Here is a 144,179-nt window from a genome sequence, read left to right on the forward strand (position 1 = left end):
AGAGCCTCAATTTAGCTCTCCAACAACACCAGAGCCGAGACAATCCTCGAGAGATAGAAGACCATCCACTTGGTATAATACAGATGAGTACATTATGCTCATTGATGAGGGGGAGCCTCAAAGCTATAAAGAAGCAATGAGTGATAATCATAAAGAAGAATGAAGAAGAGCCATGCAAGAAGAGATGCAATCCTTGCATGAGAATTTATGAACTTGTAGAGCTACCAAAAAGGAGAAGAGCCTTGAAGAATAAGTGGGTGTATCGGATCAAGACTGAAGATAACAGCTCAAAGCCTCATTATAAAGCTCGGTTGGTCGTCAAAGGATTCAGACAAGAAAAATGTATAGACTTTGAAGAAATATTCTCTCCCATGGTAAAGATATCATCCATCCGAATGGTCATTGGCTTAGCAGCCGTGCAAGATTTGGAGATTGAACAGATCGATGTCAAGACGACGTTCGTACATAGAGATCTAGAGGAAAAAATTTATATGGAGCAACATTAAGGATTCAAAGTTCCAAACAAATAAAATCTAGTGTGTCGTCTGACTGAGAGTCTATACGGGCTTAAACAAGCACCAAGATAATTGTACAAAAGGTTCGAAGATTGTTGTCAAGGTGTCAACTTGCTACTACCTCCAAATTAAGTCGAGAGGGGGAGATTTGTTTGATCTCTCCTTAATTGGAGAGGTTCTAGAAAATTCTAGAGCTTTCTGGAGAAGTGTAGAATTTTCTAGAACATTCCAGATAACTCTAGAGAAGTGTAGAACTCTCTAGAAGCTTATGGAAGAGTGTGGAATCATCTGGATTATTTTGGAGATGTGTGGAATCCTCTAGAATATTATTTAGATGTGTGGAATCTTATGGAAGAGTGTGGAACCTTATGGGAGAGTATGGAAGAATATAGAAGGAAGTGGAAGAGTGTAGAGCTTCCTAGAGTGTGTGGAGTATTCTAGATAATTAATCTCCACCGTTTGATGTAAATAATCTCCACCGTTCATTGTGGAGGTGAAGTAGTATAAATAGGGGTGAGAGACTTCATTCCTAACAATCCAAAATCCAAGAAATCCAATCTTGAGAAGCTAGAGAGTTAGAGAGCCTATTTGAGAAAAAAGAGAGATAGATTGAGAAGTCTTTATCCTCAAGCTTGAGTGAGCCACCGAGTGTGAGTCAAATTTTATGAACACATCCTTGTAATCCTACTATTCCTTTTTATAGTATAAGAATCTCTAAATTGGAGAATTATACTCTTGTGTCCTCTCAACTATTCTTAATCTTTAAGTGTCTATCTTAACTTCACGAAGCGGGAAAGATTGTGATTTCCAACAATTTAGTGTAATCATTTCTTTATTAAAGTTGAGATCCTTTTAACTATTTTTAATGTCAAAGAAAATAAACATTTTTGAGTGTCTTTTTGGTTAGTCTAGACATTAATAAATTTGTATTATAGTCTTCTACCACTTTGTTAGCTTAGAAATTTCTAAAATATCTTTAAACTCACATAATTAAATACATTATTTTCGAAGTTTTAGAGTGTATGTTCAAAAATTCAGGCAGTGAAACATATTATTTCAAGAAGATGAACAATGTACCTCAAAATTAGCATCATCAGACGATCATAAGAGGAGACTATAGTATTAATATGTCAAATTATTAGATGATTTTCATTGATTTTAAGTGGATTTCATGAAAAAATTAATCCGATAATAAGAAAGGGAAGTGAATTACGAACGCTTTAATGTTTATTTTGCTACGAATGATGATTAGTGACAGATGACGATTAACTACTAGCAATAGTTGAAAAGTTGAATACTTAAGATTGAAGTGTTCTAAAATTTAATAACAAAATTAATACATAAATTAAATGATTTATATAGTTTTTCAAGACTAAGTCGTTTTGAACCTTAACATATCTACTCAAAATCCTTTTTAACTCTCCTGCTCTGCTGAACGAGATGGCAATCATTCGTAAAATCCACAAACTTCACCGACTGCAATAGATTATCAATATCAGGCATGTCCATCGAGAAACAAATGCTGTCACCAATAATTTGGTTCATCTTGGTCGAACAACAAGTCCAGGCCTTCATATTATGCATCATCCTTTCGTTTGGATTCGCATACTTCTTAATACAGACATTGATGTTTGAGTAGTTAGATATGTTACTGCTTTTGCATTTTTTTTAAAACCAAAAGAATAATATTATACAATTACCACTTAAATAAAAAAATATCAATTAACTATTAATTAATTTAATGAAATAAAACATCAATCTTTTTAACTAATATCAAATGTTTGCATTTAATTCAAAATTAAAATTTTATAATATTAAATTTAAATTAATAAATTAATTTAAAATTTATCAAAAAAAAATTATAATATTTAATTTAAATTTATTAGTTAATAAGTAAAATATCAATTATTATTAAAAAAAACACCATCTTCTTGGCTTCACTTTGCCTTTAGGAATAATTGGAAGTTTCTTTTCTTTTTCACGTGACTGTCGTGTCTGATATTTTCGACCGTTACTCCAAAATCTTTATTAATTCATACGGCCACATTGTGATGACTCATGACCATAATGTGACCTGTCATCAATCCAACTGTTACCATCCTATTTGAATTCACATCAATAATCGAAACCATCTCTAATCTAATTATTCAAAACACATTGTTGATTTGTGTTTAACAAAATCAGTTAAAGAGGTTTTCATATTAAACAAATCTTAATTAATTCATCTTTTCTTATTTATACATTAACCCTCCTCCCCCCGAATACTCAAAATATAAATAAATAATAAATTTCCCTTAAATTATGCATAAATCCCTCGGATTAAAATTAAAGTTAAGGCCATTAAACACAGATTATGTGGAAATAAGGCGATTCTTTTAGTTAATTAAAATATTAATATTTTTTTCACGGCATTGGAGAATGCAAAATATTTTGCTTTTAACACGTGTAACAAAGTGATTGGTTAGGACACAATCCCAAACAATGAAAGAAGACAAAAGGTCTCACTAATACTATGAAAGGCACGCTACGTTTTTAACCCCACACATATTCTTGTGATTATATTTTGGTCATCAAATTTTTTTAAAATTATACTTAATGTTATATTTTGATTATATATTAATAAAAAATTAACGTAGATATTGAAGTTTCATCCTAATATAATAACATATCATAATTTAAAAAAATTACCACATTAATAATTATGTTTATTTTTAAACAAGTACCTAATATAGAACCACAACATAATGTTAAATAATTTTTAAAAAATATAATTGAATGACCATAATAAAACTACGAGAATAAGTGGGTGACTAAAAATATAGTTTCTCCCGCTATCAATGACTGCACAGTATTTATTAGTAGTATAGGCTGGGAGGGCTGGAAGTTACGCACCAAATCCAGGGGGAAGAAAGCAAGAAGACAAAAGAGGAAAACTCCATCAACCTCTGTTTCTGGGTAAATCTTCCTTCACTCATCTGCATTCGTGTTGTCTTATTATCTCATCTCACCTTTTCATTCGAAGCTTAAAAGGGTTCCCTTTCTTTGTTTTTCTGGGTTCATTATGAAGTTATAACTTCAAACTCTCTCCGGTAAAGCATAGATTGAACTGCCAGATTTCTTTCCATATAAATCTTTTTTCTATCTTTGTGTTTATGTAATATATGTCAATAGTAGCTTTTTTTGTACAGGATAAAAAAAGCTAAGAATTTTAGTGTTTAGTCTTTTTTCTTCTTCTTCAGGTTTGAACAATTTTCAAGCCTAAACTATTCCCTGCTTTGTCCTCTTTAATCTTTACTGAAAAATCTGAGAGTTTGACTTCTTTTTAAGGCAAATAGGAGACAAGAGAAAGAGGTGGTTCAAATGATGAGCAAGATGGGAAATTCACGGTGGTGGTGGTTTGATAGTCATCACGACGGTTCAAAGCGATCCCAATGGCTTCAATCCACTCTTTCCGGTAAACTCCATTTCTTTTTTCCCCCACTGTTTATTACAATCTCAGATACTCTTTCGTTTTTCTTCTTTCTGCTAGCAGAGCTGTTATCGAAGGCTGAAGATTTCTTGATCTTTTTCTTGTTTCTGACCGTTGGAGGCAATGCGTTACATACGTATATTTATATGCTTTTTCACTTTTCTTTCTTACGAGTGTTTCAATCTTTTGATATTTCTTTTCTTTTCTACGGTATATCACTGTTAGGATGGTGGGACTGCAACGGATTCATGAGAATTTTAGGGCCTTATGTTTGTGATTAATTAGTCACTAATCACTATTTGTGGGTGAGACAGTAGGTTTCCACCAGCACAGCCTTTTCTTTTACGTGTGAGACAGGAGTACAGATTTTAGGGGAACCTGAGATGTTTTTGTCTTGTATTCTAAAAGATGTTTTTTTTTTCATGTTCTCTAGGAGTATGGTATGTAACTATGTATGGTAATGGTGTTGGGGTAGACTCTAACTTAGGTTATTTGAACTCTTTATTTTTCTAAAGTATTTGTATTTGATACTTATGCTCGAACTCTTTATCTGTATTTGGATACATATTCATGTCTGACACTTACACCCGAGTTCGAGTGACATAAGATTTGCTGGTTGTTTATGATGACATGTTGAGCTTGTATTGGAATGAGTGACCTATTGTTCCTGTTTAGAGGGGGCTTTGGCATGTACATGTGGATGGTCCTACAAACTTTTAAGGGTAGCTTTGCAGGTTAAGTCATTAGGCCTCTAAAAGCATTGTTTTATGAGCAATATTTTTTTTTCTCATGTATGTCAACCAGAATAATATGGTTTCCAGGTAGAAGATTACCAGGGAGAAATAGTAACAATGACCAATTCATTGAACTTCCTGGATTTTCATTTCTTGTACCATGCTTTTGTTTGTTCTCTTCATTTTCTAAAATGATGGAATTGGTTATATCTCAATGATAGAGCTGGACAACAAGACCCAGGCAATGCTAAAGTTGATAGAGGAAGATGCGGATTCCTTTGTTAAACGTGCAGAAATGTATTACGAGAAGCGTCCCGAGTTGATTAGCTTGGTTGGAGATTTCTACCGGTCACACCGTTTACTTGCCGAGCGGTATGATGAAATCAAGTCGGACCCTGGAACTCGACTCGTAACAACATTGGGATCCCCTTTTGCTTCCATGAAGTACCATTCAGATAAGGCCATGAATTCTATGGACAAAATCTATGACAGCAGCTCCGACACTATTGATTCCAATGACTATGCTGAATCCGAAGTCGATGACCCTGAACATGATGAAAGTGCAGATGAAGTGGAGGAACACAAATACGAAACCGGTAAAGTAACGAAAGGAAGGCACATTGAGAAGGAAGAAGCTGCAACGAATGTGTTCGACGATGAAGCGATGAAATTAAGGGAAGAAATAGAGAAACTAAAGGAAGAGAACAAGGCTCAGAAGGCTCAATTAGTTCAGAAAGACGAAGAGAAGAAAGAGGTGATCAGACAACTCAGTTTGGCTGTTCAAGTGCTCAAGGATGAGAATATGGAGCTTAAGCATAGTATTTCTAAAGCAGCAACCACAAGGAAATGGAGTCCCCTTGAATTCAACAAAATAAAGGGAGGGCTTTTCGGGATGTTATTCAATGGATCTCCAAAGTCCGGTCCGAGTATCGTTGCTCTGTAGTTTTCGAGTTAGGTTACATCAAGGCAAATACCATATACATGTAAGTTCAGGTTAGAAGTATTACCTCAGTTTGTACCCTTCTTTTGTTCAATTTTTCATTGTAGTTTTTCCCCGTAGTGTGAACATGATGTTGTACTAAATGTAGTCTTTGTGCTGATATTATATATAAAAATCAATTTTTTGTACCTATACAGAGCTTCTCTTTGATTCCTTGAGATCTTGGTTTGCATTAATGGAGATTTGCATCAAAGCTACTAACAACAGTGCCATGCACTTTTCACCTAACAATACAATCAAACTAAGCAATATATGCTCTGCAAAAAATCATTGTGAAACTGCAAGGAAGCACCAGACAGCTGCTGCGGTAAACAAAGTTCCGGAAAACCAAGAAACAAAGTCAATTTTAGAGCACGAGGTGAAACCCGATAAACAGAAGCGGAAACCGGAAAAGGGTTACCTGGTGAAAGTGTGAAACCGGGAGCCGGAGCCAAGATGTTATCCGGATTCGGGGGACTGGGGTCTAGAAGTATTGTTGGCATAGATGAATCAGACGGAGTAGGTGACACACCATTAGGAGTAGGGAACATAGGCTCAATATCTGAAGGCGAACTTGGAGAAGAAGCTAACGGTGCACTTGGCAAGAATGCCGGTGCAGCCGATATAGTCAAGTATTGTACATGTTCCGATGACGACGACGACGATAAGGCTATTGAAGAAAAATAGGCGATTAGAAACATGAACAACTTTCTCTCAATGGTGACAAATGGAAGCCATCGAGATGAAGACTATGGGTTTCGATTCTCCAATTTGCACATGAAATATTAGTTGCTCCACTCAATCCATCCCGGTGATCTCAGTAGCTGATAAACTTCGTGAGGAACCATGAAAATTGCACCATAAGTTTTAACATCTTAACATGCATTGAATTTTTAACATGGTGTGGTATGATAATTTTAGATCTTGAAATTAAAAAAGTAGAGGTCATTTTGAATGAAGGTAGATATTAAATGGATAATCGGTTGAAAATGAAAATATGTGATTTTATATGTATAAACAAAATTAAGATTTTGATTTTGAAATGTATCAAGTCAAGTATTAAGATTTTATTTGATTTTTAAATTATTTCTTGTCTCTTTAATTAGAATGGTGGAAGCTGTACTGTTAAATATTTTTTTCGAATTTACTTGAAATATTGAGATTATAAAAATAGTATGTATATTATACATAATAGTCTCTCTTATTATCTTTGACCATAAATATATATTTTTCCATTTTACATACTTTTTATTTTATTATATTATTTCCTATTTTATTTCTCCGTTTTTACCTTATCATTTAAATGAAATAATTTTAGTTTTAGCTTTAACCTAAAATCCTTTCTTTCTTAGTTTGGCATATATTACATCTTTATTTTTTTCTATTTTTCTAATTTTAATAACTATGCTTATGATACGTTTTCAGTCTTTTTTATCGACCGTTTGATTGAATTTGATGATGTATCGACTAATCAAGATGACGTTTATTTGTTATCTTGTTAATATTTCTTACTTTGGATAACCGGATTGGATTTGAATACGTGGTTTAGTTTAGTCATGAAGTTTTTCTTCTCCTTTCCTTTATTCTTCTAAATTTGGTTTTTTCATGAAGTTTAGTCAAAATCGATACAAAAATTCATTCAAAGTTTTGGCTTTCTAATTTTCTAATCTTTCCATATTGTTGTCTAATGAAAGTACGTTATTTGTCTAGCAAACACTTGCTGTTGTATATTTATTCATTAATATAACTTTGTGATTTGTATTTTTATTATCTTTAAACTATTATGATTCTTTCAAATCTTAAATAAGTGATTACCGCGAACCCATAACTTATAATTTTTTTTTCATAACCACTCTATATCTTACTCTTTGATCAATTAAATTAAATTTGTATATTGCACATGTCTATCATATGGGTAATTGTTTCAATCTAATTTACTCCATTTATGATATTAAAATTTAAATTTTGAACGTTCGAGTGATCTAATATTTCATATCGTTAGATCAAAAGATAATTGGTATTATCTTTAAATATTACGATCAATTTTGTGATTGATTTATAAGAAAGAGAAGAATGTGAGTTGAACAAGTCAAAAAGCTTCTTAAACTACCTCTTCTCTCAACTTATACATGAGAGGCCATGACATAAAAGTAGACAATCATTTAAAAATATAAATTGACAGAGATTAATAATAAATTGTATATTTTTAAGGGATAAAAATAGTTTTATTATTCTCCTAATTTAAAATTTATTAAATTTTTAATAGTTGTAATGTCCCATAAGTCGTTCAATGTAACGCCTATATTTATAAGACAGTCGTGTAACATGCTTGGCAAAATGATAACACTAAGAAAATCATAATTCATTGACCAACATGTGTTGATGTGAATAAAAACAACTTGTTTCCCTCTCTTTTTTAATTGGTTATGGCTTACCAGATTACAAATTTCAAGGCCAGTATATCAGATCAGATGTCCTACATGTTCATGATTTTAAGCTATACCCACAGATGGAGGGCATTGTTTCTTAATATTTAGCGAAGGTGGGGTTGCTTTAAATATTTCCAAGTAATAGGCAGCAACGATGAAAACTCTTATAGGGCCAAATGATACAAAGAAAAAAGATATTTTTAAATAAAATTTTACGACGATGAGTTTTTTTTAATTAGAAAATTATTTAATTTGATTTTAAATATAATTAAGATTTATATAATTATTAAATATTTAATAATTGAAAACTTAGAAAAAAAAGTTTAATATAAAAAATTTTAAACTATGTTTTTTCCCTCTCATTTATGTATTTAAACATTTTTTTTTATCAATGTATGTGTTTAACATTACAAAATTATCATCTAAGTGTCTAATCTGCTTTGAACTCTAAAATAATATGTTATCTGACACTTGCTTATATTTTCTTTTGAAAATTTTATTTTTTTAAAAATATAAAATTATTATTATTTTAAAAAACTCTAAAAAAACCTCAAAATTCTTAAAATCTCTTATTTTAATCTACTTTACTACAACCGTCGACCACCCATCTATCGCCGATCGTTCACCCATTCGTCATTGGTCACCCAATAAACAATCACCATCCTTACTATCATCTCAAAAATCCAAAATTCCTAAAGTCCTAAACTTAAATCTCTAATCCCTAAAATCTCGAATACATAATATCTAAATTGTAATAATAATCGTCAGCCACCCTTAATTTGGAAGGCCACCATTGCTTTCAATTTTTTTATAAAAAAAATGAAATATAATATGTCTTATTTAACTATATTTTTTACGGCTGTCACAATTAAATAATTAAAATGATAATATTAATAACATTATACATATCTATAAAATTTAAACTCTTCTATAAACAATGAATATAGTTTTATTTATTTCTTAATTAAGCCAAAGGAAAACACACGCAAAAGTGTGCAATGATGATGAAGTTTGCTGCATGCTATCATAATGTTTATTCTTACAAAGAAGACTTTCAGACCCACGAGAAAACCTTGGATTGACCTTGGCTTTTCCAGTTGTTAGAAAAGTAGATAGCAAAGAGAAGACCAAACCTTGAAAAATAAAATAAAATAAAATAATTAGAAACGTTATCAATTAATCCAGACTCAACATGATAATTTTTTTTAGTGAATCTTTATGAGAAATTACTTTTAAGAAGGTTCAAGATTTGTATTTATACCGGCTAAAAATTAGATTAAATTTAAAAGACGGTTACGTGAGAAAAAAACTATAACACACTAAAATAGTACTTTAAAAATTATATAGGGGCTATGTCGAGTAAGGGAGAAGGGAAACTGTACCAAATTTAGGTTGAACCCGAGTAGTAGATTAGGCTTGTTGAGTTCTAGATATATTTGAGTTTAATTCCACTCGTAAATTTATTTTATTTCTGAATATAATAAAAAAGTCTAAGCAAAACTTAATGTTTATATGTATGATTAAAAATATATCTTAATTTAAATTACTATAAAATTATAAATGTTGCAGTTCAAAATCTATCGGTAGGATGATAAACATGTGGGGCGGGCGTGAATATCTCTTTCCCCATCCTCATACCCACTCAATATTTTTGTATTCATCACCTACCCACTATCCACGATAGGTAATATTTTTAAATCTACACACACTCTCAAATCCACCCTCACACTCACTACCTAAGTGGATACTCAACATCCATCTCGTACCCGCCTGTACCCATCCATACTCACCCGACATCAACCTCACATATTATATAAGCAACAAAATATAAAACAAACATGTATGCATAATAAAATGTTTATACCTTAATATTTGGTTAAAAAATGTTTATACCCTAACATTTGGTTAAATTACAAGTCATGCCTTATAAAATCTTAAGATTTACAGAATAGTATCTGAAATTATACTTAAATTAATAATGATTCAAAATTTATATGGTAGATAGTGGGCGGACAGATGCGAGGCGGGTAAGATCTCAAACTCATCACCTACCCACTACCCATATCGAGTATAACTTTTTAAATCCACACCTACTCACTATTCACTAAACTTATACTCATCCTGCCCAATTAGAACGGGTACAACGTGAAATCCACAAAATTATATCCGTCTACCATCTCTATCTCTCGGGTCTCGATACTCATTATAAATATTAAATCTTGATTAAATATTGTGGCTACAACATCATTGTCAGAGCTTGAAGGAAATTCAAGTGTACAACTAACTCATTTGTCACAAAATTTCATGTCATTATTGCTTTTACCCTAAACATGCAATGCTTCAACTTTGGGCATTATACATTACAACATTTGCTTACTTCATATTTTAGATATTACTTAACAATAAGACTTATTTTGCATCCAATATATTAGTTTAACACCTAAAAAAATTTATAATTTATTTTCTATCTCAACATTTAACATAAATTTTTTAGCTGCACATATATAAAATAAAGCATAAAGCTATAATTTAAGGGCATTTTGGGCTATTTATTTTTCTTTTCTTTTAATCCAACCCCACCATTTTTATGCATATATAACTGCAGCTGCATGCTCAATAGTATACATAAATACAAATTATGCTATTGACATGATTTGTCCATATATATATAAGGCCTGAATTGCACGTCAAGTTATGTCACCTGTTAACATTGTAAATTGTAATCTACCTTATTTTTAAAACATATTTTAATTAAATTGATATTCAACAAATATATAATACCATCTCATTTTATAATTATAAATATAATTATAATACGAAAAAGAAAAAAAAAACGATAGAAACACATAAATGGCCAGATCTCACCCTACGATATATACCCAGAATTTTCAAAGCGGTAGCCATCAATCTTGATCTGTCTTTATATTTACCAATCTGAAATAAGTGAATTAAGAGAATATTAAAGTGATGAATTAAATATCATTGGTTGTCATTATTTATCACCTTACTGGCCATATTTTATTTGCACACAGAGGATAAGAATTCTCTGTGTTCAAACATTTTTTTATCACATATGTAACTAAAATAAATAAATAAATTTTATTAATTTATGTTTGATATTTAAATAATTATTTATTTAAAAATTATATAAAGATATGAACAAATATAAATAATATTTATAATAATATCCATGCAAGTAAAGATAAATTATCAAGGTATTCTTTTTCCTAATATTAACTTGTGTTATACGGTAATCGTAGTATAAAGCTACTACCCCACACCTCTTTGTTTTACACTGCCTTCTCCTTCCTTGCTCTCAAACCCAGAAAACCGAGAGAATAATAATAACAATGCAACAACAACAACCACCGGTCATTATCATCGGAGCCGGACCCTCCGGTCTGGCCACCGCCGCTTCCCTTAACCTCCACTCAATCCCTTACATCATCCTCGAAAGAGAATACTGTTTCGCTTCACTTTGGAAGAAATATTCATACGATCGTCTCCACCTTCACTTATACAAACAATTCTGCCAGCTTCCCCATCTCCCGTTCCCCGACTCGTACCCGCGGTTCATCTCGAAAGAACAATTCATAAGCTACTTGGACGACTACGTTTCTCGTTTCAAGATCACACCCTTGTACCGTCGATGCGTCGAGTCGGCGGAGTTCGATGAAGCAACCGAGAGATGGATTGTTAAAGCCAGGAACTTGGGTTCTAATGAAGTCGAGGAGTTTAAAGGGAGGTTCTTGGTTGTGGCTAGTGGAGAAGCAAGCAACCCTTATACGCCCGAGATCGAAGGACTGAAATCGTTCCCCGGTCCAGTTCTTCATTCGACTCAGTTCAGGAATGGGAAGGCGTTTGGAGACAAGAACGTTTTGGTTGTCGGGTCGGGTAATTCCGGCATGGAGATCGCATTGGACCTCGCGAATCACGGTGCCAAAACATCCATCGTCGTTCGCAGTCCGGTAATGAACGTACCGATCTGATTATTTAGATTTCGAAATCGAACTCTATTTTTTTTAAATGTGCTGCAGGTTCATATTCTTTCGAGGGAAATGGTGTACTTGGGGTTGAATCTGTTGAAGTATGTTCCAGTAAACGTGGTGGACTCGTTGATGATCATGCTTAGCAAGCTTGTTTACAGGAACTTAAGCAAGTACGGGATTAGCAGGCCTAAGGAGGGTCCATTTTTCATGAAAGTTGCCTATGGCAAATACCCTGTTTTGGATGTAGGAACCTATAGCAAGGTCAAGTCACAGGAGGTTCAGGTAATATTAGATACGATATTTTTTTGGGTTAATGAGAATAATTTGGACTCTTCATCGTTTACGGTTCACCCCTTTTGATTTTAGTGAAGAGTTGCGATGGTAAGTGCACAATAATTGATCAATATTTCGTTATGAGAGCCAAAGAAAAAGGGCAAACTTCGACACGAAAATGAATGATGCGAATGAGAGCTCGAGAGAGGATCATCTTCTCGATCTTTCCTTAGGATATATATATATATATCTTGATTGTAGAACAATTGATGTTAGGCTTATGGTAGCGATATTTGTTTGTATGATTACATCAATTATAGGTTTTTTTGTGACAAATTAAATGAGATTCAATTATAGGGTTATCGTCATCTAGGAAGCATGAGACTCCGAATAGATAGTGGATAAAACTCATAAAAAAATATAGCATCCATCTCGATTTAGCATTTCTATGTTTTTGTTTCTGGCATAAAGGTAATTTATTTCCCATTTTATAGGTGTTGCCAGCTATATCGAGTATAAGAGGCGATGAGGTAGTGTTCGACAACGGCAAAATACATTCCTTCGACGCAATTGTGTTCTGCACTGGCTTCAAGCGCTCCACACATTTGTGGCTTAAGGTAACATGCATATTGTATCCGTTAAAAGAATGATTGAAACAACAACATAAACAACTGCCTTAAGATTAACCAAAACGAAGGGGTTTCGTTTCGTTTTGTATTGGGACAGGGAGACGATTATCTTCTGAACGATGACGGGATTCCGAAACCGAGTCTTCCGAACCATTGGAAGGGGAACAATGGATTGTACTGCGTCGGGCTGTCGAGAAGAGGATTGTATGGGGCAAGCTCTGATGCACAGAACGTAGCCAATGATATCAAGTCCCTTCTCAAATGATTCGTTCCTTTTGGATAAGTTGAAAGTTTTGTATACGCACGACAGTTTAATTGTAATAGTCTGAAAGTTTCCCTTTCATTTTGAGGTGAAAGTTATTCGCGGAAAACATGTCATGGACTACACAGATAACTTGGTAGTTATCTCTAGAGGTCTCAAATTTAACCTTGAGGTTGTGGGATCGAGTCCCACGGAGGGCATTTTATAATTCGGAGGTCTCTTACGGAAGCTGCTCTCAACCTGGTGTTGGGTAGCCTACTATCTTACCTCCCCTTACCCCATATATATGGGAAAAAAGGACAGCCATTTGGAAATAAGAAATAATTAAATATTTCTCAGATAAAAAATGATATACTAAACTAAGGCTTGTTGGATATAGTAAAGTCTCTAATTTAGATCATTCTTTAGTTACTGGAATGAGGCTTTTAATTCTTGATCTGTTTACTGCTATTTGTTTTTCTTTCTTTTTTAATCTTGTTTGATTTACTCCTTGAGTTGCTGTATTGGGGTTGTAACTTTTATTTGTATTGGCAAGTTCTTTTAGATGAATACAATAAATTTATATAAAAAAATTAAATAATTATTGATATTTCTTAAAATTAATATTATATTATTCTAACCACAATTAACAAATCAACAGTGGGTAACAAGCCTAGCCCAATGGCTAGGAGCTACATCCCCTTTTAAAGGGAATAGGTTTTGGATCCTCCTATCTCCAGTTTTGAATTTTATTTTGGTATTATTTTCATAATTTAAATACATGTTAACAAAATTAACCTAACGTACTTATTCCAGTGAACTAAATACGTGAATTCATTAGTAAAATAAAATGTAAAATTTATATTATATGTAATTATCCCAGATTATTCAATGAAAAATAATACTTGGTTCTTACTTTAGTGGTAAAGAAATATTGCGTAATATTAGACAAATAATACTTAAAAAAAATATTATGTACTATCTTGTAATCACTTAAAACTATGGGGAAAAAACCTCCGTTAGTGAAACTATAAATGACGTGTATATTAATTGAATTTTAGTTTCATGTATTTAAAAGTTGGAAAAAGGAGGGGTAGGAAGGAAGTATCTGGTGGCAGTTAGTCTCAATATTTCCAGATGTATGGCATGCTATAAACTATATATGTGATGCTCAACAAATCAACAATGGACACATAATAAACCCAGCTTTAGTTTACTCTGTTCAATCACTGGTCTTAACAATGATGATCACCCCACCATGCAAGGGTGCAGCCAAGCCTAAAACAAAACATTATGTAATCTTGAATTTGATGGCGGAGAAAGCTAGAGTTGCAGGCTATGTACGTGCATGGAATAGGCCAAAACAACTACCTAGGACTTAACGTTGCCCGAGGAGAGGAGAAAAGAATGGTGTTTAGTAAAATTCTCTGAAATTTCAGTCAAAGAAGATGAGAAAGAATTATTGCAGAGTTTAAAGGGAAATATAAATGAAACTGTCACTCTCTTCCATTTGCATGCTCATTGGGCACATGATAAAAACGTTTATGCATTTCTAATCATCACGAAACTGAGAGTACATGGAGGTCGAGGTGGCCAGTGAGTACTTGTTGGTGGGGGAGTGAAAGAAAGAAAGAGAGAGAGAGAGAGAGAAGAAGCATAAAGACTTCTTTCTTTGTTCTGTCTACTTTTGTCATTTTGTTATTTGTAGGTTACAAATACTTATACATAAGCACCATTTGTCTTTGCCTTTTCCCTTCCCTTCTCTCTTTCTCTCTTCTTCCTTCTTTTAGCTTTGAGAAAGGAGAGATGGATGGTAAACGGAATGGTTCCAAAGCTAAGGTTCCATCTAACTCCAGTAGACGCATCTGCAACAATGGAAACAACCAACATGTCCAACACAATCAAGGTTTAGCTCACTTCCATTTTAAAACTCTTTGCAATTTTTTTTTTAATTTATTTATCAGTTTTTCACCTTTAATTGTCTATTGTTTCAATCTGTAGTACCAAAAGAAATAAACAGTGGAAATTAATCAATCATATCTCATTTCTTTTGTTGGTCCCAACTCTAGGCTGCTAGTTCTTTTACTTTGTAGAGATGGGGTCCCTCCCTATTGTTTTCAGTTGGTTCATCAATCATGATCAGCAGAAGTGGTTTTATTTTATTCTTTTGTTTTGAGTGTTTGTGGTTTGATTTTGCTGTGAAATCAGGAGAAAGATGTGATATGTATAGTAAACTATGGTATGCATGCGCCGGTCCTTCTGTTTATGTGCCACGCACTGGAGAAAAAGTCCTTTACTTCCCTCAAGGTCACATGGAACAGGTTCTATTTCATTTTGTTTTTATAACCAAATAACCGATTAATGCATCAAATACCAAGATTCGAGCATCTTATGATTAAGCCTTCGATGCAGGTCGAGGCATACATGAATGAAGATAGCACTATGGAAATGCCCATCTACAAATTACCTTCCATGATCATCTGCAGGGTGTTGCATGTTGAGCTTAAGGTATCATGTAAGCATGCATGTGTGTTTTATCAGTTCTTTGCAGTTAATAAAATCTCATTATAAGTTGTCGTTTATGATGTTTCGGCATTGCAGGTTGAACCTGGCACAGATGAGATCTATGCACAACTTACATTGCTTCCAGAGGCAGAGGTTAGATTATAGTATTCAGTTCACTTTTCATTTAAATCTTCGATATTTGCAGTAGATATACTAGATTCTTTTTTATGGATTAACAGCAAAATGAGCTAAGTATGGAGCATAGAAATTATCAAGCATTGCCTCGGAAAATATATCCACATTTCTTTTGTAAGAAGCTAACTCCGTCAGATATAAGCACGCACGGTGGATGCTCTATCCCGAAGCGACATGCCATTGATAGGTGTCTTCCACCCTTGGTTGGTATCTCCATTTAAAAAAAAAAATTGGTCCTTTTGGTGCTTTCATGTACAAAGCATTTACTTTTGAACTGTTGCAGGACATGTCTCAGGAAACCCCGCAGCAGGAACTGCTCGTGACGGACTTACACGGTCATCGATGGTGCTTTCGACATGTTTTTCGTGGTACTTACCTTGCCCTTTTCTCCACTAATTGTAGTTATTGTCTACAACTTTGTAACTTATTTCCCATAGGTTGTTTCCTTACGGTTGTGTGTTCCCACATGTAGGCCAGCCAAAAAGGCATTTACTTACCAGCGGCTGGAGTACCTTTGTCACTTCAAAGAAGCTTGCTGCTGAGGATACATTTATCTTTCTAAGGTTCTCTCTCTGCAATACCCTCCGTCGTATACCATATACGTGATTCAATGTTTGATTTACATTGATATCTGAATTTTGGTTTTATGGGATATTACAAGCAAAAATGATCTATTGTTCTTCTACAGAAGGGAAAATGGAGAGTTCGGTGTTGGAGTTCGTCGAGCAATGTCGACTTTATTGAACAATCTGCCCCCATCGATCATATCTGGCCACAGTATGCGACATGGAATACTTGCCAGTGCTTTACTTGCCTTCTCTAGCAGAAGCATTTTTACTGTCTACTACCGTCCTTGGTAAGTTCAATGCAACACAAAAGTTCACTTGTCACACTGGAACTAGAAGGGAAGAGGCATTAATTCTCTTGTTTCTTTGCAGGACAAGGTCTTCTGAATTTATCACCCCACTTGATCAGTATCTGAAGTCAGTTCAATTCATCTACTGCATCGGGACAAGATTTAGAATGCCGATAGAAGGTGAAGAATCCAGGGAACAAAGGTGCTTACACTATCATTTGTGGATAATTTGAAGCATGATTTTGGTCCCTACCTCCCTTTAACCTAGTGTATTCTGATTAAAAACCAGAGCCCTTGGCACTATTGTCGGCATTGAAGACGTCGATCATATTAGGTGGCCCAATTCTAAATGGAGATGTCTGAAGGTAATATGTGTTGTTTTGCATGCATGACCTTTGATAATAGATGCATGATTTTTAGTTTGATTTTCTTGTACTCAATCCATTCATGTAATTCTACGATTTCTTAGGTGAAATGGGATAATCCCATATCGAATTCAGTGCTCCCTGAAAGAGTTTGTCCTTGGAGGATCTATACAACGGAACTCACTACGATGAAGAAACCTTTCGCTCTGCATTCTCAGAAGAGGGCTCGCTCTAATGATGCATCATCCCCTGACTTTTCTAGCTTTCTTATGGACGGTCGGTAATCACTATTCTTTTCCGGATTCAATGTATACTTTTGCAGCTACTGATCATAATCTCTTCTTTACTAGGGATGTCGCATGGTTCAGCTAAATATCAATCCCAAAGTAGCTCAGGGGTCTTGCAAGGTCAAGAAGATAGTGATACATGTGCGAATCAATCCAGTGCACTGCCACAATCATTGCCGCATTTTCGCCCGCAAAATTATGGTTGGGACTCAATCCAACTACAGATGCATAAGCAAACAGAGATTCATATTCCAATCTGCAACCCGTCATATCAATACACCACCAGCACAACATTCTACTCTTATAGAGTTCACGACGATGCTCGTGCTAGCAAAAGGCTTGCAGTTCCGAATGTCGGGTCTCCAGAATGGAGAACTTTGTCTGAACCAAAAGGTGCTCATAGATACATGCTTTTCGGAGTAAATTTAGTTAACGGCTCACCAGAGCTCCCTTCACCACAAGTACTCACTTCTAGTGAGGTTAAACGTCTTTGTTCGACTCCTCCGACATCGCAGTCGAGTGTCGAGGAACCTTCTAAGTGTATATCTAGCAAGCAATGCAACAACTGCTGTTTCATCGGCAACCGAAGTTGCACCAAGGTACTGCTGCTACCTTTTCGTAAATTACTCGATGGATAGAGCGTTTCTATATAAGGATATGCTTAAGTTCCAAGTGCCTACTGAAAATTTTCTTCTCTTTTAGGTGCTGAAGTATGGACTTGCTCTTGGAAGATCAATCAATCTTTATCTATTCAACGGATATGAAGACCTCATCGTTGAGCTCGATCGCATGTTTGATTTCAATGGAAGATTGATAGATGGAAGCAGCGGCTGGAATGTAACCTATATCGATGGAGATGGGGATATGATGCTGATTGGAGATCATTATCCATGGCAGTTAAGTGCAAAACTAAATACAAACTCCGTTAGTCTGCCATGAATTTTCTAGTATGTGCTTTGGTTTAATGATCAAATCTCATTGCAAATTCCAGGAAATTTCAGTACCAGGTCCGAAGGATGGTGATCCGCCCGAAGGAAGAAATCGAGAGGCCGAATCCGAGCTCGCCAAGATCAGCATCTTACTGAAAGGCCTTTAAAAATCTTTAGTATGGTAATATCTTTTCCTTGGGGTTGAAGCAAATCAATGCCAATGCACAACCTTTGAATAAAGCTGTTTGTGGTTCAAGTTATGTTGTTTTTAAAGAGATCCGAGTCTCTATGGATACTGCCTGCATCTCTGATTGCTGCACTGACATGCGTATTATGTATATGCATCTCTGAGTTGTTTGCAGATGTGGTTTATGTTTAGAGATGATCAAACATGGATAATTATGGAATAAAAATTTCATCTTTAATCAATGGATTTGTATATATTTTTTAATATTTTTGTTGGATGAGAAGTGACTAAAACGGAACCTCGGGAATATGTGGGTGACTAAATTCTTAGTTCATCCTCAAAAAGTAGTATTATCCGGCCATGGCGGGTGGATAATATTTTACCAACCAGACAACGCCAATCAACCATAAACTGAGCCGAGTTGCCATCTCTATTTTCCCGCCACCCATAAATTTTCCAGCCAAATTCTGGGAGTATCTGTTTCAATAATTTCAGAATTCTCTGCGTCTTTATCAGTGTCAATCAAGTTTGCTCCTTTTTTAAAACAAAGAAAACCCTCAACGCACAATCATCGATCGGACAAATAAGAAATACTTAACAAACCATGAAATCCATATGTTTTTCCTTCACAATCGCTGCGGCAACCATCTCAAATTCCAATAATATCAGTCGCCCACTAACTCCTAATCCCCCTTCAATTCAAACCCCTAATTTCACTCTCAAAATAACCCAACGTTCGCTCATTGCTGTAAGATCTCAGTCTTCTTCGGAACCACGAGGGAATCAACAAGGGCAAGACGATGAAACCCTAATAGAAGATCTGAGAATTCCGGACGACTGGTTACTTCCATCAAAGGCATTGGAGGTACCCATTATTGAAATTTCACGTTAATTTTTAAGTTATTTGATTTGGGTTCGTTTTAGTGCTAAAAGAACAACTTTATGTATTTTTTTTCATAATACCCATTCGGCCTTGTAGGAATCAGAGTGGCTCAGAGTTACACTGCATAAATGGTTGGATGATGAATACTGCCCAGAGGAAACAAATGTTGAGATCAGCAAGGTTGCTGCCCAAGAGCAGTAGGTTGAGTTTTTGAGTAAGTACTTGGTATCTACTGGTTAAACTTGTCAGTGCTTTCAATTCGTTTTTGTTATCAATTGTGCTTCATTTATGTAATAGCGATCAGGAACATTACTCATGAACACGAAGTCCTTTAGTGGGAACCATGCTGATTACTTGTATGTTGATATTGTGTTGTCTTATGTAGTGTAAGTCATTGCTTGATAAGTACCCTCAATAAGGTAAATGCAGTTTTGTAGTTAATATGGGTTGGAAATCTGATGTATACCATGAAAATATCTGCATGATTCCATGGATCCCCCCCTTTTCTGCTTGATACTACACCAGATTATCTGCATAATCATAGTGTGTTTTCCTTGTTTCTCGAAATGTATGCATTTCCATCCCCTTACCTCGTGTACAGCTTCATGAACTGTTATTGGCTAGAATCAAACTCCTCTCGGCAAGTAATTTCTCTTGTAAATGGTAATATAGCAGATCATATCTTCTCTATTTTCTTTTCTTTTTTTATTGCCTGTTTTTTGTTCAGTTTAAACTAATTACTGTCATGTCTTGAAACAATTAAGGTCAACCATATAAGATCAGAAGCTACTGAAATTCATTTGTGTTAAATCTAGTGTTGGTTCTCCATACTGCAAAGAACCAGAACAAATTTGAAATTTACCACATACTTTGAGCAGGCATTTATACTCTTCAAATTTTACTGAGCCTTATCTGGTGAAGGAAATTCCAATCTCTTAAATGATGTAAAACCTCCATCTACCACCAAATTATGCCCACTAACATACTTTGCATCATCTGATGCAAGATAGACTGCAGCATCAGCTACATCACTTGGTTCCAATGTTGCTTTGCCTAGCACACCAAACCTATGTATCATTTTGACAAGTTGCTCAGAATCAATGTGTGGATAGATCTTGCTCATCTCATCTAGTGTAAATGGGGTCGGAACTGCAAAAGGTGATATGCAGTTGATACGGATTCCGTGCTGGCATAGCTCTGCCGCCATGGACTTAACAATTCCGATAACCGCAGATTTCGATACACTATAAGTATGTTGAGCTAGTCCACCCATCATTCCGGTTACGCTACTTGTGCAAAGAATGGAGCCAGTTCCCCTAGGGATCATCACACGAAAGCCGTGCTTGATCCCAGCCAAGACTCCTCGTACATTGATACCCATGACTCTGTCGAAAACTGCAAGGTCAAGGTCGACAATGCTCGGAGGCGAGTAGCAAGGTACCCCTGCATTATTGGACATAACATCCAGTTGTTTGTGTTTGGAGATGGTAAAATCAACAGCATCTGAGATATCTGATTCTTTTGTTACATCACAGTGAATAAAAGTTGCATTTGGTCCAAGCTCATCGACTGTTGCTTTCCCAAGTTGGTGTTCTATATCAGCAATGACAACTTTGGCACCGTTACTGATGAATTTCGCCGCCGCCGCCTTGCCGATACCGCTTGCTGCCCCTGTGATCAATGCTACTTTGCCTTCTAGCCTGCTTTGATAGCGGCATACATAGGATCAAAGATTTTAGTTACTGCGAACAGCCTAAAATTGGCATACAAAGTTTAATGGCACTGTTTTTGCTAGCAGATTTGATGAAAGCTTCCCGTATGCTAATTTTTTTTTACAAGATTCGAACCGATCATATTTAATGAACAATATTTTATATTATCCGACCTAATAAACTTAAATAAAGAAAAAAAATACCCTTTCATCAGCTGAATGGGAACAAACTAATAAGAAAAAATTGTTTTATTTAAAAAGCTACTAGACTTTCAATCGGGTATTTTCCGAAGCTTTCACATGCATTGTTTAGTAAATAGTTAGCAAATTGCACTAAAAAGTATAATGGGAATTTCCAGTTAAAGCCTAAAAGCGTGGGGCTTCCAATAAAAAAAGCACTTTTTTTTCTTCTAATACTTCATGGAAAGATCTTGGCAAATTGTAATGGCACCGACCACACTTTTGTTTATTATTGGATGAATGACAACGATGACTCAGTTTTTGTTTTCTAATTATGGATTAAAAAAAGGGTAAAATACACCCCCATGTTACTCAATTATTAATTTTGTTACAAATGTATCACTTTTTTTCTTCTAAAACTAATTAAAATATTATTATAAATAAATTATTTTGTCATTAAAATTGAAACGTATGTGTAACATAATTAATATAATAATAGTTTCAGTCCTTAAATTCTATCAATTTAGTTCTATTTAAAAATTTAATAGGTTTAAACCTTTCATATTTAAGAATTTCATCAATTTAATCTTTTTTTTTGTGATATCGTCAAACCAAATGAGACAATTAGATCAAAACAATAGTTGGATAAACACATGCTACTATAAAATAACAAGTTATTGTTAAACTATTATTATATTAGAAAGATAACATGGAAGTAATATAACAATTCTGGAAAAGAACAAAGTCGGAATTGATAGAATTTTTAAATATGAAAGATTAAATTTATTAAATTATTTCGAAATCAAGATAAAATTGATAGGATATATAAGTTTTAGAGACTAAAACTATACAAGACTACGTCACTATTCCATATAATATTTAAGCCAACGACTTGTTTGTAAATTGTAATAATATTTTCTAGAGTGATTAAATTATATTTTTTTAAGAAAAGAATACCCGTTTGTAACCGAACAAATGATTGAGTGGCTTAGGGTTTATTTTACCCTCAAAAGAATTGGAAATGTAAGATATATAAAATGTAATATATCTACAAGGAAGATGACAGATTTTCTTGGAGGGGCATAATTGGGCGGCATCTTTCCAGACCTTATGTCTGGATGTTTTAGTTAGATCTCTATAAGTAAATTACATTGAGGTGGCAAAAACTAAGAACAAGATGATGAACACTTGACATACCTTCCATTTTGTGTCGATAAATCCCTGTTATAAAATCTCTGAGCAAGTGAAACTCTAAATATGATGCCATTTCTGCAGAATCATACTGAATACAGTAAGCTGTAGAAGATATCCACTAAAAAGAACCAAAGGAGAAAAGAGTCCCAGAAATAAAGATGGAGATGCAATGAGTTTTTACATGAATATGCAACTCGAAAATCACTTGGGATTGCAAAAAGAAACCAAACCTGAGTCCAATTCTCAACATGCTTTGTACGAGGAACTGTTGTGTTGTAAGGATTAAGTGAGACTGGAAGAGGGGAGATAGAGAGGGGAAGAAGGCAACTGAGAAAGGAGAGAGAGAGAGAGAGAGAGGAGAGATATTTGTATTTTGGTTCCCCAAATGCCCCCATTGATTGAACCAATCCATGTGATTTTACTATATAACCCCATGACATGTTTGGATTTGGTCAAAACACAAGGACATTATTGTCATTTGGAATTAATCAAATTTCAACTTATTTGACTTGTATAAGCATTAAAATATATAGGGCGATCCAATAATCAATAATGGGATGAAATATTAGATATATTTAAGTAAAATTAGAAATTTAATTTTTCACATTATAAATGAAATAAGGGTAAACTATATAAATAGTCTCTTATATTTTTGGTTTGATCGACTTTGGTCACCAATTTAAAAATTAAGGGAAAATAATCTCTGACGTTATAAATCCGTTCAATTTTAGTTCCTAATATTATTGATTCATTCGATTTTAGTCCCTCATATTAAGTGGTTAACTCCTGTTCAATTTTAGTCCTTCAACCATATTAGGGACTTAAACAAAAGGGACTTAAACAATAACAAAAATTAATAGCAAAAAAATTTAAATCAAACATACCGATAATTTGAGCGGCCATTCAACTTTAATTTTTAAATTAGTGACTAAAATAGCTCTGACCCTAAATAAAAGGAATTATTCGTATAGTTTACCCATAAAATAAATTAGATTTAAAAAATTGTCCTTACAATAAATTTTTATAACATCTTATCTAAATTAACCGATAAATAAAATTAGATACCAATATAAGTTTTTCAAAATAATATATGCGATAAATAAATTTTAGTTCCTAATATTATTGATTCGTTCGATTTTAGTCCCTCGTATTAAGTGGTTAACTCCCGTTCAATTTTAGTCCTTCAACCATATTAGGGACTTAAACAAAAGGGACTTAAACAATAACAAAAATTAATAGCAAAAAAATTTAAATCAAACGGGCCGATAATTTGAGCGGCCATTCAACTTTAATTTTTAAATTAGTGACTAAAATAGCTCTAACCCTAAATAAAAGAAATTATTCATATAATTTACCATAAAATAAATTAGATTTAAAAAATTGTCCTTACAATAAATTTTTATAACATCTTATCTAAATTAACCGATAAATAAAATTAGATACCAGTATAAGTTTTTCAAAATAATATATGCGCTAAATACTAAAGGAACGTGTGCAAGTCAATCAACTTGAAAAGAACTAACCAATCAAAACCCACAAGTTCCCCACTCTTCAGTCATGATAGTTGCAAAAGATTCTCATCCCTAAGCATATATTAAATGACAAGGCTCGTACCAAAAGGGCAATATTGTCATTTGGAATTAATCAAAGATATTATAAAGCTTATTGGATTTCCAAAGATGACAAGAGAACATGTGTGGTGAATACGAAAGAGGGGAAACGGCAGCATTTTGCTTTTGGCCTCCGAGGAATCTACAGCTCAGTCAAGTTGAGAACCAATTGCAACCCTCAAATCTACTACTTGCAAAAAGGTTCTCCTTGGCCTATCAACAGATTATTCCATAAATTAATTTAAAACCTATACACAATTGCATGAAAAAACTTTTCTTTAAATGGTGTATTTAAAAGAATTTTTCTATAAATTCATTCACAAGTTCATCTAATATTCATACTCAATCCGTTTGGGAATAAATTTGTTATCTTAAAATTATGTATTTAAATTGATTATTCTAGGCTTCATTCGTAAGTTAATTTAATATATGTAGTTCGACCTATACAGTTATCATAAATTTGTTTTTCATAATTTACAATTTAAAAAAAGAGAATCTGATATTAATAAAATTGAATTAATAAATAACTAATGTTTTTAATTAATTAAAGCTTTAACTTTATAAGTGGGGCATCTAACCCTAGTAATATTAGAAGTACTCACTATTTCAACTAAATATGTATTTGGATTACGTAAAGATAAAAGATTACTTATATTATATAAAATTTATTAATTTTTATAGAAATAATTATTAAATCAGTCTAAATAAATAATTTAGATTAAAATTTTATACATTGTTATTATTATTGTTCTATTTTACTGGGTAATTGAAATCGTTAAAGTTATTGGTCAATAAGAGACCTTAGTTGAAAGGAACTCTTGTGAGTGTAGGGTTTGCTTTGCTTAAAACATACTTGATTTTCTCTCCAAAAGATCCATTCACCAATTTGTGTAATTCCATGGCGATTTCTTCAGCCCAGAATCAATGTGTAAGGTATTATAATCCCCAAAACTCCGTTACTTTTTTAACTTCATCGTTATAAACATGATCAGAATATCAAAACCTTAACGTTTTCATTAAACGATCTATTTATAAATCGTTGCCCTTTCAGGATACCTTTTCTAATCGGCCGATGGTTTTTTACAACGATCCATTCAAGGTTTGGTTTTTTTCTTTATTAATTCAGTCGTTAGTTTTTAGAGTTTAGGGGGTTTATACGGAAGAACATGAATTATACATTGTCTCCAGGTTCATCAAACGTGACCAAAAGTCAACCAGGGACTGGACTGATCTTCATGATCTATTGCCATCTATTGCTGAACGCTTGGGCTTATTTGAGCTTCTTCGATTCCGAGCCGTCTGCAAACACTGGTACGCGGCCTCTTCCGGTGCCTTGGACAAGATCGAAACTGTATCGGATCACGAGCCGTGGTTCCTATTATACGGTGACGATAATTCCACATGCACATTGATTACTGAATCTGAAAAACACACTACTAATATCCCGGAACTGAACGGAACAACCTGCCTATCATCGAGACAAGGGTGGCTCCTACTATTCCGTGAAGGCGGCTCAATATTCTTCTTTTGTCCATTGTCCCGTGCCAAAATACACATCCCGGTGAAATTCCCTCACTCGGTAATCTCCAACCATGTCGCAAGTTTTACGGCTCCGCCGACATCGAAAAACTGCAGCGTTGGCATCTTTAACCGAGCAACCGATACTGAACTTGAATTACACGTGATTCACCGCGGAGGAGCCAGTTCTTGGACCAAGTACAAGCTCGAAGCTAGATTCCCCAGGGGAATCCACTACGCTGTTTACCACAAAGGCTACTTTTTATTCATCGACAAAAAGAATAATATTATGGCGTATTTTCATCTCGAGAAGCAGAGGTTGTGCCTGGCGGAAGTAATTTGGACGAAGGCGCGAGAGGGTTTAAGATTCTGCAGCGAAAAAGAGAAGAATCAAATGAAAGCACGACTGGCATTGGATGATATGTGTGGAGTTTCTATTTGCGGGACGACTGTGTCTTCTGGTGATGGTCATTGGGGTAAGATGGTAGGTTATGAAAACAGTAGGGATTTTAAGAAACAAGGTGCATGGTTTCAACCCAGGTTCCATCAGATTAGTGAAAACCAAAGCTGGTGGTGACCACACCATTTCTCATAGGGACTCGTATTTCTTTACTTGCTTTTATTTTTTTCTTTTATGCTATTAGGCCTTGTTTTTGCATATGCTACGGTTATTTTTGTTTAACAGTCTACTGTGATTATTGTGCCGGATTTACAATGTTTTTTAAAATAATTTAGGATGGCATATATATATATATATATATATATATTAATAATACAAATTTTTATATAAGATAAAAAATTCAGATTTTAGAGTAGATACTTATATAATTAAATTTTTTTTATCTATTAATAATACATACTTTACAAACGTAACTTTTCGAATTTAAATTCTATAAAAATAATGTTATTGCCTTTTATTACTAATATCATTCGATAATTTTGTAATGTTTCACTAAACTTGTATAAAATAATAATAAAAAGAAAGTACCCATTATTTTATTTATGTATATACATTCTTGGTAATATATATATATATATATGTATGTTTTACTGGTTAATTGAAATCCCAATGAAGTTATTGTTGAATAAGCGACCTTCGTTGCAAGAACTCTTGTTAGTGTAGGGTTGATTTGCTTAAAGCTTGATATAATTTCTTTCTCGCGTGTCCATTCATTTAGCGATGTTTAAATTAATCTGTTACCGTTAACTATAACTATTAATCGATGTAATCGTTATATTTTATAAGTTAATTAATCGAACAACTAAAAACAGCAATCAAAGGTTACAGTTACGATTAATGTTCGAAAATTATTATAATAGGTTAACCATAAGTTACCTTATAACCGAACCATTAATAATAGTTAACCGTTAGCGGTTAAACATTTCTTAATAGTTAGGTTATAATTAATAAAATTTAATAACCGTTATAACAGTTAACTAATTGTTTAAGCTTAACGGTACAGTTAACCGAACATAAACGCTTCATCAATTCATGCAATTCCAAGGTGATTTTTTAGCCTTTAATCAAAATCTAAGGTATTATAATCCCAAAACTTCATTACCTTTTTACTTCAACTTTATTAAAATTGGGACATCTAAATAATTTCATACATAAATTTGTTCTTAAAAATTAAAAACATATATATTTTTAAATTTCAAATTTAAATTAAAAGAATTAACTTGAGAAATATTTTATTTGTCCTAGACTATCATATTTATATGAGACTGATTAAATTTAAAAATTGTTTTTGATAATTTAAAATCAAGTTTTTATCATGATATTCTTAAATTCTATATCTGTCTAAATATGTGTTTTTTTAAATGTTTAAATAAAATATTTATTCATTGAATGGATGAAGATAATGGTTATACACTCGTGTCATCGTCGTCGTTTGGTCACACGTGTTGTTTACTTATGAATGGAATTCGTATAATTTTTTACTCATTATTTTTAATTTCTTTCATTTTGACTCTAACTAAAGTCACTGTGAAAGAGACTATCTAGATAGCCTGCCACAGTTAAATACACATCTTACACGTGAAAGCGTTTCCCCCCCCCCCCCCCCCCTAAAACTACGACGTTAAACGCACTTTTGTTAAAAATGTGTCATTTTTATTAATAATATTAATATTCAAGTGTCATTTGAGTAAAAAAATATAAAATATTATTATTATAAATTTCTAACTCTTATCACAATATTATATTTTCTTCAATTCACATTTAATTCAATCATAAATATTATTGACTTCATACGGAGCATTTCGGTTCAAAAGAAATATTTATTAATAAATCTCTTTCTTTGAAATGTGAACAATAGTGGGCGTTTGGTCTAGTGGTATGATTCTCGCTTTGGGTGCGAGAGGTCCCGAGTTCGATTCTCGGAACGCCCCATATTCTTTTTTCTTGATTTTTTTATAGTTTGGGGATAACAAGTGGACTCTTTTTGTCTTATTTGTTTTGGTTGAATTTCATGGTGTATAGTAATTAGTAAATAATTTTCTGTTGTTTGAATTGAAGCAAAGAAAGGATCTTCCATCTATTCTAATATCAGTGATGGAAAAGAAGGTGATCATGAGATTCTAAGGTTGGAATATATCGATTCTCGGAACCCGAATAGTCATCCCAAGCTGCTGCACTTTGCTTTCTTAATCTATTAATAAAATTTCATTTATACTCGAATTTAAATTGAAATTAACTTTAACATGAATGAACAGAAAGATTCAAATCTACCCTTTTATTCTATACATGAAAAATCAAACTTTGTTTCACTTCATTCTATCAACAAAACCCAACCAAAAGACTAAATGTATTACTTCAAATGCATTCTAAAATTCTTGAGAAGCAGAACCAATGTCTCCCTTCCCTTTCCCGGCTTTCTTTGGCAGCAGACTTTGATGAATTTTAGGCAAAACTCCACCTTTAGCGACCGTCACACCGCCCAGAAGCTTGCTCAGTTCTTCGTCGTTCCTCACAGCCAATTAAATATGCCTTGGAATGATTCTGTTCTTCTTATTGTCCCTTGCCGCGTTCCCAGCCAACTCCAAAACCTGTAAATTATTAGGGAAATCGCAAGCGGATCAGTTTCTACAACCATCGAAATTTCCAGAGATTATCAATTTACAGAATAAGAGAGTTCCAATTATACAAACCTCGTTGGCTAGATATTCGATGGTGGCGGAGAGATAAACGGGAGACCCGGATCCTACACGTTCGGCATATCGTCCTTTCTTAAGGAAACGAGCTACACGGCCGACGGGGAATTGGAGTCCGGCTTTGCTGGATCGGGAAACAGCCTTCGCCTTCGGCCTGCCTCGGCCTCCTTTGGTTGCTGCGGCGGCGGAGCTCATGGTTTCAGATTTGAGAGGGAGAAACTTTGGTAAACTTTGAAAATGCTTTATGGTGGGAGATGGAGAGCCTGCAATATGGGGGAGTTGCATTATATATGAGGGAGACGCTGCAGTCTGATTGGTGTGTGGGACTTACGCGGATTGCCAAATTGATTTTGTGCTTTTGTTATCCACGGATTTCGAAAGTGGAGATTGTTTTGGTTGGTTGGATTTGAGTCGCTGGGATCGCCATCGCTGGGGAACTAACCTTTGGTGGGAATGAAATATTGGATTAGGCGGTAACAAAAATATTTTGGTGAGAGGTATGACATAATGATATTATATATATAAAAAATTAAGTTGTATATTGAATCGTTAAATGAAAGTAAATGAATAAATGTGAATAATATTATCTATGTGGTAAATGAATTGTTGTTATTTCTTGAAATTTCGGATTCGAGCATCAGAAATAATAGGGGTATAAGCATTTAATGTTAAAAGGTTGATAGATATCTTTAAACATATATTATCTTATACTTACTTCAGATTGTAAATAATAATAATAATAATAAATTATTTTTAAATTAAAACTTTGATATCAAATTAATATTTATACGACAGTGGACAATTATAAGGTTCTCAGTCGAATTTTCTTTAAATATTAAAGTGGATAACTATAAGGCTAAATGAATATGTAGCTCAACTTGTTAATAAAATTCAAAATATTTTTTTATTGAAATTATTTAAAATAAAACCCCTGACTTGATTCATAATAGATTAAGGGGTTGTTTGTTTACTTCAGAATGATTAAGCGTTGAATCATTCAAATGTTGAATGATTCAGAGGCTCTGTATGAATTAACTCTGAATGTGACATGTTGTTTGATAATGACTATGAATAATTCAGAATATACTTTGATGCTAAATCATTCAGCACTATTTTGCTAAATCAATTTGCACTGAATCATTCAGAGGTGCGAAACAAACGCGCTGAATGCTGAACGGTTCAGCATTCAACGCTGAATGATTCCATTCAGAGCCAAACAAACAACCCCTAAAAGAAGAACAGATGGAACATTCATCCCTCTAAGCTTCATTCGTAAGTTAATTTTTTTATGTGTAAGGTAAATGTTTTTAATTTTGCATTTTTTACCTGCTAGGCCGTTACTCCTCTTTATTATTCTTTTATAAAAAAAATTAATCTATTGACAATACACAAATATACCTTATACATGTAACTATTCGAATCTAAATTTTTTAAAAATAATTTTTACTTTTACTATTGACATCATTTAATCAGATACTTTTTCAAAGAGTTAGAATCTAAATATCAGAAGAATTTTAATTTAATCAAATACATTGTAAACTCCATATGATATACGTTACATTGTAATCAGATACCTTTAGTCTAGTGGTATGATTCTCGCTTTGGGTGCAAGAGGCCACGAGTTCTTGATTCTCGAAACACCCCCTTTCTGTTTACACCCCCTTTCTGTTTATTTTTATTTTACTAGGTTTTTTAGACAAAAACGCAACTGTCACCCTCTTATGCCTCTATGATTTTTTAAGGGTAAACTATGCGAATAGTCTCTATTATTTACGGTTTGACCGAATTTGGTCACCAAATTAAAAATTAAGGGGATATGATCTCTAACGTTATTGATCCGTTCGATTTTAATCTCTCAGCCGTTAACTCCCGTTCAATTTTAGTCCCTCAACCATATTAGGGACTTAAACAAAAATGGGTTAACAGAAATTAATAGTAGAGGGACTTAAGTCGAACAAAACGATAATGTGAGGGACCATTTACTCTTAATTTTTAAATTGGTGATCAAAGTCGGTTAGACACTAAACAAAAGGGATTATTCACATAATTTACCCTTTTTTAACTTGATTTTTAATAGATATTTAGAAAAATAGCCCACTTGTCACCCTCTTATGCCTCTAAACCATGTTTCTAATATTATCGATCCGTTCGATTTTAGTGTCTCAGCCTTTAGCTCCCGTTCGATTTTAGTTCCTCAACCATATTAGAGACTTAAACAAAAATGGATTAACAGAAATTAATGGTAGAGAGACTTAAGCCGGACAAAATGATAATGTGAGAGACCATTTACTCTTAATTTTTAAATTAGTGATCAAAGTCGGTTAGACCCTAAACAAAAGAGACTATTCACATAATTTACCCTTTTTTTAACTTGATTTTTAATAGATATCTAGAAAAAGAGCCCACTTGTCACCCTCTGATGCCTCCAAACCATAAATAATAAAAAGGAGCATTCCGAGAATTGAACTCAGGACTACCGCACCCTAACCGAGAATCATACTACTAGACCAAATGCCTTTTACCAACGGAGAGGAATAACGAATCAATAAAAGAACATGAAACCATTCTGTTACGATTAGACGTACGAGAAATGGTTAGGGGCACTAAAGTAGGTTAAGTGGTTGGATTTTGCGAGCTGTTCCAACCACTGCTGGATGTGATTCCAAGAGCCGAACGAGAATGAATACCACACAGAAGAGTCAAGAGCAGGCTCCCTAGTGGAATGTTTAACCGATCCATTCCGGATCGACCGAATAGGTACGGTAATTAGGATAGAAAGTACTGGTAGGATAGAGTAGGAAAAAGAAAGGAATTCACTTGAGCTGTTTGGGAGATATGTGTTTTCCTTCTTTGTATTCGTTGAATTCTTGTAACCATTTCATTATATGTTCTTGCCATATTGTTCGGATTGAAATTTTGGGGCAGGTGAAACACCACAACTATCTAGACATAATCGAGTGGGTACTCTCTTTTTTCAGGTTGAGGTGGCCAAAAACCATTCACATATTTAAACCTTCCCCCATATGTGATTAGATTACATCATTAGCAAAAGAAAATAGCTAGAGTTTTGAATTCCCAATGCATTTCAATATTGGTGCACTTCAATAGCTTTGACACTGTAGTTTATATGAATATATAGCATAACCTGTTAGACATGTAAAAATTCCTGACAGGACACCTAAAGACTTCGATTTTAATCCTTCAATGCAAGCAATATCACAAGTTGCTGATAACCTCTTGACCTAACAACAGGATTCTTGTCTCGTGTAACAAGAGAGCTCGAATCCCTGCCGCTACCTAAAATGACATAAGCTAAGAACAAGAGTTTACAAAGCAAGCAAACTAGGATCACCCCAACAATCCCATTCGAAAGGTAACCGGTCTGACTAATTCAGACTACCAACAATTGTACCTTAGAAAGATGCTACCTTCAGGTCCCTTTCTCACAGATGACAAGCTCAGGCTCACCTAGAATCAAAATTGCCAACATATTATCATTCCCTGAGTTTAAGGTGAAAAAGTTTTGGTCTTTTTCTAAATCCTACAATTCTACAGAGATTAGTCAAGTTTTTTCCATAAGGTATGAAACATGCAGCAAGAGAGAACATGATATAATCCTGAATGTCCTAGAGAGTTTTATTCATTCCCTTTGGAAGTCATCTTATGGGGTACTCTTAGCCCATCAAGAAACGTAACACTTTCTGCAATTACATGGATAGCCAGTTAATTGCAGTATTATAACAATAAAGACCAAAAAAAAACCGAATAGCTTCATACAGTTTGAAAAATGAACATCAACATGAAGGACATCAAACGAAATGCAGAATTTTCAGAATTGCTGTCAAATAACATCGTTTTAGGCAAAATAGACCCGAAAGGTTTTCATGCCACATGAAACAGAATGAAGAACATACAGTAGAGAGCGACACCTTTAATAAATTTACAGGAACTAACAGTTCAAATCCAATTCCAGCCATATTCTCCTAAACTAGTGGTAAAGCTGACCAATTACAAGTGCAACACTTTAATATCCAACCAGCTCAAACCGATAAACCAATATACTTGGAGCTACTATTGGTGCTCGCCTTAACCAAGACAAAAAAGGCATAAAGATAAGATATAAGGATAGGATCAATTGATAATTGTTATTAAGATGAATACTTTCACAATGTTTGTTATGAGTATTGTGGCTGTTGATTCATACAATAAAAATCGGAGGAAAAAGCTCAAGCAAATCATTAGAGGATGGGGCCGAATGCATGATGTATCATTTCCTAGCGACATTAAAAAAAAAACCTATCACTTGGGATAGCATATCAAACCAAGACAAGATACGTACCTATGGGTGATTTGAAATCTCTATTCACTGCTGTGATCGTGATGAACCAGAAATGCTAATCAGCTAATCGTATCCTGCATCTTCTGCTGGTGTATTGCTGCACAAAAGGTTTATCATGACAGAAATTGATCTATTGGAAATCGATAGCCACGTTTGCACATTAATCCCACTACTGTCTCAACTTTATGCCTTTTACCACACATTAAGTATGCCTTGTACATTATCAGAAACGTCTTTTTAGTATAATTGATGCGGACATTATCCATCTCATTAAGAACATTCTCCATTTCTTCCAAGCGCTTCTGTAACCCATACATGCACATTTTACAGTGATACAAAGACCTGCAGATTCTCCATCCACCACATTCTGCACGCTTTATAAAACTTGACAGTTTGTCCACAGCATTGCAACAAAAATAAGCAGTGATAATGCAACGCATCAAAGGAGCAGTCAATACAGTGGTTTTGTGCTCAAAGGCCTCATAAATCAACTTCTCCATACTATCTAAATTATTCTCCTGCGCATGAAGTCTAATCAACAACACATTTAACCAAGGTTTGTATTCATCTTCTGGAATTAGCCTTAACAATTCCTCGACCCTTTTATTCCTGTCCTTGACAGAACTCCTGCAATATGCATATATCATGGCTCTAATCAATGGGGTACTGACATCCACGTGAAGCTTTAACATTTGGAACGTCTCTTCCATTCGATCCAATTTCCCAGAGTGTGCATATCCCCGAAGCATCAGCAAGTGAGTGTTGATATTAGGCTTAACCAGTCCAGTTTTCAACAAACGAAAAGTACTTTCCATCCTATCCCACATCCAAGCAGTCACATACGCAGCAATTAAATTGTTGTAGGTATTTATATTGGGGGTGAGATTTAAACGTTGAATCTCCTGGAAAGTTGCCTCCATGTGTTCTATCAGCATCAAACGACCAAAGACTGATATAAGAATGTTATATGTTACAATCGAAGGAGAACAACTTGGATCCCTTTTCAGAAGCCGAAACACTAATTGACATTTGTCAATGATGCCATTGAACATATAGGCACTCATTAACGCATTGTACATAGAAGTCGTCTTGAGCTGCTTACTTTCAGCTTCGGAAAAGAGTTCGGCAGCAAGATCTACATTCTTAATCCTACCAGCAATGGTGATACCACTAGTATATTCTTCCGACGTCATGGGATAGCCTTCCTCTATCTTTCTTCTCCTCCAATTAAACACCTGAAGAAACAGTTTAATATGAAAACAAAAGGCTAACACATTCCAATGTCTACAATGGAACTCCCTAAAAACACTCCCCCAACTAAACCCCCTACAAAAAAAACCCATATTTATTTAATCCTAAATTCTAATTCTCAAAAAGGAAAAAATGAAAAAACATACCTCCATGACCAAATTAGGCCAAGAACCCAGATTTGTCATTAACTCTGAAAAAACAAGGTTAGGGATTTCTTTGGTACGCACAGGCACATCTCCCTGATTTCTATAACTCCCAAGTAACCAATCCCCTCTCTCCTCCAAAATCTCGACCACTTCCTTTAAAGAGCCAACCTTTACTACCAATTCATCCCTGAGCTGAATCACTTTCTGCATCATCTCCGGTTTGGGACAGACCTGCGACTCCACCAGAGAAATCTTTTCAATAAACAAGTTGATAATGTTATTGGAGATTTTAGTGGTGGGTGCAACAGTGTCCCCATAAAATCTGTAAAGAGACGGTCTTTGAAGATTATATGAAGTTGAGATTAAAGATATGGGTTTTGAATGGTGCCTATGGAGATTAAACAGCACCTCCGATTTGGCTGCGGCGACGTCGTAGATTCTCAAAACGCGCTTCATTGGGATTTTAATGGAGACATGGGTTTTTGTTTTCAAAAGTTCTTAGGGTTTAAGGAGGGTTTTAGCGAAGAAAGAAGATCCTGAGATCGAGATGGATGAATGTAATGCTCTACAGATTTGGCGGCTAAAGCAAAACTCTACTCTGGGATTGCAAAGCTTACACTTCACGGAATGGGAAATTATTAGTGCGAAGATAATCGGGGAATAAGATTATTAAGATTGTTGTATTTTGTATTTAGTTAGTTTATTAAAAATGTAAGATTACCGTGTTTAGTTAAAAGAATAAAAATTTATTGAAATTTATATTTGACCAAATTATCCTTATTATATATTTTTTTTAATAAATTGAAAAATATTTATATATTTTCTTTAAAAAATTTAAATTTATAAAATCTATATAATTTTTTTTTACAAAATTGAAAATATAAAAAGGTTTAATGAAAGGGTAAAATTTTATTTTAATCTCTGAACTTCATATAAAATTTAAGGATATTTTAGTCCAAAATGTCGGGAATCTAACAATACCTAAAGAAAGTGAGGTAATAACATTCCCGGTAATATATCCAAAAAAATCTACTATTGATAATTTTATATTACCGAAAATGAAATTTCTGGACTAACCAAACAAAAAAATATAGATTTTATTCTATGAGAATCTCACATTCTCTTATCCAAACACCCTCTAACATTGGAGGAAGCGGACGGATCTGGTGACGATGCATCTAAAACTAACCCAGCCCACCACTTGTACATACATTTCTTGCAAAGATAAAATAACCATTTATCCACTTAATTTTGATATAATTTTATATGATTATATATAATTTTTTAAATTTTTTTTTGAATTTATTAAAATATAATGTGTTCATATAATATAATAATAATAATAATAATAATAATAATAATAATAATAATAATAATAACATACATACACCTAATATATATATAATTATTTGATTTCAAAACCTTTAGAAAGAACGGCACTTATCTTAAATCATTTAATACAATCAATTATTTAAAAAAATATTAAATTCATTATTGATTATTATTTTATGTTTATATATAATAATATGAATAGTTATATTTATATAATATATATAATTTATTTTAAATGAATAGGTTCATAAATGAGATATCAATATTATTTAAAAAATGATGTATTTATCTAACGTGCAAACATACCCTTAATTTGTTTCATTTTTAGTAGAAGGATGTAATTGCTCACATCTTGAGAGTAGAAATACTTCTTAGGTATTTTAACATTTTTAAGAAAACATCTGTTCCAACATAAAAATTCATATAAAACATGATGGACTAAAATGTATATTTTCCAGAAAATATTTATATTAATATTTATTTGTAATAAATGGTTTATGATGTTAGATATAGAATAGAGATTAACTTTAAAATCTTAAAAGAATAGAGGAACCGAGAACAGAATTTACGAAAAACGAAGGACACGTATCAAAATGTAAAGCGAGCAGCGACAGCCTCGAACTCGTGAGTCAGAAAATTTATTTTCCCCTATAAATCTAAACGAAAAAACAAATAAAATTTATGTATGATATGACTGAATCTCAGCAACATCAAATTCCAAACTCCGAAGGCTTCAAAATTCTGTGAAAGAACAAAACAGGTAAGGCTAAAGCCCTTCACAGTCCCTTTTTATCCACTTTGTTTGACTCTTTAAGCTTTTTATTTTTATTTTTTTTATATACTTCTATATTTTTTTCTTGTCTTGTGCAGTTGCCTTGTTAGTTGTTACTTACATGTTCAAGAAAGTTTGGGTTTCTCTTGTTTGACGATCGAATCAGTGGGTGCTGCTTTTTTGTTCGTATGTATTCGGTTCTATGAAACTTTAACACTTCTCTTTATGTTGGGTTTTCCTGCATTTTTTTCTGGGTATGGAAGTGTTTAAGCTTGGTCAAACTGTGCTGAAATTCATTGTTTTGATTATATGGAACATGGGTTTTTTCCTTAATTACAAATCCCTTTTGAGTATTATGTTTATACACACAAAATTTATATATGTTTTCTGTTTTTCTTTTAAGGTTTGAAATGTTAAGAACCAAACAAAATGTCCTTTGATATGAAGGTTTAATAGATATGTAGAAGCACATGCAAAAATTTCGATAGAGCTTTTTATATTAAAAAAAGTTGTTTACAGCCAGTAGACTGTCATTGTCGAAATGGGGTATGCCATGAGTAAGCTGGAGTTAGAATCCGAGTTGTTTGAAGGCGGTGATGTCACCAATGAAGCTGGTTGCAGTAACAGGTCTGGCAAACCATCCGGTAAAGTAGACCACGAGATCGTGCAGCTCACGAACCTCAAATCAGCGCCTAATGAACGACTGTGCCAACTCATGCCGAGAAAGAAAAAACTACCTGTTTCCCCGGCGAAGATGTTGGCCGGTCGAGAAGGTAACTATTCTGGAAGGGGAGGAGGGTTCTCATCAGCAGATCGTTGTCACATGCTTAGTAGATATTTGCCTGAAAATGGTCCTTGGCTTGTGGACCAAGCGACCAGCCGGGCCTATGTTTCTCAATTTTCAGCTGATGGTTCTTTGTTTGTTGCTGGGTTTCAGGTGTTGTTGATTTTATTAAATCTGAGCAATATTCACTTGACATTGAATACGTTGGAATATAGGTAGTATTAGGTTTGATTTAATTCGATTGTGAATGTTCGTTTTCAGGGAAGCAATATTAGGATATACAATGTGGATGGAGGTTGGAAAGTTCAGAAGAACATTCTTGCCAAAAGTTTGCGTTGGACAGTTACTGACACATCCCTTTCACCAGATCAGCGCTATCTTGTGAGTTCATACTTGATATGGTTAATTATATTTGCATATCTGAGATGGTTCAATGATTTCTGGTTGTGTATTCTCCACACATTATTTTAAATTAACTTCGTTATTCTAAAGGAATTTTTATTGCTGGAATGAACTCCCCCTCCCCCTGGGTTCCGTCTAGTTCTATCATATGTGCTGAGTGTTCTCCTTCCTGTCAATGTGAATTTTTTGAAAACTATATATTTGGCATATCTTCTGCAGGGGAAATGTGAGTTCCATGGGAGAGAATGTCATAGTGAAAGATGAAAGAGCTTGTTATTTGTAAGATAACACATTTCAAGTACTAAAAGGCTTAAAATCATCTCCCTTTGTGCAGTAAAGGGATTTAAACCATCCCACTTTTGTATCACCCCATGCTTAAATTTTTGAGGATACAAATATCACTTTAGGTTTTGTTACAAGGATTCACGGTATAAGAAATACTGGATAGCTTTTGAGTTCCAAATTCATTAGTGCCAGTATCATACAGAATGCCACGGTCTCACTTTCAGAGCAACATGACAAAATATACTAGATAGAACCTTATTCTCTGGTGCCCTGATCTTTATTTTTCATTCTAAACGTAAACAGATATAGGATACTGTTATATAAACTTATGCAGAAGAATGAATTCACTGTGAGCACAGAGCTTATAATCCACAAATGCCATTTTTCAACTTGTATGTACATAATTCGGCGCATGCTTGCTTTGTCTGGTCATCTGTTGCTTTAATGTTTAAGTTTTCTTGTAATGTTTTTATGCCCTTGTAACTAGGTTGGTAGTGTGTGGTGACCAGACGATTTTTTTCCTTTACTCACCTATGTTGACCTACAAAGTGCAGATAATGGGGAAGACACAAAATTCAAGGAATGAAGATGGAAAAAGACTTAACTTGAAAAGTAACAATTGTTAGTCGAGTAAACCATTCTCTAATGATTTACAAGATATGGGCTTAAGGACATCAACTTAGACTAACTTCTTTAAACTACAAATGAAGGAAATATTTTTGTCCAAGTGGATTTTTATTTTTTATCTCATTGTTTATTTTATTGCACTTTAATTGTTGGCATTCAATGAGCCAAACGCTTGTTCCTCAATGACCTTAAATTTCATGTTTGTTGCAGATATCTTAATCAAAATTCTATTCCTTGTTTTAGGTTTATACCAGCATGTCACCTATAGTCCATATTGTTAATGTTGGGTCAGCTAACACAGAATCCCTTGCAAATGTCACGGTAAATGCTCTTCCTATTAATCTTTGAAATTGACTATTTTAGATGCATGCATATCTTTAAAAGTTGACAATGAATAAAGTAACTTTATTCCTCGAAATATTCTTTTTTCCAACAATGTTTTTGGTCACAGTTTTGGAGTTCTATGTTTTTCAGGAGATCCATGAAGGGTTGGACTTTTCTGCTTCTGATGGAGGGTATTCTTTTGGAATATTCTCTGTGAAATTTTCAACTGATGGACGAGAACTTGTTGCTGGAAGCAGTGACGATTCAATATACGTTTATGATCTTGAAGCAAACAAGCTGTCCCTCCGAATTGGGGCACACATGGTAAATTCACTTTCCATGTCTTCTTGATTTGACAAGTATGTTGCTTTATGAGTATTTTATTGCTTGGATTTTGTTGAAGTTTTATCTGTCAGTTATAATGACTGATTTATGTTTGAAACCATATCTTAAATTACTAGAAAGTAATATATCAGTTTACACCATTAACCACTGTCAATTGATTATGTTTCACTATTTTTAAAGAGTACTTTTGCTTTTATGCTTATAACGGAAGTTCTTGTCATCAACTAATTTAAATGCATATAGATAGTAATCAGTGTCTCGAAGTTGAAACATTTAGCTTCCTTGAGAACAATATCTATAGCAATGGACATTTCTACCTCAGTAGTTTTATGCAAGTATTTTGCTCTTGTATCAGTTGCCTCTGTCCCACTTAGGTTGTATCTAAGTTATACGGCCGCAGTTTATAGTCCTTCCTCCTGCATTTGTTAATATATTTGAAAAGTTCCTGCCTCATCTATATCAACATTAATGCTTTGCATGGTTAAGTGGAAAGAATTGGAATGATGGGAAATTAAAGGAGTAGAAAAATAGAAAGATGGAAAACATATATTATCTTTCCATCAGTGTGGTTGTAGGTGCGATGGAAAATTTGAAAGAAAAAGCAATTTTCTTTCTGTTTGTTGCTTGGTAGAGTTGAGAAGTGAGAGTAAAGAAAATAAAGCTTTTGAAAATTAAATAATTTTGAATTAACTTACAACTCTTGCATTTTCTCTATGTTTTAAGATTCCACTCATGAAGTATAAAATGTTCTGTTGACTGTAATTTAATTCACATGACATTTCTTCTCTTTAATATAGGAAGATTTCATGTAATTTGGGGGGGCTCTGTTTGGATCTATAGTTCCAGGGGTCCTAAAATTGATTTTTGTTTTGCAGGCTGATGTTAATACAGTAACCTTTGCTGATGAAAGTGGTAATTTGATATATTCTGGGAGCGATGATAATCTCTGCAAGGTGAGTTCAGGCTTCTTATCCATAGAAAATTTACATGTCATTATCCTTTTTTATGATATACTTTTATAGTACTTTTTTATTGTAGTTTTAGCCAGATATGTATTACCTTACCAAGGCCATTATTTGTAGTTTAGTTTTAGTTCATAATTTTGTGTGTTAACACTGAAGAGTTTGAAAAGGCTATGGTGAGTTGCAAAGAGTTTGTTTTGCTTTCTGTATTTTAGTAATTTGCCATTCACTATCACTAAAATTCGAAGGCAAACACCATTAGAAAGTGTCTTTGAATATGTCTCAACATGTTCCTGAAAGTGAGACGAAAATCTGCTTTATTTTGATCAGGCAATTGGCGGTAACGTTTAATTTGTGTTTAGGTGTGGGACAGGCGTTGCTTTGTTACAAAAGATAAGCCGGCTGGGGTCTTGATGGGACACCTGGAGGGTGTTACATATATCGACAGTCGTGGAGATGGTTGTTATTTCATATCAAATAGTAAAGATCAGACCATCAAGCTTTGGGATATCAGAAAAATGTCTTCCAGTGCCTCTTGGTATGCTTATTTTTTGGCTTCTCATTTGTTCTTGCTAGTTGCATCTTTTTATTTTATTAAAATAGAAATTGCAGCATGGTTTAGGTTTTCTCTACATAACTATGTCATGAAACTTCAAAATTTCAATTTCAGCATCAGTTAGATCGTGATAAGTTTGGATTTCCGATTTAATTTACTAGATTGATTTTGGTTAAAGCAATGTCCACGGAATATGAAGGACCGAGTTTATGGAAACCAATGCTATTTATGCTTTCTTCAACATCATCCTAGATTGAAAAGAATAAATCAGATTAAATTAAGGACTTCTTTACTATCTTATTGCAGCAATTTAGGGTTTAGGAATTATGAATGGGATTACAGATGGATGGACTACCCGCCACAAGCTAGAGATTTGAAACACCCATGTGACCAATCAGTGGCTACTTATAAAGGTCACTCTGTCTTGAGAACTCTTATCCGCTGTTACTTCTCCCCGGAATACAGGTGAGTGTTGCTGTGATTCTTGCTGTTGGTTGAAACTTCGGTGATCTTTTAGTTGTCATTTTGGTTTACGAGTTATTTTCTTTATCTTCTTCTTACTGTTGTCCATGGTTTAAATTGTTTATTAACTAGTCATCAATTTCTTGAATCTGTTATTGCAGTACGGGTCAAAAGTATATTTATACGGGATCTCATGATTCTCGGGTTTATATTTATGACGTGGTAAGTGACCCAAATTTTGATATTGCTTATCCTATAGGTTGTATTTTGTGTCACTATTCAGTATTGTATACATTATTGATATGTTGTACTGATATTAGTACACGATGGTGCTCCCTGTTAGATTCAAAATTGTTACTCGACTGAGTTTTGAGCTGAATAGCTGTAGTTGCATGCATTATGTTGAACCATCACTGAAAAGTGTAAATTCTGTATTCTACAAAAACAAGTATATCAGCGTTATACGCAGTGCTTGATTATGCCGGCAAATGAATGTAAATTAAAGATGCATCATAACATGAGTGATGAATACAGGTAACCGGAGCCCAAGTTGCAGTACTCAAGCACCATACATCTCCGGTAAGAGACTGTAGCTGGCACCCGTACTACCCGATGCTGGTCAGCTCTTCCTGGGATGGGGATTTGGTGAGGTGGGAATTCCCTGGTAGTGGAGAAGCACCAGCACCGGTGAGCACAAAGAGAATCCGAAGGAGATATTACTATTGAAGGCCACCCCTACTTCTGTAAGAGTGTAAGTTATACATATACCATTATATGATATGATTATCTATCTGTATGCTGTTTAAATATCAGCTCTAATAATGACTAATTGTTTAACATCCATGCATATGAATTGTTGTACATAAATAAACAATGCAAACGCTTTCCCTTTTTCATCCTTGATTCTGTATGAAAACCGCGCTGTGTGTATATAAATGTTGCTTTGGACCAAGTTACTGAATGCAGCTAGCTGATGGCGTATCGATTGGAACCGACTTGCAAAGAAACAATCTGATGCTTCATACCAGTTAATTGAAGTGCTTGATCATATATATTTTTAACATTTTGAAACCCTTTTTCTGCACACGTATGGGGAAGAAAGAAAGTTGTGTTTGAAAGCAACAATCCATCAATGGGTACTCGATTTATTTGTGTTTACAATCCAACACTGTCCATCATTTTCAGCAGTATTCCTTTTGTATTTCCATGAGCTCTCGTGTGGTTGAAAAATGATTAGGGGACATGTAAGAGATAAGCAAGCGCCCCCTATTTTGGCAGATTGAGGATAATAACATTATCAAACGGTTTAATAATTGCACCCTGAAACAACAAATCATTAGGGGGAATAAAGCACACCACTTGACAACAATTCTTAAAGAAGCCGATTCAAGGTGATTTTTAATTTTACCAATCTAATTAATCCATCTAATGAAGTTGCCTATCCAGTTCAGTTGGTAGAGCACAAGGTTCTTAACCTTGAGGTCGTGGGATTGAGTCTCACGGTAGGCAATTCATAATTTGAAGGTCTACCACGGAAGCTGCTCTCAATCTGACATTGGGGACAGTCTACTATCTTACCTCTCACTTACCCCATTACATATGGGAATAAGGGTCAACTAATTAATCCATCTAATATAATATTTTATTTTACCAATTATTGGTAGGGAAGCACTCCCCCATGTGGAACATAGACCTTACCAATAATGTTCACATCAAAATCTACAAACGTGTTCATAATTGTCAATGTCCTAAACCTAAAGTGACACATATCACAACCATTTGATTATTATATATATATATACACACACAATAAAAATTTTCGTATGGAATCGACACAGATAAAAATTCAGGATAAATATTATTAGTATAATTAACATAAAAAATTCAATTTCAATATGAACATTCATCTTAAATCATACCTACATCCGAATGCCCATTCCTTCTTAAAAAGATTCTCTCAACTCCTCTTGTATTATTTTACAAACATCCCAAAAGTTCGTGAAAGTTACCAATCTACCCCTTCCATTCGTTACACTGGACAGTAGGCCTAGTCTTCCCGTTCCCGGCATTCAACGGGCACGGCGTCTGTACGGGTGGCACCATGCAATTATACTGTAGACACATCGAACTGCTTACAGGAATATCAGCCGTCGGATTAATCTCTATCCCCGTCAAATAGTTATGCTGCAAGTAAAGTATTTGTATGTCGCCGGCTAATAACTGGTCCACAATGCTGGCCGGGATCTGACCGGTGAAACGGTTGTTATTCAGGTAAAGGTTCTGTACCGTCGAGAACATTGGTGATATCTGACCCGACAGCCTGTTGTGACTTAGATCAATGGTCGAGATTGTCACTTGATCAGCTGGTTGGACTGAACCGGAAAACAAGTTTCTTTGCAACTGGAGGTTCGTAATGGGAAACGAGAACAGACGGCCGGGGATGGCACCGGTGAACTGGTTTAAACTTAAATCTAGGTAGCTTAACTGATCAAGCCGGGATAGGACCTTGTCCACCGGTCCGGTCAGCTGGTTCCAGGAGAGGGAGAGGGACTGGAGCGAAGGAGGGAGAGAGTCGGGAGCGAGCGAACCGGTGAGTGCATTGTGTTTGAGGTCCAGCCGGGATAAGACTTGGGAGAGAAATGGAGGGACCGAACCAGAGAGGTGGTTGTGACAGAGAATAACGTTGGTAAGCTCCGGCAAGGTTCCAATGGAGCGAGGGATTTCTCCGGTGAGCTGATTATAGCTGAGATCAAGCGTTTTAAGACTTCTCAATTGGCCGAGAGTGGCCGGAATATCCCCGGAGATGAAATTCCGACTGAACGCTACAAATCGAAGCTCCTTCAATTGCGAGATCGACTGCGGCAACGATCCATAGATCCGACCCGGAACAATAGATAACTCGGCGAGAGCTGATAGTTTCCCAATGGAAGCGTCTATTCTTCCAGTTAAACCCGGAGAACCAGCACGCGGGTCACCCAGATTAAGAGCTATTACTTTATCGGAATCGCAGTAAACTCCGGCGAAGTTACAAGGATCAGAGGTAAAATCCCACGAAGCAAAGAAATTAGAGCCGGGCAAATCACGTAGAGACTTCCTAATGGACTGTAAAGCCAAAAAATCAAGTGGGTCTAAAATTGCAACAGCCAAGAATTTACATTGAAACAGAACAACCAAAAACAGAGCAACCATCTTCATTCTTCTTCCTTGTTTACCCATTGCTAAAAACTCGAGTTTCCCAGTAAAGCAAAGAGACAGTTTATATAAGAACAAAAAGAGAAAACTTCTGGGTTGGCGAAGGTGGGATTTTCGTGGGACACAAACCGTGAAAGCTTTTAATGGCGAAACTATCAGTGTCAAAGATTTATATAAAAAAGAAAGCAAAGGTTTGGCTTGAAAAAGAAGCAAAAGACCAGAAAAAAAGATGAAAGACTTGGTTTTTGGATTCTTGCTTCTGAGTCCACTTTCTTTTATTGCTTGCTTCTCTGTTTTGCTCTTCTGGGTTTACTTTTTCATGATTTTGGCTTCTAAGAGAAGATGTAGAACGTTCACCGCTTATTTCTTCCGACACTGATTAACGGTACTGGCAAGTTACGAATGGCGTGAGTATATCTATGTTTTATTTTATTTTATTAGTTTGGTATTATTGTTTATTGTTTTTTCACTCTTCTGATTTTGTTTCTTTATTGTTGGTAGGTTCGATAATAAACGGTTGTCCGAACCTACGTGGGATGTAAGAGCCAGGTTCGGGTGACATGTCAACAGGTAAGAGACTGTGGTTCGAAGCAGACATCATGTGACCATACCGGTGAACATTCCTAGGTAGGTTGGGAAGAAGAAGCAATTTAATACGCCACGAGCCACGAAACTGACCGGCTGAGAGGTCTAACATAAGGATTTTTGCTCTATTAATTAATTAATATAAGAATGAGAAGCAAAACAAAATATTTTTTTATTTGTGGTAATAGTTAATTTTATAAAACAAAAAGAAAATATTTAAAAACATACGAAGAATATAAAAAAACAAGAATTAATTGTTAATTATATAAGTTAAATATTTTTTTTCTAAATTTATCCGTGTATAAACTAATCATCTAGATATAATAAAAAATTATAAAAAAGTTAAAATTCAATCAAATAATTTAGATAAATCATATATATATAAACAAACATCATTATCAACTATGAAGCATATTAAATTAGTATTACTGCAACTCAAACGTGACGTATATATTTGATAATTGTGAATACTTATCAATATCCGATTCAAAGGTTCAAAGTAATAATAGATCAACATGATAATTAAATAAACCTCATTGAAATCTAAATATAAAGAGGTGACATCAAATCCAACATTGGAAGAAAGGAAGACTAATTAAAAAAAATTAACATAATTCAGATTATAAAAAAATATACCAAAGAAAAAAGAATTAAAAAAACTAACAATCGATAATCTATCTGAAATTAATATCATCAACAACAATACAAATCTAAAACAATGATAATAAAAAATAAAAGGAAACCAGAATAAAACATATTATCTTAGTCGTCTTTGGGTACGTACTTTTATGAGATTACATATCATGACGTGTCATTTCTCGGCGATTTTCCTTAAAAATTACCGGTGATCGGTATATTTACCGATCTAACACCGGTCAGATTATATTTTTCGATCTAACACCCGTAGCAGTAAAGCGCTCGCCCTGAACCGCGCTATATACTGATTTGGCGCCACGTGGAGTATGTCGCGCCCCTGTATCGCGCTATACGCTGACTGGGTTACACGTGGGGTATAGTGCGCCTCCTGCTCCACGCTATACGCCGTACCAAAATTATATTTAACGCGGTCCCTGATCCGCGCTATATAATAATTACATATAACGCGGTGCTGGTACCGCACCTTATATGTTTATAAATATCGCATCTCTCCTCACATCTCCTGAATCTATCCTCTCTTATAAATTAATACAACAATTCCGTCAACAAGTAATAATTCTGGCAATTTTCTCATATTTGATTTAGAAGTTCGTGCGATTTTTCGTTATGAGGTAATTTTGTTATAATTTTTTAATTATACTTATTGTTTATTATCATTATTTGAAAAAAATATTATACTAATTATTTTCAATTACTTTTTATGTTTGTAAAATTAGAAAGCGGGAGCATACGTCGAAATAGTTTTGCGGTGCAGGTAATAATATAAAATTATATTATTTAAATTATTTACGTTGATGTGTAAAAAAAATTTTGTGTTATATTTTCGTTTATATATAATTTATTTAAACATGTTTGTTTAAGTTATTTTTTTGCAGATATAATATTGCAGCACTTTTAAACTCAAAGAATGGCGCGACTTACAACTATTGTTTATTATGATGGTGAAATTCGAGAAGATGAAACCGGCGTTGTTTTCGTATCAAATGAGCGTGTTAAAATATCATTCAAGAGAAACATAACTCTTGAGGAGCTGATAACGAAGATTTCGAGGAAGATTCATGTTTGAAGTAATAGAAGAATGTCGTCGTTACAGTACAGATTTCCAACATCATTGTTGCCATTAACTTATACAGCGTTCGAACTTTCGAACAATGATGATGTTCAAATGATGGTTGAAGCTCAAAGTAATTATTCAGATGCCGCTATTGAGATGTATGCACATTTTGTTTAAGTGCGTGCTGTTCGGGGTCAATCTTTAAGCTCACACTATGGGCTGGCTGAACAAGTTGACAGCCCGACTACAGTAATGTGTAATGATTTTAATGCCATAATGGGAGACATTCATCCGCAACTCCTTACGATATGTACCGAGGTGGGTCCACGAACAACGTGTGGCAACACTGCATCCAGTTCAAGGGGAAGGCATTCATCTGCAAATTTCTTTGACCATATGGAGATGCCATCGACGCAACCATCTGTGCAGTTTCCATTTGACACGATGACTTCAAGCTCCAGGGGAGGCATTCGATTGCGAGCTTTTTCAATCTCAATGTCGATATGCCTTCCAGTTCAAGGGGAAGGCGTGCAAGTAGTAGGTTCTTCGGCCTAAATGTGGAGAGCATGGAGGAACCATCATCTCCACCAGAAGAACCGCTTCGTGAGCTTGGTGTGGATGGTGCTGAGACTAGACTATTCATTCACCCAGAATCACCACAATTCAACTCCGATGATGATGAAGTTCCAGGAAATGTGGCACAAACTGACCCTCCTACACACATGTATGAAGCTGATTATGGTGCAATGTACGGGCCAGAATTTGCGGATATGCCACATCTCGATGACTATGGATATTAATCATCAATAAATAATGATGAGTTATCTTTAGGCATGAAGTTTTCAAGCAAAGAAGAAGTGATGATGACTATCAAAAATTAAAATATCCATAATTCTGTTCAGTCCAGAGTCAACCGATCGACGACCGAAAAATATGTATGCTACTGTGCCCGACGCAAAAATGGATGCAATTAGATGGTTCGCGTATCGAAAATGAAGAGGAAAAATAACATATGGGAACTAACAGTATATAACGGTCCTCACACATGTTGTGCTGGAGGGGTCAACCAAGATCATCCCAACTTGGACTCTGAAGTGATATGCCAAGCCATCATGCCCATGGTAAAAGCAAGCTCTCATATAGCTGTTGCAGTGTTGATTTCAGCTATACAATCGCAGTATGGGTACATCGTCTCCTATAAAAAAAGCTTGGTTGGCAAAACAAAATGCCATTGTCAAACTTCATGGCGAATGGGATGCATCTTACAATGAACTTCCAGGTTGGTTTAGGCTGGTGCGGACGTTGAATCCTGAGACAATTGTGGACTTTGAAACCTCCTATGCATAATGATCGAGTTCTTCGCGATCGATGCAAATTCTTCCGGGTTTTTTGGAGTTACCCACAGTGCGTTAATGTTGTCAAATAATGCAAGCCCGTGGTCCAAATCGACGGGACTTTCTTGTATGGAAAATACAAGCAAGTTTTATTATTGGCAGTTGTCCAAGATGACAATCGCAACATTCTTCCAGTTGCTTTTGCTCTTGTCGAAGGAGAAGATACAGATTCTTGGGCTTTTTTCCTCCGAAATTTACGTGCACATGTTATCAAAGCAGCAATGGAGTCTTTGGGTCCAATGTGGCAACCACCCTTTGTCCAACATAGGTATTATCTCCGACACATTGCTGCGAACTATCATGGAAGGTACAAGAAGAATGATGAGCGTCAATTAATTGTGCGCATGGGTAAGTGAAAGCAAGTTAGTAAGTTATACATTTTTTGATCATTTTAATTTTGCAAAGAAAGTAAGTTAGTAAGTTATACATTTTTTGATCAGGTTACGAACTACTTCCTCGAACGTTTGAATCAATGCTTCAAGATTTGCGGGCGAAGAACGAGGAAGGAAGGATACGATTACATCAGCCTCATCGATAAAGAAATGTGGACGAACGCATATGATGGTGGATATCGATATGGACACATGACGACCAACTTGGTTGAGGCAATCAATTCAACCTTAAAGGGTGCACGTCACTTACCTGTAGCGGCTTTGGTAAAAACTATATATTTTTGTTTGGGGGCGCTTTTTGCGAAGCTCGGGGGACAAGCTCAAACCTAGATGCAAGGCGGTCATGTCTATCACCCTAGATTAGTTGCAGATCTACAGAAAAAAATTGTTGCATCAAATGGAATGTCTGTAACAAGCTTCTCTAGAAGACATGAAATGTTTCATGTCACAGAGTTACCGTGACCTCTTCAAGGGATTGAAGCTGTGTCGTTAAGAGTAAATCTAAAGGACAGAACGTGCGATGTCTGTCTATATTAAAAAAACTCCAACAAATTTAACAAAATAAAGTAAGTATTAAATGAGAAATAATAAAAAATTACAATTAAACAAAATAAAGTAAATACAAATATAATAAAAAAATTCTATCGATGCCTGCGTCGCGAATGTGTTCCGCAGGGCGTTGGCTGTCGGTCTCGAGGAGGATTTCTTTGTATCACTGGTTCTGACTCCTCGTTGTCATCATCATCGTCGTTGTTGTCGTCACCATCGTCGTCGTCGTAGTCACTATCGTCTTCGTCGTCACCATCGTCGTCGTCATCGTCCTGAGCATGTACATTAGGTTGATGAGGAGCTGATGACGATGAAGCACCTCCATAGAATAAGGACCCTGAAGGTGTATGACTGACTATCCCACCGGCCTACAAAAACCGGGAAAACCCAGATATCGCTGAGTGTGAAAACTGTACAGGAAGTGTCTGTATTGCGGCCATGGGTGATGAGGCTGAACCCACCAAATATCCAGTATATGAACCCCAAGTCGGATCTGCAAATATAGACCCATAATAGCATCCATGAGGGGTCATCTGTGGCGGTGACGGTGGCGGTGGCGGGGTCATAAAACTAGGTGAAGGCGGCGACGGCGACATCTGGTAATGGAAAGGCGATGGTGGCATCATATATGGCTGCGACATCATATATGGTTGCGGTGGTTGCTGAGAAGGTCCTGCTGGTGTAGCTGAGGATGAACCGGAAGTACCTGCTCTCCGTCCACGAGTCGGGGGACGATGATGCTGTATCGGTGAACGTCTCTATCGACGTCGTGGAAAAGTCTGCCCTCGTGCATCCTCGGGAAGTAGAAACGGTTTCCCGTTACTGTTGAACCACTCATAATAATCCTCAGCATACATCAAGAAGTCAGTAAAAATGGACTCTCTACGTGGAAGGCACCGATGTCGATCCTCCCACAACACGACCCACTCATGATGCCCCACCAACCAATCTGTATTTGTCTTGTCGCGTCTATCTAAGCTATGCAACTCGTCCATATTGTGAGGTGCTTCCGGAATTGGTTGAAAACAACCAAACTGCCGGAGCACGCGATCAGTGGAGTGTCACTCGAAGGTCGCATAACAGACCAGAGGGACCATCGCCATCCAACCATCTGATAGACCCCTCAACTCAGGTGGGATCACCGCCCTCACATCATCAGTAGAATATGTCACCCATTCAAACTAAAACAAATAATATATAATTTTTATCAAAATAATAATCTAATTATATAACTATAATCTAAAATCGATTTTTAAACATTAAAATTCATACCTATATGCCAGCCTTCTGATCGATTAACATCCTAAATTTTTCTAAATCATTAGGTAGCTCCTGATGATTTTTCCTATCAGTAGACCACCTATTCAAGGAAAAAAAGTTCTTATACGCTGTATAAAATTATTAATATACGAAATCTGTTTTATAATGACCTCAGAAGTAGTGGAAATACGAATGAGTTCTTCACAACGGGACATAAAAAGGGCAATCGATAACATGCCCAAGACTGCAGCAGCAGGAGACATCCGCCGATAGCATTACGTCTGTAGTCAGTGGCTCCACACATCTCCCTGTACAGCAAAGCCAAAACTACCGAGCCCCAACTGAATGATCCGACGAGACGAAAGTCGCTAAGATGTCGCAACCATATGCAGTGAACTAGGTTGCACGATTTGTCCGGCATCAGCAACCCTCCTATCAGCTGCAGTATGCATGCCCGTGCATACATCTTAACCTCATCCTCAGAGGCGTCTGCGCTCAACTCCCGAAAATTGGCATCTAACCAATTAACGATATCCTACCTCCGATAAATTTTCCGGGACGTCCTAGACTATCCTGACACAAAGTAGTCCAAGAACCGGAAGCTATACCCGATATCACATCTCCATCCACTGGAAGCCCCAGGTGCATAGAAACATCCTCAAGCGTGATCGTGCACTCTCTGCACGGAAGATGAAATGTGTGGGTCTCCGGCCTCCACCGCTACTACTGTCTCTATCTTACAGTGACCCTGATATCTACCTATGTAACCGAATCCATCCTCTACTAAATACGGCAAGACACGGCTGGGTATCACTACTTAAGATTCCTAATAATGATCTAATACACGGGTCCTTCTCCTAAAAAAATAATTAAAAAATTAATTCTTAATAATCATGCATTAAATAAATCAACTAATTATTACTAATATTAAAAATTAAAACGTTAAAATGTTACCGTATCAGCAAGTGTCGAGATATTTAATTCTTAATCTAATAATCACGCATTAAATAAAACTAATTTACTAATATTAAACTAATTAAAACGTTAAATGTTACCGTATCAAAAATCGAGATATTCTTAATCTAAATCAATCATGCAAAATAAATCAACTAATATTATTAATAATTTAAATTAATTAAAACGTTAAATGTTACCGTATCAGCAAGTGTAGAGATATATGATTTTCATCTTAGCGAAGTAGCTTGCCTTCCATTATATATCTGTAAAAGAATTATATTAGTAAATATTAAAAATAAATACATAATAGTAAAAATATTATAAAATACCTTAAAAAGAGAGAGTACTTGAGAGAAATTGGTGTGAAAAAGTGATTGAGGATGAGAGTATTTATAGGGAGATGGAGGGGCCGGTATAGGGGTATAGCGTGTCGTGACCGTCCCTTTTTGGGGCAACCGGGTAGGTACGCCAAGGCCAACCATGTATAGGGCCTATGGCAGGGTAGAACAAGCTTGTCCTCTTTTCAAGCATTTTAATGTTTTAGAGTTGGGTCTGATCCACAGGTAAAGGTACGTGTCTTGTGAACACCATCGAGGGCCGCCCCTACGGCCTAATCGGTGGTGTGGGTGAGTCTTCTGTAACCCGATATTTCTTTATTAAAACATTTTCTCGGAGAAGTCCGGAGGTTGAGGTGTGCATCCGCTATGCCCCACGGGCTCGGATTATTGGTCGAAGGACCATGTGGCTATAAAGATCTAACGCGATGTTTGTTTATGATTGATCAGATCTACGAGATTAAGGCTGACTTGGTTGGGAAGCGTCCCTTTCGAGTGCCACACGGATTAGCAACCGAACCAACTAGGCTAAGTCCGTGACACTTGGTATCAGAGCACAGAGGTGCGTGTTCATTTACTAAAAGCACGGAGGTGCTCATTTTGTTGAGTAAAGCATAATAGTGCTTGTTACCTGCTTGTGGCACAGCTGTGCACAAGTGCTAAACCTAGCACAGAGGTGCTTCACCTCAGGCCGCAGCACGGAGGTGCTCGGTCATTTGTAAAAGCACGGAGGTGCTTGATTTTAGATTGTAGCACAGAGGTGCAATCATTCCAATGCACAGAGGTGCCAGAATTTAGATTGAAGCACAGAGGTGCTCAGTCATAGTTGGCTGCACAGAGGTGTCAGTCCTCGATTGAAGCACAGAGGTGCTCAATCATCTTAGCTACACAGAGGTGTCAGCTCGCTGAAGCACAGAGGTGCTCAGTCAATTTTTTTTAACTGCACATAGGTGTCAGTTCTCGATTGAAGCACAGAGGTGCTCAATCACTTTTGGCTACACAGAGGTGTCAGCTCTCGATTGAAGCACAGAGGTGCTCAATCGTTAATTCTAGCACAGAGGTGCTATGGATTCAGCACAGCGGTGCTCTTTTCCTTCCTAATTTAGGCACGATTGTGCTTATTTGTGTTGCAGGCATAGGGGTGCCAACGAGTTACAAGAATGGTTCGCACACGAAATGGCGGATCTACAAGCTCTCACAGAGGTGTAGAGCAGGAAGCTACCGAGCCAGTTATACAAGAGACTGGTTCGGTTGATCGACGGAAGCTAGAAGAGATCGAAGCCGCACTAGCTGCCCTTAGAGCTCATATGATATCTGGTGATCGTATGAGGAGAGTAGAGGAGACCCAAGAAGATTTGCTTGAGACAGTGACTGATTTGGGCAATGAGGCAAGAGGTGCCATAGGCGTGATACAACTTGGGTATGATGAGCTGAAGGCTCAAGTCAGTGTGCTTCAGGCAGCGGTAGCTAGTTTGACCGCAAACCCTATTGAAAGAGTGGGCATACGAGCCAAGATCCCTGATCCTCAACGCTTTGATGGAGCGAGGGATGCTAAAGAGCTTGAGAATTTCTTATTTGACATAGAGCAGTATTTTCGGGCTATGCGCACGGAGTCTGAGGAAGATAAGGTGGCAATGGCTTCGATGTATCTAGGTGGTGACGCCAAGTTATGGTGGCGGTCCAAGTTCAAAGATGGAGTGTGCTCCATTACTACTTGGGATGCGTTAAAGAAGAGTTGAAGACCTCCTTCCTCCCCGAGAATGTTGATTACAACGCTCGTAAGAAGCTAAGGGAATTATCCCACACTGGGACTATACGGGAGTATGTGAGAGAGTTCTCAACCTTGATGTTGGATATAAAGGATATGTCAGAAAGAGATAAGTTGTTTCATTTTCTTGAAGGGCTCAAGCCATGGGCTAGACTCGAGTTGCAGAGACAGAAGGTTCAAGATTTGACAGTAGCGATAGCTGCTGCCGAGTGCCTTAATGATTATAACGATCATCCTGGAAAGCGCAAGACGCCTTCTGTGAGTGGAGCTAACACCCAACAGGTTAGCGGGAACAAGTTGGCTTGAGGGGAGAAGACATCGAGTTGGGGAGCAAATAGAAGAGTCCCTGGAAGGGACCCAGCTCAAAATAAAGTCCCTACTGGTCCTGGATCGAGCAATGGAGGGAATAGACCCTCGTTAAGGTGTTTTCTTTGCAATGGACCTCATCGGGTTGCAGAGTGTCCACAACGAAGTGCTTTTAATGCCATGGTTGCAACAACAAGGACGGAGAAAGAGTGAACGCTCCGATGGGAGATACTGAGCCTGAGCCGGCTAGAATGGGCTCCATCCGATTCATAACTGCATTACAGTCTCAGTTGAGTAACTTGAGGAAAGAACCAGAGAGGATTGATGTATGTGGACATCTCAGTAAATGGGAAAACCTCTAAAGCTCTAGTCGACACAGGGGCCACAGATACGTTTCTCTCCTGAGGAAGCGGAGAGATGTAAGTTGATTGTAACCAAGGAGGTGGGACAAATGAAAGCAGTTAACTCTGCCGCTTCAATGATATGTGGAGGTGTGAAGAGGGTCAGTATCAAGCTTGGGTCTTGGGAAGGAAGTGTAGATTTCGCTGTTTCCCATATGGATGATTTTGACGTGGTGTTAGGGCTCGATTTTATGATGGCATCCCAGGTGATTCCTGTTCCGGCATCAAGTTGTTAATGTTCATGGGGAGCAGCCATGTGTGGTACCAGCTACGATTCTCCCTCGTCCTGGGAAGAAGATATTGTCCGCTATCCAATTTAAGAGAGGGGTGAAAAAAGGGGAGCCCTCCTTCTTAGTCTTTCCAATTTCCAAAGAGGATGACAATCCTGGCCTGGTGCCCAGGAATGTTCAAGAAGTGCTGAGAGACTTTGAGGATGTAATGCCGGGTGAATTGCCGAAAGAGTTGCCCCCTAGACGGTTGGTGGACCATGAGATTGAATTAATTCCGGGAGTAAAACCTCCTGCGAAATGCCCATATCGGATGAGTCCTCCGGAGTTGGCAGAGTTGAGGAAACAGTTGGATGAGTTGCTCCAAGCAGGATTTATTCGACCCTCGAAGTCACCTTTCGGGGCACCTGTGTTATTCCAGAGAAAACATGATGGGAGTTTGAGATTATGTGTTGATTATAGAGCATTAAACAAAGTGACTGTCAGGAATAAATATCCCATTCCGTTGATTGCTGATTTGTTCGACCAGCTGAGTAATGCTAAGTATTTCACGAAGTTGGATCTCAGGTCGGGATACCATCAAGTGAGAGTGGCCGAAGGGGATGAGCCAAAGACGACATGTGTAACTCGGTATGGAGCATTTGAATTTCTCGTTATGCCTTTTGGACTAACCAATGCTCCCGCTACTTTCTGCACTTTAATGAACCAGGTGTTCCATGACTATCTCGATAAATTCGTAGTCATCTACTTGGACGATATAATGATTTTTAGCAATTCGATAGAAGAGCACTTGGAGCATCTTCGGTTGGTGCTGACGAGATTACGGGAAAATCGGTTGTTTGTAAAGAAGGAGAAATGTGCTTTCGCCCAAACACAAGTCCAATTTTTGGGCCACATCATTGAACGAGGGCGCATTCGTATGGATAAAGAGAAGGTGAAGGCTATCCAGGAGTGGCCGACCCCACAAAATGTTAGTGAGCTTAGATCTTTCCTTGGTTTGGCCAATTATTATAGACGATTCGTAGAAGGTTATTCTCGTAGAGTAAAGTTACTCACCGATTTGCTGAAGAAAGGCTGCGAGTGGGTTTGGTCCAAGGACTGTCAAGAGGCCTTTGACGATTTAAAGAAGGTTGTAATCAGTGAACCAATGCTTACCTTACCAGACCTGGAAAAACCTCTAGTAGTAGACAGACGCATCCGACTATGCAATTGGAGGCGTACTCTTACAAGACAAACATCCCGTGGCGTTTGAGAGTAGGAAGCTAAATGAAACTGAAGCGAGATATACGGCTCCAGAGAAAGAACTTCTCGCAGTAATTCATTGCTTGAGGATTTGGAGGCATTATTTGTTGGGTTCCAAATTTGTGGTAAAGACCGATAATACAGCAGTTAGCCACTTCCTTACACAACCGAAACTAACAGCAAAGCAAGCTAGATGGCAAGAGTTTCTGGCCGAGTTTGACTTCAACTTTGAGCATAAGGCGGGGAAAAGAATCAGGTTGCTGATGCTTTGAGTCGCAGGGCAGATTTGGCAGCACTCCGATGTGTGGCCCCTATATCCGCTAGTAGAGTGTCCAATGAAATTCGTCAGCTCCTTGTGAACTTTTCCAAGCAAGATCCGCAAGTGGAGGCCCTTATGGAGATGGTTAAAAAGGGTGTTTCGAAATGTTTTTGGATAGAAAATGGCTTATTGATGACAAAAGGGCCACGAATGTTTGTTCCTCGAGCTGGAAACCTACGACAGAAGCTGTTGAAGGAATGTCATGATACCCCATGGGCCGGGCATCAGGGTTGGAGGCGTACTGTTGCTTTGTTGGGACAAGGGTATTATTGGCCTCAAATGCGCCAAGATGTGATGGATTACACCAAGACATGTCTTATCTGTCAACAAGATAAGGTAGATCGACAGAGACTGCTGGGTTGCTCGAGCCACTACCTGTACCCGCCCGACCTTGGGAGAGTATCTCCTTGGATTTTATATCATGCTTGCCTCGAGTAGGAGATCTGGGATCAATTTTGGTGGTAGTGGACAGGTTCTCGAAGTACGCCACTTTTATACCAGCATCAAAGTATTGTTCGGCGGAAGAGACTGCTAAGTTGGTGTTCAAACATGTGGTGAAATATTGGGGCATTCCTCAGAGCATAGTCAGTGACCGAGATGGAAGATTTATTGGGAAATTTTGGAAAGGATTGTTCCAGTTATTAGGGACACAACTCAACTTTTCGTCGAGTTACCACCCTCAAACAGATGGTCAGACTGAGCGATTTAATGGACTCTTAGAGGAGTACCTGAGGCACTTTATTCAGGCCAATCAAAAGAACTGGCCTCCATTATTGGATGTGGCGCAATTATGTTTTAATTCACAAAAGAGTTCGTCTACTAATAAAAGCCCTTTTGAACTGGTGACAGGTCAGCAGCCAAGACTTCCTCACACTGTGGATGAGACCTCTCAAGGTAGATGCCCTCGTGCCTCAAATTTTGTGGGGGAGTGGAAGCAGAATATGGAGATTGCCAAGGCTTACTTAGAGAAAGTAACGAAGCGTATGAAGAAATGCGCAGATCGTAACAGGCGAGACCTACACTTTCAGGTTGGAGATTTGGTGCTAGACAAGTTGATGCCAGAACAACTTAGATTTTTACGCCAGAGGGATCGTCGCTTGGTGCGTAAGTACGAGGGTCCAGTCTCAATAGTAGCAAAGGTGGGGAATGCTTCGTACAAAGTTGACCCTCCTACTTGGATGAGAGTTCACCCTGTCTTCCATGTGAGCAATTTGAAGCCGTTTCACACCGATCCCAATATCGATAATCAGAGTATGTCTGCCAGGGAGTCAATCGGCACACAACCACCCTCACAGCGTCATGTTGACGAGATTCTAGCAGGGAGAATTGTTAAGGTGGATGGAAAGCAAAGACGGGAGTATCTAGTCAAGTGGGGAGGCTTTGATCAGGAAGAGAACACTTGGGAAAGAGAGTATGATCTCAGGGCATTTAAGCAACAGATTGAAGAGTTTCAGGCCAAGCAGTCGACGAGGACGTCGACAAATTAGGTGGGGGAGATTGTCGTGACCGTCCCTTTTATGGGGCCACAACCGGGTAGGTACGCCAAGGCCAACCATGTATAGGGCCTAGTGGCAGGGTAGAACAAGCTTGTCCTCTTTTCAAGCATTTTAATGTTTTAGGTAGGGAGTAGGGGTATGACTTACTGTCCCCTGTTCGAGCATTTCAACGTCTATAGGTAGCATTTCTGTTATTTTGTTTTCGCATATATGTAGGGGGTGGACAGCCGGCAGAGTTTGGGCTGATCCACAGGTAAAGGTACGTGTCTTGTGAACACCATCGAGGGCCGCCCCTACGGCCTAATCGGTGGTGTGGGTGAGTCTTCTGTAACCCGATATTTCTTTTATTAATAAAAATATTTTTCTCTCGGAGAAGTCCGGGGGTTGAGGTGTGCATCCGCTATGCCCCACGGGCTCGGATTATTGGTCGAAGGACCATGTGGCTATAAAGATCTAACGCGATGTTTGTTTATGCTTGATCAGATCTACGAGATTAAGGCTGACTTGGTTGGGAAGCGTCCCTTTCGAGTGCCACACGGATTAGCAACCGAACCAACTAGGCTAAGTCCGTGACACTGCACCCCCTGCATCGCGCCTATACCCCACGTGTCAGATACGCAGGTATAGCACGGATCAGGGGGCGCGGGCGCGCTATACCCACGTGGCGTCAAATCACCGTATGTCGCGGGACAGAGGGCGCGCTATACCCACGTGGCGCCAAATCAGCGTATAGCGTGGTTTAGGGGCCGTACTTTACTGCTACGGGTGTTAAATCGAAAAATATAATCTGACCGGTGTTAGATCGATAAATATACCGATCACCGGTGATTTATTGGGAAAATTGCCCCATTTCTCAGGCTGCCAGGCAAAATGGGTTAGGCCATCGTTGCACTTGCATTTACCACTATTCCTTTTGCACGTCTCGTCTCTTTCATCCACCTACGTATGCACCCTTTCCATTTCATCTCTATTTATTTTATCCAAGGGTCCAGTTACTTGTCTAAACCTGAAAAATATATTTAGACTCTAATAATCAAGATCTAAATCTGAATCGATCCGATTATTTAATTCTGATTCTTACTTTTACAAAACATCCCCTATACCTTTTTGTTTTCATGATTTGCTCGAATCAATAATTCAATATAGGTGAAGTCTAAGAATTAAACAGCCTATTGTGACAAGGTTCTTTTGTTGTTGTTATTTTATGATTTTGAGAATTTTACATAAAAATACAAACACAAAATTTTAACCACTTATTACTTAAAGCTTGATTCTCACCAATCTTAAGTTACTCATAATGTTTTAACTCACAATTGTAAAATACATGTATATGTTAAAACACCGACTGTTTTTCCAGAACCTAAACAATATCCCACATTAGGATGAAAGGACAAAGCTAAACGATATTTAAGTTAAAGCCAGCAGCACACAGGGCATGACCTTACTTGAACAGGAACTGTTCTATAGGCAAGTACCTCTGTATCCTTGAGTTCTTAGGTGACAGGATTCCGGGTCTGGTTGATGAACTGAGGCTGTGTGATCAGAGCGTGATTTTTGGTCTGGGTTTCCCCTCGTTGGGATTACGTTAGCCGCAGAGGATCGTTCCCAGCTTGCCTTGTCTGGCTGGGGTGGTCATGCAGTTGTCTGATAGACCTCCCAATCTTTTAACCAGGTGTTCCTTTTGCACGTTGACACAACTCTCGCAGTGAGTTATAAACTTAAATAACTCGTACTGCCTGTGGATAAATGAGGACCACAATTTCATAATATCTCACCAATTTCCAATCACCCAAATATAACAAAACCTTCATTCAAATGATTATTCTACATCCAATATTTTCTACTATTACTTGCTCATATGAGTATGCTTAATCATTTTAAAAAATTTAGAGCCAGACAATAATACTAAACACCAGCTATTTGCAGTCATCAATACAACTGAACGAATCTACCAAAACCATGCTTTTTAGAGATACAGATCTAAGCAAAATCCTTAAGTAATTGAAGATTGTTACATCTTAAAAACTACGCAACTTTTCTATGGAATACCCTTCCCTTATTTTTCTTTATTTGTAGCTTTTATTTCAAACAGAAGATTGATTAGTGTTAAAAGATTAATATTGAAAGAAGCTCTTATCTATAGAACTGTTGGATTATGTTGACCCAGCTGACTCATTTCTATCTCTATGCGTTGTTTCTGTGAATAAATAAATTCTGGACCTAATATTTTCTTAAAGAAATAGAGGTCTTGAACTTAAGCCCAACTCAGATCATGCAAGTTGCAATGCATCCTATTCATTGTGGCAGCCTGAGATTATGGAAGACACGTGTAAGTTAAAACAGCGACTGTTTTGTCAGAACCTGAACAATATCCCACATTAGTAAGGAAAGACAAAGCTAAACGGTATTTAACTTGTAACCAGGAGAACAAAGGGCACGACCTTACTTGAACAGGATCTGTTCTATAGGCTCGTACCTCTGTATCCTTGAGTTCTAAGGAGACAGGATTCCAAGTCTGGTTGATGAAATGTGGCTGTGTGATCAGAGCGTGATTACTGGTCTGGTGGCTCATAGTTGGATCACCTCGACCGCAGAGGATCGTTCTCAGCAGGCCTTGCCTTGCTGGGATGGTCACGCAGTTGTCTGACAGACTCGCCCGCAATTTTTTTCTTCTCCCTAATAGGCTTTTATTACAAAATCTATCTTATGTGATTTCATGTTGTTTTGTGGTGCATTATGAACCTCAAGAGCTTCAGCGTATTGTGGATACATTAAATAGGTGAGATTTATTTATTATAATTCTTACCATTTCATCAACAATTATACAAGCATATGCTTTTTCAGTTTTAGATGGGAGATTAGTGCTCCTGATGAGTTGCAGGATCACAGCAGAGTTATTTGCAAGGCCTGGCTAGTCGTTTTCTATAAAATAGCCCAGGAAACAAACCTCAAGTGGTCTCTGATTCTCACTTTATATTTGCAATGTTAGAGAATGGTTAATTTACAGTTATGTTTTTCTTGTCCTTTTCCATTTAACTCTGCATCTGTTACTGCAACATGTTGAGACGATACTCAATTTTGTGTCTTTCTTTTCTCCCTTACCTCATGCTAATTTACAGGTTGACAAACTGAGGATGTGTGATCGGAACGTGATTACTGGTCTGGTGGCTCATTGCTGGTTCACCTTGACCGCAGAGTATCGTTCTCAGCTTGCCTTGTCTGGCAGGGGTGGTCACGTAGTTGTCTAACAGACTCAACATTTTTTCCTTTCTATGAAATTATTACAAGTTTGAGGTTTTGAGTCTAAACCCAATGCAGAAGATCTTACAAGTTGAAAGCTTTATGTGCCAAAACAAGAAATATTATTTTCTTTTGTTGTTTGCTAGTGGATTTATACAATAGTAAAAACAGCTCATTGCTTTGAATGGCATTAAAAATTGTCTGTAGTCAGACTTTTCTCATTATTTTTTTGTCGTCTAGAAGGATCGTAGCTTTATCTTTGTGCATCCATGAACAAGAAGTTGGTCAATGAAAACAAATCCATGTGATGGGAAACGGATCAAATTGTCTTATTTTTCACGTCAGTTGTTATTTTAATGTTACTTATCGCCAAGCAATGATCCCATCGATCTTAGACTTTGAAGAAGGCTCTGTTTTGATTGATCTCAAAAGTCAACATTGCTAAAGAAAACATCAATTAATTACTCTTTTTGTGTTTGATTCTTGGACAATGACCGATCTCCACTTACTGCATATATATCAGAACTGCAATACTAAGAGAATCCCATGAAGCATGTGTCTCTTCCCTTGAACTTTGTCATCCTCAAATCAGATTCAGTTTTCTTTTTCTTTTCAAGACTTTGCTTCGAGCGTATTCTCTGTTTAATTTGCATCAATATCCAGGAAGTTAAGTAGAGAAAGAGAACATGACCATCAAAGAGGATGTAGAGAAATGTAGCAACAATGTGTATGAAGATGTAAGAATACCACTATTGCAAGAACAGAAGATTTTGTCCGATGAAACAAGCAGCAAAGCTAGTCAATGAATGGTTTACCTCAGCACCATTGTTGTAGTCTGTGGATCCTTTGACTTCGGATCCTGCATAAGTCTCACTCACTACTCTCTCTACACCTGAGAATGAGCTTTTCTTGTAATGGTTACTTCCATGAGTTGTAATTAAATGTTGAAATTGTTTTCAGGCAGGTTTTTCATCTCCTACTCAGACTGCAATTACAAAAGATCTTTCTCTTACACTAGAAGAGGTGTATATTTTGAAACTCTAATAAGTAATAACCTTTTCTTGCAGTTGAATCTAGCAAATTAAAACTGGTGCATTTGACCTTTGAATTGCAGTACTCAGTGTTTGGTTCTATACTGACTTCCGGTGCTATGATCGGTGCAATCATGAGCGGACCGATTGCAAATTTCATTGGTCGGAAAGTGGTAATTTTTTCTAATTCTTTTTCCTTTGGTATTGATAATTATATGATGTAGCATTATGTTCATCTCTAATTATGTGCAGGCAATGAGAACAGCTACTGGCTTCTGTGTTGCAGGGTGGCTTGCTATTTATTTTGCTAAGGTTGTACTACTGATACCTCTGAATTTATCATTGCTTAATCTTCAAATTAACCAGTTATGCAGAAATATTTTGATACCCTTTTTCGATGTCTTTGATCAAAACGAAAAGGGTGCTTTATCTTTGGACATTGGAAGACTAGCAACAGGCTATGGAATGGGTGTCTTCTCATATGTTGTGAGATTCCCAATCTCTTCTAGAGTTCCTTCCTGAAACCTTTTTATTGATGACCATGATGCCTTTCTTGACAAGGTACCGGTATATATAGCAGAAATTGCGCCAAAGAATCTTCGAGGAGCACTAACGGCTGTCAACCAGGTAACGTTATCTTAATATCAGCTTAATAGACATCCATTGTCTGAATGTGCAATACAAATGCATAACAAAGATTAAAATCCAATGAAATACGCACAAAGCTTAGTCTGATTAATTCACATCTTATTCCTACAGCTTATGATATGCACTGGAGTGTCAGTCTAATTCATAATAGGGTCAGTTCTAACTTGGAGGACATTAGCATTAGCTGGTAAAATTGATTTATCCATCTATTCTAAGTAACCATGGTGAAACACAACATTCTTCGGAAAAACCGTGAATGTCTGTGTTTGTGAGCGTGTTTGTAAAGTTAGATGACACAAGCCGGACTCATAAGTAATGTGAATGCAGGGCTCATTCCTTGTGCAATTCTGCAATGTTGGGCTCTTTTTCATTCCAGAGTCTCCAAGATGGCTGGTGATATGGAATCCTATTTTACATTGAGATTATAGTAACATGAAACGGAACTGGTTGAAAAATCTTGGATATAATGCAGGCAAAGATAGGACATGAAAAAGAATTCGAATCTGAGCTACAAAGTCTTCGTGGCAAGGATGCTGATATATCGAAGGAAGCAGCTGCGATTCGGGTTCTTAATCTGAACTCTTATCATCATAACCAACATTAACAAATGAGTTAAAAAGTTATTTTTCTTGCTTGACAGGACTATATAGAGACTCTTGAATGGCTCCCCAAAGCCAAGATGCTGGATTTGTTTCAACGAAGATACTTACGATCTGTCGTTGTAAGTACAATCGATCTTCAAACATTAGCAATTACAAGTTTTCACTATAATAATCCTAATTAAAGCGTGTTTCATTTATCTTTGATCAGGTAGGAGTTGGTTTAATAGTCTTCCAACAATTTGGAGGAATCAATGGGATCTGCTTTTATGTCAGCAGTCTTTTCGAGTCCGCAGGTAATGGAACCTTTCGAGTTACACCCTGATTGTTTGTTGGCCTCAAATCTATTCAATCGTTAACGTTGTTGCTTTTGTACTTCGTATGTCTCAGGAGTTTCTTCCAGTACAGGGACAATAGTTTATGCTATTATTCAGGTTTCATCTCCTCCTTTCCTCGATATCCATGTAAATTTTCCTGGAAAACAACTGATTGACACAATCATTTATGCAGCTTCCGATTACAGCCCTTTGCACATATGTGATTGATAAAGCAGGAAGAAAGCCTCTATTACTGGTAAACATTTAAAGCAATGAACAGTCACAAAGTCCTTAAATTGCCTAGCCAAATCGTTTTCATCGACCAAGCTTTTGTATTCATTATAGGTTTCTTCAACAGGATTGGTCCTTGCCTGTATACTATCTGGGATTTCATTCTATCTTAAGGACCATAATTTGGCACTAAATTCAGTTCCCATGCTTGCTGTAGCAGGCATATTGGTAAATCTCAAAAAAGTTTAATGGAATTATATATGTCGACGTTTCTCTACCCTGACGACGGAGAGTGTAAATAGTACACCCCAAACGGTATAATTAGTCTCGAAAAAGTAAGTGTTTATCTTTCATGAATCAGATGAAACACTAAGTTGTAGAGTCGCCACCAATCTTTTAATTTGGTGAGATTAGTCACAAAAAAGTCATATTATTTTAATAAAAATTCCTAAGAATCATATTAAAATAATACAACTCGGGTCTGCTTACCAGAAAAATGAGTTCGGAGTCGGTTACGTATGGAGAAGGATTAATACCCCATAACGCCCAAAATTTGTACCGGTATTTATTAATTAATGTCTTTGCAGTAAATGATAAATTTGTTTTCTAAATTAAATAACTTAATATAAATACTAAATATTTAATATTAATATTATTAACACTATTATAATATTTAATATCAAAATTATATAAATTAAATTAATATATTATGTATAATAATAATCCTAAAGTAAAATACTAATATTAATTAATTATACTAATAATTAATATTTAAAACATAAAATATTAAAATTAACTAACTTAATTCGAAATAATCCTAAAATTATGGACTAATTATATAATTTACCCTAATTTACTAATATAAGTCGAAATATAAATAATTAATATTTAAGGGATTAAATGAGTAATTTTAACCTATATATATATATAAACATAATAATGACTAAAATAAAAATAATTAAAATGCGAAAACAAAATTAAAAGATACAAAAACCTGATTTTGGTGACTATAATGGAAGATTACAAACTCATGGGGACTGCGTATGTGATTTTCCCCTACGCGAATTTACCCAGAAGCCCTTATCCCAAAACGACATCGTTCGAGGAGGGCATAAATACACCCCAACCGATCCTAAAGAGAGACATTTCTCTCATTTCCTCGTTTTGCTTCTTTCTCAAAGGAGAGAGAAGCTCTGAACTCTCTCTAAAAATTCATCGCCTGAGGGATAGCTACCAATGACCGTCAGCCTTACGTCGCCGTATTCCGCTGTCGCCAACCACCACATACGGTGGCTGAAAATACCAAACTATACTAAAATGAAGATCGAGACCCCCTCTATTTGAATCCGAGCCCCTTTTTTGCTAAATATCCTTCAATAAGCCTAAATATAATATTTATACCTTCGGTAAAATCGATTTTCCGATGACCTTTGGGCTTCGACGATGGTAAGTTTCTTCACTCTCTTCTCTTTGCTTTTGAATACTGCTCGTTGGTTGTTGTCTTGGCTTTGCTCTTCTGTGTGAGTTCCTCTTTCTTGCTCTCTCTGTTGTATTCTCCTCTGTTGTTCTTGTGTATTTTTTTGCTTGTAGGATCGATCGAGTCCTTTTATAGGGCTCGGTAGTGCATCCTTTAGACCGGTTACAAGGGTGCCCTTCGATGAGTCACCAGAGATGGTGACTCACCCTAGGGTTACAACGTGTGTGGCTGGTAATCCTCTTCTAGAGCCTTCTGGAGTGCTCTGGTGAGATCTGGAGAGGCGGCAACGACATGGAATCAGGCGATTGGAGTACCCGAGGCGGCAGAATGATAACCCTAGGGTTGTTGTTGGCTCGATCTGGACCCTTGATCTGCGTTGAAATCGAACGGCTGGGAGAACTGCGGTGCTGGAGAGACATACGTGAAACCCTAGCAGCTGATGGGTTTGCTCATGGGCCTACTGGATCTGGGCATGGATGGGTTGTTGGGCCAAATCTGGATCGGGCTTGGTTGTAACCGGGCCTGTGATTTGCTTTGTAACCGGGTTGTCCTCTTGTAAATGGGCCTCCATTTGTAATAATAATATATTAATACATATAATATATATATATATATTAACATAACACTCGGACGAAAACTAATATCGACAATATATATATATATATATATATATATATCTGTCGAAACGATTTTTTTCTTGAAGGTGAAAAATGTGAGATTTTAAAAACACGTTAATTTTTAATTAACCTCTTTCAATTGATTTTTAATTTTAAAAAAATGTGATTTAAAAACTTCTCATTTCAAAAAATTTTGGATTTCCTTTACGATCGAAAAAATACGGTTCAAAGAGTCGCCACCAATCTTTGATTAGGGTGTGATTGGGCACCCAAAAAATGTTTGTTATTTTAAATAAAAACTAATTTTAATTAAAACAACAAATTAAGGAATACGTTACCAAAATCCGATTTCGGGAGTCGGTTACGTGCGGGGAAGGATTAGCACCCCCACAGCGCCCTAAATCGGTACCTAGTCGATTAATTAACGTCTTTGCAATGAACTTTACATATTCAAACTTAATTTGGCTTCTGATCCCGTAACAAAGAAAGAAAAAAAACATTCAAAAGCACTCAAATAAATTAAATTAAAATTACCAAGTCGTTTTAGAAAGATAAAGAATATTCGATTATTTACAAATATCGAGACCAGATCTTAAAAGCTATAACAACCTTTTCTCAATAAATTTAAATAAACGAACATTTCCTTTTCTTTTGTTCCCAAATTTTAGGTGACGAATCAATTTTTTTGTTTCACTTTCGGTATACACTTTTAATTTAAAATGGTCATAACGACAATCTAATCAGTTAAGACAGGCCATTCAAGACAATTTTAAATTAAAAGAGTATTACCCTTAGTCCGATTATGTAATAGGTAGAGTTATGCACGTGAGGCTATTATGCAAATTATGCAAAAAGTGGATGTCATGCCAAAATTAATTAAACAAAATTAAAAATATCATACAACGTGACATACAAAAATTAAATACATACATTTTAAAATTAAAAATTATAAACCATGCATATTAACGTATAATGTACAGATGTGACCTAAATATAAAAAAAAGTTATAACATGCTAAACTATAAATTTAAAAAATATATAGATTAAAAAATGACTAAATTCAAATGAAAATCAAATATATAAAAATCAAATCTATAAAATCAAAAATAATTCAATGACCTAAATGCACATTCATTCGAATCTGGGAGGACTAAAGCTTAATTATTTCCAAATAAAAGCTTACATAGATAACCAATATATAAAAAAGGTGAAATTACTTAATCAGGGCACCTAAAAGCTGAAATAGAATAAAAAACATGATAACAGTGACTAAAGCATAAATACATGGTGAACTTTCAAGGACCTTAAACAAATTAACCCTAAACATTTAATATATAATCTAACTATACTAAACCTAAACTAAATCTCACACAGAAAGCCCAAAATATTTAATATAAATATTAAACCTAAAACTAAACCCCATTCACGTGGAACATATGCACAACACTTAACTCCCTCCCTTTCTCTCCACTCTCCATCTCTCGGCAAAGTTTTCTATACACCAAACGACCACCATTCAAGCACCGGGTAAAGCCCTAAACCAACCCAAGTTCCTTGGTTCTCTCTCTAGATCACGAACCCGAAACTAAAGCTCGCTAAATCGACTGCTAGAAGACCAAAAAAACAGTCTCTATGCCTCTCGAAACCAAACCACCATCGCTTATCTCTAGACACTTTGACTCACACTTCGCCGGCAACCTACGACAAGGAATCAACGGTGAGGTAAAATATCTCACTTTTCCTACAATTTTTTTACTTTTCCACTTACACCACATGTAAACGATCCCTAAATTCTAAGGTCGACGAGGAGGTTAAACCCCAACATCTACTCCGGCGATAGACTCAAATAACTAAGGTAAGATGACTCTTATCCTGCTTTCTTCATTTTCTTTTCGCAATGCAATTATGGCTACTAGAAAAAATATACAGAAATAGAGATAAGACCTTCGAATATTATTATGTTATATTACCTGTATTTCTGGAAAAATGAAGAAAGCCTTGTATCCTCTGTTTCTGTACAATCATAAGGTTCAATGCTCTACCATTGTTTCTATTCCGTTCCCCTCTATTACAATTGCTTCCTTACGAAAATGGGGAAAGAAGCCCCTGTTTTTACAGTACTTGATTCAAATGCAGGAGAAAGAACTTCACTATTTACATCATTTTTTCTTTCGAACGTACTGTTCTTTTTTGTTTCTCTATTGTGTCAAAACAAAAGAGACGAATGGAGCCGGTTTTTTTGTGCTTTCCTTGATTTTCAAAAAAAATAGTCTCTCTGGTTCCTCCCTCTCGACGATAGATGCCTATCTCCCTGTAAACTGATTTCTTTTTATGTTCTTATTGTCCCCTTTTTCAATTTTCCCTTCCCAAAACTGCCATTTGAATCGTCCCCCTGATAACGCTTATTAACCCCTTATAACTGTCTTTATTTTACAGGGCTCCACGTGGACTAGCAGCTGGAATGATAATACTGTTGTTTTTGGATTGATTTGGGCTTCCAAATGGTTTGGGTACGGGTTGCAAACGATTTGTTATAAGCCCGGACAAAACGAGCATCTACAGCTGCCCCTCTTTGCTCATTTTCGTGCAACGAGAATAGAGCAAAGATCAATAGATGGTCAAATTTGTCCGGCAATACGAACTTTAAAAAATTAAAGCACTCCACTGTTACTTCGGGATAACTGAAACTTGAAAAATCTTCAAATGATGGGTCCACTCCCTCTTGTTCAGGGATTAAGGAACTCGAACAGTATTCTAAAAAAAAGGGTTTGCTCCCTATTGCTTCAGGGAGTAGAACTTGAACAATCTTCGACCAACGAGTTCGCTCCCTCTTGCTTCAGGGAGTAGAACTCGAACAATCTTCTGCCTACGGGTTCGCTCCCTCTTGCTTCAGGGAGTAGAACTCGAATAATCTTCTGTCTACGGGTTCGCTCCCTCTTGTTTCAGGGAGTAGAACTTGAACAATCTTATGGTGTGATTCTGCTTCATTATTCTTTCATGAAGGCTCAACTTCGAAGGTTAAACCTGAAAATCAAAAGTTGCAACTCATTAATGTATGCTTGAAGATTTGAAAAACATTATACTCGAAAAAATTAGAATTTAAGAGAATCTTTGAGAATCCATTTCTCTTGTGGGAGCTTGTCTCGCAATAACTAGATATAAGAATCTTCTTGGACTCGACTACCATCTGAACCTATCTCTTCCTGGGACCTTGAATTGGTTAATGACTCATCGTGCGCATTTCTTTTTAATCAATTGATCATTTTCTTTGTACTCGAGAACCTTCAATTTCCTCCCACATCTGATGATCTGATGGCTTGTTCCAACGCTCTTCCGAGAAGGTTTAAAATAGCCCGAATGACTTATCACCTTGGTGTGAAAACATCCTACCCGAAGGACTTATGGATAACCCGAAAGATTTATTATCTTGCTCGAAAGACTCAAAAATGACCTGAATGATTTAATCATCATGCTCGAAAGACTTACTTATGGCCTGAATGATTTAATCATCATGCTCGAAAGACTTACTGATGACCCGAAGGACTTCATCATCATGCTCGAAAGACTTACTGATAGATTTTCTTCACTACTCTTCGGTGAAGGCTTACAAATTACCCGAAGGATTTAATCATCATGCTCGAAAGACTTACTGATGGCACTTACTGATGGATTTGCTTCACTATTCTTCGGTGAAGGCTTACAAATTACCCGAAGGATTTAATCATCATGCTCGAAAGACTTACTGATGGCCCGAAGGACTTCATCATCATGCTCGAAAGACTTACTGATGGGTTTGCTTCACTACTCTTCGATGAAGGCTTACAAATTACCTGAAAGACTTAATCATCATGCTCGAAAGCCTTACTGATGGCCCAAAGGACTTAGATTGTTTACTAGGTAAGAAACCTTTCTTATTTTTCAAAATCTCAAATTTCATATTTTAATGATAAATCTTTCTCATTTCACTTCATAAAACGACTTAATGGTCGATCCACGTGCCCCGCTTCAAAGCAATGTTTTCTCTGTGGATTGATCCCTGCATTCCTCAGGTTCTGTTTCTCTAAACATAATTCCCTGTATTTGATGTTTAACTTCTACCTTTCAATTGTCGGGATTTTAACATCCTGCATCTTCTCTTTTCACTGAAGGATCTATCAAAACCATGTGTTTATGCATGAAACACGAATGTAATTAAATGTATTAGTGTAATGCTTTTTCTTTTATGCAAATAATGTTCTCATGAATGCATAAATGTCGATTCTATCTTTATTTGACTTCAAAGTGACGAACTCAATCTTCTTATACTTGATCATTCCTCTCCGGGGTTTACTTTAGATACCTGTGCAACATCTCATAATTTTCAAATTGTATTTCTGAAGAGCTTTCTGATTTTCTTCTATCTTCTTGTTGTCTTCGTTTTCTATCTTCATTTCGGAGAAATCGCTTTCTCTCTCAACTTCTTGCTATGATCAGAAATACCACTGTGTTGCCCCATTTCCGTCATTGGCTCAATTATTCTTTCTGAGTTGTTCTCTCTGGACTCTGCCATTGATTGATGCTTGGTTGGTTTGCTTTACAAGGTAAGCTCTGCTCAAATTCACGGTCTGTCCCAGACACTTCAAGTTGTGAGGCTCATTCTCAATATCTTTTTGTGGCCAACATATCATAACTTGAATGTTCTCATTCTCGTGTCACTACATAGTAGTGTTGTCAAGTAGTTTGAAGGCGTCTCTTCACATTGTCATAAACACTTAAGAAGTGCCTAATTTTTCTAACAAAATGTCTTGCATTTTATACAAGTTGTAATATGTGCCCCTTTTGAATAATGAGATCATCTTCTTCTTGATGGGTAATTGACAACGTCACAAGGAAATTTTATAAGTTTCATTCTTCATCCATTCTGTTCTCTTGGACCATCTACTTCAAGATCGTGGAATGCTTCATGTTCTGGCATTGCTTATTCCTTTTCTCCAATAGAGGCATAATGAGTCTCACAAGCTTCAAGGACCTTTCACACTTGAAACTGTCATGCTTGAAAATGTTTTTCCCTTTTCTCTTATTATAGGGATCAAAGAATGAAAGAATTTTATAAAATATTGCCCCTTAATTCAGGCTTACAATCAAATCAAATCATAAACATGAGTTCAAAGAATATCAAAAGAATCAATAACTATTTAATTTTTCAGAGTTATAACTCTTTGACAAGTGTCAGAATTGATGGGTTGGCTTGAGGTTGGCTTCCTATTTTTTAAGGTTTCGGCCAACAAACTTACATTTCTTTCTCGGTCCTTGCGAACATCACAACATACCCCTCCTTCTGGCTTGGTATTTTAATCGGATACAGACAAAATGAAGCAACTTGCATAATCAATTACTAGACTTTATAGAACACTTTTATTTCAGTTCTCTGAAATCTTCCATTTGTTCAAGCCTCGTAGACTCCTCTAACAAAGGCAGTGTAGAAATATCGGTCTAAAAATGAAATTCCTGAGTGCTCGTGTGATATTGACTATAACAGGTGTTCCTTAACTCCCTTAGTCCATCTTTACCGAAACTCCTTATTCATAAAATTGATTTAATTTGCCATTATCTGGCTAGCTGAAATCAGCTTTATTGTAATTTGCCTCTATCGGGCTAGCTGAAGGGTTCATCTCATCATAAAGTCTTTAACTTGACAATCACAGTGGAGCATACACCAAATTGCCAGGTACCCGATCAAGGTCATGGTTTGAATATAATTTATTCATAAAGCCAGAGCTTTTGAGTTTCCTCTATAACCAATTTCTTTAGCGGAATAGCTCAGCTTTATTGTATATATATAATATCATCACCTTTATTAGGCTAGCTAAATTATGTCCATAAAGCCAGGGCGTTTAACCAATTGCTCTAGAGGGACAACTCAAGCTTTATTGTATACATATAATATTATAATTTGGGTATACGGGTCCAATTTCTTAATCTTGTCAAGAAGAACCTGTCATAGTCTAGGTGTTGTTGAAAGTCAGAAAATCTCATCGTTAGAGTTCAATTTCCAAGCAACTGACCTAAACTAGATTCACCTACTCGACTATTCCATCTGTAAGGATCATAATCATCATTGAACGTCATCAACATAAGTGTAATCTAGTCGATTTTGTAACATCATACACAAAAGATGCCCCATGTTGTCCGCTCCTATACATACCTGAATACCAAACCTATTGTTCATCTCCTTATGATAGAAGAAGGCTATATCGGTCCCTGCAATAGAAGGGTATGGTGTTCGATTGTATCTTCTGGAGATAAAGTAAAGGTCTTTGTTTTATCAGGTTTCAACCTTGTCATCTTGTCAAAGATTTATAACTCTAATCATTTACAGAGTTTTTAATTCAGTAGGTATTCAAAGAATTTCAAGTTGCAAATTCGATTCAATGCTCACCATCCTCAAAGTAACATGAATTTATTTAAACATCATTATAAAAAAAACTGAGAAATGATGAAAAACAAGTTCAAACATGATGTTGTAAATGAAATAAAGCTCCATAATGAATGAAATGATCTCTTCCTAATTAGGATGCCCCATTACCCATCTAATGTCATGGTACTTAACTCAAACGGATGTTATATATTGTTCTTTGATGCCCCACTCAAGCTCGTCATCCACTATTCCACCAACTCCTCTGTTAACATCCCATTTGCCACAAGCATCTATATCTCCTTTAACAGCGGCCTACAGTTTCCCGTAGAATGTCCCAATGCCCCCAAGTGGAAATCACATACATTATCTTGATCATAGCTATGAGCAGAAGGGTCTGGTTGCACTTGCCTCGGTGTGAGGTATTGGCCTTCAATAAAATGGGGATACAGATCTGAGATAGGAGTTTGGAACACTTTCAAAGCATTTTTCGATCTTGGGACTTTCTTTGGACGCCTCGAGTAACCCGCTACCCCTTTTCTTTTACGACTTTGAGAGTTCTGGACGTGACATTCATTCACCTCACCAGCTTGTTCCTTTTGATCGGTTGGGTTTTTAGAAGTGTCTTTCAAGTTTCCTTTGCCGATTGCATCCTCAATTAACTCTCCAGTTGTTTTAAGATCCTTGAAGTTATTCGTCGACTTTCCCAACATTAACTCAAAGAAAGGAGCTGGAAGAGAATCGTGAAACATATATGATATTTCTTCTTCTAACAAAGGAGGTTGAACTTGTGCTGCCACTCCTCTCCATCTTAGGGCATATTCTTTAAAGCTCTCAGTAGCTTTCATTCTTATCCTTTGAAGGTCATGACGTTTTGGGGCTAAGCCTTTAACATATTGATATTGTCCCAGAAAAGCATCAGCTAGGTTGACCCATGTCTTGATCTGTTCTTTGTTCAAACGGTTATACCATACTATAGCTGGCCCAGCAAGACTATCATGGAAGTAATGAATCAACATATTGTCATTATTTAGGTACCCTTCCATCTTTCTAAAAACATCTTTAGATGAATTATGGGACAACTAGTGCCATCACATTTCTCAAAATTAGGCACCCTAAATTCATGTGGGATGACCAAATCAGGGACCAAACTAAGTTCTCTAGCTTCTAACTCCTTGTGAGGGGCATTAACAATCTTCATATCTTCAATGGCTTCATTCAACCACCTGAATTTGTCTTCAAATTGCTCAAAATTGACGAGGCTCATCCCTAGGTCTGAGTTAGACGCTCCAGGGCAAATTATCACTCTTGATGTACCAGTCTGATGAGATTGATTTCCTTTATCATCTATTTTCTCTTTACTAGCAGCCTGTGGTACCAGTACCTAGATCATTTGATTCGATACGCCTTGCAAAGAACCCGATGCTTGATTCCCTGTATCTTGTTGTGACCCGACTAACTGCTCTTGCAACTGATCTTGTGATCCCTTATGAGATTTCTCCATTGTTTCCATTTGCTTATTCATGACGATGAGAAAGTAGTATGAATGGATGATCTTGTTATTACTGTCACATAACCTTCCCTAAATTATTTCTGTGTTTTTATAATTAATGCATGTAAAATGCTTAAATAAATACATGTAATGCAAATGCAAATGCCAAATGCAAATACAAAAGGTGTCATTCCAGAGTGACCATCTTAAAACAACTTTCATTGAACACAAAGGTCTCGATACATCAAACAAACTTTACATATAATGGACAGCTTTCACTCTGAACTTTTCTATCTCCTTCAAAAGCCAATTTAATTTCCACTCATGCTCGGGGGTCGAGTTGTCAATCTGCTTTAATTCTCTTGCAAAGCCAGCTAAATCAACCCATTTGTGAGCCACATCGATTGCTTGTGTCATAGTTTCTTTCATGACATTGTCTCTTTTCTCTATCTTGAGTGCCGATTCTCGGAGCTGTAAACACTGCTGTTGAATCTTCCTTGTAAGAAAGTCATTGTGGTTATGAAGCTCTTGTATAAGATCACTGCAATCATCCACAATCTTCATCAACTTCTCGTTCTTGGCTCTAATGGCTTCAAGTTCAGTGTCATTCTCCCGCTTATGGCGTTGATATGAAATTTCCATATTGGCAATGGACTTATTCAACATCTGATTCTCGGTCTGATATCTTCCCAAATTATCAACAACTATATTGCGTCTTTTTTTTTGCAATTTGTAAATCATGAGAAAACTTCTCAACTTGACCTTCGTGCATCTTGCAATTCTTTCCCAACTATTCAACATCATTTTTAAGTTTAGTGACCCCTATTATCCACTTCTCTGAGACATTTCCTATACCAACAATTTTAAAAGTTTGACTGATCATTCGAAAATCATCTCGTATGGCTTCCATCTCTCTGCTCAATTTATTATTTTCACTTCTTAAATAACGAATCAGAGCTTCGTATTTTGGCAAACAATTTTCTTCATGGATGTCCTCACTGATACTCTTACCCTTGGTCACTTTTGGTTCAAACTCAACAGGATAATTTGTTTTCAAACTGGGTTGTCTTTTCAATTCAAACTCCAATACTCCATGATCTAGAAGAAGTTGGACTCGACGTTTGAAGGTGGAACAATTCTTAATAGAATGTCCTTGAATCCCAGCATGATATTCACAATGAACGTGGACGTCATACCAACTTGGATATGGAGATTGCAAAGGTTTCACATAATGCGGTGCCACTTCTCGGGCTTCTAACAGTTCATCATACAATTCCTTATATGATATTGGGATGGAATCACAACGAGATCCACCTCTCAACTTGGGTTGAATTGGAGTTTCCAGTTTTATTTCCCCTGATGTTGGGAATAGACTATCAAACACCAACGAGTTTGGAATGCATGTCTTCTTTTCATCCTTCTAAACTTCTATAGTTGCCACTATTTCCTTGGCATTTCCAAACAACTTGTTGATACGAATAATGATTGTGCGTGGTTTCTCATTTTGGCTAGAATCAGCAGGTTCTAAAGTAGTCCCTTGCGTATCTGACACCTCGAGATTGTTTTCATTGAGTTCTTTCTTTTCTTTGGTAGAAGTCTCTCTTCCTTTGGACAAAACATCTATTCTATCCATCATCTTGGACATTTTCTCTTTTATCTCTCTTATCTCATTGTGCTCTTTGTCAGACATATGATCTTTATGTGCGCAACTCTCCACTATTTTCGAAGCTTTCTCAAGATGCCATTTCTTGACTGTGTTATAGTCTGTTTGATCACGAAACCCCTTGTCCATCATGAAAACCTTTTACTATGATGACCACTCACAAATCAACACCTTTTGAATATGTCATGATCATGCAATGCGGACAAAGAGAAAAAACAACATAGAAACAAGTTAGTACAAATGAGATAACAAAATGACAAAAAGCAACAATAACGAAATAAATAAATTAATGCTAATAAGAATGCAAATGCACAAGGTTTTAATTCCAAAAGTGACCACCATAGAACAACCTTCATTTAGACAACAAGAATTCAGTACACCATGTAGTCAAAATATAAATGTGATTCTTCATTTCTTTATTTCCTTAAGTTGTACTCTTCATGGAATCTAATATTGCGCCCAAAGTTGTCGACGTACTTTATCACCTTTAATGACACTAGATGTCTTTAAATTGAATCTTGAGGTCTTCATTTTTACTTTCAATACGAAGTGATCTTCATGTCTTTGTGAAGGGTCTTCTTGTCCTTGGTATAATTGTATTTATCTTCTGAGAATATCTTGGCCTTCACTCTTTTAAAGAAAGTCTTCAATCAGCTTCAGATTTCTTCATTCATCGGATGTCCTTCTTTATAGATCATCTGAATATCTTTGAACCTCCTAATTTTGACTACATGGTTAAGAATTTCTTGTTTCAGTATGACCAGCCTTCTTATTAGTCAATCACTTGCGAATTAACACCTTGTGATGACATGAAGATGCGAATGCAATAAATCAAAAATAAAATAGACATAGAAAAAAATGGGTTAGTACACATAATATCAACAACAAGATAATAAATATCATAATCATTAAATAAAACCTACCCTTACATGTTGGCTACCCAATCATGTTTTAGTAGATCCTACCCAATATGATATCTACCCCCATCCTTTGTTTGAACATTAAAACCCTAACCGCATAATATCTAATTCACATGCTTGCTTGACAAATAAACCTAACCGCATGATTTCTAATTCGCATGCATTTATTCGAAAAGTGAAAATAAATGACTCAAAAAGCTTTTCCTTGTGTACCCTTCTCACGGGACTCTTAAGGTTCGGGTTAGGCTCGACCTAAGTTCGGGCTCTATGTTCACTATATGTTGGGTTCGGTTCTAAAGTAATAGGTTCTCGAATTGTCCTTGCCGGTGCCCCCTTGGGCTGCCAAACCCTCAATCCTGGCCCATCACAGGCTTTAGGGGATCGAGTTCAATTTCGAGGGAACACACCTCCTTATGTCCATGCGGAGGTGATTACCATCACGAGGACCATAAGGCGTGAGCTCCAGGAGCGATCCACTATCCCATGCGGAGGTGAAAACCACACGAGGGCATAGTCTCTCACTCCTACTTAATTAGGACGGAGCGGGGTTTTAGCTCATGTTATGATAATGCAGCTGTGCAGTGTGTGAGGAAAAGCGAAAAAACAATCAATAAAAACACTCAAAATCAATTCCCAAAACACACAATTATTCTGAAATCATTAGCAAACAGATCAATACAACTATTTAATTGTCAATCGAATTAAATTAAAGAAATCAAAATACAAACAAAACTTATTAAAAACAAAGCGATTAAAAACCAAATTAAAACAAATTTATAATTTCCAATTGCAAAGACAATTAATTAATCGACTATCAGCCTGACTCTCTAAAAAAAAGTCCCCAGTGGAGTCGCCAAGCTGTCGAAACGATTTTTTTCTTGAAGGTGAAAAATGTGAGATTTTTAAAAACCACATTAATTTTTAATTAACCTCTTTCAATTGATTTTTAATTTAAAAAAATGTGATTTAAAAACCTCTCATTTCAAAATTTTTTGGATTTCCTTTACGATCGAAAAAATACGGTTCAAAGAGTCGCCACCAATATTTGATTAGGGTGTGATTGGGCACCCAAAAAATGTTTGTTATTTTAAATAAAAATTAATTTTAATTAAAACAACAAATTAAGGTCTGCGTTACCAAAATCCGATTTCGGGAGTCGGTTACGTGCGGGGAAGGATTAGCACCCCCACAGCGCCCTAAATCGGTACCTAGTCGATTAATTAACGTCTTTGCAATGAACTTTACATATTCAAACTTAATTTGGCTTTTGATCCCGTAACAAAGAAAGAAAAAAAACATTCAAAAGCACTCAAATAAATTAAATTAAAATTATCAAGTCGTTTTAGAAAGATAAAGAATATACGATTATTTACAAATATCGAGACCAGATCTTAAAAGCTATAACAACATTTTCTCGATAAATTTAAATAAACGAACATTTCCTTTTCTTTTGTTCCCAAATTTTAGGTGACGAATCAATTTTTTTGTTTCACTTTCGGGATACACTTTTAATTTAAAATGGTCATAACGACCCTCTAATCAGTTAAGACAGGCCATTCAAGACAATTTTAAATTAAAAAGGGTATTACCCTTAGTCCAATTATGTAATAGGTAGAGTTATGCACGTGAGGCTATTATGCAAATTATGCAAAAAGTGGATGTCATGCCAAAATTAATTAAACAAAATTAAAAATATCATACAACGTGACATATAAAAATTATATACATACATTTTAAAATTAAAAATTATAAACCATGCATATTAACGTATAATGTATAGATGTGACCTAAATAAAAAAAAAGTTATAACATGCTAAACTATAAATTTAAATATATATATATATATATATATATATATATATATATATTAAAAAATGACTAAATTAAAATATACGTAAAATCAAATCTATAAAATCAAAAATAATTCAATGACCTAAATGCACATTCATTCGAATCTGGGAGGACTAAAGCTTAATTATTTCCAAATAAAAGCCTACATAGATAACCAATATATAAAAAAGGTGAAATTACTTAATCAGGGCACCTAAAAGCTGAAATAGAATAAAAAGCATGATAACAGTGACTAAAGCATAAATACATGGTGAACTTTCAAGGACCTTAAACAAATTAACCCTAAACATTTAATATATAATCTAACTATACTAAACCTAAACTAAATCTCACACAGAAAGCCCAAAATATTTAATATAAATATTAAACCTAAACTAAATTAAACCTAAAACTAAACCCCATTCACGTGGAACATGTACACAACACTTAACTCCCTCCCTTTCTCTCCACTCTCCATCTCTCGGCAAAGTTTTCTACACACCAAACGACCACCATTCAAGCACCGGGTAAAGCCCTAAACCAACCCAAGTTCCTTGGTTCTCTCTCTAGATCATGAACCCGAAACTAAAGCTCGCTAGATCGACTGCAAGAAGACCAAAAAAAACAATCTCTATGCCTCTCGAAACCAAACCACCATCGCTTACCTCTAGACACTTTGACTCACACTTCACCGGCAACCTACGACAAGGAATCAACGGTGAGGTAAAATATCTCACTTTTCCTACAGTTTTTTTACTTTTCCACTTACACCACATGTAAACGATCCCTAAATTTTAAGGTCGACGAGGAGGTTGAACCCCAACATCTACTCCGGCGATAGACTCAAATAACTAAGGTAAGATGACTCTTATCCTGCTTTCTTCATTTTCTTTTCGCAATGCAATTATGGCTACTAGAAAAAATATACAGAAATGAAGATAAAACCTTCAAATATTATTATGTTATATTACCTGTATTTCTGGAAAAATGAAGAAAGCCTTGTATCCTCTGTTTCTGTACAATCATAAGGTTCAATGCTCTACCATTGTTTCTATTCCGTTCCCCTCTATTACAATTGCTTCCTTACGAAAATGGGGAAAGAAGCCCCTGTTTTTACAATACTTGATTCAAATGCAGGAGAAAGAACTTCACTGTTTTTATCATTTTTTCTTTCGAACGTACTGTTCTTTTTTGTTGCTCTATTGTGTCAAAACAAAAGAGACGAATGGAGCCGGTTTTTTTGTGCTTTCCTTGATTTTCAAAAAAAATAGTCTCTCTGGTTCCTCCCTCTCGACGATAGATGCCTATCTCCCTGTAAACTGATTTCTTTTTATGTTCTTATTGTCCCCCTTCTCAGTTTTCCCTTCCCAAAACTGTCATTTGAATCGTCCCCCTGATAACACTTATTAACCCCTTATAACTGTCTTTGTTTTACAGGGCTCCACGTGGACTAGCAGCTGGAATGATAATACTGTTGTTTTTGGATTGATTTGGGCTTCCAAATGGTTTGGGTACGGGTTGCAAACGATTTATTATAAGTTCGGACAAAACGAGCATCTACAATATCCATTCAATTTGTTCATTTACAAAGTTTGCTTTGTCTGACACAAATCTTATTTTGGATCAGATATACATAAGTTCTTTTTCATCTGGAATGGGTGCAGTTCCTTGGGTTGTCATGTCTGAGGCAGGTAGCTCTGACCCTACTTATTTCATTTTCTTGAAGTATCGGAGTACTATCGGTAATCCGATACTCATGTCCAACACATATCCGAACATGAGTGTCGGAGTACGACCCGTATCTAATATTCAAACTCGAGCTTGGTTGCAGAAATTCCCAACAAACATTAAAGGAGTTAGCTGGTGAAATGGAAACAAAGCTTTCTTCTTTTGATCTTTAAATTACCCTGCAGTTAGGCAGTACTTTTGAATTTTATCTGCGATTTCATGGCTTGCACAGGTACCTTCATGCTTTATGCTGTAATATATGCGGTGGGTATATTATCTGCGGTCACAGTGGGTTCCTGAAACAAAGGGGAAAACCCTGGAACAAATTCAAGCAGAAATCAGTGCATAGAGAATCATGAAAATGAAGCAGTTGATTCTTAAGTCGAGCACATAGCAAGAAAGAACATGTACGAATGTGATACCACAATTGACATTTGGGATCATATGTTCCTTTCTTATTTTTACAAAACACTCCCCGTACCTTTCTGTTTTCATCACTTGCTGGAATCATTAATTCAATGCAAGTGAAATCTGAGAATTAAATAGATCATTATGATGAGATTTTTTGTCGTTGTTATTTTATGATTTTGAGAATTTTACATACAAATATTATGGTAAATAATTTATTTGGTACCTTATTACTTCTATTTATGTTTTAGTTCCTTAATTGTTTTTCTTTCAAAATAATACCTAAATATATATCATTATCTCGATTACGGGAGAATAAGTGTTGTACCTCACCGTATCTTCTCCAAAATCCATGTCTTAATACTCTTCCCAAGCTTGTAGACCTTCGGAATTTCTCAAAGTCTTGAGAGGTTCGTATCCTCCAAACATTTACAACATCTTGATGTGATCATTGACTGACACATCTAACATATAATTCACTGACAATCAAATCTATTTAACATGTTAATAAATAATCATCATCATCATCCTAAGTCTAACACTAACATTAAATATCAATATAAAAAAAAGGCTTAATACTCAATTAAGTGCAAAAATTATACATTTTTTCTAAATTGGTGCCTACAGTATTTTTTGGCCCATCCAGATACCTAACGTTACAAACGTTATCACTTTAGGTGTCCGGGCCGTCAATCGCATTGTGTCACAATATGATAATTTAAAAATATATAATTTTAAAAATAAAATTATATATATATAAAGAGAAAACACATAAATTTCAAAATAACCCCAAAACTTTAAAAACATTCATTTCAATCCCTAAACCACGTCGACTGTAGTCCTTTGCCGTCAACGAATATCCACCAGACCTCACCTCCCCTCGGCGACCAAAACCCCTATGAAATCACGATTGACCGACGATGAATCCACATTTTATACCACACAAAGCCTAGGATGAAAATCACGATCTCACACGATTTCGACGGTCAATTGGCGACAACTATGATGGCGTGTAACTAGGATGATGGTAGGGACTACGTCGACGGTGGTGGTCATGGTCGAAAAGGGCAGCGGCGGCGGTGACATATTAGTTTTAGGATTTGGGGATTTTGAGGCGTTTTTATAATTTAAAAGAAATTAAGGTTTTTTATAAATATAATAATATTTTAATATGTTTCTAAAACAATTTAAAAATGATGAGATTGTGACATGTGTCACTGAACGGAGAAAACTAACGACAGTTACGGTCCGAACACCTAAAGTGGTCACGTTTTTAACGTTAGACACATATATGAGTCAAAAAATACTATAAGCACCTATTCAAAAAATGATATAATTTAGGCACGTATTTAGATATTAAGCCATATAAAAACCACCATGCAAAGTAGAAAAAAAATGAAATTTTTTTGGCTCCCGGATTTTCTCTCTCTTGACTATAGAGTAACCAAAAACAAATAAGGTGTTTGATTATTAACTTGATGGAACAGTGGCTGTCGTTGAGTAAACATATACGAGGGTCCAATCACCTAACCATAATATAACAACACAGAGAATTGCCATCATCATTGACTGTCTTCCAATGAGTTGATTGAAGAATATTTTGCCCCAAATATACTCTTTTGTTATCTTAATAGAGAAAATCATTTCTTTTGTAAGTCAAATTGAAGGCTAAAACATTATACACAATCGTTGGGCACCCAGAGATTATGGAAGACACGTGCAGGTTAAAACACCGACTGGTTTGTCATAACCTGTACAACACCCCACATCGCGAGGGAAAGACAAAGCTAAACGGTATTTAAGTTAGGATCAGGCACACGAAGGTTACGACCTTACTTGAACAGGATCTGTTCTATAGGCTCGTGCCTCTGTATCCTTGAGTTCTAAGGAGACAGGATTCTAAGTCTGATTGATGAACTGAGGCTGTGTGATCAGAGCGTGATTATCATACTATAAAATAGTAGTTGAGGACGTTATGTTGCGACTGTCGCGGGTGGTTACGTTACGTTAATATTGTGTCGCGACCTTCAAAACCATTATGATGCGGTTGCAATTTAATACCATGGTGATTATTTGTCTGGGTTTACCTTAGCCGGATCGTTCTCAGCTTGGCTTGTCTTGCTGGGGTGGCCACGCAGTTGTCTGACAGACTACAACTTTTTTCCCTTTCTGATAATTATTTTTATGGTCTTAAAGGATCGTAGCCTCATCTTTGTGAATCCATGAACAAGAAGGCGGTCACGCAGTTGTCTGACAGACTCTCCAGTGGTTTAGGTTAAAGGTTTGGTTTGGGTTATGGTTGAAGGTGGTATGAGTGCACGGTGGTGGTTACGGATAAATGGTGATTGTTTTGACTCGAGGTTTGGGAGTTGGACGATGGTGATGTAGACCGACACTGCTGATAGACTATATTGATTATCATGATGGATTCAGGGGAATAGTTGTAACTTTAAAATTTTAATTTTTTTATTAATAAGATGTTATTGTTTCTATAAGTGTCTTTTTTTTAAAAAAAAATATTATTAAGTTTACTTCTAATATAAACTCAGTCGTATAGTTGTATAATACAAGAGATGAAAACTTCAAATTGTGAGATTGAATTAGATGAGATTTGAGTGATGGTAGGTGATGTGGTGTTGTTTGGTTGATGATAAAGGGTTGTAATTCATTTTAAGCACCAATAAAGATTGTAGTTAGTGGCGAATGCACATCTATGTTATGTTAGAGTGGATATACCTCTATTTTAAATTCTAATTTTTTTTTTAATTGGTAATTTATTTTTTTTGATTCTGTTCATATGAAATTTTATTAAAATTCATTCAAATTTTTTTAATTGAAAATTTATTTTATTGTAATTCATCTGAAATTTTATTTGTATTTATTCTAAATAAAAATTTTATATAATTACTATATTATATATATATACACATTTAAAATATTTTTAGATTAATCACTGACTTTAATATAGTGGTCTAGATTTAATGATAGTGTAAATAGTGCTAGATGATGGGTGATTCCTACATGTCAATGAATCAGAATTTAATAACGAAAAATATGTTCATATTATTATAATGTCTGAATTTTAACGATTTAAATTTTACATTGAGTAGATATGAAAGTGTAATATTACGATTGTAGCGATTTTAATTTAATGATAATATTGAAATTAAATTAAATGAATTTAATGTGATTAACCCTAACATTTAAACCACTTGATATGATTTTAAAACCAATCGACCATATTTTTACTAATAAAAAAAGATTGAGGAATTGCATCATGATGTATGAGGCTATTACGGCCATAAGATATTGCTGTGGGTTTTAGGTGAAAGGAAGTCGGGTCAGTCCGGGTTTGAGTACAACAGAACCGGTATTAACTGCAAAGATTAGCCTCGTGTTCCTTATCTCTTTCCCTCCATCAGTCCCAACAATTTCTGGATTTCAGTAACAATTGTTTGAGAGGGTGTTGAACATTCATAGGTGAAAGGAAGTCGGGTCAGTCCGGGTTTGAGTACAACAGAACCGGTATTAACTGCAAAGATTAGCCTCGTGTTCCTTATCTCTTTCCCTCCATCAGTCCCAACAATTTCTGGATTTCAGTAACAATTGTTTGAGAGGGTGTTGAACATTCAACATGTACTCGTTGATGTCAACAACGCCTCTCTGCAACTATGGCGTTTCAAACTTCCCTTTACCAACATCGTCCCATCTCAAATACATCAAGAACAATAACCCCAAGTTTCTCAGCTTTAGGAAAGCCTTACAAATCCATGCAAATGCAACAAACGAAGTCGATGCTCAGACTGGAACGGTCGAGGACCTCAAAAAGGTGCGATTTTCTTCTTCTTTTAGTTGCTTCCATCTTTTACATAGAGGATTGGGTGATTTTGAGGATGTTTCCTTGTGATATGATTGACAACAGGTGGTTCAAAAGACTGCTGCAACCTTTGCACCGAGGGCTTCAACAGCTACTAAAAACCCTGCTGTTCCGGGAACTGCCCTGTACACTGTTTTCGAAGTTCAAGGCTATGTGTCGTTGCTGTTGGGTGGAGCTTTGTCTTTCAATCTCATATTTCCATCTAATGAGCCTGATATTTGGAGATTGATGGGGATGTGGTCCATTTGGATGTTCAGTGAGTTCACTGCCTTATCTGTGTTTCACCTTGTTCTACAAACAACATAATAAACATGCTAATGCCTGTTTCTTTGCAGCTATTCCTTCGCTTCGAGCTCGGGACTGTTCGAAGAACGAAAAGGAAGCTCTTAATTATCTGTTTCTCATCATCCCCCTGATCAATGTTATAATCCCTTTCTTTTGGAAGTCTTTTGCAGTTGTCTGGTCTGCAGACACTGTAGCCTTCTTTGCCATGTATGCATGGAAGGTAATTTTATTTATACCCTTTCATCATCTCATTTCATCACTATTACTTCTTTATGTGATCATTTCGCTTATTGAATATGTATGTGCTTGCTACAGCTTGGATGGCTACATAAAACAGAGTAGGAATTTTGTGCACCGGCCTTCACTTGGTTCAATGGTGCTATCATACTTGATTGATTCCCAGTTTTAAAGCTCATGATGGATCCGAGATACATGCAGATTATACATATTAAAGAGGCAGAGTGTGGTCGTTTGACCTGAGAAAGAATTGGACTCCTCCTGAAAATGTACTTACAAATTCGTATCAGTTAATGTATACTCTTGGAATCTGCTCTCGGTGCTATTTCTCTTATTTCATATGAATTTCAAGCTTGTAAGTTGTTTCTCAAGATATATGTGTACACTCAAAAGTCCTTGTCAGGAATCTAACGATTGAAATTTCTGAATCTCTTCAGACCCTTTTTTCTTACATGCAAATTGATGAATTCCCTATAGTTAGCATGATGTGTCCCGGCGGATCTACAACTTGATCGTTGTAATTTGCTACAAACGGTTTCAATGAAATGAATTAACAAGCATTTGTTTTCAAGTAGTCATGAAAAGCATAGGATGAAAAGGATGAAATGAATGTAATTTGCTACAAACGGTTTCAATGAAATTTGAGCCAGTTGCTACAACTTGCAAGGTGTTTCGTGTTTAACAGCAGAAGCTGGACTCTAAACAAGCACCCTGTTTTCCTAATTTGGTCAAAATCACAATTGGAAAAGAACAAAAGGAGATTATTAAACATCATGCATTGAAACTGTGGTGTATACTTCGCACATTAAAGTCTGATGTCGAACTCTGATGCCCGGTTGTGCATAGCAGCGGGGAGCATCAGTCTCCAGTCGGATATGGATAAAAAAATGCCGGTGGATTCTTGTCAGTGGTAAATGATATAGATACAGCTATTATAAACTTAACATTCAAAAGATATAGAACACTTCAAAAGATAGATGAGGAAGGAGAAAATGCAACCACATCATAATACAGACGACAGGTAGAGATACCATTTGCTGTAAAGGGTTCAAGAGATCCAGCAACAATGACTAATTAGGGCAAATCGGAAACAATGCTCATATACAGGCAGAATTCTGATTGTATGTTTATGCATTACATAAATGAAATGGAATTTGTCACATTCTCCTAATACAACAAATACTGAAACTTACAGAAACCTACATAAATATGAGGTAACTTGATTCAGCCAGTCTGTGATGTTCATTTAAAAACTTTAAAGATATTTCATCATCGTGTTTCGACTAAACAGAGTTTACTTTGAACTTTCAAAGTTCACATCGTGCTCCCCGCAAAAATATTATATGATTTGAGAAAAGCCAAGAATTTCTAATGGTTTTATACGTACTCGTCATCACTATCCTCATAGTCAGAATCAGACTCATTGCTCCTTGGTTCCATCAGTGAATTCGTGTCAAATGAAGGCATTGTTTCCATTTCCTCCACCTCAATTGTGTCGTAGTTCAACCGTTCCATAAATTTCTCATTAGAGCAGTTAAGAAGCCACGAGAGAGAACATTTAAAACCTTTCTTTCTTACAATCTTGTCTCTAGGCTTTATAGTGGATTCAAGACCATAAGTAAAGAATGGTGGGAAGGCAGCCAAATCATAAAGTGGGCTCTGCATCTCCATTTGGAATTAATCGACGCTGAGTTTCATGATGTCAAGATTCAAAGCAAGGATCTGGGGACATTCTACAACCATGGACCTCACTTGTTGCAAGGAAAATCCACAAGCCTTTAGGAAATCTGCATGTTTCACCATAGAAGTCTTACTAAGGCTCACAATCTGAGGCATTTTCTCCACAACAGTCCCAAAATCCTCAGGTTTCAAATCAATGATTGATTGAATCAAACTCCTTTGACCAAGAAGCTTTGGCAGAAGATCAATTCCAATGATTTCAGAATATTGTGCTATTATAGATGGAAGTGATTCTTTTCTAACATTGAACTCTAGAAGGGATGCAACATTTGGTTTGACCCTCTCCTCTAATCCAAACCCAAGGATGTGAGGTCCCTTCTCTATCAATCTAGCTATAGCTAACCTTGGAATACACAAACCTTCAAGATAATCCACAAATGGCTTGATCACGCGGCCAACTCGCATCCCAAGAATATCAGGGTATCTGGTTAAGACCCCTCCAACTTCCCTTCTAGACACTCCAATGCCAACTAAATAAGCCATTGATGTGCTCATTGTCCCCTCAAGCTTAAATCCCAAGACTTCTGGATATCTCTCAAGCACCCGAGGTATATCATTAGGCTTGATATCCATCCCTTGAAGATACTTGACTACCGGGGCAAGGTCAACCACAACACTTGCATGGAGAACTTGTGGATATCTTCTCAAAAACTCTGTGAAAGTGGATTTTCTAATACCCAATTTCCCCAAATAATCAAGCACCGGAATCATGTTCTTTTTCACACTACAACCGAGAACCAGCGGATAATTGTTGATGTCCTCAATAGTAAGCCCCAATTTATGAAGAGAATCTATACGTTCTTGTATAACCTCAACCGTCACAGGAAGTTCTAGCCCATCTAGCTCATCAGGAATAATACCAAGTACCCTCAAAAACTCATAAACCTTAGCACGATTTGCTATCCTCTCTTTCTTCATGTTAGACAAACTAGGACGACTATACAAGGATGAGGGATGGACTTGCTTCCGATTCAGATGAACAGTATATGGCTTCGAAGAAGATGAACTCACAGGTATAGAAGAAAAGGTTCTACCAGCAACACTGCAACGGAACCTTGTAACCGATCCAGAGGTCCTCTCACAGTTACCAGGGATTTTAAGAGTCGATGTCCATGTTAACTTGGGTTTATGGAAGGTGAGAGCAGGTAACTCGGAGTGTACAAGCAAAAGACCTGGTTTTGTAATTCCAGAACAGCTTCTGATCTTCATAATCTCACAATTCACACCGGTATGAAATACTCTACAAAAACCACAGACCAAAGAAATTAAAATTTGTAAGAAGCAATCTTTCTGAAAATGACCTTTTATAGTAATAACTCTAAAATGATTGCAATTTTTACTAGAAAAATTAAACATAATCTATACTTCCAGAGCTAAGATAGGCTGAAACCCAAGACGCTAAAATGGCAATTAGGCTAATTTCAGTACCCAGACTCCAATACCAAGAAAAAAAAACAAAGTAGACCCAAGAAGAAACAGAAGCTAAAGAATATATCTTTCTTAAATCAAAGATTCTGAAAATTAGATAACCATCAACATTTCTCAGTTCCTTAATCCTCTTCCTGAAATATCTATTAGCTTTCACTTTCAGATAAGAACTTACTCCATTATCCGAAGAATTGAGGAACGGTAAAGCAAATATTGATAGTAAAGGAAGAGTAATCCACTCAGAATTTTCGACAGAGACAAACGTTGCCGGTGGCTGGAGAAGGGTGAAACAGAGTATCTGCAGCCTAAGGAAGTCCCTGGGTTGCGAACCTGGAAGGTAAGTGCTACTCCTAGATTCCCCCCCCCCCCCCCATTACAATTAAAACTATACGAGTATATTTGCTTTCTTCTACGTTGTAAAACTTTTTGGGATAAAATAACTTCTGGCCATTAAATTACTTTTTGTCATTGTTTTCGTCCTAAAAAATTAGTTTTTATTTTTTATTGATAATTTTAAAATTTTGATTTCATTATTTTTTAAACTATAAAATTTAAAAATTTGATTCTTTTATAAAAATATGATACATGTAATTATAAGGATTGTTGTGGTGAATTCTTAAAAAGGAAAATATTTTGATCTTTGTAATTTTAATTTCTTTTTCAATTTGATTTTTGTGATGAAATTGTATTTTTTTAATTTTTGGTATTCTTCTACAAGGACAGACATTATTTTTTCAATTCAAACTTTCTAAAAAAAATTAACTTTAATTCCAAAACTGTAAAAAAAAATGAAACAAATCGTTTACATCTGTAGGTGATTTTAGGACTATTATAGCAATCACCATATTTCCTTAAATATTTTTTCTTAATTATAATTTCCCTATTTTTATATTGTTACCATTTCCCCTGTTAAAATCAGCTACATGTATAACATATATTAATCAAGACTCTAAATTATCAATTTCGATATAATGAAAACTATTATTTCTTCATATAAGCAATTGAAGCAAATATTTAGTCTCAATGTATTTCAATCTCTAGCAGAATAGATGCATTACATGTATTATGATGCATAGTAAGTTCGTAAAACCAACTCTATTTCTAATCATTTGTTGACCATCAGTGGTAGTGAAAATCAAGTGTATTACAAATTTCAGTAAGTTGAAATCAATAAAAAACCAGAGACCTTATGTGCTAAGATTCTTCAGGCTCCATCAAGCTCACGTTTCTGCTCAGTCTTTCCTTGGTATTTTGAATGAATGTTTCAGAAATTTCATTAATGTTCAACCCCAGACCTGTAAGCACCGGTTTTCCCGATTTCGAACTATCTGTTATAGGTATAACGGTACGTTGGCCTGTTTTCGCATGGAGTTGAGGCATGTCGTCTTTGTTGTCATCTTTCTCTGCTACATGGAAAGACGACGAGTCAGAGTTGTCAACATGAGTCCAATTCCAATAGTCCGGCTCTTCCTCGGTTTGCTTGAAGTTGATCCGAACAATGGAATCCGAGACATCCTTTGGTTTCGAGTTCTCCCTTTCATCTCCATCGAGTTCGGCTTGGCTTATGAGGGGTTGTTGGACACCACCATCACTACTCGTTGAGCCCTGGGGCATAGGGTGCCCCAAGGTGACGCGTTTGAGGCCTATGCCAACGAAACTGTTGACGATGAAATTGAAGATTCTATGGCAAATGCCGACACTCTGAGAATCGTTTTCTTTGTCCTGCATGGCTTGGAAAGACATAAAACTGAAGAATGAAGTGATTTGAACAAGATGATGTCTTGGTCTTTAACCCTATCTGAATGATTCTATTCTTGGGATTTGGGGTAGCATGTTCTTTTTTTTAAAAAAAAAAATCCCACAAATGATTTAGTTTTATTAAAGCAAGAACAGTAAGGGGAGAAAAAGCCAAGTTAGGGGAATTCTACTTTGCTTGAAGAAAATGGAACCAATGGTGAATTGGTATGGATTATGCAACCGACGGGGTGATTGAGACTTTAATTGTCCTTTTCTTTTCCATGGATATTAAGGATCTTTTCATGGCATGAGTTATCTTTATTAATTCTTTAACTTTTAACAAAGTAATGTAATTTGGTCATTTATTTTTTTGGATGAACTCTATAGATACCACTGAACTTTACTTATTGTATCTTTTATACCATTAAATTTTCAATTGCTCCAATTATATTACTGGAATGTTACCTCGAGAATAACATGATGACATGATTGGCGGTTAAGGAAAACTGTTAAAATGTTGCATTTGAAGGGATATCGAAGAAGAGGACTTTGGGCTGGGTTTTCGAAGATGATGACGAACCGGTTAAGGCTTGATGAAAAATGTTGGTGTTTATTGCCCATAGATAGAAACTGAAGAAGCAATGTTCACTAGAAATGAAACATTTTGCTTTTGCTCTGTAAAAGAAGATTAATATAAATAACTTGATACAAAATCCCGTTGGCCGTATGTATTTGCTCACACTGGAACTTAAAAGCTCAACTGCCTCTAAAGCCCTACCATGTTATTCAACAAGTGCTGTGATAATGGCTAGAACCTATAGTTTCTGAGGAAAAAAAAAGAAAAGAGTGAAAAATAAGGGAAAAACAAACATTACAGCACTTGAGCCGCTTTTTACATTAAGTAAATGCTCTTTCGGAGCAAGAAGCGTTGCATCGAACAATGTCTCGAGCTTTAACTTATACCGATGTCCCTTCGACTTTGATTCCTGGTTCGGAAGTAGACTCCGCTACATGTGTTTCAACTGGAGAAGGTAATGCGGGCATTCTTCCTTTTTGGGCTCGTGGTGGGAGGTGTTTGATGTGTTTTTTTGATCCCACGGTCCATGGCAGGAAGACCCCAGTGCCACCACGAGGAAGTTTTCTGGGGCTCATCACCGCTGGACGTACAGGCGCTAGCATGACAACAGGAGCATGAAGGACTTCCCATTTTGGCATCATATCGAATGCCTCGTAGCCGTTAAGAGCTCCATTTGACATCGCATATGGACCAGGGGCAGCTGGTTGCCAAGTCATGGCACAAGATTGACTAGTTGGTGGTGACTGACCTTGGTTGGTATCAAGCCGAACTCGGAACAATGTAATGCTGACCCTCTTGTTCAGAGATGGGCACGTTACATGTCTTGCCGTGTCGGAACTATTTCCCCTCATAACTAAAAGAGACCTGCATAATAGTAGTAAAATACAGTATACATTGGATCACAAATTCCATCGTCTTTTAAAACAAGTTTCGAGCATGCAGATGCGCTAAGAAGATTGTTAGCTTTCACCTTCATACATTAACCAACTGTGAAGATAAGTATATGATTATTATAGAGTTTTTCTCAACCGAAACACGATAGCAGTGCCGGAGAATAACATATATAAATGAGAAGCCGCACCCATTTAACGTTAGGTTTTCCGACGTATGATGCAAGGCACAATAAACAAACCAAACTTAGACAATGTACCCATCACCCAAAGCATCCCTTTCATGCTATCAATAAAAGCAGTTAACTGTGAACATACCCTTCTTTCAATGAAAGTTGGAGTCGCCCTCTATAGTTCCCTTCACCGTCACCCACGAGAGTTAGCCCGAAAGCCATTGTCGATTCAGATAGGAGAAGAGTGGAGATAGGTTGTTCCAAATGTGGTGGCTTAAGAAAGGGTTGAGAATATTCACCCTGCATTAAAGAAACATAACACTTAATATTGTACTCAAACAAATAACCGGGAAGAATCCGACAGTGCAGCAAAAAGGTATACCTCATCGAAGAAGTTAACGATGCAGCCATTTGGTTTCTTATATTCAGGTATAAGTTGCCATTGGATCAAGTGTTCTATGACACGTTCGAGCAGTGTCGGAATCGGTTCTATATCTACTGTAAAATGTTTAAAGAATTTGTAAGGAATCAAGAAAATATTAAGAAACAGAGAAGCCTAACATCACCATGGATTCAAAGTGGTGGATCTTACTTGCTCGATTATCACTTGTCAGCTCGTCTTTAACGTGTCCGAAAATAGGAACACCGAACTGAATCATCTCTCGCTTATTTCCCTGGATTTGTTTGTTGAACAAAATAAAAGTCTCACCTTGGTAATCCAAAAAAGAAAAAAAGTCAGTAAGAAGTCCATTAAACAAAGACATGGCCAAAAAATTGCAGAACTAGAAGAATTCATATAAAACATCAAACAAGAAAAATGAATGGCACCATTTCATTTGTATCTACCAATTAAAAGAACTTTTTGAAACCTATGTATAAACATGTATCGTAATCCCGACGGTCGATTCATGTGCTCAAAACAAGAAACATAAATTGACAATACGTACCTGTTCAAACAAAGCTACAACAAAAGGGAAAACTATTTCAAATCTTCATCTTAATATTCTAAAACAGGCTCAATTTCGGCTTTAAAGTGGGATGGCACCTGACAGTTCCCCATTCTGTCCGGCGGATCGAAGTTCAGTCATGAATTCACTAAGCTTAGCCAGCTCTGATTCGGTGAACACATCCTCATACAACTTCAATCCTTTCACAACATTCACCTGCATCACAGTAAATAATATCACTCGAGATGCGATGTCCATACGACATTTGCTAACAGATTTTGTAACGAGAAACAACGGCAATCCATCTTTTCAATCCGTTTTGTTCGTTGCATTGTGAAAGAAAGAACTCACCATGCGGCCCTTCACATGTTCCTTGGCAGAAAAACCTTTGGTCAACTTGAATTGAGAAGGCCGTGCATGACAGTCTTTGTGGTTAGAACAAATATCGATGATGTCTTCCTCGACATTTCGAGCTTCCTGAGATCCTGCATTGCCAGAGAAAAAACCAAAGTTTTAAGCTGGGACTTAGCTGTTAATCTTTTTAGTTAAGTTAGCTAATTAATCAGAACAACGCCATTTTCAAAGCTCAGCAAAATGCCTCCTTTGCTAGCCGGAAGAACAAATTGGCTATGGTAAAGCTATCTACAACATAAAGACAGAATAAAAACTGCAGCTTGTCCAACTCTAGGATACCACAACCGGCTTTCCGAACACGACAAGTTATCCTTTTTTTTTTCTTTTTCATTTTCCTTGTCGTAGAATTCAATTCAATCTTCATTGGATCGCTCGCTCAAAAGGGTAACCGGACTTGACCAGGGAAGGTAAATTCAGTCAAACGAGTAGACTCGACTGACTCAAAAGGCCCACGTGACATCATCAAACGGCAGCCGTGATGTCAAAGATTAGATCAGACGGTTGTGCTAAGCCCAAACTAACTGTAAAACTGAATCAGCCAAACCCTTCTCTCTTTAAGACTTAACCTCGAAATTATCAAACTCCTCGCTTAAACCACGGGAACATGCCTACCGTATATTACTACAGTACGACTATTACGCATCTGAAAACACTTATTATAAAGCAATAAATAATAGAAAAATAACACCTTTCTGCAGGAAAAAAAATAGAAATTTTGATCTCGTGAAAAAGTACCTTTTTTTACCAGGAAAGCGTGAGTCTGAAGAATCATATAGAAAATGGGGGGAAATTTAATGAAAACCAAAACCCAGCATCATCATCTAACCCCCACGATGAATTCAAAGTCAGAGAAAAGTTTGAAAAGGAGCTGGAAAAATACATGATTTTGTTTGGTCCCATAGAAAATGAAGGAAATTTGCTAAATCTTTGTAATACAAAAGAGAAAATGAAAAAAAAAGAGTGTAAGATTATAATAATGCGTTTGCTTTGTTTCAAGGTACGGTTTCACTTTCAGTCTTGATCAAAACACAGGGAAATTTAGAGATTGAATGCTTCACGCCTCTCTGCCTAGCACACTATCATTAGAACAGACAAAAAGATGACATATTTCTTTTGTCTTTTTTATTGATTGATCAAGAAACATAGAAAATTTGAAGAATTCAGGTGATGAAACAGAATAAGTTTGAATACACCAACTGATCGGAATCGGATGGCATTAATGGAAAAAGAAAACAGAGCAGAGTTCTATTTTAGCAGTTAGATGTTCATAGGAATCCAAGTAACTCGGCCGGATTTTGCGTCAAAATTCCAACAATGAAACACCGAAATGTATTAAACAGAGGAACAAACCGTAAACAATATATATTTACACATATAAATTATATGCATGTAAAAAAAAGAATCAAACTTTATAATCGAATATCATTTTTCTTTTAATAATGAAATTACCTGAATCAGTAATGTCACTGTCAGGGGAATCTCCTTCTTCTTCGCCACCAACTGCCTCTTTCCCTTCATTTACCTCCACTTTCTCGTCATCCAAACAACCGCTGCAACCGCCTTTCACTTCCTCCTTGACAATCTCATCCCCTCCTCCAGTCGTCTTGGCAGCCACCTTTTTCAGTTCCGCCGTCACATGGGCAATGGAATGGTACTTCTGCATCTGCAACACCGGGATCCAATTCAACCTCCTCCCGTGGATCGCCGCGAACACCGCGTCGTACTCCGGTCCTCCGCCCCCGCTTCCCTGTAGCTGCGCCAAATGACCGCAAAGAGCGTCAATGATGGCATTAGCGGCCGCGAATTCCCCAAGGAACCAAGAAATAATCGTGTCCTTGGCCAAAACGTCAGAAACCGCCGGCACGGCTTGCATCACGGGTAACATCGCTGGCCCCATAGCTTGAGCCTGTTCCCTCGGTGATGCTGTCCCCGCCGCCGTTGGCATCTCTAGAATAACTCTACCCTTAACTATTTACTAATTTGACCAAATATTGGGAACCCAGAAACTCCGAACTATTGGGTATTCGGAGAGATGGAGAAGAGTGAAGAAAAGGCTTAAAGCAAATGGTCGAGAGATGGCTTTTGTATTGTGTTTAGAGAAATGACTTCTTAGGGGAAATGGGGAAGAGTTGGTTAATATATATGGGAGCTTTTGACAATTGGCATTAGTCCCTACCTGTGGGGACCACGGGAGCATGCTGACATGGCATCACGAATTGAAATTACTTCACACTTGTATTTATTTTTATAATTATTAATATTTAATTTATTGATAAATAATATGATTTAGATACCATAAAATTAATTATTTTTAATCTAATTACTATATCTATAAATTTATGATTTAAGTTTTAAAAGTTGTTTACAGTATATATGTTAATTTTAATATTGTTTAAACATCTACTATGTAAAGAAACAATAAACATCCTCAATTAGTAAAATTAAAAATTATTATCGATAATTATTTAATTTAATGAGATAAAATATTAGATATTTTAAATAATATTAAGAGTTCAAATATTAAAGTTGTAAATCTAATAAAATTGATTGGAAAGATCATCCTAATAATGAGGTTTTATAGTATTCGATTTGAATTAATAAAAATTAATTGATTAATAGATAGATAGATAGATAGATTAAATATTGAAGGTTTAATTAAAAAAATTAAAAATTATTACTCTATTGATTTTTAAAGGTATTGGGAATTGAATTTGTTAAGTTATAAAAATAGCGATTTACTTTTAAATATATTTAGAACTTTTTAAAATACCACAAGTTCAATTTTTAATGCATTCAAAAATAAATTAAAATTGTATCCAAAAAAATAATTTTTTTAACTAGTATAGAGTTAATGGCATGTCAACGGATGGATTGAAATAGAGGGATATTGTTAATACGAGAGCTGATATAGAATATTTTAAAGTTTAGAAATTAAATTAAAATCATAATTTAAAGATTGATATAAAGTATTTTAAACTTTAAAGATCAATTTAGAATAAAGGTTATATTTTAGAATATCATGTGCAATTATCTTAATTATACATGGTAGTGTTGAGAGTTTCACTATATTTTTTATAGTGTCTTTTGTTTTAATTATTATTCATAAAAGCATGAATAGTTGAATATTTTCTAAATTTTCCCATGGCCAACCGACTAGGGATGGTTATGGGACCTAAACCTGATGGGTTTTAATCCGACACGATTTGATAAGATCAGATTTTTTTATAAAAATTTTGGGTTTGAGTTGGGTCGGGTTTTTTAGAGGTTATGTTCGGGTCGGATCATGTTCGTGTTTAGGGTGAAAATACTCCACTCGATTCGACCAAAAAAATATAATTTTCCTTATATATTTAGGGATAATTGCAATAATACACCACTATATATTATTTTTTCAATTAAATCTCTATTTTTATTGAATAAAAATATTTTTTAATAAATATATTATTTCGGGTCGGGTTCGAATTTTATCTCAAAAAGTTAAGTCGAGTCTGGATCAAGTGGTGTATGTATTTTTCGGATCGAATTCAAATCAGTTAAAAGATATATAAATTTCGGATCAAGTTGATCGAAAATCTGACCCGACGCAACTTGTATCTATCCCTAAACCCAACCACTTGAAACAAAAATAAAGGGAAAAAAATGAATTGTCCTGGCACGTGGCCATGGAACATTTCACATGACATTTACAAGGGAATAAATTCTGAATAAATCCTATGGATCCTTCCGTATTTAGGTGTTTCTGTTGGATGCGGTCCCGGTCGAAATCAAATTTTCTTTTACCTTTATTTGAGGTATGTGGACTCGTAAATGTATTTTATATTTATTTAGAGAAAATCGCCTCAGTGACAAAAAAAAAGTTATAATATACGATTTTAACCAACTTTTTTTGGATTTGCCAAAATGACCAACAAAATCGCAACGCGAAATAAAAATCGCAACGCGATCCCCAGAATCGCAAATCAGTTTCCAAAATCGCAACGCGATTCTTGAAAATCGCAATGCGATAGTACAAATTCGCATTGCGATTTTCCAAAATCGCAACGCGAATATGAAAATCGCAACGCGAACACATAAATCGCAACGCGTATCCGTAAATCGCAACGTGTATCCGTAAATCGCAACGCGTATGGGTAAATCGCAATGCGTATCCGTATATCGCAACGCGTATCCGTAAATCGCAACGATAATACATAAAATCGCAACGCGTATCCGTAAATCGCAACGCGATATTTAAAGCGCTATTATAATCGCTACGCGTATTTTATTTTCAAATTACAAAAAGAATATTAAGACAAAATCCCGTAATCGCAACTCATAACCTAAAACCTAAAATCACAACTCAGTCCCATCTCCATCTCTCACTCTCTACGGCGAAGAAATCTGTCCCCATCTCCGAAGATTTCCGTCCCCATCTCCGGCGAAATCCCTCACAACCATTCACGGTCAGAAATCCCTCACAATATTCAGAAATGGAAAATCAACCTCCGAGGGTTAGTTTTTTAATTATTTTTATTTTGAAATGTTTGCATTATTGTAGGTTTTTCATATTGAAACTGATGATAAGTTTACTGGTCATTTCAATAATAGATTAACCATTTCACTTAGATTTCATTTCGCGTTACGATTCTGTCGTTGCGATTTTCATTTCGCGTTGCTATTCTCTCGTTCCGATTTTCAAGTTAGTATTTGTCTTTGTCTTTGTTCTGTCTTTTGGTTGAAGTAATGCAATCCATTCAAGTTTCAATTTGCAGAAGAGTCGCAACGAGATAAATGAAAATCGCAACGAGAGAATGACTGTCGCAACGAGAGAAATGAAAATCGCAACGAGAGAATCGCAACGCGAAATGAAAATCGCAACGAGAGAATCGCAACGCGAACCAAATCGCATTGCGATTTTCATTTCGCGTTGCGATTCTCTCGTTGCGACAATCATTCTCTCGTTGCGATTTTCATTTCAACCAAAAGACAAAACAGTGTTGCAAATTTTAGTTTCAAGAATAAACTACTACTTTTTATGTTTATTGTTTTTGGTATATCTTCACAGTGTAGTTTTTGGTATATCTAACTTGGTATGTTTATTGTTTTTGTAGAAATTTTTTTCGGCTCAATTGACCTTGAGAAATAAAGTCAGCCTGGCCACTACAATTGCAAAGAAGCTTTCACCTGCTCAAAGACAATTGTTTGAGGAAACCTGCTTCGGCCATGGCTGAGAGTACAGCATCCGGTGGAGATGCTAATTTGACCCATTTGTGGCTTCAGACCATGACATCAAATCTACCCGACAGTATACAACGTGGTGAGGAAGAGATATGGTTTCATTTTCCACCAGCGTATACTTGTTTTGGGCGGAAGGAGTTCTGCTTAATCACTGGTCTACGATTCGGACACGATGATGTAGGCCGGTACACTCGTCATATCGCCCGCCCATCATGGTTATCTCGGGTTTTTCCGGATGAGTCAATGGAGAAGCCGAACCTACATGTCGACGACCTGAAGAAATTGTTTAATAAGAAAGCTGGTTTCACTCGGATGGATGACGTCGATGTTGTCCGAGTATGCCTTCTACTACTTGTGTATGCCGGCTTTTTAGGCAGAGAGGCCAGACAACCTATTCATCGGGAGCTAATAATTTGGTAGAGGACCTGAATGCATGGAATCTGTTTCCGTGGGGTTCGTATATATGGAAAGCTACCTGGACTAAGTTGTCGTCTGCCTTTGATGACCGCAAAAGTTTGCGGGGCGATGGGTCCAAATACACTTTGTCAGGCTTTGTTTGGGCCTTTAAGGTAAGAATTTCTATATAATGTTTCTAAAATTATAATTAATTATTTAACAATTACTAATTTTGTTATTATATTGTTTGTAGATTTGGATATTCGAGGCTTTCCCCAGCATGCGTACATATGCAATAAAAACGTCAAATGATATTCCCAGGGCTATTTCCTGGAAGAGGAAAACTCTGTTGGATTGGGAAACTTAATACCATATGCCACAATAAATAATGTAAGTTAACACAAATACTTTCATATAATATATAAACAAGTTATTAATAGTAGACGTTTAACTTTGTTTGAGTTTTTATATTTTAGGAGGCTAACATTCCATTACAAAGACTGACACCCACGGAGGAAGAGCTTGCCACTGATTGGTGGCAAGCTAGTCAGAATTTTTTTGATGGCACGGATGATGAGCAGCATCCACTTCCTCCAATTCGAGAGCCATCACCTCACCTAGAGCCATCACCCGATCGACCCGACTATACACCTCTAGAACGAGAGCCATCACCTATCCCGTCACATCATCGAGCCTCTTCTCCACCATCACCTCATGATAGGCGACCGGCAAAGATGCCACGACTCCTATCTCCCTGTTCTCCACCTCCACCTCAACGGGATGAGTCAAGGGAGTTACGTGATGAGGTCAATGCCTTGCGTGAGGAGATCGGTACTCTACGCGATAACGATGGTGCATGGCGTGTGGAGGTGTCAACTTTACGTGGTGAGGTTGCCGCTCTACGTGAGATGATAGTATCGTTGCAGAATGAGGTTCATACTCTACGCAACGAGGTAAGTTTAAGATTTTCCATATTTAACTTAATGATAAATTTACTCGTAATTTCACTTAGATTAGCCATTTCACTTAGATTGCTTAGTAAATTTATTCGGTTGCTGCCAATTCTGCTAAACTGTGTATTCTTTAACACTGTGAAATAGTATTTGTCTTTGTTTTGTCTTTTGGTTGAAAGTAAATTTGTTCGGTTGCTGCCAATTCTGCTAAACTGTGTATTCTTTAACACTGTGAAATAGTATTTGTCTTTGTTTTGTCTTTTGGTTGAAAGTAAATTTGTTCGGTTGCTGCCAATTCTGCTAAACTGTGTATTCTATAACACTGTGAAATAGTATTTGTCTTTGTTTTGTCTTTTGGTTGAAAGTAAATTTGTTCGGTTGCTGCCAATTCTGCTAAACTGTGTATTCTTTAACACTGTGAAATAGTATTTGTCTTTGTTTTGTCTTTTGGTTGAAAGTAAATTTGTTCGGTTGCTGCCAATTCTGCTAAACTGTGTATTCTTTAACACTGTGAAATAGTATTTGTCTTTGTTTTGTCTTTTGGTTGAAAGTAAATTTATCCATTCAAGTTTCAATTTGCAGAAGAAGAAATAGTTTACTTTCGCAACACGAAACTTAAAATCGCAACGCGAAACCAAAATCGCAACGCGAATGAAAATCGCAACGACAGAATCGCAACGCGAAACCAAAATCGCAACGACAAGATCGCAACGCGAAACCAAAATCGCATTGCGATTTTCATTTCGCGTTGCGATTCTTTCGTTGCGATTTTCATTTCGCATTGCGATTCTGTCGTTGCGATTTCATTTCGCGTTGCGATTTTGGTTTCGCGTTGCGATTTTAAGTTTCGTGTTGCGAAAGTAAACTATTTCTTCTTCTGCAAATTGAAACTTGAATGGATAAATTTACTTTCAACCAAAAGACAAAACAAAGACAAATACTAACTTCAGGGTATTAGTTTGAAACATATTTTTCATTGTTATCTGATGCATTTTGTGAACTATGATAGAATAATGACTTGGGTGAATACAATGCAAGTTTGAAACATATTTGTCTTTGTTTTCACTGTTTAAATATCATGTCTGTTTATTTACTGATTTTTGTATTTAATTATTTAGCGGCCCGATAGAGTGGATGCTTTACGTCGGGTTATGCTTGCACGACGGAGTTCACGCATCAGACAGCGTGCACGTGCTATTAAGTCTCCGTACACCCCAATAGTGCGAAGACACCGCAAGAAGAAGCCCGACTCGCCTGTCATCCTCAAGAGTCCACTCCTATCGTTGAAGAGGCCCCCCCTATCATTCCTCGAGAGTCCCCTCCCACCGTTCAAGAGGCCACTGTCATCATTGAAGAGGTCCCTCCCACCATTCAAGAGCCCGATTCACATGGCGTCATATGTAGGCTTCTTGAGAAACCCTCTGACGTGCCGGACATGATGGATTCAAGTTGGCTCTTGTATGAGTTACCGGCCAGTACCATACCGGTATCTGAAGAGGAGAGGGAACAACTACCGGACACAATTCTGGATAACACCCTTTGGGCTAAGACCGCTGTTGATTTTTATCTACATGAGCGGAGCCAGGGGTGTTTCACTGACATATGCAAGCTCACCGATGATATCTATTTGTTGCTTGATCGGTCTTGGTGGGGCGTATTATTAGGGGTCGAAGACAATGGCTATTTCGATGGGGGGGTAAGTCTTATATTTTTCTTATATTTCAATTTGATTAATTTTTTTTTAAATTTATGTAAGTCACTAATATATGTCTTTTTTTGTAAAACAGCATATCGATGCGTGGGTGACACGTCTTCTAATAATAAGAAAACTTAAGAAAAATAAAATATACGATATACAATTATGCCGACGTCTTTTCACGCCGTTCACTTGAAGAATGCACGAAATGAATCATTTGATTTGGGCAATGGACAAGCTAAACTTTATCCTGCATGGTGGGAGGTCGATAAGGTTAGTATTTATTTTAGATTGAGTTTAAAGGTTTTATAAAATAAGTGCGCAAATGAATGAATTATTACTTATGATTGCAGGTGTTTATCCCTGTTTTGGAACGTAAACATTGGATTCTCGTCGAGCTTCAGCTCCCATCCCTTAAGACAATAGTGTATGACAGCATGATAAATTACATATCATTGGCTGATTTAAGAGATGTTATTAAGGGATGGAGCTCTCATTTGGCTAAATTCTTGGATGCGATCAATTATTGGACTCGTTCTGGAAACAAGAAGCCAAAGAAGCTCAATATTACAGTTATTAGAGACGAGACCGCGCCACAACAAACGAGCGGAGCCAGAGGAGATTGTGGTCCTCTCGTATGCTTGGCGTTGGAGCGTTTGACGACGGGAAGCATCAAGTATCTACCTCCCACCGATAGAGATAGAGCTGCAGTAGGCTTGTGGTTTCGGCATTATATGGCTAAATCGATATATACGAGACGCTGCCTACCTGCATCCGCGTTATAAAAATGTCCATAAACAATTGGTAAGTTTATATACTTTTGGTTTGAAAATGTTTGGTTAAGTACCTAGAATTCAATAATTTGCTGTTTGTAGGTTTTAGATGTGTAGAAAGTGTTGTTTGAGCAAATGTTTGGTTTCTGCAGGTTAATCTCAGAAGTGAACTGCGTGAAAATGATGTATGGCTGCAAAAGTTGATTCAATAGTTTAATTGATTGTTTTTTGATTGTTTAATTGATTTGTAAATTTGATTCAATAGTAGATGATCGGAAATAAGAATTATTGCTTATTTTTTGATTGTTTAATTGATTTGTAAAAGATGATTTGTAAAAGTTGATTTGTGTAATTGATGCAATATAATTCTTATTTGTGCTTGTTTAATTGATTGAAATGTAATGGTTGATTTTGTTGATTTCAATCTGCATTATGTTGAAGGCAAAATTGACTATCGCAACGCGAAATGAAAATCGCAATGCGAAATGAAAATCGCAACGAGAGAATCGCAATGCGAAATGAAAATCGCAATGCGGAAATGAAAATCGCAATGGGAGAATCGCAATGCGATTTTAATTTCGCATTGCGATTCTCTCGTTGCGATTTTCATTTCGCATTGCGATTTTCATTTCGCATTGCGATTCTCTCGTTGCGATTTTCATTTCGCATTGCGATTTTCATTTCGCATTGCGATTCTCTCGTTGCGATTTTCATTTCCGCATTGCGAAATGTAATGGTTGATTTTGTTGATTTCAATCTGCATTATGTTGAAGGCAAAATTGACTATCGCAATGCGAAATGAAAATCGCAATGCGAAATGAAAATCGCAACGAGAGAATCGCAATGCGAAATGAAAATCGCAATGCGGAAATGAAAATCGCAACGAGAATCGCAATGCGAAATGAAAATCGCAATGCGGAAATGAAAATCGCAACGAGAGATCGCAATGCGATTTTCATTTCGCATTGCGATTCTCTCGTTGCGATTGTAATTTCCGTGTTGCGATAGTCAAATGCATGCCTAATAGTGATAACAACTGAATAACAAGAGTTGGTTAAGTCAAAATGGTTGGCCTGAGTCATTAATTCAATTGAAAATGTTAAAAGTTCACACATAAAATCCACATAATACAACGTTTGCATTTAAAAATCACCTAAGTTAAAAGTCCCAAAAGGTGAAGCCAATTGTGATTGGGATTTGAAGATGGTTGCCTTTGCTTGACACCATATGAGCTTTGGATTTTGATGAGGATCCATATTTTGGTAGAGGAAAAGATGATTTTGATGGCACTGGTGATCCACATGTCAACCTTGTATGACCACTTTCCTTGCACCGACTACATGTCGATCTCTTCTTCTCTTCACCCTTAGACGGTATACGATCGTGACTTTTTGGTCGGCCAGGTAGCCTTCTGTCCATGGCTGGTGGCAAAACTGTTTGTAAGTCATCTGGTATGTCCCACTCAGAAGGATGTGGAATAGGGTAGACAATCTCGGCATAAGTCTGTCGATAAACTTCTGTAGTGTAGCAATCCATAGCGTATGCGCTTGAATCATCTTGGTTTAAATGAAGAGCAACTTTTATAACATGGCCACACGGATAACCAGATGTTTGCCATTTCATACAACTACACGTCTTTGCATTTAGATCGACTAGCCCATTTAAGTTATTATCCAGTACTTGAAACAAAGTGTTTGAACATGGTTCAACTCTCCATGACGTTGACTTCACAACACGTTTCGTTATCTTTTTTTCAGTCCATGGTGTAACACGATGTTCCAATGTTCCTGTAAATTTAAATAAACAATACTTAGTAAAATATATAATATGATAAGTTACGAATTCAAAGAAATAATACCTGCATGGTTTCTTTTCTTGTAGTACCACTGTTGAATAGAGGCTCGAAAAAACTCCATTAACATAGTATGGGTAATTTCCGGGAATGACGACTTAGAGCGTTGATTGATTCTGCACTATTAGACGTCATGAAACCATATCTTGCTCCAAGTTGATGTACTCTTGACCATCTTTCAAACCCGACATCTTCTAGTGTTTGAGCACACTGAGGCAAAACACGTCTTAAACAATTTATATGCTTATTGAAATCCACTTCCCGATAAGCTTTTACAGCCTTCCAGTATGTCCATTTGTGCTTTTTTATACCAGCAGACCTTGATTTAGATTTCTATACAAATGAACACCACAAAGTCCATGAAAAGCATCTGGGAAACACCTTCTAACAGCGTTGTCAATTGAGTTTGCCCTATCGGATATGATTGTCAGATTGCTAATAGGACCTATGCAATCCCTAAGATGCCCCATAAACCATGTCCATGAATCAGAGGTTTCAGATTTGCCGACCCCGTAAGCTATTGGCAATATCCCATTGTTAGCATCCATGGCTACTGCTAATAAGTTTACTCCAAGGTATCGACCTTTCAAATGTGCTCCGTCAACTATAATAACTGGGCGCATGCAAGTAATAAACGAACGAATCTACAAAATAATATACACAAGAAATATAATCATTTAAATGTGAAATGCATGTAACTAACAAAAATGAGTCAACAAAATTATATTGATTTACTAACCGTAGCACCAATGGCGATAAACAGCAACTCAAAGCGTCCATCTCTATCTGTTTTGATATGAGTTACCGACCCAGGATTTTTCAGCTTTAAATTGTGACAATAAGCCGGCAGTTGGGCAAACGATGCTTCTGGCGACCCCCTCAACAATTCCAAGGCATAACATTTGGCTCTCCAAGCTTGAGAATATGATATACTAATCTTGAACCGAGCATTCATGTCAGTCATAATTTCATGTCCCCGATATACCCTGCCATTCAAAAACATTAACTCAGCCAGAAAACCACCCAACACCTTTTTGTTTGCCTGTCTATGGTGAGGAAAAACTTGGGTTCTTGAACATGTATGTTTATCAATAAAAGTCCTAACTTGAAACATTTTGCAATCTTTTATTCTCTTTGCAATCATACGCCACGTACAGTTTTTGTCAATCATACACCTTGTTTCGAAACGATCTTTGCTTGATTTGTTAACTTTTAGTTGATAGCCATCTTCCACACATTTCGTATACAAAGCTATCTTCAAGTCTTCCTTTGTATCAAAACAATCATCTTTCTTGACACGAATAACTTTTGTGTAACAATCAACTGCTTTCTTTGCCAACTCTTTTTCCGGTAACTGAAGTAATTCTGGCATATTCCAGTTATACTCCCGTGGCATTTTCTTTTCTTCGGGGACTTTTTCTTCTTCTTTTTCTTCTTCAGGATTATATGAATTACAGAATGGATGTTCAACATGTTCATTCACAGTCGTAACTTCCTCCTCATTATCATCAACAACATCTTCCTCGGCAACGGGTGTTTCATCATCAAAATTCGGGTATTGACCAATATTAAAATCATTACACACATGGTCTGTTTCTTCTTCTGAAACATCATCAAAATCCGTGTATTGACCAATATCAAAGTCCGGATATTGACCAAGACCAAATTTCGAATACTGACTAGTACTCACAATTTTTTCTGTTGGCTCATCATCGTCTAACTGGTCAATACGAAAACCGGAATTTGGTGCTGAAAGTTGATTGGGATTTGGATTAGAGAAAGGTTGTGGGTTTTGAGAAAAACTTAGTTGATTACTACCCGCTACTGACCCAACAATACTACTTCTAGGTTCAACAACATACAATGTAACATCATCTTGTGAAACACTAATGTAAGCAATGAATCGTTCAACATCTTCATTGTCGGTTAACAAATAAACTTTACCATTTCTCTGATAAGATAGCCTAAATCCACTTAGGGGCTCTAAATTCAATTTATTTGAAACACGTAGCATTAGAGTTTCATAAGTTAACTTTTGTAAAGACAATTTTAGTTGAAGATTCATGGGTAAAGGCATATATTGTAAAACACCATGAACATTATCCCATGACCCTCCAAAACACAAATCTATCCAAACATGATCAACATTAGATGATTTCATGGTTGTAAATTAATTTACTAAACAGACGAGCTGCGAAACTAAAACCTGTTGCCGGATTGGGAAGGATGTCGTTGGATATAGGAACGGATGTCGCCGGAGAGAGTGATAGATGGAGATGGAATGAGTTGCGATTTAGGGATTTAGTTTATGATTTCAGTGTTATATACCCAAAATTTCAGTGTTGTGATTTACAGATTCTCGTTGCGATTTACGGATTCTCGTTGCGATTTACGGATTATCGTTGCGATTTACAGATTCTCGTTGCGATTTACGGATTATCGTTGCGATTTACGGATACGCGTTGCGATATACGGATACGCATTGCGATTTACGGATACGCGTTGCGATATACGGATACACGTTGCGATTTATGTGTTCGCGTTGCGATTTTCATATTCGCGTTGCGATTTTGGAAAATCGCAATGCGAATTTGTACTATCGCATTGCGATTTTCAAGAATCGCGTTGCGATTTTGGAAACTGATTTGCGATTCTGGGGATCGCGTTGCGATTTTTATTTCGCGTTGCGATTTTGTTGGTCATTTTGGCAAATCCAAAAAAAGTTGGTTAAAATCGTATATTATAACTTTTTTTTGGTCACTGAGGCGATTTTCTCATTTATTTATTATCTATAAATATACTAATTTAAATGATAAACTATCACACTAGTCTTTGAACTTTAACTCGTGTATCAATTTAGTCATTAAAATTTTAAACACTTCAGTCTCAACTTTAAAGTTTTGTCATCGATTTATTATCATGTCATTAAATCGATAATACATGGATGATATGGTGGTTTAGTGCTGACAATGTAAACCAAAAAAGTAAATTTATTCCCACTTATTATATTCGTAAAAATAATAGAGTTTTCACTTATCATCGTGAATTTAGATTTTTAAATTATATAAGTTAGAAATGACTATCCGCACCAGTCATCGTCGGCGATCACCTTAACTATTTAAAAAAACCAACCACTACAACATCCAACACTTCCGTTTGTCGTTGTCTAGTTCGCCATCGCCTAGCATTCGGCTATCCCGAATGAGAAGCATTGTCGTTTGCATCGTACGTTTGTTTTTCCTTTTTTTTAACGTACGGTGACATTCGAAGAATCATCTCTAGCCGTCGCCTATCCTAGCCAGACCAACAATTCTAAATAAAACACAAATAAGGGGGGTTTGAATTTAACTTTACCATTAAAAAAACTAATGGAAAATATGATCAAAGAGTTAAGTGCGATGGACTTACACGTAGCGACAATTGCGAACGAACGAGAATTGATAATCGGGGATGATTCTTTGAAGGTCACCGTGCGTTAAAAACAAGAAAAACAAACAGACGACCGATCGACGCAAAAGGCAGTGATTCTCCTTTAAGACGGTCGACTGTTGGGCGACAACAAACGAAAGCGCTGAACGTTGTAGCAATTGTTTTTTTGGTGAGTTAAGGTGATTGCCGACGTTGACTGATGCTGATGGCATGTTCTAACTTATATAACTTAACAATCTTAATTCTAAACAAATTAAATTACTTAAATTAATTATTATTTTTAATAAAAATATAATTAAATTTTAATAAATGATTAATTTTAAATAAATCCTTATACTTTTTAATATTTACATAATAAAGACACAAATTTACTTGTGGTACATTTCAGTACGTCACTTTAGTAGTACGATGCAATATGCTACGTGCGTTGTAGACTTATCATATTCTTCATAATATTTCTGGTTGAAGTCCTAAACTCCCGCAATATAACTTTTTGGGTATTACTGAAAATATTATAAATTTATATAATTTTTAAATTAAATATAATAACATTTTAAGTTGAAACGGTCTTCAATTAGCCTTCAATTAAACTGTCACACAACGAAATTATCCCACAAAATTTAGAAGACAAGAAAAATAATGATCATGCATTAACGAATGCACATGAGGTAGAAAATGGCGACTTCCTTTTACTGATAATAGACGTTAAATTTTAAATTAAGATAAAATATGGTAAATTATAAGGAAATTATAAAAAAAAACTAAGTAGAGTAATTCCACAATTGAATTATGTTATTTAAAACCATCAATGTATAAACTAATAGGATAATTATAAGATAATATATATTTATAAAATCTTTCTTAAATATTGACAACGCACACGCACCTTATAGATTTAGATGCTTGGATCTGAGACCTATAAAAAAAATATATTTTCTTCTATCATTGAAGTCGTTGAACGAGTTTGCATAAACTAACAATTATATAATGAAATAGGACAGTACAAAAAGGATTTTAAAAATTCAACCAAACAACTTGAGAAAAATTATACATACAAATAAACATCATTGTTGACGGTGAAAGATAAAATGATTTTATTACAACACAATTGTGTCCTATCTCGAAATGATTGTAAGTGTTTATCGATAAAAGAGAACCAACTCAATCAGAGATAGAGCTATGATCAAATATTACAAAGGGCAAGGTTCCTAAGTTCAAAATGATTGGGACATATTGCTTATTTAATCTCAAAAATTAGAATGGACAACATTTTAATTTTAATATATTGAAAGTGATAAAGACCTAAAATGCTATTAGAACAAAAACTTTGAGAGGAACACAATCGTCCATGAACTTAATGATTCAAAACAGAAATAAATTAATAAAATAATTAAATAAATATTAACTATAGAGAGGGTCTTCAAATTTCAATTATAAAAAATATATTGCAAAAACAAATAAAATATACTATTAGGATAGATCAAACATGTTACAAGGATAAACTAAGGGGGTGTTTGGTTCAAGGATTGTGGGATTCACATGGGATGGGAATCCCACATTCCCATGTTTGGTTGGCCGGGAATCTCATTCCCGGTAATATTTTATTACCAATAATAGATTTTTTTGTGTATATTACCGGAAATGTCATTACCTCCCTTACCTTAGGTAATGTAACATTACCGACGTTTTGGACTAAAATGCCCTTAAATTTTTATTTTTTTTCAAAAATATAATTCTTCTGTCATTGAATAATAAAAATATACGAAGGTTAAATTACAAATTTATCCTTAAATTATTTTAGATTTACAAAAAAAGTCTATAATTAAAATTTCATATGAAGTTCATGGGTTAAAATTTTTTTACCGTTTCATTAAACCTTTTTTATATTTTTAATTTTGTGAAAAAAATTATATAAATATTATGAATTTAATTTTTTAAAGAAAATATATAAATATTTTACAATTTGTAATATTATACAAATATATAATAAGGACAATTTGGTCAAATATACATTCCAATAATCTTTTATTCCTTTAACTAAACACGGTAATATTACATTCCTACTAAACCAACCAAACACAAAATACAACATTCCCAGTAATCATATTCTCTGGTAATCTTTTATTCACACTGATAATCTTACATTCCGTGAACTAAACACACCCTAATTGTTGAACAAGGGTAAACGAAGAAGGAATAACATAAAAAAAAACCATAAAATATGAGTGATGTTTGTTTAATCAAATACAATAATAATAAAAAAGGAAGGAAAAAAATCTAGATACAGCGGCGGCTACATCAGAAGAAATTGAATTCTTTTCCGATAAGCAACGAATAACGGCTTTTTTTAGCTACTAACAGAATATAATATCACATTTGAAGAATCAAGCGGTGATATTTATTTCAAACAATAATTTTTTTACATATATTTCTTAATTATTAATAATACATATACAATTATTATAGATAAAAAACTTGAAGATAAATAATTGTTTGAATTTGAAATCTTATCATTATAGATCACTCAATAAAATCGTTTCAAACAACCATTTAAAAGAATCTAAATATAATAAATGTAATTTAATTTTCACTGTCCTTTATATCTAATTTTTCTTATGGTCTGGGTGGTCCACTCTTTGACAAATTGATTCCACCTTTTGAAATCATACATGATAATAATTAAAAAGTAATTAATTTATATGATTACCATTATAATAAATTAATTCAATGCACAGAAAATTGTAAATAAATAGATTTATAATCGTCAACAATTTATAGAGTAATTGACTAATTTATATGATAACTATTATAAAAAAATTAGTTTAATGCACAAAAAATTATAAATGAATGGACTTAGAATCGTCAACAATCTATAGAGTAATCGCTTAAATACTTTCAGTTGACATATTTTATTTCCTTTAAGTTATGGGTTCAATACTCTTTAAGAGTAAAATTCTCCTTTCCCTTCGTTAGGTATAATTTCTAAACCTAATTTTTAGAACCCTAAATCTTTTTAAAATAATCTAGAATCAGTGTATAGTTGAAATTCGATTTTAGAGCGGCGTGCTAGAAGTTCCTTCTGTCATTTCAGCCACGTAACTGAAAATGCCTTTATGCTACGTGACTGAAATGGAATATCATTTCTAGAAAATGTTATTTGAGTATTATTTTTTATAATTAAACAATAAATATATATTGTTTTCAAAATATTGTTACGATCAATACTAAATTAAAATTTATTCTTATTTAACATATAATGCGCTCTTTACGATACATGTTACACCAAACTTCATTATCTAAATATATACTAATTTTTAAAAATTATTTTTGAAAATAGCACATTTTTCAAAAATATTTATGATAATAGCATCAATTTTTGTTACATAGAATAAAGAGATATTTGACAGGGCAAGTCTTTATTCTATGTAACACTGCAGTTAATATATGTCAAAAGTTTTGTTGATTAACGTGAAAGGTGCGTTTAGTCAATCACGACTTTCACTTGTTTGAAAAATATAATTTTCTTCGTATTTTGCTGTTGTGAAAATTTATATAGGAACATGGAGTGAAATTTGCAGTAGTCAGTGTACAAGTTACCGTGTACTAAGTGAAAAAAAAAATCTTGGGTTAGAAATTATTAAATTATAATAGAGGGACTAAATCCTTAAAAAGCTCAAGTATGAGCACCTTTTGTAGAATTAACCAACATTTTACGTGTATATAGAAAGGCAAACAAGCTGTGCTGTCTTATTCTCATATCTAAAAAAATGTTAAGAAAGTTTCCATAATTTCTTGGATTATGCTTCTTGGACAACATTAGTTAGGTCCTCCTTTCTCTTTTTTCTTTTTCTTTTTTTAATTTTATGTGATTATAATTATTAAAATTTAAAATAGAAAATTAATTTCATACAATACTAATGAAGTTGAAAAACTTTGCAATCAGAATTAAATGAATGATATATAGCATAGAAATTATAATAAAAATAGAAAAAATATACTCTGATCAAGTCCTGCCATTAGTTTCTATTACTTAGAATTCATGGACTAGGGATAGAATTTGGATGGTTTGAATCATGCCTGAATTTAAAAAATTAAAAAGTATAAGAAATAAAAAAATATCAAAATTAAAAGGATAAGGATGAAATCCACAACTTTCACATAATATAAGGACTAATAATTTTTTTAACCAATATATCATTGTCATGGAACCTATCTCAGTTTCACTACAAAATGGTAATGTTATTCAGTACTCTAATAATTGATAGTTGAGAGTATTCAACACCACCACAGCAACTATTGCTTTCTCATGGATAAAATATATACTTGGAAAAATTCTAGCTTTGTTCATAAGGAACAAAATCAACAAGCGAAGCTTTGTTGTTTCTACAACTAAGAAAAACCACCAATCAATCATTTTTTTTTAATAAAAAATGCCTTTAATTTCTTATAATGTGTAATCTACTCCTTTTTTATGCTTTCAATTTATTTAACTAACAAGAAATTCTATATTATAAATAAGGACGACAATGAAACTGAAATGAATATTGTTAAATTCATTACCACTAATTCATAGTTAACATGTTATGTTCTATCATATGTTTCTTTTCCTCTTCATAGATATTAGATACATCGATCTATTTTCTCTCCCTTTAATCTTATGTAATCTTATTATAATATAATTAGAAGAGATAATCATAAATACTATGAATATAGAATGTAGAATACATACTAGTGTGAGGAAGAAGCTGTCTAGGTATAGCTATGAAAGTTGAAATAGTGTCGCTTTACTCTTTATCTTTTTGGTAAGAACGAATAAAAGGGTGGTGATAAAAAGATAACCAATCCATCTCCTTTTTTTTTATGCTATGGAACTTCCTTCTTCGTTAGCTGAACTGTCCTTTTTGAGACTAAAACTTTATACGATTCTCAACTCTTTTGTTTTTGGACTTTTAAAATAAAAAAATCTGCAGGCAAGTTGAGGATGGCAAAGTAACACAACAGTGCTTTATCTGTCTGATATGCCCACCAGGCTGAGAATCTACAGAGCCGCCGTGATATGAAGGACGCTCTTTAGCTCCATAAAAATCACTTCGCCTACCATATTTAGAGACGAGATGAGATGAGACTCATCTTCCAATTGGTGTATCACGTTGGTTTTAGATCAAGTGAATTTGGATGGAGTTAATTTAAATTGGGTATAGTCCACAAAGATCCCCAATTATATGGCGATACTTCGTTGAGTCTTCCGACAATTAAAAATTATAAAATTGTCACCTGACTATTCATATGTTCCAAACTCATCATTTTTCGTTAAAAAAATTAACGACCGTCTGAGCTGGACGTATAACCTGTTGATTGGAAAATAATATGCTCTAATTGTTTCAGTCTTTCAGATCATGCCGTTGGTAATGCTAAAGAGCGTAAGGTATGTAAATCTCATATTAGGAAGAGAAGTGTCTCTAATTGGATTTATAAGAAGATTTTTTTTTTATTTCCTTATTGAACGTAGAATGACAAGACCCTCGCACGCATGCGTCATCGTTGTTGTTTGGTAGATTTGTGTAAAAGAATTTTTTAAACCTAAAAGAATTCTTCTCCTTTGAATTTATATGCATGATTAAATGTTCCAGATAACTTTGAATATGGAACGATTTTCTTACCGTAAATACGATGATTAAATGTCCCAAATATGAGATTAGGTAAGGTGCCACATGGCTTTTCCTACTTTTAAAACATGGAACATATTTCTTTTCCATGGATTTCACCTTTTTTTATATATATATAGATAGAAACCTACCTCATCAATTTGATGAAAAGATGTGTATAATTATTTTATTTTCGTTTTTTCTATCTATTATCTTTAGTTATTATTATACACTATTTATAAAAAATTAAAACATAATACGTAATATGCGAAAAATTATAGTATTCTTAACTAATTGTACTCCTTTGTCTTAGCAATTTTGTTAGAGTGGATAAGAATCTTAAAAGATAAAATTCTGAATGCTTTTTAATTAATGATAATTGTTAGTTTTATTAAATAATTGTTTAGTTTTATTAATTAAAGATGAATTTTTAATTAATAATAATCGTTTAGTTTTATTAAAAAAATATGATTTTTTTAATAATAATGTATGCTCATAATCTTTCTTAATCACATATATTAGATATTTTTTTCCGAATCATCTAAATGCACAAATTAATTACCTAAAAATAAAAAAGACCATATAAGTAAAGGATCAATAACTCAAACAAATAATATATACACATATAGATCATTATCGATGGTGAAGAATAAACACCATTAATATTAATATAAAAATAATGATGACTTGTTGACAAATTAAATCTACCACAACTTAGTCCAAAAACACTAACTATAATACACAAGAACTTCACAATTCTTTTCTTTAAGAAAAATATTTGACTTACGTTATATTCCATTTTATTCGTCACAAAATTTAAAGAACCTAAGAAATAAATAAAAAGTCTCTATTATTAGTCGTCGATACAATGGATAAAATATATTAGATCTTGAAGTGATCGTAAAATAGATACAAATTCTTTTTATTATTATTAAAAAGTAGGTACAAGTTTAATAAGAAATAAAAAAGAAAAGTAGAATATAAATGAGAAAAATTAAGAATAAAATCAATAACGAATTATGAAAAAATTAAAATCGTGATCATCTTCTTAAAACAATATTGATTATATATATATATATATATATATATATATATATATATATATATGATCCACCTTATAAATATAAATCTTTTAAATGGCCTCAACTACTTCAATCTTCAATTATATATATATATATATATATATATATATATATATATATATATATATATTGTTAGAATATATTATGTGGATGTCATTATTACTCCTATTAGTTAATGTGACTTTTAGCATTCTTCAATAAATTGAGAAGATGAAATGTCAAAGGACTTGACTTTTCACATTATTATATTTATTAGAGAGCATTACTCACCCCTATATATACGGGGTTCATGTAATACACCAAATATTAGGCCAGAGACTAATTTGAAAAGAATTAAAAATTGAAGATTTATTTGAATAATTGGTAAAAGATGAGAAAATGAATTAGAATAATGTTTGAACTAAATTGTAGCAATAGATGAATAAAGAGGGCATTTTGGTCTTTTAGAGTGAAATGAATTTAAAACCCATTTAAATTAGGGATTTAAGATTTAAGAAAAAGGGAAAAGGAAGACAACAAGCTATTTTCTTCTTCTTCTTCTTCCCGTGGTTTTTCTCTTCTCCATAGCTTTAAAGATCGGAACCAAGCTCCCGAAATAAGTAAAACTAAGGGCAAAGACAAAGTACCAGAGTAATCAGCCTTATATTTGGGATACATAGTGAGGAAATTCAGGCGAGTGCATTTAATTATATATGTACATGCTACAATAGTTATAGTTGTAGAAATAATTAATGTAAGTATGGTGATTACCAAATGGCACTTCGTGTGCAGTATGTTAAGTAATTCATACTAAGTGTATGAATTTCAGTATAGGGCACTTCGTGTGCTAACATGATAAGAAATTCATACTAAGTGTATAAATTTCTGTATTGGGCACCTTGTGTGCTAAAGGATAAGAAATTCATACTAAGGGTATGATTTTTCGTATGGGAAACATATGGGTATAAACATAAGAACTACATAATAAGGAAATGGTTGATAAATGATGATATTAGCACTAGGGATGTAAATTATGGAATACGAATTGAATTGAAAGATTCCATGAGTGATGAAATTGTCATAAGTTCATAATAGAAGATGCATTATCGTAATTGTATTGGATGAGTAAACCATGTAAATTATAGTAAAAATTTAGGTATTAGTGCACTGGTAGTATGGGAATAAACCATAGAATGTATAATGATGGAAAAAGTTATTTGATATGATGAATGATTATTATAGTAGAGACTACTCTAAAATAAAAGATCAAGAGGCCTAACTGTGCATATGACAGGCATGTGTCATTTATGCCAGTTAGATGAAAGACTAAGTGTCTTTGAGGCCTAACTGTGCATATGACATAAATGTGTCATTTATGCCAGTTAGATGAAAGACTAAGTGTCTTTGAGACCTAACTGTGCATATGACAAAAATGTGTCATTTATGCCAATTAGATGAAAGACCAAGTGTCTTTGAGACCTAATTGTGTATATGATAGAAAGATGTCAATTATGTCAGTTAGATGAATGGTTAAGTATCGTTGAGTAAAAGAATAATGGCCTAACTGTGCATTGGCTGAAAGGTGTCAATTATGCTAGTTAGATGAATAGTTAAGTATCGTTGAGTAAAAGAATAATGGCCTAATTGTGCATTGGCAGAAATATGTCAATTATGTCAGTTAGATGAACGGTTAAGTACCGTTAAGTAAAAGAATAATGGCCTAAATGTGCATTGGCAGAAAGGTGTCAATTATGCCAGTTAGACGAACGTTAAACACGGTTGAGTAAGAGAATAAAGAAATTTTAATGTATTATGATATGAAGGGATGATATATATATATATATATATTGCACAACAATGCATAATGGTATGAAAAGTTGTTATAAAGGAAAAAGGTAAACATAATACCAAAGGCATGAAAGGATGTCGAAAATGAATGGTATAATAATGTATAAAAGGCGTGTAAGGATGACATAATTGAAATACATATAGGTGTATTATAATGATGAACGGAGGCTAACAATTAAATAAAGAATAATGACTCAAGAGATAAATGAAAAAAGAAAAATATAAAGGTAGATAGATATGCTAAGCATACGAAAAAGAATTAAGAAAATTGTGAATGAAATATGGTTTAAATAAGGAGTATGAGATAATTAAAGAATATACGATTTAGTATGAAATAAATAATTGTGACATATTTATGTATATTCAAAGGTTACGTTACAATATTATTTTTCACTAAGTAATTACTTAACGTGTGTTTATTTCACGCGTAGGTAGAGGCAAGAACTAGTGCGTAAGGAGTGTAGCAGTATCAACAGCTTTCATCAATTAAAGGTTGACTCGTCAGTAATATTATGACAATCTTATTCAATTTAAGAACTTAGTTGACATGTAATTAAATTATCATAAATATGTTGGAATGTAATTAAGTGATAGTTTTAGTATGTTGCTTTCAGAAATATCATATTTTGTAGTTGATCAATTTGAAACAAATTTTTAAGGGTTTTAAAATGACAAACATTTTTATAAAGTAATGTGACCTTTGTATCTTGTGTACGGAAAGGTATACGGGATATGGGTGTTACAGTTCAATCAAATTGAATAGATCCCTCTATAGACTGAAACAATTCGGACGCATGTGGTATAATCGTCTAAGCGAGTTTTTGTTAAAAAAAGGGTTATAAGAATGATCCAACTTGCCCATGCATTTTTATTAAGAAGTCTAAAACTAGATAAATTATTATTGCAATATATGTTTATGATTTAAATATCATTGGAACTCCTGAAGAGATTCAAACTGAAATTGATTGTTTGAAGAAAGAATTCGAGACGAAAAAACTTGGAAAAATGAAATTTTGTTTAAGGTTACAAATTGAGCACCTAAAAGATAGAATCCTTATGCATTAATTAACGTATATATAGAAAAAATGTTAAAGTGGTTTTATATGGATAAGGCACATCCAGTGACTACCCTAATGGTTGTAAGAGAACTTGAACCAAGTAAAGATAATTTCCGTCCTCGGGAAGATGATGAAGTTTTTCTTGGTTCCTAAGTATCATACCTCAGTGTAACTGGGGCATTGATGTATCTTGCTAGTCATATCCGACCTGATATATCATTTTCTCTAAATTTGTTGACAATATTTAGCTCATGCCCAACTAGAAGACATTGGACTGGAGTTAAGCAAATATTTCTTTATCTCCAAGGCACACAAGATATGAGTTTGTTTTCCATAATAAATCCAAAACAAATTTGATTGGTTTTACAAATACAATCTTTATGTCAGATCCTCATAATGGTAAATCATAGACGAGATATGTTTTTACATATGGAGGTACAACAATCTCTTGGCATTCCATGAAGCAAACAATTGCATCAACTTCTTATAATCATTCAAAAATCTTAGCAATCCATGAAGCTAGTCGTGAACATGTATGGCTAAGATCTATGATTCAACATGTAACACCCCTAACTCGTATCCGACCCAGATACGAGTCTGAGGTGTTACATTGACTTTTCCAACATTTTCCTTTATATAATGAATAAACGTTTAATGCACAATTTACAAAAAAAATTACTTTTCATTTATTAAAAACAAATTGTTTTACAAAACATATCAGAGCTTATTCAATATAAATCTTTTGACTACATGCCAACTACACTCTATATAACAAAATACATATACTTAGTTTACATTTCTGATTTGATCTGTGGAAAGAAGAATCTGACCTGTCTTGCTCATCATAGTTTCTCTTCTTGTTTTTCGGAACCTACGTGTGAAACATTCACATGCTAAGTCGATGACTTAGTGAGGCGAATAACATATAATGTAAACTCTAACATGTAATAATGCATGAACAACAACTACTATCATATCATACACAAATATATATCCGTTCATATCAATTCCACATCTGCATATAATTATTTTCATTCCTACTATTATCATATTATTATTAATTCCTTTTATTTTATAATCATGTAATTATCATTTATACACCTCCTATGAAATCATATCACTCATATACTTTTCATGTAACAATTATATATATATATATATATCATCATTTATGTTTTATCCTGCTCATATACTATCACTCTTCATATCTCTTATCTCTTGTTCATATGATCTCTTATGTTCATATTATATATCTTATATAAGTCATTTATACTTATTCACATATACATTAACATATATTCATGTATATCATATATCTATCATATCATACAATTCATATTACACATTATATATGCACATATTACATAAATTGTATTCAGAGTTATCTCTTTATTAGCCCATGTACCCATGTGAGAACTATAGATATGTGAGTTTATTGAGGTTGTGTACTATGCTGTCACCACAGTTAGTATAGGGTCCCACTAGGAGCATGTGAAATTTGTCCCGAAGGACCTCTGTATGTCCCAAAAAGGACCACTGTCCATATGTTCCGAAGAACATAGGTAACCGGTCCATATGTCCCGAAGGACATATGTAACCATCAACTCTTGGCATGCCAACTATATCTCTAGCTCTCATTTCACATAACATGGGCATTCTCTTTCATATCCTTTCCCATATTCATATAGACATATGATTCACTTTCACGTATCACATATACTTTCTCTTTCGTATATCTCATGTCTTGTGATCATGTAAACATATTACTTATTTTCATATGATGTCACATTCATATGTCACATATCACATATACTTATACTCATAGGGTTCAATATCATTGAATTTAGTTCACTTTTCCATATTATCACACATGTATATAAATCTTCCTTATATCTCTTATCTTATAGTTTGGTATCATCATTGATACTCATGTCTCCTCACTAATACATTGTTCTCATATTATTCTATAATCTAATCTTATTTAACTCATATTACTTCTCATTTAGTCATATAATTCTATTATATTGATTCTTATAATTGATCACATATAGTATGTAACTTATATGGTCATCTATCATATATTCACACAACTCCTTATGTCTCTATTATATAACTTATTTCATGTTCTTATATAATCATATAGATCCTTTGTACTATTCCACATTACTTATCGCACTAGCATATATTTGTACATAAATCATGCAACATACACAATAACATGTCACCATATCTACCCATACACACATAGGAACCATAACGAATACATATTTCTATTCATGAATTCATGCATTTTACTATCGGAAATAGACTTGTCACAAGTCTTATTTCCATTAAACATCATATATTACAGTAATATGCACTCACCTGACCTCACTAGTCAATTTGATCTCTTACCTTTTCCTTGATCGTTCTTACCTGCCAAATGTTCCGGAACTTGTTTAGGCTCAATATCTACATAAATATAATTTCCAAGACGATTATCAGAAGCCTAAACTGTAACATCCCGAAATTCAGGGTCAGTGACTAAATTGCAAATTTTGAAAACTATGTGCTTGATTTCGAAATAAGTTAAAAGTTCATGGATTTAGTAGTAAAGCTGGAAAATAACAAGGGTGTTATGGTCTTTTCTAAGAGAAGATTTTTATTTTCCCTTTTTAAGGAAACCACGTGGGAAAGGAGAGAATTATCCAGAGTCTTCTTCTCCAGCTTCTTCTTCTCCCCGTAAGCCTCATTTAAAGGTGAGTTTAATTTCAACTGTTTAATTCTTGGATTTATAAGTTGATTTTGATTCTTGGAGTATTATATAAGCTTAAGGAAAGCTTATATAAGCTTTAAACATCAAGAATAGAGAATTATAAAGGAAATGATATGAAGGGTGTAGAAATGAAATTTTGTTATAGAAAGGTTTTTGAAGTTCTAAAGATGGATTTGACTTGTCAAGGGTATAATTAAGAAGCTAGAAGCAATAGAATTGAATTTGGAACATGTTGAAAATTTAGTGTAATTCTTGAATTACATATGGAGAATAGGATTTTGATGTTAAAGAGGTGATTAATGAATAGGAATGAGTTTGAGTATGAGTATGTAAGTTAAAAATAAGAAAGGGGATGATATATGAAGTATTAAGCTGAAAAGAGTGGATTTTCGGGCATAAAAGAGGATTCTGGGCAGAGTGCATCGATGCACATTCATAGTGCATCGATGCATCAAGGTTAAAACCCAGAAATTGTTTGAAGGTGTATCGATGCATTGGTAATGCATCGATGCACTCTTTTAAAATAGAAACATCGAATGCAATTAGTGCATCGATGCATAAGTCATGCATCGATGCATCCCTATAATAATACAACATCGAATGCATTTTATGCACCGATGCATCAGTAGTGCATCGATGCATACCTTCATTAAAAGATGAAATTGGCTTTTCTCTGAGCCTAAGGAGTGATAGTTTCGAATATATCAATCAGTATACTGATAAGTATTAATGTATTATTATGTAGATATAGAATGAAAGCTTGTTCCGGAACAAACTAAGGATTAGGATTGATTCAAAACAACGAGGCCCAGGTGAGTGCAATTTAAATTGTACTTATGTACCAAATAAACATTGGCTTGCGATGAGCCAGTGATGGAGTCACTATGGTAAGAAGGGACTCATAAAAATGTTATTTGAATTGTGATTCTTATGTTTGCATGAGTGCATGAAAATGGGTACATATGTTATATGTATTGCATATGTTACATGAATTGAATGAATATATGTTAGTTTGATAAGCTATGTGAACTGGTTTAAATAGTATATGTGATTATATAAGTTTATAATATAAATATGTGATATAAGACATAAGTAAAGAACTATATGATATTAGATAAGATAAACATATGCTATTATAATTGACTATAGGATCGCGAACTATGTAAAAATAGCAAGGACTTATGTGATAGCAAGAGAAAATGATATAAAATAGATGATATAGATATAAATGATAAGTTAAACGACATAGACATATGTGATTATATGAAAAAGAATATAAGTTATGTGATTATGAACATGTGGATATAGGTCTAGTTGAGGATATAATAACAAGATATAAATTACACGAGTTAAATATATGAGAATTAGTATAACCAACTTATGAGATGAAATGAAAAGTGAGACAAGTTAAATAACATTGACCTATAGGACAATATGAAAATAATATATAAATTAGGAGACATTGACAGAAGTGATTATATGAACATGTAAGATAAGCTATATGGGAAGAGTTATGGGCTTAAATGAACATATAATATATGAGTCATATAGTAAAGATCTATGAAGCTATAGGAAGATGTTATGGGAGTTATGTGATGATAAGTTATAAGAATATATATAGGTAACAAGTTATGTGAAATTGAATTAAGTAAATATATGAAACTAGGATATAAATAATGTGATATAAGTTATAGGCATTTATATACGAACTATATGAAAGTATGTACATGAATATATGTATAAGTTTATATGTTATTCTATGTGATATATGATGTATATATGAACATATGTGAATAAGATATGACATGTGTGTTTACATGAAAAATGAGAAATGATATAATCCATATGAAATGATCTACGTGATTACATGTAATACGTGATTACATGCACTTGAGATAAATGTTATATGATATGAGATGTATGTTCACACATACATATGGTATGTGACAGAAGAAAAGGAACAAGTGATATGAAACATAAGAATAATGCCCATAGTATATGATATGAGAGCTATAGGTATAGTTGGCATGCCAAGAGTCGAGAGTTCTACGTGGTCCTTCGGGACATGTATGTAATTATGTGGAACCTATATATAGTACTTCGGTACACTTATTGGAGCCATTGTATTATGTATGTGGTTCTTAATGAGTAGTCCTTCGGGACATAGTGGTCCTACGGGACATATACAGTGGTCCTTCGGGACATAGTGGTCCTACGGGACGAATACTGAACTAAGGTTCGGTGCCCCATGAGGGAATTGATACGAGCTGTGGTGACAGCATTAGTGCACAACCTCAATGTACTCACATACCTCTATTCTCAATAATATACATGGGTAATTGAAATACAAACTTTAAAGTGAAAGTGGTACAAGAAGGTAAGTTTCGTATGTGCATGATATGATTATATATGTTATCGTGTAATAGATACATGTATATTGAAATGTCATGATCAAATGTTTAGAATACATATTCATCGGATGAAATGGGTATTGATTGGAAAAATGTATGATATTATATGATAGATATGTTAATGATAATGATAGTATTTGTACAGGTATGTGTTTTGTTATATGAAATGTTCGATGGTTTTTATTATATGTTTATATGCCTCACTAAGTCAACGACTTAGCGTGTGATTGTTTCACACGTAGGTTTCGAGAAGAGTAAAGAGCAATATGGAGCAAGACAGGTAAGTTACTTCTTACCGAAGATCAGATCAGAAAAGATGTTTTGAATTAGATGTATTCTGTACATTGAAAATGGTTGGCATGTAAATAAATGTCTGAATTGTATATGCACTGAACGGTTTTGCAAAAACATTTAAGCTCTGAATAGTTCTGGAAATCTTTTGAATAAGCTATATGTATACAAGTTTTAAATTACTCACTATTTTATACAAGTAAATGTTTTGAAAAAGTCAATGTGACACCTCGGACTCGAATCCAGGTCGGGTACGGGTGGGGGTGTTACATTTAATGGTATCAGAGCTAAGGTTTAGCCGATTCTAGGCTTAAACCGAAGTCAAAGGAGGTTTAAAAATGTGTACATGCCAACTAAAGGTGAAAATTTCTGATTTGATAGTGTAAGGAGTATACTGTCTTGATAATAGAATAAGATTTGTATGAGATAGTAAGAATTGATTATAGAAATTGTCAAAGTAAAGTAAATCGATAACTGACAAATCTGATGGTGATAGCAATTCACCTGCCCTGGCCAGGCATGATGAAGAGCAGAAACCTCAGAAAGTGTCTTATAAGATTAAAGGTTGATTTCAGAAAGTTGAAATCATATTAGAATAGTGATAGAAGATCTTTATTGTGTTGAATCGGAAAAGTTATATGAATTAGTTTTGTTAGTATGTGGATAAGATAGAATATGATGAACAAATGTCACCATAAGAGCGTTAAAAAGATCAAATGATGTAGTAAGATTTGGTAGAAGAATTCAAGAATAAGTATGTTAGTGACAAGCGTATAAGATGTATAAGTCAGAGCTTATGAGTTCGAAATGAAGGGATAACATTGTGTATAAGCCAGAGTGTTTATATGATAAGGGTTTGCAGTTAAGACGGAAAAAGTTAGCATTGGCTAACAAGAATATGTGATGGGAATGTACGGGAAGTATAAGAATGTAAGATATTGTCGGGATATGATAATCAAATATGGAATGGATCTGGATACAGTTGTATATTTGAGTAAAGCTGAGAATTGATAAGAAGAGTTTGAGAATGTGTATATCGATAATTAGTTTATAAGACAAAGAAAGTCATAATGTTGAGTTTGAACAACGGAAATTTCGGGATGTATATGATTGGATGATTAGGACTTGTGCCCTAGATTGAACAGATGTTATTGAATAGTTGTCATAGTAAAGGTGATAGAGTTATAAGATTGAAGGAAAAGATAAAGTTGAGTTAATTGATTATGATGTGAATTTGAATATAGTTGTATATTCTGAGCAGATAGCTATGATGTAGAAACAGAGATAAGTATTTGCATGGAACCTTCAGGAAGGAAAATACAAGTATAAGAAATGATAAAGAATGAAGTTATGTATAAGAAATGGGTTATCAGAGTAATGAGGATACAATGAAGATTGGTACATAAAGATGAGTATAAGTGATAAGACAAGAGTATGTGAACATGAAAGGAAATATATGATTTATGTATAAGGAATCAAGAAATGAAAGGGATTGATTTAAAGGATCAAATACGATAAATATGGAAGTACATATGACAATTTTGATATACAAATAAGACAAGTGTGCAAGGTGATGTGAAAAGATTCTTTAAAGTGTATGTTGAATCGTATTTAAGAAGATTTAAGGTCGTATTCTTGGTTAAATGATGATGGAAAATGAATTTGGTTATTATAAAGTATTTAGAGATGAATTTATGATGTTAAGTGATGAAAATTGATGTTACCGTCTATGTGATTAGTGACATTATATGAAATTTCAGAAATGGTCAAAGGAAAATGCATAAAGGAATGAGAGAGAAGACATAAATGGATTAAAGCTACTAGTTATTGTTTATATGATAAGTGTCAGTACATGAATGTATAAAGGAAAAAGGCAACTGAAGAAATAAAGGAATGAAAGATTAAGTGAAAGAGGTAGTATGAGAACATTAGAAGATATGTTCTTATTGATAAGTTCAGTGAAAATTCGAGGACAAATTTTCTTTAAAGGAGGGGAGATTTGTAACATCTCGAAATTCAGGGTCAGTGACTAAATTGCAAATTTTGAAAACTATGTGCTTGATTTCGAAATAAGTTAAAAGTTCATGGATTTAGTAGTAAAGCTGGAAAATAACAAGGGTGTTATGGTCTTTTCTAAGAGAATATTTTTATTTTCCCTTTTTAAGGAAATCACGTGGGAAAGGAGAGAATTATCCAGAGTCTTCTTCTCCAGCTTCTTCTTCTCCCCGTAAGCCTCATTTAAAGGTGAGTTTAATTTCAGCTGTTTAATTCTTGGATTTATAAGTTGATTTTGATTCTTGGAGTATTATATAAGCTTAAGGAAAGCTTATATAAGCTTTAAACATCAGGAATAGAGAATTAGAAAGGAAATGATATGAAGGGTGTAGAAATGAAATTTTGTTATAGAAAGGTTTTTGAAGTTCTAAAGATGAATTTGACTTGTCAAGGGTATAATTAAGAAGCTAGAAGCAATAGAATTGAATTTGGAACATGTTGAAAATTTAGTGTAATTCTTGAATTACATATGGAGAATAGGATTTTGATGTTAAAGAGGTGATTAATGAATAGGAATGAGTTTGAATATGAGTATGTAAGTTAAAAATAAGAAAGGGGATGATATATGAAGTATTAAGCTGAAAAGAGTGGATTTTCGGGCATAAAAGAGGATTCTGGGCAGAGTGCATCGATGCACATTCATAGTGCATCGATGCATCAAGGTTAAAACCCAGAAATTGTTTGAAGGTGTATCGATGCATTGGTAATGCATCGATGCACTCTTTTAAAATAGAAACATCGAATGCAATTAGTGCATCGATGCATAAGTCATGCATCGATGCATCCCTATAATGATACAACATCGAATGCATTTTATACACCGATGCATCAGTAGTGCATTGATGCATACCTTCATTAAAAGATGAAATTGGCTTTTCTCTGAGCCTAAGGAGTGATAGTTTCGAATATATCAATCAGTATACTGATAAGTATTAATGTATTATTATGTAGATATAGAATGAAAGCTTGTTCCGGAACAAACTAAGGATTAGGATTGATTCAAAACAACGAGGCCCAGGTGAGTGCAATTTAAATTGTACTTATGTACCAAATAAGCATTGGCTTGCGATGAGCCAGTGATGGAGTCACTATGGTAAGAAGGGACTCCTAAAAATGTTATTTGAATTGTGATTCTTATGCTTGCATGAGTGCATGAAAATGGGTACATATGTTATATGTATTGCATATGTTACATGAATTGAATGAATATATGTTAGTGTGATAAGCTATGTGAACTGGTTTAAATAGTATATGTGATTATATAAGTTTATAATATAAATATGTGATATAAGACATAAGTAAAGAACTATATGATATTAGATAAGATAAACATATGCTGTTATAATTGACTATAGGATCGCGAATTATGTAAAAATAGCAAGGACTTATGTGATAGCAAGAGAAAATGATATAAAATATATGATATAGATATAAATGATAAGTTAAACGACATAGACATAATGTGATTATATGAAAAAGAATATAAGTTATGTGATTATGAACATGTGGATATAGGTCTAGTTGAGGATATAATAACAAGATATAAATTACACGAGTTAAATATATGAGAATTAGTATAACCAACTTATGAGATGAAATGAAAAGTGAGACAAGTTAAATAACATTGACCTATAGGACAATATGAAAATAATATATAAATTAGGAGACATTGACAGAAGTGATTATATGAACATGTAAGATAAGCTATATGGGAAGAGTTATGGGCTTAAATGAACATATAATATATGAGTCATATAGTAAAGATCTATGAAGCTATAGGAAGATGTTATGGGAGTTATGTGATGATAAGTTATAAGAATATATATAGGTAACAAGTTATGTGAAATTGAATTAAGTAAATATATGAAACTAGGATATAAATAATGTGAGATAAGTTATAGGGCATTGATATACGAACTATATGAAAGTATGTACATGAATATATGTATAAGTTTATATGTTATTCTATGTGATATATGATGTATATGAACATATGTGAATAAGATATGACATGTGTGTTTACATGAAAAATGAGAAATGATATAATCCATATGAAATGATCTACGTGATTACATGTAATACGTGATTACATGCACTTGAGATAAAGGTTATATGATATGAGATGTATGTTCACACATACATATGGTATGTGACAGAAGAAAAGGAACAAGTGATATGAAACATAAGAATAACGCCCATAGTATATGATATGAGAGCTATAGGTATAGTTGGCATGCCAAGAGTCGAGGGTTCTACGTGGTCCTTCGGGACATGTATGTAATTATGTGGAACCTATATGTAGTACTTCGGTACACTTATTGGAGCCATTGTATTATGTATGTGGTTCTTAAGGAGTAGTCCTTCGGGACATAGTGGTCCTACGGGACATATACAGTGGTCCTTCGGGACATAGTGGTCCTACGGGACGAATATTGAACTAAGGTTCGGTGCCCCATGAGGGAATTGATACGAGCTGTGGTGACAGCATTAGTGCACAACCTCAATGTACTCACATACCTCTATTCTCAATAATATACATGGGCAATTGAAATACAAACTTTAAAGTGAAAGTGGTACAAGAAGGTAAGTTTCGTATGTGCATGATATGATTATATATGTTATCGTGTAATAGATACATGCATATTGAAATGTCATGATCAAATGTTTAGAATACATATTCATCGGATGAAATGGGTATTGATTGGAAAAATGTATGATATTATATGATAGATATGTTAATGATAATGATAGTATTTGTACATGTATGTGTTTTGTTATATGAAATGTTCGATGGTTTTTATTATATGTTTATATGCCTCACTAAGTCAACGACTTAGCGTGTGATTGTTTCACACGTAGGTTTCGAGAAGAGTAAAGAGCAATATAGAGCAAGACAGGTCAGTTACTTCTTACCGAAGATCAGATCAGAAAAGATGTTTTGAATTAGATGTATTTTGTACATTGAAAATGGTTGGCATGTAAATAAATGTCTGAATTGTATATGCACTGAACAGTTTTGCAAAAACATTTAAGCTCTGAATAGTTCTGGAAATCTTTTGAATAAGCTATATGTATAAAAGTTTTAAATTACTCACTATTTTATACAAGTAAATGTTTTGAAAAAGTCAATGTGACACCTCGGACTCGAATCCAGGTCGGGTACGGGTGGGGGTGTTACATAAACCTTATAATTTTAATGTTAATAACTTAAACTAATTTATTGAACTATAATTTATTTCTTTCTTTAGGGGGTATCTATACCCTCCTTAGGGTATCGATACCCTCATTGCATTCTGTAATTTTTCGTTTGAGAGGGTATCGGTACCTGTTGAATGGGTACCGATACCCCTAACCCAGAAATCATTTTTTCATTCCGAAAATTACTTCATTTCAGCTCAATTGCTGCATATATCATCCCCTTTCTTATTCTTAACTTAAAAACACATGCTTAAACTCATTACTACTCATTCAATACCTCTTTAACTTAAAAATCCATTCCTCCACATAACATTCAAGAATCATACCAAATTTTTTATATGTTCTAAATTCAATTCTATCACTCCAAATCTCTTAATTCAACTATTGACAAGTCAAATTTAACTTCAAATTCTACTTATCAACTCTTTTCCAAAATTTCATTCAAAAACTCCAAATCTTTAATCTCTCATAACTCTTTCATTCTTTGTTTAAAAGCTAACTTAAGCCTTCCTTAAACTTTTCTATCATCTAAAGATCATAACCAAATCTTAAATTCAACTAAATATCAACCAACAAGAAATCTTACCTTTGCTCTTAGCTTCCACACGTGAAGAAGAAAGGAGAAGAAGAGAACTTTGGAATTCTCTCTTCATTTCCACGTGTTATATCCTATATAAAGGATGAAATAAAATCTTTCTTGTGAAATTACTATTATACCCTTCAAAATTTCCATAATTATCATCTAATCTAATAAGGAATTATTCCTATTTAAGTCATTGAACTTTTAACTTGTTTCGAAATCGAGCACATAATTTTCAAAATTTGCAATTTAGTCACTGACCTTGATTTGGGATGTTACACAACACATACAGAATAATTATGGTTTATCATTTGGAAAAGAAATTGTTACTGTCTTGTTTGAATATAATACAACATGCATTGAACAACTTAAGAGTGGGTACATCAAAGGTGATAGAACAAAACACATTGCACCTAAATTCTTCTTCACTCGTGACCTTCAGAAGCTTAAAGAGATAAAAGTTAATCAGATCAGTTCAAGTGAGAATTTGGCAGATTCATTCACTAAGGCACTTCCTACATCTATGTTTTAGAAGTTAGTACACTACATTAGAATGCGTCACCTTAGATATCTCAAGTGATGTAACCATTAGGGGGAGTAAATACACGCTGTACTACTTTTCCCTTAACTTTGGTTTTTCCCCTCTAGGTTTCCAGGTAAGGTTTTTAATGAGGCAGCATGTCAAGCATATAATTATGAACTCTTTTCTTTCACTAGATTTTTGTCCCAGTGGATTTTTCCTAATACAGTTTTAACGAGGCACAATTAGATAATGGACATCAAATGGGGAGTGCTATGAATATATTATGTAGATGCCATTATTACTCCTATTAGTTAATGTGGCTTTTAGCATTCTTCAATGAATCGAGAAGATGAAATGCCAAAGGACTTAACTTTTCACATATATTATATTTATTAGAGAGCATTACTTACCCCTATTATTCATCCCTATATATTTGGGGTTCATGTAATATAAATAAATCTGTTTAGCTCATGTAAGGAATATAATTAAGACTAAATATTAAAATCATTAAATTAAAATCATTTAAATTTAAAAATAAAAATAATATTTAATTTAATTAGTATTTAAATTAAAAGTGACATAAATTAATACTATATTGTTATATCTCAAAGATATTCTTTGTTGAACAATAACTCCTTAATTATTAAATTTTTTGGAAGAATTCTCCCATGTTAAAACTTTTGGAATTTCGTATGCTTTAATCAGTTATAATCACTTGACATTTTTCTACTCTATCAGTCTGTATATAACCATTATAATAGGCTTGACACTTACATCTACTAAGAGTCTATATGTATAAATTTTCATACACCATTAATAGAGGATTTGAACTATTTTCCTTGACTTCATCTTCTATTATCCTTTTCAACTCGTCACTTAATATTTCTATCCTCTTTATAAGAGAATTAACTCCAATTCTCTATTCAAATCAAAATAGATATATTTGCTTTTAGCCATTATAATCTTACGTATATAAGGTCAGAGTTTACTTTTGCGGTGTAATTTTTTTTTTATAAATTTTATATAGATTTAAGATCTTTGAATGATTGTAAATAGATAATTGAGATTAATTTTTTTTTTCTAGTGAACATCTTCTCATTTCTTATTGTTAATTTCTATCATATATTTCTACTCATTCAACGATATTAAATCTATATAAAACTAAAAAAATTATAGTATATAATTAAATCATATTCCATATATATATATATATATATACCTCGTGAAGCTTGTAATTAACATTGGCATCAACTGCATCTGCACTTTTCTGAATTTAATAAATAATTACAACTTGACTTTTGCTTCAGGCTTATTTGACTTTTATATTAAACAAAGTAAAATATCATTTTTGCCATCAGCATTTGATAGATTATCCAACCCCGAGCCATCTTAGTTATTGGTGGGGGTTCGGTTCGGTAGCTGGTCTTTGTTTTGATTTCATTGGTTCTGTTTATATTTTTTTCAGGTAAGAAACCAGAAATTGTGCGTGCATCATAGTTTGAATTAGGTAAAGCTTAATTTAATAAGAACTCGTGCCACTTTTCAAACAACCCAAAGGTCTTTTCTTTTAAAAATTGTTTTATGAGAACATGCTTTGAGTTTAGACCATCTCCGGTCCTCATCTTTACTTTAGTGTATCTCTATCTCTACTCTAGAGATGAAATAATAATTCATCTCCAGCGTTATCTCTATATTATCACTAACTCTACTTTATTCACAATATTTAACTATTATAATATTAATTTTACAAATATAAAAAAATACAAAAAAATACAAAAAAAATCCAAAAAATTACAAAAAAAATAGTATGATTATTTATCTAATTTTAATATATTTTTATCTATTTTATAATTTAATATATTTTAATTAAAAAAAAAGGAAAATGTAGCGCAAGCTACAGTTTCGTTTCTCGCGTTAGATGTGGCTTGACACTGTAGCACTTCTTCACAGTAGAGCAAAATGTAGCGCAGGGTTGGAGACGCTACACTGCAGAAAAACGCTACAGTAAAGTAGCATTATAATGGACAAATCTCCCCAACTCTTATTTTTATTTATTATTGGTTAGTTCAAATTTAAATATTATTAAAATTTAGATAAAAAGGATATTTGGAGTTCTTGTGATTTTCTTAAATAAATAATGTGGCATCGAAATATTAATTAAGTTCTTGTGATTGAATGCAAAAATAGTTCGAATATCACAATTTTTTTTAAAAAATACAAAAATCTTAGATATCCTTTTGCCTTGAGAACCAAAAATCAAGTAAAAGACAACGTGGGCTTAAAACCCATTTTTTTCGGAAAAAATAATCTTAAAAACCAACTCTGAAGAGAATTTATTTTTAATAGTATGAGATGATTATAATATAATATTTATTTAGAATTTTTTAATCAAATGATAACATACATATATCCTACGCGTAGCTGTTTTATCTCGAGTTTTCTGATAAAATATTTTACCAGAATGTCATTCAATAAGTTATTTAAGAGGAAAGCTGGATGGCCAAATAGTCTATGATATAAAAAACAAATCAAGTGAACATGAAAACCAAACACAACTACTTCCAAAGACATAGCGAAAAGGGAAATTAAATACGCCAGACAATGGGCGACCAGTATCTGTAATAGTAGCATTGGAAGCAACAGTATTTCTGCAAAACAAATACCTTTTAACGATTGAAAGAAGGCTCAACCCTTTATCGGAAACAAACAAGAAAGCAAAGAGCTTTGATAAATGATTCTAGTCCAATGACCTACCATGCATGTGTAATATCCCATCGTAAGTTAGTTGTTAGACAAGAACCAATCAGATGAACATAATAAAATATTCAACAACCGGACACTGTGTGGCCTTTGCGGTTGTTTCGGGTAATGGAATTTTGGTACTGTGACTGTGATAAACATTTGTTTTGGTGGGTTTTTTTTTTTTGCGTTGGTTTTGTATTTCGTTGGATGCTCGTCACGGTGGCCGGATTGTTTGTCTGGTGTTTTGTTGTAACCCCCACAGAACGATAAGGGTAACCAAATCCGATCCGGGGTGTCACATTAGGGCCACCGGAGCGACCCATTGTAAAAATAGCGGAAAATTTAAATCATTTTATCATAACATGTAAACTTATAAAATCATTTGTCACTATTTAAAAATAAAACATATTTCCATACTCGTATATAAATCAAAATACAATTACATGCCCCTAATCACATGTACCATACTCTGCAACAACACCGGAAGAACTCCCTTACTGAAGTCGATAGATGCACTGGTACAATTCTTTTAACCTGAAAAGGTGAGTAATAGAGTGAGCTTCGAAAAGCTCAGTAATACAGAACTACCAGATGATGCTGAAAAACGTGCAGATACAGATAAACATATTTTCCTTATTGGTTCAGATATTTACAGATCTTTATGTTGAGCTGAGGTCCATTGATATCGCATGTAGTAACAAATAGTATTCATTTCAGATGGAAATATTTCGGATTTCTAGGTTCAGGAGATCAGAACAGGTTCTCTAGTGTGTTCCCGAAAAATTCAGTAAAAAGATACAGATCTTTTAAAACATATATATATATATATACCCCCATCCGTTCACATCATAAATGTGTAGGTTCCCCAGAACCATACACCCAACCGCACATGCCATTTAGACCCTGAGCACAAAGCCGAGGAGTCTGCAGATAATCTTCCTCCAACAATAAACCCCCAGATAAAACATTTCTCCGTCGGTAAACGGAGATATCAGAAATCAAAACATAATTCAGATCAGATATCAGAACAGAATCCAGGTTAGGAATCAGAACAGATTTCAGATCAGATGTCAAAACATAATTCAAATCAGAAATCAGATAAATATTCATATAAGTAAGGAACACACTAGAGTTTCCAAATATTATTTAGAGATACATGATAATCTTATCGGGCAGAGAAACACAAATCTTTAGTTTAACGATAGAATATTGAAATTTAGAATCACTATTGGAAGAGTTCATTAACTGATAGAATCATCAGTTATTCAGAATGTGAATTATCAGGATCATATCTTATTCGGACAGTTTTCAGAAGTTGTACATAATCAGAAGGGTATTCAGAATCCTTTGTATCCATGTCAATTGATCGGATAATCGAACAACTTGATAACGAAGATTCAGAACCTTAACAATTTATATCCACTGGTCAATTCATTTCCCTTCCAGGGTATTTACTTTTTAATACCACAAATTCTTGTTCATAGATCACCTTCAGAATCATCGCTGAATAGATCTTCCAATGATCTTTATTTCATTTCCAAGCTTCCACGATATCATGAAATACTGACGTGCTTGATTTGTAGTTCATGTTCCATAAGGACAGTACATCTTATAAACTCATCAAAATTTCCAGACTTATCCAATTCACTTACTTAATCCTCGATCATTGAGGTTACTTAGCTTATTTAGCAGTCAAATTCATTCCAGTTACTTCGGGGTTTTTCAGAGTAATTTAGACGTTACTGAATTTTAGATACATGTTGTACTTCCATTCCATTCGATTTGGTCTTCATGGTTGATTTGACTAACAAACGTCCAATTCATAGTACTGAATGCGATCTAGAGTTGAGTTGAGTTGAATACTTCCAAAATTATCATCGAGCCAAACTTAAGAAGACGAACACGCATTCCAATAATATCTATGCTATTTAGGTATTGACATAGATTTAGGGTTGATCTACTCACTTAAGTTGTTTTCCATTACTTTTAAAGGTATGCCAATACCTATGTTTATTTGGATTCCTTAATTAATCCAAGGCATTACTTGGTATAGGTCATGAGGGTATTTTGGTAATTTTGGTATTTAGTTTTATTCCATTCATTTCAGAGCTCGAGGATATCCAATCATTCCTGAGCTTGGTGATAATCTTGGGTCATTTCCATTACAGGGGTATTTTGGTCATTTTACAGATCTACGGTATTTCAATCTTTTCATTCCATCCGATCTTATTATTTAATTCAATCTTATCATTTAATTCAGTCCTTTCGAACAATTCTGACAGCAGAATACCCCCGATAAATTACTCTTCAAGTATTTAATCATTATTCAAATATTTTCAGGTCAAGTGTCTTCTCAGACTTTACAAACGGAATATCAGAAATTTTCCTGCACTAAGTCGGGATCTTAACAATTAAATCCGTACTTAATCGAGTTAAGTACGAATCCTCTAAGTATTTTCTCAGTCAGAGTCATCTCAGACTATTCTATCTCTTAAGGGCATTTCCGTAATTTCTTAACCAGATAAGTTCGATATTAGCTCTTAACGAAAATAATATAATTTAGAGATCTTATGATTAATTGCTTTCTTGAACAATCTCTGATCTTGAAATAATTCCCTTAACACACTTCTAGTATCTTGCATAAACCCTCTTTGGGTTAAAAACCGGTTATCCATAATGTCTACGTATAACTATCATTTCTTATGCACATCAATATTTTTATCAGATCAATATGTCTGTAAAATCCTCTTATCTAACTTCCATATTCCAATCTTGTCTTTTTATAACACAAGGGTATTTTCGTAATTTTACCCTACCGGAGTATTTTCATAAATTCACATCCAAATGCCTTTAACATTTAACCTTTGATGAAATAAATTATAATTTACAGATCCAGGTTGATTTCTTTACCACTAAGCACAACTTGTAATTTAATTCTAGCAATCCCTTAATTTCTTATAAAAGTCATCTGAACCATAATCAATTACTGAACCTTTTTACCGTATTCAGATCGAGTGTAGAACATCATTAATTACACATATGAGACCAACCATTTCCATTCATGCATTTACCAATACCAACATGTCCTATAAAGCATAAAGAGGTAGTAAAGTATTACCTCGATTTCCGTGCAATACTGATCGACCATAAAATTCCATTCGAACGCCTTTGATCTTCAATTCAACTTCCAATAATTCCTCAGATACATATCAACATAAATTATATCAGAAACGGAGCTTAATTACGATAAACGGATCGAATCGGGTGATAAATTAGTGGAAGATGGCTTACCGAGTTCGAATTTGGCGAAACGGACTTCGGATTCGGATTCAGGACGTCGAAAGCACAAAATATGACTTTTCGGAAAATTGGAATTTTCGGTCAAAATCAGAGTCAACGGGTTTGACTGACAATTTCAAGGCCTTCGGGTTCGAATTTTGAAAAACGGACAGCGGAATCGGATTTGGAACGTCGAAAAATGTCAGAATAGGTATACTCGGTCGAAGTCAAAGGTCGTTTAATGCCCGATCAAAGCCAGTCAAAGTTTTGGTCAACAGTGGTCAACTCCGGTCAACGGTCAACGGGTCGGGTCAACGGGTCGGGTCGGGTCAACGGGTCGGGTAAACGGGTCGGGTCGGGTCGTGACCGGTCAAACCGGTCAAAACAGTTCCAAAACCGGTCAAACCGGTCACTTTTTCCTTCCCCACGCGCAGTGGCGGCGCGTGAGGGCGCGTGAACAGTGATAAAATCCCGGAAAAATTTCTAAAAATTATTTTGAGCGATTTCGAGATACTTACAAAGCTCGGTTCACAATTTTGAACGGCGGAGAGCTCGATTTCAACAAATCGGGAAGTTTGACCGGTTCACCTCCCAACGCGCCGCCGCCGCCGGAGAAAAAGGAGAACACCAGTGGACTCGGAACGGCACAAGGAACACGATGGTGCGGGAGGTGTCGTAAACGGATGACCCGATCGTTGTGAATCGATGAAAAACCAACTAAAACCGAGTTATTACCGACGATACTTCCGACTGAAATTCACGACGAACGGCGATGATTCACGACGAAAGGTTTGAGGGGTTTTGTTCCTCGGTTGACAACAAACACGATGGTTGTTTCGGCTCGTCGTTTGGAGGTCGGACGGCGAGTAGATCGGAGTTCAAAGTTGGGTTGAGGGAGAGGGAAAACTGGAAAAATTTCCAGAAAACATAAGGGGGATTGAGGTTTATAACATCTCATATTTAAAAATGGTTAAACCAAGAGTTTAGCCACTGAACTTCCTGCACTTCATAAAACGGTCTGCCAACTTTAAAATTTTACAATTTAATCCCTTATTTCTTTCAAAATACCAAATTAAATCCACCAATTTATATTTTCTTAAATTTAGCCCCTAAATTGGGGTGTTACAATTCTCCCCTCCTTAAAAAAATTTCGTCCTCGAAATTTATTCATATCACATAATTGCATAAATGAAACTTCCATCAGTTCTTTCAAATCTATCAATAGCTTTTATAAAAGTACAATTCCTCCACTTATCCTTAACCAGCTGAGCATACATTCTTATCATAAATTTTTCCTTATTTCAATAAAAGAATTTAAAATTTTCTCGAGTATTCAATCTCTTCAGAATTCTCCCTCAGTCCAAGTAAATAATCAGAACAACTTTATTCTTGTGAAATCAATTCAGCATTGGATACGTGAATAGGCTCGTAGAGCAGCAACATATCTCAATTTTATTTCCGGAGTCGAGTCAGAAATTCTCAGATGAATAACTCTCACATGGCTCATGAGATACTTTACAACGTTTAGACAGATGTTACTGGTATTCCTTTTTGTACAAGTATAGCCTTAACAGATAGAAGCTTTGGTTTACTCAATACAGATAGAGACTCAGCCCTGGAGTTCCGGCTCAGAGAGGTACGATTGCAGTCTAGGGGCATGTACTGATCAGACATATTTTGACATTTGACCGGCCAGTCTAACTTGAAAAATTTTGACTCAAACCATAGCTCTGATACCACTAAATGTAACCCCCACAGAACGATAAGGGTAACCAAATCCGATCCGGGGTGTCACATTAGGGCCACCGGAGCGACCCATTGTAAAAATAGCGGAAAATTTAAATCATTTTATCATAACATGTAAACTTATAAAATCATTTGTCACTATTTAAAAATAAAACATATTTCCATACTCGTATATAAATCAAAATACAATTACATGCCCCTAATCACATGTACCATACTCTGCAACAACACCGGAAGAACTCCCTTACTGAAGTCGATAGATGCACTGGTACAATTCTTTTAACCTGAAAAGGTGAGTAATAGAGTGAGCTTCGAAAAGCTCAGTAATACAGAACTACCAGATGATGCTGAAAAACGTGCAGATACAGATAAACATATTTTCCTTATTGGTTCAGATATTTACAGATCTTTATGTTGAGCTGAGGTCCATTGATATCGCATGTAGTAACAAATAGTATTCATTTCAGATGGAAATATTTCGGATTTCTAGGTTCAGGAGATCAGAACAGGTTCTCTAGTGTGTTCCCGAAAAATTCAGTAAAAAGATACAGATCTTTTAAAACATATATATATATATATACCCCCATCCGTTCACATCATAAATGTGTAGGTTCCCCAGAACCATACACCCAACCGCACATGCCATTTAGACCCTGAGCACAAAGCCGAGGAGTCTGCAGATAATCTTCCTCCAACAAGAAACCCCCAGATAAAACATTTCTCCGTCGGTAAACGGAGATATCAGAAATCAAAACATAATTCAGATCAGATATCAGAACAGAATCCAGGTTAGGAATCAGAACAGATTTCAGATCAGATGTCAAAACATAATTCAAATCAGAAATCAGATAAAATATTCATATAAGTAAGGAACACACTAGAGTTTCCAAATATTATTTAGAGATACATGATAATCTTATCGGGCAGAGAAACACAAATCTTTAGTTTAACGATAGAATATGAAATTTAGAATCACTATTGGAAGAGTTCATTAACTGATAGAATCATCAGTTATTCAGAATGTGAATTATCAGGATCATATCTTATTCGGACAGTTTTCAGAAGTTGTACATAATCAGAAGGGTATTCAGAATCCTTTGTATCCATGTCAATTGATCGGATAATCGAACAACTTGATAACGAAGATTCAGAACCTTAACAATTTATATCCACTGGTCAATTCATTTCCCTTCCAGGGTATTACTTTTTAATACCACAAATTCTTGTTCATAGATCACCTTCAGAATCATCGCTGAATAGATCTTCCAATGATCTTTATTTCATTTCCAAGCTTCCACGATATCATGAAATACTGACGTGCTTGATTTGTAGTTCATGTTCCATAAGGACAGTACATCTTATAAACTCATCAAAATTTCCAGACTTATCCAATTCACTTACTTAATCCTCGATCATTGAGGTTACTTAGCTTATTTAGCAGTCAAATTCATTCCAGTTACTTCGGGGTTTTTCAGAGTAATTTAGACGTTACTGAATTTTAGATACATGTTGTACTTCCATTCCATTCGATTTGGTCTTCATGGTTGATTTGACTAACAAACGTCCAATTCATAGTACTGAATGCGATCTAGAGTTGAGTTGAGTTGAATACTTCCAAAATTATCATCGAGCCAAACTTAAGAAGACGAACACGCATTCCAATAATATCTATGCTATTTAGGTATTGACATAGATTTAGGGTTGATCTACTCACTTAAGTTGTTTTCCATTACTTTTAAAGGTATGCCAATACCTATGTTTATTTGGATTCCTTAATTAATCCAAGGCATTTACTTGGTATAGGTCATGAGGGTATTTTGGTAATTTTGGTATTTAGTTTTATTCCATTCATTTCAGAGCTCGAGGATATCCAATCATTCCTGAGCTTGGTGATAATCTTGGGTCATTTCCATTACAGGGGTATTTTGGTCATTTTACAGATCTACGGTATTTCAATCTTTTCATTCCATCCGATCTTATTATTTAATTCAATCTTATCATTTAATTCAGTCCTTTCGAACAATTCTGACAGCAGAATACCCCGATAAATTACTCTTCAAGTATTTAATCATTATTCAAATATTTTCAGGTCAAGTGTCTTCTCAGACTTTACAAACGGAATATCAGAAATTTTCCTGCACTAAGTCGGGATCTTAACAATTAAATCCGTACTTAATCGAGTTAAGTACGAATCCTCTAAGTATTTTCTCAGTCAGAGTCATCTCAGACTATTCTATCTCTTAAGGGCATTTCCGTAATTTCTTAACCAGATAAGTTCGATATTAGCTCTTAACGAAATAATATAATTTAGAGATCTTATGATTAATTGCTTTCTTGAACAATCTCTGATCTTGAAATAATTCCCTTAACACACTTCTAGTATCTTGCATAAACCCTCTTTGGGTTAAAACCGGTTATCCATAATGTCTACGTATAACTATCATTTCTTATGCACATCAATATTTTTATCAGATCAATATGTCTGTAAAATCCTCTTATCTAACTTCCATATTCCAATCTTGTCTTTTTATAACACAAGGGTATTTTCGTAATTTTACCCTACCGGAGTATTTTCATAAATTCACATCCAAATGCCTTTAACATTTAACCTTTGATGAAATAAATTATAATTTACAGATCCAGGTTGATTTCTTTACCACTAAGCACAACTTGTAATTTAATTCTAGCAATCCCTTAATTCTTATAAAAGTCATCTGAACCATAATCAATTACTGAACCTTTTTACCGTATTCAGATCGAGTGTAGAACATCATTAATTACACATATGAGACCAACCATTTCCATTCATGCATTTACCAATACCAACATGTCCTATAAAGCATAAAGAGGTAGTAAAGTATTACCTCGATTTCCGTGCAATACTGATCGACCATAAAAATTCCATTCGAACGCCTTTGATCTTCAATTCAACTTCCAATAATTCCTCAGATACATATCAACATAAATTATATCAGAAACGGAGCTTAATTACGATAAACGGATCGAATCGGGTGATAAATTAGTGGAAGATGGCTTACCGAGTTCGAATTTGGCGAAACGGACTTCGGATTCGGATTCAGGACGTCGAAAGCACAAAATATGACTTTTCGGAAAATTGGAATTTTCGGTCAAAATCAGAGTCAACGGGTTTGACTGACAATTTCAAGGCCTTCGGGTTCGAATTTTGAAAAACGGACAGCGGAATCGGATTTGGAACGTCGAAAAATGTCAGAATAGGTATACTCGGTCGAAGTCAAAGGTCGTTTAATGCCCGATCAAAGCCAGTCAAAGTTTTGGTCAACAGTGGTCAACTCCGGTCAACGGTCAACGGGTCGGGTCAACGGGTCGGGTCGGGTCAACGGGTCGGGTAAACGGGTCGGGTCGGGTCGTGACCGGTCAAACCGGTCAAAACAGTTCCAAAACCGGTCAAACCGGTCACTTTTTCCTTCCCCACGCGCAGTGGCGGCGCGTGAGGGCGCGTGAACAGTGATAAAATCCCGGAAAAATTTCTAAAAATTATTTTGAGCGATTTCGAGATACTTACAAAGCTCGGTTCACAATTTTGAACGGCGGAGAGCTCGATTTCAACAAATCGGGAAGTTTGACCGGTTCACCTCCCAACGCGCCGCCGCCGCCGGAGAAAAAGGAGAACACCAGTGGACTCGGAACGGCACAAGGAACACGATGGTGCGGGAGGTGTCGTAAACGGATGACCCGATCGTTGTGAATCGATGAAAAACCAACTAAAACCGAGTTCACATTAGGGCCACCGGAGCGACCCATTGTAAAAATAGCGGAAAATTTAAATCATTTTATCATAACATGTAAACTTATAAAATCATTTGTCACTATTTAAAAATAAAACATATTTCCATACTCGTATATAAATCAAAATACAATTACATGCCCCTAATCACATGTACCATACTCTGCAACAACACCGGAAGAACTCCCTTACTGAAGTCGATAGATGCACTGGTACAATTCTTTTAACCTGAAAAGGTGAGTAATAGAGTGAGCTTCGAAAAGCTCAGTAATACAGAACTACCAGATGATGCTGAAAAACGTGCAGATACAGATAAACATATTTTCCTTATTGGTTCAGATATTTACAGATCTTTATGTTGAGCTGAGGTCCATTGATATCGCATGTAGTAACAAATAGTATTCATTTCAGATGGAAATATTTCGGATTTCTAGGTTCAGGAGATCAGAACAGGTTCTCTAGTGTGTTCCCGAAAAATTCAGTAAAAAGATACAGATCTTTTAAAACATATATATATATATATACCCCCATCCGTTCACATCATAAATGTGTAGGTTCCCCAGAACCATACACCCAACCGCACATGCCATTTAGACCCTGAGCACAAAGCCGAGGAGTCTGCAGATAATCTTCCTCCAACAATAAACCCCCAGATAAAACATTTCTCCGTCGGTAAACGGAGATATCAGAAATCAAAACATAATTCAGATCAGATATCAGAACAGAATCCAGGTTAGGAATCAGAACAGATTTCAGATCAGATGTCAAAACATAATTCAAATCAGAAATCAGATAAAATATTCATATAAGTAAGGAACACACTAGAGTTTCCAAATATTATTTAGAGATACATGATAATCTTATCGGGCAGAGAAACACAAATCTTTAGTTTAACGATAGAATATTGAAATTTAGAATCACTATTGGAAGAGTTCATTAACTGATAGAATCATCAGTTATTCAGAATGTGAATTATCAGGATCATATCTTATTCGGACAGTTTTCAGAAGTTGTACATAATCAGAAGGGTATTCAGAATCCTTTGTATCCATGTCAATTGATCGGATAATCGAACAACTTGATAACGAAGATTCAGAACCTTAACAATTTATATCCACTGGTCAATTCATTTCCCTTCCAGGGTATTTACTTTTTAATACCACAAATTCTTGTTCATAGATCACCTTCAGAATCATCGCTGAATAGATCTTCCAATGATCTTTATTTCATTTCCAAGCTTCCACGATATCATGAAATACTGACGTGCTTGATTTGTAGTTCATGTTCCATAAGGACAGTACATCTTATAAACTCATCAAAATTTCCAGACTTATCCAATTCACTTACTTAATCCTCGATCATTGAGGTTACTTAGCTTATTTAGCAGTCAAATTCATTCCAGTTACTTCGGGGTTTTTCAGAGTAATTTAGACGTTACTGAATTTTAGATACATGTTGTACTTCCATTCCATTCGATTTGGTCTTCATGGTTGATTTGACTAACAAACGTCCAATTCATAGTACTGAATGCGATCTAGAGTTGAGTTGAGTTGAATACTTCCAAAATTATCATCGAGCCAAACTTAAGAAGACGAACACGCATTCCAATAATATCTATGCTATTTAGGTATTGACATAGATTTAGGGTTGATCTACTCACTTAAGTTGTTTTCCATTACTTTTAAAGGTATGCCAATACCTATGTTTATTTGGATTCCTTAATTAATCCAAGGCATTTACTTGGTATAGGTCATGAGGGTATTTTGGTAATTTTGGTATTTAGTTTTATTCCATTCATTTCAGAGCTCGAGGATATCCAATCATTCCTGAGCTTGGTGATAATCTTGGGTCATTTCCATTACAGGGGTATTTTGGTCATTTTACAGATCTACGGTATTTCAATCTTTTCATTCCATCCGATCTTATTATTTAATTCAATCTTATCATTTAATTCAGTCCTTTCGAACAATTCTGACAGCAGAATACCCCCGATAAATTACTCTTCAAGTATTTAATCATTATTCAAATATTTTCAGGTCAAGTGTCTTCTCAGACTTTACAAACGGAATATCAGAAATTTTCCTGCACTAAGTCGGGATCTTAACAATTAAATCCGTACTTAATCGAGTTAAGTACGAATCCTCTAAGTATTTCTCAGTCAGAGTCATCTCAGACTATTCTATCTCTTAAGGGCATTTCCGTAATTTCTTAACCAGATAAGTTCGATATTAGCTCTTAACGAAAATAATATAATTTAGAGATCTTATGATTAATTGCTTTCTTGAACAATCTCTGATCTTGAAATAATTCCCTTAACACACTTCTAGTATCTTGCATAAACCCTCTTTGGGTTAAAAAACCGGTTATCCATAATGTCTACGTATAACTATCATTTCTTATGCACATCAATATTTTTATCAGATCAATATGTCTGTAAAATCCTCTTATCTAACTTCCATATTCCAATCTTGTCTTTTTATAACACAAGGGTATTTTCGTAATTTTACCCTACCGGAGTATTTTCATAAATTCACATCCAAATGCCTTTAACATTTAACCTTTGATGAAATAAATTATAATTTACAGATCCAGGTTGATTTCTTTACCACTAAGCACAACTTGTAATTTAATTCTAGCAATCCCTTAATTTCTTATAAAAGTCATCTGAACCATAATCAATTACTGAACCTTTTTACCGTATTCAGATCGAGTGTAGAACATCATTAATTACACATATGAGACCAACCATTTCCATTCATGCATTTACCAATACCAACATGTCCTATAAAGCATAAAGAGGTAGTAAAGTATTACCTCGATTTCCGTGCAATACTGATCGACCATAAAAATTCCATTCGAACGCCTTTGATCTTCAATTCAACTTCCAATAATTCCTCAGATACATATCAACATAAATTATATCAGAAACGGAGCTTAATTACGATAACGGATCGAATCGGGTGATAACTTAGTGGAAGATGGCTTACCGAGTTCGAATTTGGCGAAACGGACTTCGGATTCGGATTCAGGACGTCGAAAGCACAAAATATGACTTTTCGGAAAATTGGAATTTTCGGTCAAAATCAGAGTCAACGGGTTTGACTGACAATTTCAAGGCCTTCGGGTTCGAATTTTGAAAAACGGACAGCGGAATCGGATTTGGAACGTCGAAAAATGTCAGAATAGGTATACTCGGTCGAAGTCAAAGGTCGTTTAATGCCCGATCAAAGCCAGTCAAAGTTTTGGTCAACAGTGGTCAACTCCGGTCAACGGTCAACGGGTCGGGTCAACGGGTCGGGTCGGGTCAACGGGTCGGGTAAACGGGTCGGGTCGGGTCGTGACCGGTCAAACCGGTCAAAACAGTTCCAAAACCGGTCAAACCGGTCACTTTTTCCTTCCCCACGCGCAGTGGCGGCGCGTGAGGGCGCGTGAACAGTGATAAAATCCCGGAAAAATTTCTAAAAATTATTTTGAGCGATTTCGAGATACTTACAAAGCTCGGTTCACAATTTTGAACGGCGGAGAGCTCGATTTCAACAAATCGGGAAGTTTGACCGGTTCACCTCCCAACGCGCCGCCGCCGCCGGAGAAAAAGGAGAACACCAGTGGACTCGGAACGGCACAAGGAACACGATGGTGCGGGAGGTGTCGTAAACGGATGACCCGATCGTTGTGAATCGATGAAAAACCAACTAAAACCGAGTTATTACCGACGATACTTCCGACTGAAATTCACGACGAACGGCGATGATTCACGACGAAAGGTTTGAGGGGTTTTGTTCCTCGGTTGACAACAAACACGATGGTTGTTTCGGCTCGTCGTTTGGAGGTCGGACGGCGAGTAGATCGGAGTTCAAAGTTGGGTTGAGGGAGAGGGAAAACTGGAAAAATTTCCAGAAAACATAAGGGGGATTGAGGTTTATAACATCTCATATTTAAAAATGGTTAAACCAAGAGTTTAGCCACTGAACTTCCTACACTTCATAAAACGGTCTGCCAACTTTAAAATTTTACAATTTAATCCCTTATTTCTTTCAAAATACCAAATTAAATCCACCAATTTATATTTTCTTAAATTTAGCCCCTAAATTGGGGTGTTACATTTGTTTTTGGTAAAGAAACGCTAGCTTAGAAGCGGAGAGATGGTAATAAGTTTTTGTACAAGTCAAGTTGTGAAACAGAGAAGCCATCATTACAGGTAATGTGTACGGATTGAAATGATCATCACCACTTGAAAATTGGGAGATTGGTTTTGGAAAATGATTAAAAGGAAAATTCAGGCATTTTCACTTTCATTTCTTCCATGCAGCAATATTAGTTATATACAATATTTTGTTAAAACATTATAAAATAAATGATTTGGTCTACTGGCTAAGCAGCCATTACCTTAACCTATATGCTTCGATTCAATTCCCTTTAAAGTTATATTTTGAAATCTTTAATTTTAAACTAA

At 35.2% G+C, this 144,179-nt stretch overlaps 13 protein-coding genes, 1 long non-coding RNA gene, 3 other non-coding genes and 3 pseudogenes across 20 annotated transcripts; 12 read left to right on the top strand and 8 right to left on the bottom strand.

Annotated features, from left to right (window-relative positions):
* The first annotated feature begins 3,836 nt into the window (after positions 1–3,836).
* Positions 3,837–5,742, top strand: LOC120188606 (protein NETWORKED 3C-like). Its single transcript, XM_039192003.1, has 2 exons — positions 3,837–3,969; positions 4,940–5,742. The coding sequence occupies exons 1-2, from the start codon at positions 3,876–3,878 to the stop codon at positions 5,659–5,661; spliced, it is 816 nt and encodes a 271-aa protein (XP_039047934.1). The 5' UTR covers positions 3,837–3,875; the 3' UTR covers positions 5,662–5,742.
* Positions 5,743–5,954: 212 nt separating this feature from the next.
* Positions 5,955–8,756, bottom strand: LOC120189005 (classical arabinogalactan protein 26-like). Its single transcript, XM_039192357.1, has 2 exons — positions 8,715–8,756; positions 5,955–6,446 (listed from the first exon to the last, which is right to left on the bottom strand). The coding sequence occupies exons 1-2, from the start codon at positions 8,754–8,756 to the stop codon at positions 5,955–5,957; spliced, it is 534 nt and encodes a 177-aa protein (XP_039048288.1).
* Positions 8,757–11,434: 2,678 nt separating this feature from the next.
* LOC120188724 (probable indole-3-pyruvate monooxygenase YUCCA10) lies at positions 11,435–13,375 on the top strand. Its single transcript, XM_039192125.1, has 4 exons — positions 11,435–12,094; positions 12,164–12,397; positions 12,883–13,005; positions 13,115–13,375. The coding sequence occupies exons 1-4, from the start codon at positions 11,477–11,479 to the stop codon at positions 13,280–13,282; spliced, it is 1,143 nt and encodes a 380-aa protein (XP_039048056.1). The 5' UTR covers positions 11,435–11,476; the 3' UTR covers positions 13,283–13,375.
* Positions 13,376–15,470: 2,095 nt separating this feature from the next.
* On the top strand, positions 15,471–18,613 carry LOC120188731 (auxin response factor 2B-like). The gene is made up of 13 exons (XM_039192130.1): positions 15,471–15,579; positions 15,671–15,766; positions 15,860–15,916; positions 16,003–16,161; positions 16,242–16,326; positions 16,431–16,521; positions 16,647–16,814; positions 16,897–17,016; positions 17,104–17,179; positions 17,284–17,455; positions 17,548–18,065; positions 18,169–18,362; positions 18,458–18,613. The coding sequence occupies exons 1-13, from the start codon at positions 15,481–15,483 to the stop codon at positions 18,549–18,551; spliced, it is 1,929 nt and encodes a 642-aa protein (XP_039048061.1). The 5' UTR covers positions 15,471–15,480; the 3' UTR covers positions 18,552–18,613.
* Positions 18,614–18,987: 374 nt separating this feature from the next.
* On the top strand, positions 18,988–19,666 carry LOC120189006. The gene is made up of 2 exons (XM_039192358.1): positions 18,988–19,447; positions 19,562–19,666. The coding sequence occupies exons 1-2, from the start codon at positions 19,187–19,189 to the stop codon at positions 19,664–19,666; spliced, it is 366 nt and encodes a 121-aa protein (XP_039048289.1). The 5' UTR covers positions 18,988–19,186.
* Positions 19,667–20,252: 586 nt separating this feature from the next.
* LOC120188641 (short-chain dehydrogenase reductase 3c) lies at positions 20,253–22,887 on the bottom strand. Of its 2 annotated transcripts, none has more exons than XM_039192053.1 (3): positions 22,781–22,887; positions 22,554–22,625; positions 20,253–21,165 (listed from the first exon to the last, which is right to left on the bottom strand). In XM_039192053.1, exons 1-3 carry the CDS (start codon positions 22,798–22,800, stop codon positions 20,364–20,366), a joined length of 894 nt encoding a protein of 297 aa, XP_039047984.1. In that variant the 5' UTR covers positions 22,801–22,887; the 3' UTR covers positions 20,253–20,363. The 2 variants fall into 2 exon arrangements, with proteins under 2 accessions (XP_039047984.1, XP_039047983.1); XM_039192052.1 differs by having other exon boundaries at positions 20,253–21,168.
* A 1,355-nt stretch (positions 22,888–24,242) lies between these two features.
* On the top strand, positions 24,243–26,255 carry LOC120189008 (F-box protein At3g56470-like). Its single transcript, XM_039192359.1, has 2 exons — positions 24,243–24,361; positions 25,349–26,255. The coding sequence occupies exons 1-2, from the start codon at positions 24,243–24,245 to the stop codon at positions 26,253–26,255; spliced, it is 1,026 nt and encodes a 341-aa protein (XP_039048290.1).
* Positions 26,256–27,997: 1,742 nt separating this feature from the next.
* Positions 27,998–28,069, top strand: TRNAP-UGG. The gene has a single exon. It is a non-coding gene; the product is annotated as a tRNA-Pro (tRNA).
* Positions 28,070–28,394: 325 nt separating this feature from the next.
* On the bottom strand, positions 28,395–29,131 carry LOC120188715 (annotated as a pseudogene).
* A 3,713-nt stretch (positions 29,132–32,844) lies between these two features.
* Positions 32,845–35,106, bottom strand: LOC120189171 (pentatricopeptide repeat-containing protein At2g30780-like). The gene is made up of 2 exons (XM_039192511.1): positions 34,568–35,106; positions 32,845–34,405 (listed from the first exon to the last, which is right to left on the bottom strand). The coding sequence occupies exons 1-2, from the start codon at positions 35,021–35,023 to the stop codon at positions 33,284–33,286; spliced, it is 1,578 nt and encodes a 525-aa protein (XP_039048442.1). The 5' UTR covers positions 35,024–35,106; the 3' UTR covers positions 32,845–33,283.
* A 1,469-nt stretch (positions 35,107–36,575) lies between these two features.
* On the top strand, positions 36,576–42,257 carry LOC120189172 (LEC14B protein-like). Of its 3 annotated transcripts, none has more exons than XM_039192512.1 (10): positions 36,576–36,659; positions 37,191–37,608; positions 37,717–37,836; positions 39,013–39,090; positions 39,244–39,417; positions 40,314–40,391; positions 40,763–40,938; positions 41,263–41,421; positions 41,580–41,640; positions 41,953–42,257. In XM_039192512.1, the coding sequence occupies exons 2-10, from the start codon at positions 37,213–37,215 to the stop codon at positions 42,142–42,144; spliced, it is 1,434 nt and encodes a 477-aa protein (XP_039048443.1). In that variant the 5' UTR covers positions 36,576–36,659; positions 37,191–37,212; the 3' UTR covers positions 42,145–42,257. The 3 variants fall into 3 exon arrangements, with proteins under 3 accessions (XP_039048443.1, XP_039048445.1, XP_039048444.1); XM_039192513.1 differs by lacking the exon at positions 36,576–36,659 and adding an exon at positions 36,770–36,853; XM_039192514.1 differs by lacking the exon at positions 41,580–41,640 and having other exon boundaries at positions 41,953–42,085.
* LOC120189176 lies at positions 39,432–65,763 on the bottom strand. Its single transcript, XR_005522481.1, has 3 exons — positions 65,744–65,763; positions 54,150–54,152; positions 39,432–39,550 (listed from the first exon to the last, which is right to left on the bottom strand). It is a non-coding gene; the product is annotated as an uncharacterized LOC120189176 (long non-coding RNA).
* Positions 43,344–44,791, bottom strand: LOC120189175 (probably inactive leucine-rich repeat receptor-like protein kinase IMK2). The gene has a single exon (XM_039192515.1). It carries the CDS (start codon positions 44,632–44,634, stop codon positions 43,432–43,434), a length of 1,203 nt encoding a protein of 400 aa, XP_039048446.1. The 5' UTR covers positions 44,635–44,791; the 3' UTR covers positions 43,344–43,431.
* On the top strand, positions 58,988–59,206 carry LOC120189189. The gene has a single exon (XR_005522488.1). It is a non-coding gene; the product is annotated as a small nucleolar RNA U3 (small nucleolar RNA).
* Positions 59,989–60,205, top strand: LOC120189187. The gene has a single exon (XR_005522486.1). It is a non-coding gene; the product is annotated as a small nucleolar RNA U3 (small nucleolar RNA).
* LOC120189174 lies at positions 61,380–80,149 on the top strand (annotated as a pseudogene).
* Positions 80,150–81,973: 1,824 nt separating this feature from the next.
* On the top strand, positions 81,974–82,299 carry LOC120189190 (annotated as a pseudogene).
* A 1,366-nt stretch (positions 82,300–83,665) lies between these two features.
* On the top strand, positions 83,666–84,980 carry LOC120188751 (protein RESISTANCE TO PHYTOPHTHORA 1, chloroplastic-like). Its single transcript, XM_039192146.1, has 4 exons — positions 83,666–83,976; positions 84,070–84,280; positions 84,360–84,529; positions 84,625–84,980. Exons 1-4 carry the CDS (start codon positions 83,782–83,784, stop codon positions 84,649–84,651), a joined length of 603 nt encoding a protein of 200 aa, XP_039048077.1. The 5' UTR covers positions 83,666–83,781; the 3' UTR covers positions 84,652–84,980.
* An 829-nt stretch (positions 84,981–85,809) lies between these two features.
* LOC120189101 (transcription termination factor MTERF4, chloroplastic-like) lies at positions 85,810–87,906 on the bottom strand. The gene is made up of 2 exons (XM_039192438.1): positions 87,890–87,906; positions 85,810–87,526 (listed from the first exon to the last, which is right to left on the bottom strand). Exons 1-2 carry the CDS (start codon positions 87,892–87,894, stop codon positions 86,224–86,226), a joined length of 1,308 nt encoding a protein of 435 aa, XP_039048369.1. The 5' UTR covers positions 87,895–87,906; the 3' UTR covers positions 85,810–86,223.
* Positions 87,907–90,306: 2,400 nt separating this feature from the next.
* Positions 90,307–94,511, bottom strand: LOC120188565 (RNA demethylase ALKBH10B-like). Its single transcript, XM_039191953.1, has 7 exons — positions 93,902–94,511; positions 92,390–92,523; positions 92,137–92,254; positions 91,684–91,800; positions 91,474–91,589; positions 91,237–91,391; positions 90,307–90,892 (listed from the first exon to the last, which is right to left on the bottom strand). Exons 1-7 carry the CDS (start codon positions 94,395–94,397, stop codon positions 90,409–90,411), a joined length of 1,620 nt encoding a protein of 539 aa, XP_039047884.1. The 5' UTR covers positions 94,398–94,511; the 3' UTR covers positions 90,307–90,408.
* Positions 94,512–144,179: the final 49,668 nt, after the last annotated feature.

Source organism: Hibiscus syriacus, unplaced genomic scaffold (assembly GCF_006381635.1).
Source record: "Hibiscus syriacus cultivar Baekdansim isolate YM2019G1 unplaced genomic scaffold, ASM638163v2 tig00116951_pilon, whole genome shotgun sequence".
NCBI classification, from domain to species: domain Eukaryota; kingdom Viridiplantae; phylum Streptophyta; class Magnoliopsida; order Malvales; family Malvaceae; genus Hibiscus; species Hibiscus syriacus.

Bases quoted from the DNA above. Each gene is read 5' to 3' on its own strand.
- LOC120189006 (XM_039192358.1), top strand. From the start codon at position 19,187: ATGAAATCCATATGTTTTTCCTTCACAATCGCTGCGGCAACCATCTCA. The intron at 19,448-19,561 runs GTACCCATTATT...TCGGCCTTGTAG, and splicing joins TTCCATCAAAGGCATTGGAG to GAATCAGAGTGGCTCAGAGT.
- LOC120189172 (XM_039192512.1), top strand. From the start codon at position 37,213: ATGGGGTATGCCATGAGTAAGCTGGAGTTAGAATCCGAGTTGTTTGAA. The intron at 37,609-37,716 runs GTGTTGTTGATT...GTTCGTTTTCAG, and splicing joins TGTTTGTTGCTGGGTTTCAG to GGAAGCAATATTAGGATATA. The intron at 40,939-41,262 runs GTATGCTTATTT...ATCTTATTGCAG, and splicing joins ATGTCTTCCAGTGCCTCTTG to CAATTTAGGGTTTAGGAATT.
- LOC120188731 (XM_039192130.1), top strand. From the start codon at position 15,481: ATGTATAGTAAACTATGGTATGCATGCGCCGGTCCTTCTGTTTATGTG. The intron at 15,580-15,670 runs GTTCTATTTCAT...CCTTCGATGCAG, and splicing joins CTCAAGGTCACATGGAACAG to GTCGAGGCATACATGAATGA. The intron at 18,363-18,457 runs GTTAAGTGCAAA...TGCAAATTCCAG, and splicing joins GGAGATCATTATCCATGGCA to GAAATTTCAGTACCAGGTCC.
- LOC120189171 (XM_039192511.1), bottom strand. From the start codon at position 35,023: ATGAAGCGCGTTTTGAGAATCTACGACGTCGCCGCAGCCAAATCGGAG. The intron at 34,406-34,567 runs GTATGTTTTTTC...CTGTTTCTTCAG, and splicing joins GGCCTAATTTGGTCATGGAG to GTGTTTAATTGGAGGAGAAG.
- LOC120189008 (XM_039192359.1), top strand. From the start codon at position 24,243: ATGTGTGGTGAATACGAAAGAGGGGAAACGGCAGCATTTTGCTTTTGG. The intron at 24,362-25,348 runs GTTCTCCTTGGC...CATTGTCTCCAG, and splicing joins AATCTACTACTTGCAAAAAG to GTTCATCAAACGTGACCAAA.
- LOC120189175 (XM_039192515.1), bottom strand. From the start codon at position 44,634: ATGGGTAAACAAGGAAGAAGAATGAAGATGGTTGCTCTGTTTTTGGTT.
- LOC120188606 (XM_039192003.1), top strand. From the start codon at position 3,876: ATGATGAGCAAGATGGGAAATTCACGGTGGTGGTGGTTTGATAGTCAT. The intron at 3,970-4,939 runs GTAAACTCCATT...TCTCAATGATAG, and splicing joins GCTTCAATCCACTCTTTCCG to AGCTGGACAACAAGACCCAG.
- LOC120189005 (XM_039192357.1), bottom strand. From the start codon at position 8,756: ATGGGTGAACGATCGGCGATAGATGGGTGGTCGACGGTTGTA. The intron at 6,447-8,714 runs GTAAAGTAGATT...CGAAACCCATAG, and splicing joins ATGGGTGGTCGACGGTTGTA to TCTTCATCTCGATGGCTTCC.
- LOC120188565 (XM_039191953.1), bottom strand. From the start codon at position 94,397: ATGCCAACGGCGGCGGGGACAGCATCACCGAGGGAACAGGCTCAAGCT. The intron at 91,801-92,136 runs GTGCCATCCCAC...TGGATTACCAAG, and splicing joins ACAGAATGGGGAACTGTCAG to GTGAGACTTTTATTTTGTTC. The intron at 91,590-91,683 runs GTAAGATCCACC...AACATTTTACAG, and splicing joins GACAAGTGATAATCGAGCAA to TAGATATAGAACCGATTCCG.
- LOC120188751 (XM_039192146.1), top strand. From the start codon at position 83,782: ATGTACTCGTTGATGTCAACAACGCCTCTCTGCAACTATGGCGTTTCA. The intron at 83,977-84,069 runs GTGCGATTTTCT...GATTGACAACAG, and splicing joins CGGTCGAGGACCTCAAAAAG to GTGGTTCAAAAGACTGCTGC. The intron at 84,530-84,624 runs GTAATTTTATTT...TGCTTGCTACAG, and splicing joins TTGCCATGTATGCATGGAAG to CTTGGATGGCTACATAAAAC.
- LOC120188724 (XM_039192125.1), top strand. From the start codon at position 11,477: ATGCAACAACAACAACCACCGGTCATTATCATCGGAGCCGGACCCTCC. The intron at 12,095-12,163 runs GTAATGAACGTA...AATGTGCTGCAG, and splicing joins CCATCGTCGTTCGCAGTCCG to GTTCATATTCTTTCGAGGGA. The intron at 12,398-12,882 runs GTAATATTAGAT...CCCATTTTATAG, and splicing joins TCAAGTCACAGGAGGTTCAG to GTGTTGCCAGCTATATCGAG.
- LOC120188641 (XM_039192052.1), bottom strand. From the start codon at position 22,800: ATGTTGAGAATTGGACTCAG. The intron at 22,626-22,780 runs GTTTGGTTTCTT...ATGATTCTGCAG, and splicing joins ATGTTGAGAATTGGACTCAG to AAATGGCATCATATTTAGAG. The intron at 21,169-22,553 runs GTATGTCAAGTG...CCGCTATCAAAG, and splicing joins TTATCGACACAAAATGGAAG to CAGGCTAGAAGGCAAAGTAG.